This window comes from Anolis sagrei, chromosome 6 (assembly GCF_037176765.1).
Source record: "Anolis sagrei isolate rAnoSag1 chromosome 6, rAnoSag1.mat, whole genome shotgun sequence".
NCBI classification, from domain to species: domain Eukaryota; kingdom Metazoa; phylum Chordata; class Lepidosauria; order Squamata; family Dactyloidae; genus Anolis; species Anolis sagrei.
In genome coordinates, this window is record NC_090026.1 from 117834031 (window position 1) to 117966437 (window position 132407).

Below are 132407 nucleotides of genomic sequence, written 5' to 3' on the forward strand. Positions count from 1 at the left end.
TGCCCATGCCTGGTTTAACTTCTGGTTTGTTAGTAAAACTTAATTACTCTGCCACAAAATAATGCAAGAGACTTATCACACTAGAGAAAAAATCCACTTATTATTATTATTATTATTATTATTATTATTATTAAACTTTATTTGTACCCCGCTAGCATCTCCCGAAGGACTCGATGCGGCTTACAAAGGCCAAGGCCTCAAACAACAGCAACAGACAATAACAATATAATACAAGCAAATTAAAAACATAAGCAATAATAACAACAAAACATTACACTATTACGCAATAAAACCAGGGCCGGGCCAATGAAGGGTACAAGTTAAAAGTGCTGGGTGTGAGAGGTGATTGTTGGGATTCTGGGCAAGTGCAATGTGCAGAGAGTCTTAAGCTCTAATAAAGTGCTTCTGGGACGTAGTGCTGGAGGTTATCCTATTCTGGGAAGGCACATCGGAATAGCCAGGTCTTCAAGTTCTTCCTAAAGACTGCTAGCATGGGTGCTAGTCTAATGTCTTTGGGGAGGGTGTTCCAAAGTCGGGGAGCAACCACAGAGAAGGCCCTGTCCCTCGTCCCCACCAAACAAGCCTGCGACGCAGGTGGAATCGTGAGCAGGGCCTCTCCGGATGAACGGAGGGAGCGCGTGGGTTCATATATGGAGATGTGGTTACGCAGGTAGGCAGGTCCCAAACCGTTTAGGGCTTTGTAGGTAAGCACCTGCACCTTGAATTGGGCTCGGTAGGTAAACGGCAGCCAATGGAGCTCCTTAAACAGGAGGGTTGACCTCTCTCTGTAAGGGGCGCCAGTTAACATCCTGGCCGCCGCCCGTTGAACCAGTTGGAATTTCCGAGCCGTTTTCAAGGGCAGCCCCACGTAAAGCGCATTACAGTAATCCAACCTAGAGGTGACTAAGGCATGGACCACCCCAGCCAAATCAGCCTTCGCGAGGTACGGTTGCAGCTGGCGCACAAGTCTTAGTTGTGCAAAAGCCCTCCCGGACACCGCCGACGCCTGAGCCTCAAGTGTAAGTGATGAACCTACAAAAATTCTGATTTAATTTCTATAACCTAAGGATATGATTTGTGATTCACGGCCAGCCAAAGCTGAAAGTAGCTGGACTAGATGGAATTATTTTGCAATTGTTTATATTTATCATGGTCTAGGTTTCATCTATAAGTAGACATTGAATGCCAAATCCTATTCATATATAGTAGTAGTGCATAAAGATCTACTTAGGTTCTTTTCCCCCTAGGAAAATTATTAGCCATAAAATAAGTCAGTTGTGTATGCATGCCCATGTCCATGGTTTTGCGAGAAAGAAATCACAGCTCAAATAATATATTCACCTGGTAGGCCTTTGGCATTTTTCAGGGGTTGCTTCTGACTAGATATACATAGCACTATAATGCACATTCTATTGAACATGTATTATTGTTCCAAAATTCAAGACCATTTCCAGTTATAAAAATTCAATTGTAAACAAAACATGTTGGTTTTAAAATTATGCTGCAGAAGATATGGTGAACAATTCCTGGCATCTGGCTGACCCGACTGATATTGGAGAAAAGGCTGTCTTAATGCATTGCCAAGTAGCTTACAGTAACATAAATCACTATGTTGGATATATTCAGATTATGGTTGTCATAATATTTGTTTGGATGATTGTTGTAGTTGGGATCTCAGAGCAAAATAGACAAATTTTATTGTAGTAGTCTTTAGTAATGGAAAATGTGAATCCATCAGTGTAGCAAAAACGACTAAGGCATGTTGTTGATATAACAGCAAGAACTCCCACAATTTAATTTACCAAAGAGTTATTTCTAGGGCCTCTGAGGTTTTTCATTATTGTTATCCCATTAAAACCAATGCCTATTGAGTAAAACATTTCATTTCAATTTGAGCAAAAATGCAAGAACCTGATGAAAAATATGGGATTCCTCATTAATGAATTTAGCAGGCCATTAGTGTGAGTAACTGGCAAAAGGTACTTTTGGGACAGCAACTTCCAGAATTCCTTTGCAGCGTGGTGATGCTTGCTGGGAACTTTTTTGGAACTGTAATCCAAAATCCTACTCTCTTATTTATTTATTTATTTATTTATTTCTGGCATTTGTACCCCGTCTCTTCTCTACCCCCGAAGGGGGACTCAGGACGGCTTACATTAGTAACGGTGCAAGACCGCTACATCACAATTACAATAATATAACACAATCAAATACAAGACAGTCATTAAAACCAATACATATAGCATTAATTAAAACAATAAAACAAAGTCACAATGTCATCTGCCGCAACGCCATTCCAGTCAGTGTCCATTATGGTGCAAATTACTTCTGCTGCCCGAAGGCCTGGTCCCAAAACCACGATTTCATTTTTTTTCTGAAGGCCAGGAGGGATGGAGTTGATCTTATTTCATTTGGGACTGCATTCCATTGGTGGGGGGCCACAGCCCTGTCTCTCGTCCTCGCCAAACGCCTTTGCGATGTTGATGGAAACGAGAGCAGGGCCTCCCCAGATGATCTTAGGTTGCAAGATGGGATGTAGAGGCAGATACATTCGGACAGGTAAGCTAGGCCAGAACCATATAGAGCTTTATAGATCAAAGCCAGACTTTGAATTGGGCTCGGAGCTGGACCGGCTGGATGACTCTCTCATCTGGTCTCAGTCACGTAGGTTCTGGGTTTTAGCCTGTCACTTTTGGACTCTCACTTGCTGAGATGTTCCTGCAAATATCTCTGTAGACCTTAGGAAGCTATTTCTTGATTTAAGGTGTTGGCAGAGTGACTCTCAGGTATTTTGGTATGCTGCAATGCTCCAGTGGGATTCCTTCCCAGGTAATCCTCACAGCTTGAGATGCTTGTCTGTTCTTAAGATAAAACACACACACACACACACTTGTGTTTGAGATGGATTAGGAATCAGTTGTTTTTCCCTGTAAAAGGCAGTAAGAGCACCTAAAGCTTCGGAGAGCTTCTGTTCAACCATTTCAAAGCTTCCTGCTTGAGTGGTGATGGCAAATTGTCAGCATAGATGAAACTCTCTGTTCCTTCTGGCAGTGGCTGATCATTTGTGTAAATGTTAAACATTGACAGAGCAAGCATGCTTCCCTGAGGCAGGCCATTTTTCCGCTTTTGTCATCTGCTTCTCTGACCCTGGAATTCAACAAAAAAGCTCCTGTTTTGTAGCGGATTTGCTATGAAGGGTGAGGTGGTAATTCTTTGTGATATTATACATTTTTTTTCAGAAGGAGGTGATGATTTAGAGTGAAAGAAGAGTGAACAGAAGGATTCTTTTGAGTTTTTTATTAATCCTGAAAATGGTCGAGTCTTGAATTAATATTTTTCACCTACATATTGACTCACTACTAATTAATATCCCAATACTGTTCTTACAATATATATTTGACTTCCTAATTAATCAGATACCAAATTAACTCTAGTTAAATGTTGAATCTTTCAGATACTAATTAAACCAGAGCTTTCCAAACTGTGTGCCACAACACATTATTGTGTGTTTTGCGAATATAACGACAGACCTCTGAGTCTATGTGAAATAAGCAATAATTCATACATCTTTAAATATATAAATGAAAGGTTGTATCCCCATACATTTCATTGCTACCATTTATGTATGTGTCGGTAGCTCTTATAATGACTTTGATAATGACTTGTGTTCCAGTAAGTCTTTTTAGTGCAATAATATAATACAGATTTAAATACCAACTTTGCATTAATATAAGTTTAATATACACCTGCATTTCTATGTAAACTTAACTACCATGTTTTTACCAACTTGGTAATGCTTTTTCACAAACTATCCTATCTCTTAATTTTTTGTTAATGTGAAAATGCTTACTATTAAATCACATGGTAATACTCAGGATGTCCTTCTTCTGGGTTACATGGGTTAAATTTGCAAGTTACTGTAAATAGTGTTGATGGGAAAAATATTGTGCTGAGTTTTCAGTAAATTCTTGGTACTTAGTCTGATATTACTCCTGCCTAAAGCTGTTGTTGTTCTTGTGCGCCTTCAAGTTGTTTCCAGCTTCTTTGCTTTTGCCTCTCTCTGACGTTGAGAGAGAATGTGACTTGCCCAAGATCAACTATTGGTTTTCCGTCCCTGAATGGGGATTTGGACCCTGGTCTCCAGAGTCATAGCCCAATGCTCAAAGCACTTGCCTAGACCAGACTGAGTAGATTTAAATGAGTTATCATTAAGAGTCAAACTTAATTTATCTTAGTTCACATTCACCTCTCTGTTGGCCCTTTGTGAATAATCTTCCACCAATTGCATTTGCCAGTATTCTGTTTCTCTCTCTAGTTTTTCAATGACACATCTGCATTGTCAGATTGTACTATATTAATGCTTCGGTATCCAGGCACAATATATTTCCTGGTTTTGATTAAATGTGGTCTTATTATTCCTACAATCTGATTATTGTGGTTTCTTTTTGCCACGGTCAAATCCCCATTTTTAAAAAGTATGCAGGTCATATGTGCATTCTTTCCACATACGAGAAAATATATTCAGTTTAGGCAGTCATTTCTTTTTTTAAAAAGCTAGGGATCACAACTTGATTTCCCAGAAACATTTCTGGGAAGATTTATTCCTTGATATGCTTTGCAGTTACTTTTTAATTTTACATCTTTATGATTCTCTTGTTGTTCATTTTCATGAAAGGAAAGACGGGGGAAGGAAGAACGAGAAACGAGAGAAAAGGAAGTTTGCACACAGAAGAAATGTCTAAGGTTCAGTTATGGCAGTTAAAGCAGTGTCAAACTGCATTAGTTCTACAGTGTACACCCATCCTTGGTTTCTTTCCCCAAGCCATTGGCATGTTTGCTCTTTAAATCAAGATGTCTTACCACTGCATGCACAAGTGGAGCAAGCAAAGATGGAGTTTGCTTCTTCTGGTTAGGTGATGTGTGCATATGAGAGAGAGAGAGAAACAGAGAAAGAGAGAGGGAAAGGCATAGGAGGAAGTGAAATCAAATCTACCAATAGCAGCCAACTAGGATATTGAATCAAGCAATAATACCTGGAATTCCTAAGATCTACAGAGATACTCACAGGAACACCACAGCAAGTGAGAGTCTAAAAGTGGCAGGCTAAAACCTGTTCCGAGCACAATTCAAGGTGCTGGTTTTGACCTACAAAACCCTATATGGTTCCGGTCCAGCGTATCTGTCTGAATGCATCTCCCTCTACATCCCACCTCAGAGTTTGAGATCATCTGGGGAGGCCCTGCTCTCGACCCTACTGCTATCACAAGTGAGGTTGGTGGGGACGAGGAGCAGGGCCTTCTCAGTGGTGGCCCCTCACCTGTGGAACTCACTCCCGGGGGAAATTAGGTCATCAACATCCCTCCTCTCCTTCAGGAGGAAATTAAAAATGTGGTTGTGGGACCAGGCCTTCGGGCAATCTGACAACTAGATAAGGACAATTAGACGACTAGGACAGGACTGACAAAGTGGAATTGAAATTTGGACTATGAGATGGTGAACGCTGAGGGTTAATTAGGTGAAATCGGTTTTATTGGTTTTATTGTTGCAATGCAGAAACTGATTGTTAATTGTTTAATTGCTGCTATATTGTTTTTATTCTATTGTTTTGTTGATGCCGGCATCAAATTGTGCCTTTGTAAGCCGCCCTGAGTCCCCTCCGGGGTGAGAAGGGCAGGGTAGAAATAACCGAAATAAATAAATAAATACACCTCAATTTATTATTATTATTATTATTATTATTATTATTATTATTATTATTTCAGATATTTGTACCATGCCCTTCTCAACCCCCCGGGGGAGGGGGGGACTCGGGCGGCTTCTAGCCAGCAACAATTTGATGCCTCCAATGTATACATACTTAAATACATAATAAAAACAATAATTACATACCTTTAAAAACAAGTGAATCACATTCAATTTAAAACAATTTAAAGCCAAATTCTTTAGTTAGAAACTCCATCAAGCTTGTCCGTAGTCCATTTCCATGTCGATTTTCATCATTGTCATTGTCCGCATGATTACCCGAAGGCCTGGTCCCACATCCACATTTTTAACTTCTTTCTAAAGGAAAGGAGGGACGTAGATAATCTAATTTTGCTGGGCAGCGAGTTGCACAGGCGGGGGCGGGGGGCACCACCGAGAAGGCCCCATCCCTCATCCCTCATTTGCAACACAGGTGGGGCCGAGAGCAGGGCCTCCCCGGAAGATCTTAACCTCTGAGGTGGAATGTAGATGGAGATACGTTTGGACAGGTACACTGGGTTGGAACCGTATAGAGTGGCTGAGACCCCCTTCCATAGAAAACCATAGAAAAACTCTGTGGTTTTTCTATACATTATAACTGTATCTTCCATTCGCCTCTGACATGGTAAATATAGATCTTTTCAGTCAGGACTCTAGAGGAGAGTTTTAAGATTCTAGCATTATTATTATTATTATTATTATTTAAAGGAAAAGTAGATTCCATCAACCTGAAGCCTTCTCATCCCTGTCAAGTATTCAGAAAGGGTGGAGAAACTGTTTAATTCTGAAACAGAAATGTAACAGTTGGTATGTGTCAGAGTTGAAGCAACTTTGAATAAGAATGATGGAACAACCATCAGTGATGGAGAGGGAATATGAAATATCTCCTCTTTCGCTATTAAATATTTTACAGCATCTTTAAAGTCCAGTTCCTCAGAGGGATGTTTGGGAGAATTTGGCTGCTAAATCTTCCACTTAGAACACTCTTAACCTCTGAATTACTGACAGTTTTTGACAGGTTGCAATAAAAAAGCTGACTAGGAAGGGAAAAAACTCTGCTTTCCCCCTTCTGCTTGGGAAGTGAAGCCTCTCGGGACTTTGCTGTGCTTTACCACACTATACTTAGCTAAAAGCTGTCTTTTACTTGGAGGAAATTATTGTACTAGCACATCCAGTTGCAAAAAAACACAAATCCCCCCTTTGGCAGTTAAGCAACATTTGTAATTTCTGCAGTGTTTATTGGATTTTGTTCCTTTCCAACAGGTAGTTCAGAGATCCAGAGAACAATGAAAGTGGATGTTAGCTTTTGCTTCACAGACAAATTATCGCCTTAAAAATACTACTCAACTTAAATCAGCTGCTTTCCCCAAAGAGTTTACGTGTTAAGAACATAAGGAAAGTGGACTGAAAAGGTACTATTACCATAAAAGAACAGTGGAAACATTTTGCTATCATGAGGCAATTGTTGATGGTGCATTTTGAAGATGAGAAGTTAGTTTGATACTTTCTTCTTCCCAACCTTCTAACAGGAAAAGAGTTATGTTTGCTGAACAGACCTCACAACCTCTGAGGATGGCTGCCATAGATGCAGGCGAAACATCAGGAGAGAATGCTTCTAGAACATGGCCATAAAGCCTGAAAAACCTACAACAACCCAGTGATTCTGGCCATGAAAGCCTTTGACAATACAAAGATAATGTTTTTTAAATACTCTCCACTGATTTCAACATCTTTTGGTTTATGCCTTTTAGTCATTTCCAACTTCGGGCAACTCAAAGGCAAACCTATCACAAGGTTTCAGTTGCAAGTTTTCTTCAGAAAAAGGTTTGACTTTGCCTTCCTCTGCAGCGGAGAGAGAGTGACTTACCCAGGGTCACCTAGAGTGCATCTTCACTGCAGAATTAATGCAGTTTGAAACTACTTTATCTGTCATGACACAATGCTGTGGAATCCTGAAAGCTGTAGTTTTACAAGGTTTTTAGCTTGTTGGAAATAGCAACCCTCTTTAAGCCTCCACTAGTTATTTGTATATACAGTAGAGTCTCACTTATCCAACATAAACAGGCCGGCAGAACGTTGGATAAATGAAAATGTTGGATAATACAGAGTCAACTACTGTTACCCATCTGGCACAGCACTAGACACCTAGAATACCAAAAACAGAAACTCGAAGAGTTAAGACAAGGCAACGCCTCGGGGTTAGAGGGGCCCAGCAGGAAGTGTCCAGAAATGAGAGAGAAGCACGGAGGGAAGGAGGGAGGGTCCTTCTACTTCTGGTCCTGCCTCTTTCCCCCCTTTCCTCCCTCATCCTCCTCCTCTTGCCTTTTTCACTTATTGGGAATGGAGAGAGAATTGGGGAGCACTCCTTTAACTGAAGGGGAAATGCTGGAGGAAAAGGGGGGGGTGTCAGATAAGAGCATTGGATAAGAGGAATGTCGGATAAGCAAAGGTCAGATAAGCAAGACTCTACTGTAAATCAGATTGCTTACTGTATTGTATATGTGTGTATTGGTGTGCAGTTTTCCTTAACTCTATGTCGTGGGAGGGGCTGCAGACCATGTGATCATAACTGGGACAGTACAGTTTAGTAGTAAGTAGAAACAGTATGTTTTTAGAAGTCTGTTGAAACAGAATGCTTTAGGAAGACAGACTCCATTAGACTCTCAGAACAGAGAGATGCCTTAGACTTTGGACTGTTAACATTCTAAGAAAGATGCCCTGTGTTGCCTACATATAGGGGCTGGCAGCTGGCTGGCATTGTGTCAGGAGCAACATGAGAAACTGCAAGTCACTTCTGGTGTGAGAGAATTGGCCGTCTGCAAGGACGTTGCCCAGGGGACGCCGGATGATTTGATGTTTTTATCGTCCTTGTGGGAGGCTTTTCTCATGTCCCCGCATGAGGAGCTGGAGCTGATAGAGGGAGCTCATCCGCCTCCCCCTGGATTCGAACCTGCGACTTGTCGGTCTTCAGTCCTGCCGGCACAGGGGTTTAACCCACTGCGCCACCGGGGGCTCCTATACCTATATAGAAACTACTTCAAATCTGTCTGTAACTGGATTGATATGCAAAGTACATGTATGCTGAATACAAGAAGATGTGAATAAACCAACTATGTTATTTCAACAAAGAAGTCTATTTATTTTTGGTCTCTTGAGAGCATGATTTAAACCAAGATGTTTTAAGGGAGAGTAGATGTTTTTTGGGCAACTGAAAAAAAAGACACTTCTGAAACTGTGTTACATATATATATATATATATATATATATATATATATAATATATATAGTGCATTGGCATATCTTTGTCCGTAACAGTTCAAAGAGATATCTAGGTATATTAGTTTAACAGCTGAGAAATCAAATTGCTTTGCATGAATGCTAGTGGATCTATTTACCACGAAGGAGAAGGTTGATTCAAGTGAGTTTTTAGCTCTTCTCAGGGATATTCTATTTCTCAAAAAGTAATGGTGAATGCCATTTTCCAAAAGGTTATGGCATTATTTTTCCAAAATAGTCTTCTCTACTAAAAAAAAGTTCACCAAACTACAGCTCCTGTGATTCCATAGCATTGAGCCATGGCAGCTAATATGGTATTAACCTGCATTGATTCTGTAGTGTAAATGCACCTCAGTGGATTTCCATGGCTGAGCAGGAATCTGAACATCTTTCTTTGGCCTTTCTCCTTCAATATTTTAGTAAATAGAAGATTGTTCATTTTTAGTATACCTCTTGACCCCCTTCCGAAAATAAAAGTTCAATAACTTGCTGAAATGAAGCTAATTTATAAGAATCACAAAAGAAGGATGAGTGTGGAGTGTTTTTAGGAAGAATTTTACTGAGATGTTATTCAGTTAATGCCTGTAAATGGAAGCGTGGAAGATGTTACAGTGCTGAATGCTCCTTTCGTTGGAAAGTGCTTCAGGAAAAAAGATACTTGACAAATAATGCTGAAAGACTAGTATTTCCTAGTAGAATTAGGTCCTGAAACATTTTCGTTCTGTTACATGACTACCACTTACTAAGAAAAACAGGTATTTCCATTCCTGGTTTGAAATGAGGTCTAATTATGTTGAAGCACAGTGTACAGAAAGGATATAATGAATGACATAATTGGTCCATTTAGTGCTGTCTTCTTCTTCACCAAGGATTGGATTCTGGATGTTGGTTGTATAACAAACATTCACATATACCTATTTATAACACAAACCAAAAGGCTAAAAGGTCACTATTTTGTGAATACAGAAAATCAGTCAGGGATCAATTCTGTCTTTATGGTTTCAATAGTTATCTTACCTATTTGCTCAGCTACTTACAGTTGGATCTCTGTATCCACAGGAGATTGGTTCCAGGATCCAGTAGATATCAAAATCCAGGGATGATCAAATCTCTTATTATAACATAGGACACCCCCCCCCCCCCGGGTGCGCGCTTTGGATACAAAAATTATAGAATTATGAAATGGTGACGATGTGAATGCGGACACTTTTTGCTTTGATCCAGGGTTGGTTGAATCTGTGGATGGGGAACTCATAATTATAAATGGCCAGCTATACTTTTAAGATGGAAGGATGGAGGCAGCTTTTTCATATGCATTCTATTATGGCAAACAATGGTAAAAATGTATATCTTTGGATTTGATTGAGCTACATCTCCCATCGTCCTTCACCATTGGCTATGCTGTCTAAGATTGATGGGAACTTCAGTCCAGAAATACCTGGATGTCTCAGGATGTCTCAGGAAGAGGTCAGTGGATGTTCATTTGAGTGCCATCATATGAATTTTTTTCTTTGTCTGCTTCTCCGAGACCTTAATGAGAGGCAGCATGGTTTATTCAGTCACTTGGATGTTTGACTAGAACCCAGGAGACTGAGGTTTGAATCCTTGTTCACCCACTGAAACTCAGCCTCAGTGGAAGGCAACACCAAACCCACTAATGAATAAATCTTGACAAGTTATGAAGATATCACAATTCTCCAACTTCTCATCCAGTCCCCATAAGTTACTGTAATGCATTCTACGTGGGGCTGCCCTTGAAGATGGCCCGGAAATTCCAATTGGTACAACGGGCGGCAGCCAGGTTACTAACTGGTGCGACTTACAGGGAGCGATCAACACCCCTGTTTAAGGAGCTACATTGGCTGCCGTTCATTTTCTGGTCCCAATTCGAGGTGCAGGTTCTTACCTACAAAGCCCTGAACAGTTTGGGATCTGCCTACCTGCGTGACCGCCTTTCCGTGTACAAACCCACATGATCTCTTCGTTCATCTGGATAGGCCCTGCTCTCGCTCCCAACTCCCTCGCAGGAGCGATTGGTGGGGACGAGGGAGAGGGCCTTCTCGGTGGTGCTCCCCCGACTCTGGAACTCACTTCCCAGGGATATCAGGCATGCCCCAACACTGGCAGTCTTTAGGAGGAGTCTGAAAACGTGGCTGTTCCAGTGTGCCTTCCCAGAATAAGGAAATAATACCCAGCAAAATGTCCTCAGAATGCAGGACATCATTTAAAACCCTCCTACCAGATATATCCTACCTTGTTCATGCCCAGAGTTTATTTTTTAATTTTAAACTATTACATTTGGCCCAGCCATGGGTTTTTAAATCCTTGTGTGTTAAAGTTTATATGTGATTTATATTAATTGTATTGTTTTTATTTATTGATTTCTTGTTTTATTGATGTGTTGTTGGGCTTGGCCTCATGTAAGCCTCTCTGAGTCCCTTGGGAGATGGTGGCGGGGTATAAATAAAGTTTTTATTATTATTATTTTATTATAAGTGAGCAGTCAACAACATAAGGCACAATGTCTGGTATTTTTGCTCCCCCTTGGAAACTCAGCCTCAGTGGAAGGCAACAACAAACCCACCTCTGAACAAAACTTGACAAGAAAACCTCATTATAGGGTCACCATAAGTCAGAAATGGCTTGAAGGTACACAACAACAACAGATCTTATGAGAGGGAGATGATAGGTGGATGTCCCATAATGTGGATGATGTTTTGGTGGTAATGCTGCCTCCTCCCTCTGCCAAAAAAATAAACTTCTTGAGGACACCCATGGATGCATGATGGACCAATTTCCTAGGGAGTTATTAGGTTTTGGTTCATCCTTAGAACTAAAAATCCATTGTGGTTCAAGCTTTCCTTGAAAACTAGAATAGTTAAACTGCAACAATCTACATTATACCAATTGAACAATCAGACTTTATGAAGTTATAGGAAGGGTGAAAGTGCTATAAGCATGAAACCCTTCTTAGATAATCATACCACTGAAAGGTAAACAGCAGAGACGTCATAAATTTAATTAGTTGTCAATCTTTAGCAGGAAAGAACAAAATATTAAAAGTAAAAAGCACAAAGAGTACTTCCTCACTTTAATCCCCAACATATAAACAGATGTACGAACATAATTAGGATTTTTAGAAGAAAAGCTCATGTAATAGACATATTTTGGACTTCAGATAAGCAATGACTTTTTTTTTATTCGCAAAGCTATCCAATATGCCGTGAAGCCTGTTAGTAATATGGCTATTGAATGGTAGCCTTTGTCTGCCCATTTCTTGGATGAAGAGTGGGAATTGTTGAAAATTTCATTTTGCTGACAAAGGCACAGCAGGGTGTTTTTTCTGTCAATCTGCTGTTTTCTGAGTTTGGTTGCCAATCCTGATATTAAGCTGTCTCTCAATTGAAATTATGGAGGACTTGGCTGCAACATTATAGGAACTCAATAGCAATTGTACCACAAATGAAACAATCACTCTCCCCACTCAACACCGCCACGTGGTTCTTAATACCAGACATTGTGCCTTATGTTGTTGACTGCTCACTCACGGGGACTGGATGAGAAGTTGGAGAGTTGTTATATGTTCATAACAGTGGTGACAATGGAAATTAATCTTTTCATCTCTCTCACTCTGCTTTACACTTGCTTATTGTGGTACACGGTGTTTAGCATGCTCTTCTGGAGAGTGTGTCCTCAAGTCATCTGTCAAATTTCATAGGTTTTTCTTAGGCAATGAGTAATCAAAGGTGGTTTTGCCAGCCTTTTCCTTCTAAAATAGCATCCACTACCTGGTATCTATTGATGGCCTTCTAGCTTAGGACTAACTAGGGTTTGACCTGGTTTACCTTTCAAGATCAGAAGGGACCTCATACCTTTTAGGATATTGAAGCCAGTGCCCTGGTATCCTGCAATAAAATAGTCCGAAGCAAGCTTTTCTCAGCCCAATACAAGCCCAGCAATGGGTTCTAAATATTGGAAGTGAAAGAAGCTTATAGTCTTTCCACCCAAGACTGCAATCCTGTTTACCCAAAGTTATCCCCATCTCCATACTAAAATCTAAGCTGAATGGCATAGAGGTGAAAGTTAGCCCAGAGAGCAGCTCAGGGCAGATCTAGACAGCTCCTTTAATGCAGAAGCTTCCACAATAAAAAGGGGGCTATCTAGACAATGTTCTGGACAAACCGGAATTACTCCGCCACAAACCAGGAAAACCCTGGTTTGTAGCAAATTAATTCAATAGTGGATTTATTCTGCGCGTTCTTGGAAGGCATGAGATAAACCCACTACATCTGGTATTCCCAGTTTTCTGGGCTAAATTAGCCCGGAAAGCTGTGGGAATACCAATCCCCTTCCTCAGAAGCCTCCAAGCCACAGTAAAAAAAGAAAAGAACTCCCTCCCCTTTCTCCTGGCGCGTCATTTGTACGTGTCAGGAGATCTCTGGCAGCCGTCTGATGGAGCCTGGATGAGCTCTTTTCTTTTCTTTCTTTACTGTGTTTTGGGGGCTTCTGGGGAGGGGTTACAGAGTCCCGGTGTTTTACTGGGAAGTCCCAGTAGAACATCTGGACACCCACCCCAGAAAGCAGGTACTTTCTGGGGTGAGTGTAGATGGGGCCCCAGGAAGATCTGTGTTTTTTAAATGCGTATTCTCCTGGGATAAAGTCCTGTCTGGAACCGCCTTCAGGACTGAACACCTACATGCACTGTTGTCCAGATGGCTGGGACTGCATCCACATTGCTGGTTTGTCACTTCCTTTGCATGGTCACTACCAGAATTACTCCTAACTGACCATAGAGATCCGTCCAAGTTTATGGCTATTGCAGGTTCTTTTGCTCATAATAGAACAGGGAGCCAATGCAACTGTTGCAATCCAGAGCAGGGAACGAGGCCCTAAGATAACTATCCACCACACTTGGCTGTGAAAAACAATCCTTTTTTATTGAAGAAAAATGGTTACAAAATAAAGGAAAAATGCAAGTCAAAAGCCACAGCAAAATCAGCAAACATGAATTTAAATGGACAAAGCAAAACCAAAAGCCTCACTGTGAAATACTGGAATCTGTTAGCAATCCACTAACCGTACTTGATATCCTAGAAATCTTCCCAAACTATGGCCAGGGAACTGGGAGAACTGCCAAGGTCTTCATCAATTCTGAAACGATGCCTGAACTGAGGCAATCAGCCTGACGTATTGCAATTAAAACTCAAGAATCGGTTCCGTGAACCACCCTTCTGTTTTGAAGCCAATGTTTTTAATTCTTGAATTCGGGAGGATCGACGCAAACTAAGTGTTTTACTTCTGTCTTCCCAAATTTGGCCCCTTCTGTTGTCATTACAGTTAACAGGTGCAGAAGGGAGGGAAAGTTCAAGGTCTCCCTCTGAAACATTCTCAGGAACACTGGTGCTTTCATTTTCCAAATCTACAGAAGTTCCTTCCTCACTAATTTCAGGAACATTGGCATTTTCCAAACCTACAGCAGTTTCTTCCTCACTAATTTCAGGAGCATTGGCATCAAAAGGTACATTTCCACTAGCATCAGTAAATATACTTTCATTAGCATCAGGAGGAACAAACAGAGAATCAGGTTCAAGTTCAAACTCAGGCTGAACCCCAACAGCAACCAATAAATAGGATAGGGCAGATATCCCCTACTTCTTGCTACTTGCTTCATTCCGGCATCAACAGAGGTGCTCATGATGACCAGGAGCTTGGACGGAGGCCAGTGGCTAGCTGAGAGTGGAGCTAGAATATGGACAATATCCACCCCATTTCCTTGTGGAGTAGCGGTATAGGCAGCAGATCAGGTCCAGATCAGACCGGACTGTCATATTCCAGGATAATTCAGACCTAATCCAGCTGGCCAGATTAGCATATTCTGCAGTTTCCAGTAAACTCCAGAGTATCTTCGGACTTTACTTAAAGCAAGACAAAAATCAGAGTACAGGGGAAACACCTGGAATGCTCACCTAAAGCTGCAGTATATCATGAAGACCATCAGCGATTCATTTGCTGTGAATATGGGTTTTTGGTGTAGACAACTGCTGAAGTGCTGGTATTATTCAGGATCCAGCTAAAAACACACAAATCCACACATAATTTAATACAAAATCACAATTAGATAAAAATAATGGTTAGTTAAAAGAACAATTTAAAGACTCTCAAGTTTTTAAAATCTTCAGAAAGCAGCCAGTTGCCATAAATGCACCAGAACAAGAAAGGGCAACAAAGAAGAAGCTAAGATGGCTTTGTGACAGAGTTTTTCCCTTATCATTGAAAGAATATTGCTTAGATTATACTGTTGAAGGCATTATTCAAAATCTAGACTGTAGAATCACAGATCTGACAGCAGATGCCTAGTTTTGGCAAATATTCTGTATTTTTGAATGAGGTGTTGACAGTAATGTTTTCCCCCAAAGAATCTCAGCAGCCATCCAAGCAAATGGCACATTGAAGGCAGTAGTACAACCCAATAGTTTACTTCACATCCTCTGACATGTGCATCCATGTATGAAAGCAACTTTAAAAAAAAGATATTTGCTATTCTAGGGAAGGAAAAAACAATTGATTACAGCTGACACTGGATATTTTCCCCTAGACTGTAGATTATAAACAAATCTAGATTAGGGTTGAATTCAAGACAATGGATCAGTTTAGAACAGTGGTTCCCAAGGAACCACTCTCCAACATTAGTGCCAAAAGCATTGTGAATCAACTTTACATTCAGTTTGGTTATTTGGGGGTGCTGATTAAGAAAATTGCATTGGATAGACCACATCATGTCTAGTTTCTGATACAAAACATATGTTAACCAACAGAAAATCACAGATGCCTGTTAGAGATGATCCAAGATATTTTGGTACAGGGAACCCAAGATTATCATTAAGAAGCATAAATCATGGCACATAGAGTTAGCCCTGAAAGATAAAGACCTATCTTGATAGACTCAACCAATGGAGAGCATTGACTCATACCCAGCAAATTGCTGGAGATCTAGCCAGACAATGTCACGACTGAACATTTAACTGGGTGCCTCCTGAATACTCTCGGGCTAGTAAATTGCTGTTGCAATGCATACTGGAACCTGTAAGCAGCCTTCCAAGAGAGTATGGGATGTTGTGCAAGGAGGTATTGAATGCCTTCTCCCACAAAGTCCAAGAAAGAAATATGCTTGTGCAATCCCAGATTACATGGACGTACATCACAATAGGACTCCAGTCATCGTTCATAGGAGTTGTAAGTAAAATTGTAAGTGCATGTGAGCAATAAAAGTTAATTGAAAACTTACAATCATTGCTTCAACGAAGCACTGTACCATAATAAACCAGCTTAAGTAGGAAGTTGGCTTTTAGAACAGACCATTTAATTGACTTTCTTAGAATTTAACGACATGGCATTCTTAAACTATTATTCACATGTTTGTACTCCTTTTGAAATACTATTTTGCAATGTTGCCAGGGGGATTCAGAGGATTAGCCTGATACGGTATGGACATCATTCAACAAAAAGTATGTAATGGTGAGGATCAATAGCCCTCTTTCCAGAAAAATGTCACTCACAAGTTATTTCATTCATAGTATTTGCCCATAAGAGATTGCTATCAGGGCAGTCAACATGCTGAAGTGTACAATCTTTTCTGAGTAGCACCCACCCTGCTGCGAAAAGAAGAAAAGTGACTGCTCCAGGTAGAATATTTGGGCTAATGCGCAAAGGTGCAGAGCTGTTAATAATTTAATTTGTGATTGTTATATTTTTACTCCCAGGATAGGGAAGAAGTGTTTCTGGGATTTAGTCTCAAGAGTTCAATAACTTGATTGGCTTTAGGTTTTAAACAGCTTTACTTGAGTGAGTGGATGACATCACTTGATGTCCCACCTCAGATAGCAAACTTTGGGCTTGTCTACACAAGCCAAAAAGTGATTACTTAAGTGTACTGGCAGTTTTCATAACATGCAGCAGCTTCTGATGAGTATCCTAGAATGTTGTTTTTTTTGTTTTGTTTTGAAGGAACGTTGCAACACTTTAAGCAATGTTGGGGGATACTCTAGAATTTGCTTGAAAATCCAGAGTATTCCAGGGCTTCAGGTAGCCTGGACAGCTGGGTCAGGTCCAATTCAGCCTGATCCCCTGTCTAGATGACTCCCATCCCAATGACTTTTTCCCTGTATTGACTGACCCTCTCCTTTTTGTCAAGGGACATCCCATTCCGAAATCAGTACATGCAACTATGGCAGACAGGCACTTGGATGGAGCTCAATGGCAAACTCGGATTGGCAGTGATGGTGACATGGAGCCCAACCAGACTAATGCAGTCCTAGGCCATCTGGACAATAGCCTTGGTTCAGCATGTATGTACTGGAACTGGGACTGCTCTGGCTCAGATTTACATCAGGATACTTCCTTACCTAGGCAATCCCTCGTACCTCGAGGATGATGGTCCTCCAAGTGTAGTGTCTTGGTGGTGGGTCCATAGGTGGATGTGGATACCTGTGACGGCGCAACTGGCACCACCTGTCAGTAAAAACATTAAGTTGCAAAAGGTTTGAACTGTTATAACATGTCCAGTCTTGCCTGTTTACCTTGTAAATGTATGGTTGAATTGATTGGTTATCGATAGCTGTCAATCAATGTTGTTTTGCATCAATTGGTTTGCTCCCCCAGCTCAGTTGTTTGGCCCACCCCTTCCTAGGGAGGAGGGCAGTGCTTTCTTTTTCATTCTTCCACCAAAAGGCTCAACTCATGGACGTGAGAAAGGCTTGGCTCAATCTCCTTGGTCAAGTCATTTCTTACCACCAATTCTCAGGTTTATACCCTTAAGATCCATACTTCATGCCCAGCTCACCTGGACGACATTGAGGAATCTTAAGCGCCTTCAAACCAGTCCTTTGGCATTAAGAGGAAGACTTTGTGCCTTCAATATAGGCCATTGGACTGGGGTTGTAAATATTCCGACTTCATAGCCATTGAGAAAGAGGGAACTTGGAAGCTACTCAGCTGGAAAACCCCTTGGACCCAAGACAACTAGAAACTGTAATGTATATTTTCTTTAACTCCTTTGAAACATCAAGTTTAATGCCTAAGAAAGATAATTCTTTGTGAACAATAAAGCCTATTTCGAGATATCTATAGTGTTTGTTGGTCCTTGAGAGTTCCAGTTCTCTCAAGGAAGGCAAGAAGCAATCCCCTGGGGAAAAGTTGCCACGTCCTTGTTTTTTCACCATAGATCCCCAGACCGCAACGGCACAATACCACCAGGATAACTTGCCCAATGTAGATGAGCCCTATATTATATTGGCCTTGGCTCTAGCTCATCAGCCCCCACAACAGTAGTTTGATGTGGAGGAATTAAATTATTTCCCCCAATGCACCAGGGACTAGCACCATATAAATGCATTGGTTGCAGTTATTTCAGTCTTTAGTAGAAATTTTCCAGGGAGGAGCCACCAATGGCTTGAAGGCTGGCACCATTCTGGAGCTCACTATTTTGTCGACCACTGCTCTGTAAGGACTTGGTAGATCATAGAATCATAGAATCAAAGAGTTGGAAGAGACCTCATGGGCCATCCAGTCCAACCCCCTGTCAAGAAGCAGGAATATTGCATTCAAATCACCCCTGACAGATGGCCACCCAGCCTCTGTTTAAAAGCTTCCAAAGAAGGAGCCTCCACCACACTGCTGAACGGATCTGTGAGAAAGAGACAACAAATTCCATTCCATCATCATATCAGCCGACAGGTGCTTAAAACATTGTTCACTGGGGGAAGATGGTGTTCATAGGTATAGTGCTTCTGGGAATGTTCGTATGTAGAATGGGATAGCATGTTCCTCCATACCAAAAGATTCCCTCACCATACACTTCCACTTCCACAATTATTGGACCCATTGCTCTCCCTTGCTAACTCACAGTTTCTCTATCCTTTTTTTTTTCATTTCTTTTCTGGAGTTACTAGAACTTTTGATTTTTTTCCATATCCAGTACTTTCCACTGCACCAACTACACTCAGTGCGTCCAACTAAAATATCATATTACTAAAGCTTTTTGGCCCACTCTCCACCATGGCTTTTCCAACGTTGCTTTCCATTTTAAAAGATTAAAGCCCTGGTAGATCATTGTGGAAATGCACTAAATCCTGGGTCCATTAAGCCTTCTTCACTAAGGCTCAGGACTTTGGTAAGACATCACACTGTATAGTCTTTCTATGTGTCATTTGCACACGTCAGAGTGACTTTACTGTACCCATGAGGTAAAAATCCTCAGAGATCGTAAGGGTGTGTTCTGAGGATGAATGGCAAGAATGTACATCCTGAGTGCTCAGGAAGACAAGAAACCTCAAATTTTATATAAATCAAATTGATGAACGAGGATGACACATAGGGGCTAAATGGAAAAATGTAGCAGCAACCAACAGTGCCTAGATATTTGTACATATGGCTTACAAATTGAGTATCCCTTATCCAAAATGCTTTGTACCCAAAGTGTCTCAATTCTGGATTATGTTTAGATTTTAGTATATTTGTATTTGCATACACACACATAATGAAATGTCTTGGAGATATGATTCAAGTCTAAATACAGAATTAATTTATGTTTCATGAATACCTTATTCACATAGCCTAATCATTATTGTATACTGTACATATTATTTGTTCATGGGGCTGCGGTAGCACAGTAGGTTAAATTGCTCCTTGGAGAAAAACTTGCTGACTGGAAGGTTAGCAGTTCAAAGCCGTGGGTCAGGGTGAGCTCCCACTGTTAGCCCTAGCTCCTGCCAGCCTAGCAGTTCAAAATTATGTAATGTAAGTAGATTAGTAGGTACTGCTTTGGCAGGAAGGTAAAAGCTATCCATGCAGCCATGCCAGCAAAACATGACCAGGAGGGTCTACAGACAAGAGGTTCCTCAGAAAGATGGACCAAGAGTTGAGCATCGCCTCCAGATGCCAGAGATGGAAAGGGAAATCTTTGCCTTTGTTTGTGTATTGCATGTCATTGTTCACTGTTTAAAAGGCATTGAATGTGTGTGTGCTGTAATCCATTCTGAGTCCCCTCAGGGACATAGACTGGAATATAAATACAGTGTACTATTATTATTATTATTATTATTATTATTATTATTATTTTGTGACTTAAAGTTTTTGTACACTCAACTGTCAAAATACAAAGGTGTTACTATCTCTGCCACCTATGTGGACAATTTTGGAATATTTAGAATGTAGACATTCCACGTAAGGGATACTTGCTCAACCTGTACAAGCAGACATTTACGTCCAGAGATATGATCTATTTTTTTTATTTAAAAAAATGTGGAATCCCAAGGTTTGCAGAAGTTCAAAAAACTAAGAAAAATAAGAGACAACCTAATGGGCAATCGATCAATCAATCAAACAGACCAAAGAATTTGAGTGGATCATAGAAAACTAGGTAGAGAAGTGACAGAACAGAGTATTCTAGGAGAATCCATGGAATTGATAACTGGAATCTGGAACAAGAGCTCTTTATGCGGAAAGGTTTGTTGCATAATTCACACCACCAGTTTACCATTTGCATTTGTTTAAAGTTGCTTCTCTTTCTCACTTTTTCATACAAACCATACACACACAAAGTGTATCTGTCAGCTTTCAAAACTCAACAAGCCTCCTGCTTTATAGTTCTGCCAAAATCCTTTCCTTCATCTGACAGTATCTTATCGTCTTCAGTTTTCCCTTGATAGTTCATTGCAGGGTGTTGTTTACTTTCTGTTGAAGATCACTCCTTTTCTTTCTGTCTTTCAGGCTCTGAGATAATACTGCGTTGCATCCCTTATTTGGAATTCCTACATCCAAAATACTCCAAATGGGTGGCAGAGATTATTTTGCTTACTGATGATTCAATGTATTTATTTATTTATTTACCATATTTACATAATGCCCCTCTCAGCCCAGAGGCGACTTGGAGCAGTTACTAACTTTGTTTCACAAAATAGAAAATTATAAAGTACTGTACATAAAATTACATTTAATCCATGTGTGTAAGGTGCATCTATATATAACTTACATAATTTTTGTGCCTGGACTTGGGTCCCATCTCCAAGATCTCTCATTATGTAGTCAAAGTAAAAGTTTCCCCTTGATATTAATTCTAGTCAAGTCTGGGGGGTGGGGCTCATCTCCATTTCATCCCGTATAGACTACTGCAATGCTCTCTACGTGGGGTTGCCTTTGAAGACTGCTCGGAAGCTTCAAATGGTCCAGCGTTCGGCAGCCAGGTTGCTAACAGGAGCGGCGCTCAGGGAGCATACTACTCCTCTGTTGCGCCAGCTCCACTGGCTGCCAATTTGCTACCGGGCACAATTCAAAGTGCTGGCGTTAGCCTATAAAGCCCTAAACGCTTCTGGCCCTACTTACCTCTCCGAACACATCTCCTCCTATGAACCGACTAGGACACTAAGATCATCTGGGGAGGCCCTGCTCTCTGTCCCGCCTGCATCACAGGCACGCTTGGCGGGGACGAGAGACAGGGTCTTCTCAGTGGTGGCCCCTCAGCTGTAGAACGCCCTGCCTGCAGATATCAGATTGGCCCCCTCCCTGCTGGCATTTCGGAGGAAAGTGAAGACCTGGCTGTTTGAACAAGCATTTGATTAAACAGTGTAATTGAACATAGGAATATGGAATAATGGATGATGAGACTGGATTCTGATTTTACTGTTGAAGCGCTAATGATTGTTATACTGATGTTTAATTATTTATGTTACATTGTTTTTAATTGCCCTATACTTGTCTCGCGATGTTTTGTATTGATGTTGTTCACTGCTTTGAGTCGCCTGAGGGCTGAGAAAAGTGGTATATAAATAAAGTAAATAAATAAATAAGCTAGAGAGCCGGTGTTATCCATAGATGCCTCCTAGGTCATGCGGCTGACATGACTGCATGGAGCACTGTTACCTTCACACCGAAGTGGTACTTATTGATCTACTCACATTTATATGTTTTCAAATGGCTAGGTTGGCAGAAGCTGGGCCTAACAGCAGAAGCTCACCCCACTGTGGATTCAAGCCACCAACCTTCTGGTCAGCAAGTTATGTATCTTAGTGGTTTATTCCACTGCGCCACTGTGGACCCCCCTCTCATCCAAATACAGATATTCCATTTTTTTAAAAAATCACAAATCGAAAGTACTTCTGGTCCAAAGCATTACAGATAAGGGATACTCAATCTATGTATGTCTGATTGTTGTATTATTCTCAAGTTGTAGTTCATCTGGGTATTGTATCAATGTGAATGGGGATTATTCCGAGGGTACAAATGCTTTCAGAACACATTTGCAGGATGCCGTTCCTTCAGGCTTTGCTTTCCCTCTGATAGTAGACTCACTTTTTAGTTAAAAGCCTTCATTTGATAGACAGAAAGGGATTTCTCCAGGGCAAACCATGTACATTAGTTATAGGAAAGTGAAGAAGGTAAAAAAAATCCTTCTTCTAAATGTTAATGTATAATTTATTTGCTTGCTGCTAGGGCTTAGCTATGAAGGAAAAATGTGATAAAGGCCAAGACAGAATGAGTAATAGTCCACCAGCTCTTTTGTGAGCTACAATGCTAGATGAAGAGTTTCGAATCATTAGATGCATATTCAAGATGGATTTTTTTTTAAAAAAGAGAGATTCTGGCTGCTAATTGTAGGAAATACAGTAATATTCCCTCGGGTGCTGTGCCTTCTTTTTTTTAAAAAAAAAGGCTGAAGGCAATTATTGAAAAAAACATATCTAGATATCATTATTTTGAGATTCAAAACAAGGTGCTTGACCTCCTGGAAAATGAACCTATTTTAAGAAGCCATATAACTGACTTCGTTATGGCCATGTTCTAGAGGCATCTTCTCCTGACGTTTTGCCTGCATCTATGGCAAGCATCCTCAGAGGTAGTGAGGTCTGTTGGAACTAGGAAAAAGGGGTTTATTTATCTGTGGAATGGCCAGGGTGGGACAAAGGATTCTTGTCTGTTGGAGCCAGGTGTGAATGTTTCACAATCCACAAGCTTGTGGACAATTTCAACAGAAAGGAGGAAATCATGGAAATGAACAAAATCTGGCTACCAGTATTAAAAAAAAAAACTCTAAAATTAGAACAGCACGACAACAGAGAGGAAACAAACAAGGACATCTAATCACCTCTCAACAAAAGATTGCTCCAGGCACTGCCAGGCAATCAAATGCTAATCCAGGTAGTCAGTTGAAACATTCATACCTAGCTCCAACAGACAAGAGTCCTTTGTCCCACCCTGGTCATTCCACAGATATATAAACCCCTTTTTCCTAGTTCCAACAGACCTCACTACCTCTGAGGATGCTTGCCATAGATGCAGATGAAACGTCAGGAGAAAATGCCTCTAGAACATGGCCATATAGCCCGAAAAAACCTACAACAATCAAGGTGATAATAAATACTCAAGCCTAAAACATATTTACTCTGTTATGGGAGTGGGGTGAAATGTAGTAATCCATAAAGATGCAAATTATGTTCTTTATCCTCATTTTTCAAAGAGCTGAATAAGGTGATGCAGGTCTGTGAGATCTTTGCCATGATCCGCTAGTCTTGATGTGTGAGTCTGCTGACGAGGGGCAAGTCCATACTGGCCACTTAAGCTAGGGCCAGTCCAGCTGCTTGACCGTGATGGCAGGAAAAGAAGCCATTGCCATGTCATGTTGCCTTCCAGATAGTCCAGCTGTCTTGACACCACATTGGTCCTAACGAAGTCAAATTTAAACTATGGACCGCAGTTAAGGAGGGTCCTGTCTGGTGCTAAACACCAGTGTTCTCCTGATGGGGAGATATTGGAAAAAACAGATATTTATTTATGCATATATTGTATGTACTTTACAAGAACTGAAATGTATAGAAAAATCAGGTTCTCTCTGTGTAAGAAATCCAGCAGGACAGAGAAGGAATGTTGAAAGGGGGAGAAGAGGGGGACATATTATCTATACATTCCAGATACAGAGACTGGTACAACATAGCCCAGGCTACAGCTAAATAAGGAGCCTATTCCCCCTCCCTCCTGACAGGTCAAAGTAGGCCCCTTGATTGATGAATGTAAGCTGCAAGCTGTATGTGGCTCTTTAGAAAGAAATACAGAGACATGCCTTTTGTATATTGGAAGATAGAATTTGATATTTCTATGATGCTAAAGTGACACAGTGAATGATGTCAATGTATGCAGAAGCATGTTTCTTTGTTTGCCTGCATTTGGAGGGTATAAAAGGCATAATCAGCGCCTTTATTGGGCACTCTGGTTGCTTTTGGACACAGCTCCACTCCAGGGTCCCAGCTGGAAATAAAGCCATACCTTTCTCCAGAAAGAATTTCTCTTGATATTATCTCTCCTATATGCTGCAACACTCTGAATAGAGGTCCACCAGGGTGAGGAGAGATGATAGAAGTTTTATTGAGACCTGCAGAAAGGATGCACTGTACAGCACAGATTCTATAAATGTACAATCAAAACCATATTGTTGTGTGCAAGCATTTTACACAGTAAAACCAATTTGTTAACATTATCTTTGTTTAATTCTTTTGCCCCGGGCTGTGATTGCCCAGATGTGAGGGCTGGCCAGCTGTGCCTCTGCCCCTAATTGGTCAGGAGGTGGAACTAGACTGGATGACCTCCCTACTGGTAGAAGCTCTGATGACACAGCCAGGACTCCCCTCCTTGACGAATGAGGAAGCTCTGGGTTGTCCAAACAGCTGTCTTGATGTGTCTCCCTGGGCAGAGAGAGTTCCCCAGAAAGTCCAGCCCATATTTGGAGAGCTTAAGTCCTTGATTCTGGGACAATGGTCAGCTGGGTGTGACAATGACGAAATTATGGAGATGAAAAGTCTAGGATGCAGGGGACAAAAGTTGATGATCCCTGGGTCCAATTCCAGGCATGACAGAATAAAGGAAGAATCCCAAAAATGTCTATTGTAGTATTTGAGCAATCACTCTCTTTGTTTTGAATCCTGCCTGGTTGATAGCTAGTTCGCACCTGAGGCAGTCTCAGATGCAATCAGAAAGCCCAGTAATCAATGCTGTCCATGTACAATGACCAGATAGTTCCTGTCCAGGCAATGTCCTCCGTCTGAAGCACAGTTTCTGGGGACAACCACATCTGGTTTCTTGGAGATCGAACAGAAGTGGAAATGAAACTTGTCCTTTTCCTAATGTTTCTTATTATATAAAATATATTTCATATTATATAAAACATATTTCATAAAAAAGGTAAGGGACATAAGACAAATAAAGCAAACCATGTTAATTACATTATGTTGAAGAGGTTATTCTGACCCAACTTCTGTGCACTGATTTATGTGCACTGTATTGATTTATGATTAATGAATCTTTAATGGCTCCTTTTGTCCATGGATTAGCTCATCCTGAGGGTCTGGGAAATTCCTCCAGGAGGTCAACAAAGAGGTGATGACCCCTGTGGCTTGCTTAGGCTGAAATCATATTTGGTTAACATATTTTGTAGGCTTGGGCGGTTTTGTTCGTTAATTTTGTAATTCGTTATTAATTCGTATTTAAATTAGCTTACGGTCCAATATTGAGCCATGCAGGAATAGTGTGAGGAGTAAATTAGATTTGAAACAATTTTTTCAATTTATTTCGTAATTATTTCGTTATTATTTCATAATTATTTCAAAATTATTTTGTAATTATTTCGTAATTATTTTCGCATGTCTGGTGCAAGTTTTATAGTTGTTGTTTGTTTTATCACACCAACAGTCAACAACAGAGGGAGAGGGAAGCTTCAGAAGTTCCCCCTGTTCCATTTGGAGGTTTTTTTAGCATATTGCGCAATCACGTCTGCCATTAAGGAATTGATTCATAATTTTACGAAATTTTGTAAATTTCAAATTTTTTAAAAGCAACATTTCGGAATTCTTAAAAAAAACGAAACGCAATGGACCCCTAAAAACGAAGCGAGTTTAGAAACAATTTTTTCCGTTGTTACCCAGGCCTAATATTTTGATAATTCAGAATATGGGATATAAAGATTCCAAAGAAGATTATTTGTTAGGGATATAGGGAAGCATTATGAATGATACATTGTACTAAAAGAGCTGAAAGTTTGTTGGTTTTTGCAAAAGGTCCGCTGTTGTAGACCTCATTCGAATATGGGTTGATACGAAGCAGCACATATCTACGTACCTTTAATAAAAAATATAGAAATGAGAAAAAAGCCTTAGAAGGGGGATCGACGCCTATCGGCTGTTGCTGATTTATTGTGGGGGGTCACAGAGAATGCAAGGAAAAGGGAAAATAAATTATTTCATCTAATTTGACCTAGGTGTCCTTGGTGAAATATAAATCTCAGGGGTGAGGGTGCCATGTTCGACAACACTACTGGACCATCACCTCATCCTGTGCGCCACTTCTTACTGGCCACGGAGCTCTGTGTGGTGCACAGGGTTGTTTTCTGCTACTCCAGAAGGTAAGAATTGAACGAATCTCTTCAAATTACAAGAAAGGAGAATCCAATTAAATATTTGGAAGAATGCGTTAAGAGAAGTAGTCTCTTGAAAGGTGGTGGTAAATAGAGGTTTAGTTGTCATCTCTAGGCGGCAAATTCATGCACTGCCACTGGACTGCACCAGATAGTCTTGAGGTTCACTTCAAACTCTATGATCTTCTTTACTTTTGTAAGTCCCTTGGTGTTGGAAAGTCTTTTTTGTTGCAGATATATCGCAAAGCCATATTGTACAAAGCAAAAAGCTCAACAATTTGGATAACCTTTCAAGCAGCTATGATCAATGCTATCCCAAAGCTCTGCTCATTTCCAGTTCAGGTTCTGGAATAGTGCTATGATATACAGTTCATACACATTCTTCCACCTACTAGGCTTTCTGACTTTAATTAGCCTTGAAAACATGAAACATTCATTTGTTTTTAAGGCATAAATCTGTCACAAAGGGCTCTTATGTGCTTTACGCCATATGGTTTAAATACACACACATACAACAGAGAGACTTGATTTATTTTACCAATTTAAGAAAAACCTGGAAGAACATCCCCACCCCCAAAATTAGTGAACAAAATTCTATTCCTGCCATAAATAACATTGTTAACTTAAAAAGTCATGTTTGCCTTCAAACCCATCACTGGAAAAATTGTTTAATCTTTTATGAAGATGTTCTGTTATATTCTCCTGCTGATAGACTTGCTCCAAAGTCTGTTGCTTTAATTTGGGATGATTCAGTTCTAAAGCAGCTGAATAACCAGCCATCAAGTGCATTAAGTGGGAAGGAAACATGGAGTGGAGTTCAGCAGGCAAATTGGTCATGTCTCTCAATTAACAATTCCAAGTTGAATATGTTTTGCCTTTAATGAAAGCAAAGACATTGCCTTTGAATAGAGTTCTGAAACTTCAGTTTGTAAAATGAGCTGCAGCCATACTATGGACTGGGGCTGATTATAGGGACCATAACAACCCCCTTGTTATAAGTGGTCCACTAGTTGCAGCCTGCTTCCAATTAAAAATGTTGGACATAACCTCATACCCATCAACATTTGAAGATGAAGTATGAGTCATGTGTGGCTAAGTGAGAGCAGAGTAGGGTCAAGATGACAAAAGATATTAAAGAGGAAGAACAAACAGAGGCTACAGCAGTTTGCCTTTGACAAACTCTGCTGGAAATGATGAGATTCGGCCACCTCTCTTCTCCCTGCTGCTGAGTTAATTTTGTGTGTGTGTGTGTGTGTGTGTGTGTGTGTGTGTAGAGAGAGAGAGGTAGCATAGGGAAGTATTAACACCCCTGAGACGTTTGCTTTGCTGTCTGTGCCACTGTTCAGAAGATAATTCAATTAATAATAATCCAATTATCTGCAATAATTCAATTTTGGAAAAAAAATGGTGGTTTTGTTCCATTATTCAAATCGAAACCAAAGGGGGCACTAGACAGAGAAAGATAGTTTGGGTAGTTGTACGTTTTTCCGGCTGTACGGCTATGTTCCAGAAGCATTCTCTCCTGACGTTTCACTTGCATCTGTGGCAGGCATCCTCAGAGGTTGTGAGGATGCCAGACCTCACAGCCTCTGAAGATACCTGCAATAGATGCAGGCAAAATGTAAGGAGAGAATGCTTCTGGAACATGGCCATATAGCTCGAAAGATTTACAACAACCCAGTGATTCCAGCCATGAAAGTCCTCGACAATATGAAGGATAGTTTATTTTATGGGGAGGGATTTATGGGAAGGAGGAAAATCATTTCGCCCATTTTCCCTGGTTATTCCCTCTCCCCACTTCCCATTTCACAAATGAGGGTTGTTTCCACGACGGTGACATGGGTGGGGGAAATAACAGGAAAATCGAGGTACATGGTTTCACTCATTCAAACCCCTCTCCTCCATAAAATGAACTATCCTTCTCTGTCTAGCACCCTTTTTTGGCTTCCACCCAGATAATGGAACAGTACCAGATTGGCTTGTTGTGGAAACAAAGATTGGGGAGTAGAGCTTCATTGGAGACACCTTTTCTCCATGATAACTCTTCCAGGAATGAACTTCCCTTCCTAGGCATAGATTTCATTTACTTCCTATTGTCTCATCCCTGTTCTTAACAACAACAACAACAACAACAACAACAACAACAACACTTTATTTATATTCCGCCCTTCTTGCCCCAAAGGGGACTCAGGGCGGATCATAGCACATATGCATGGCAAACATTCAATGCCACTTTGTATAGACAGTAGACAGACAGAACAGAAGGAGGTGCCATGGAAGGTTAGGCTCGAGTCCAGGGGGTGCTGTTGCGCTTAGGTAAACAATGAGCTAGGCTGGCAGTTGGCAGCTCATGCCAACCCGGGGCTTCGAAAATTCAACCTTTTGATTGATAGATCTTATAATTGCTGATGATTTACCAGCTGTGCTAAACCTCCAGCCCAACTATTCTTAACTATGAGTAAAGTGTAAGTCAGATGTTTGTAACTTGGGGACTCCTTGTATCTTTGCATTTTGAATACAATTTGCAGCAATTGAAGAAAGATGAGGAAAGCAGGGGGAACTGAAAGGAGGAGAAGGGGACTGGGGCTAGATCTACACTGCCATTTAATCCAGTTTCTGAATACTGTTTTGAACTGGATTATATGATTCTACTTTACCTTTTATAAGGTATTTAGAATGGTCTTTCTTTGTCCATGTGGATAAACTCCTTCAGCAGCTCATGAAACGAGAGCACACTCCAAACTCTGTTTCTCTCTGCTTCTCTCAAGCATCTGCATAGCTCAAGCCTGATAAATGTAACAGTATCCAAAAGTCCCAGGCTCAGCCATCTCGCCGAGCGTGGCTCAACCAATCAGCTTAATGCATCTTATTTTACAGTTGACACACAGACATTAACTGATTCCTTGCATGCTCCAACAAATCATACTCTCACAGCCTCAGGCTCTCTCCATATTCAGATCTTGACAAGGAAACTCTAGGACAACAAACCTCTTTTCCTGATCATGGAAAAAAGTTAGTGGAAATATCTGTTTTCTACATAGTACAGTCATATATATGAGTTGTCTGGAACTCTTGCATGAACAAGACATGAATTATGGGAATGGTTGTTTTGCTGTACTTTCACACATATTTTTGGCTGTCCATTATCACTTCCATCAACCATGTTCCTCACTTCGTCAAAAACAATAAATCTGCGATTAGATACTTAGGTGTGCTGAACCGCAATGCATGAGATTGCCAAGCCTGGTCCAGCTCATTTAACCCTAGTCAAACACTCATAAGCCTGCATGATTTTTAATTTTCAGAAGTGGGCAAATCTTTGCCTTCAATTAGTTTACCTAGACATTTAATCTCTTGTGACAACTAGTCAGTCTGATTTATTCACATGTATTTACATGTAGACTTTGGAAAAGCAATACACGTTGCAGATTTTCTGTGCCCAGAAAATATGTATTAATTATATGCAGTGTTTTGGCATATATAAAATAACATTACTTTTACCCTAAATCTCTATTACCACTATAATTCACATTAAAGTGCAGCAAATATCGGCTCTCTCTTATTTGCAAAACAGAAAAAAATAGTACAACGGTATTCACAGCAATCTCAGCTACGGCTGGCACTAATAAAAACTTTCAGAATTAAGGTTTTAATAACAGCTCATTAATCACAATAATGATTTGTACAGATGGTAAGCAGTGTTTGATTAATTGCTTAGCTATGCTTCATTTCCCAATGCCAGTCAACATGCTGTAAATTTCCCCAGTTCACAACGGCATCCTTTCCAAATTTACTCATTTTTGCCCCCAAATTCAATGAGGCCTACTCCCAAATTAATAAGGCTGGGATTAGATTTCAAATCCTACATTCTGTGCTCAACTGTTCAAATGCTACTAGTTGAAAACACCGAGGTTCATATGGACTGCAATAACTCTAAGTGTTCCGACATCAAAGTCTTCAAAGAAAATAATACAGCTGTCAGTATTATTGGGAGTGCAATGGAGGGGTCAGTCTTCTCCAGATATGTAAGTGAGATTCACTCCACTTTACAGAGACCTACACCATATACCTCCATCTCTAACATCACTTCTCCTCCAGGCTTCAAACTGTATCCATTAAAAAGATATGTGATCATTAGAAGCATCTGTTTTAATCTATGTGCCGCGGTAGCACAGCGAGTTAAAGCGCTAGCTGCAGAAAATCTGCTGACCGGAGGGTTAGAAGTTCAAAGCCGTGAGTTGGGGTGAGTTCCCACTGTTAGCCCTAGCTTCTGCCAACCTAGTAGTTCGAAAGCATTCAATGTGAGTAGATTAATAGATACCGCTTCAGCACAGGCCCGTAGTCAGGATTTTGATTCGGGGGAGGGGGTGAGTTTGATTTGGGGGGGGGGGCTGAGTCTGAGTGAAAGAGGGTCTACCCTAGCAAACCTTTTGTATCGTTACCCCAATACCCCCATGCAAATGTGATATATTGAGCATGGTGATCACATCATGATATGAATAAACATAACAGTTTAAATAATGTACCAGTAAGGCCTTTTCGCAAACCACCATGAGAATTTTGGGTGGGGGGGCTAAAGCCCCCAAGCCCCCCCCCCCCCCCCGGCTACATGCCTGCTTCAGCAGGAAGCTAAAAGGGCACCTCATGCAGACATGCAGGCAACTGATTGGAGATGTCTACGGACAACAGGCTCCTTGGCATGGAAAAATGGAACAAGCGCACCTCCCCATGGCCAGAGTTGAGCTTCGCCTCCAGACACCAGAGATGAAAAAGGTGAAGGCCTTTACTTTTCTCTGTGTATTACATGTCATTGTATTCACTGTGTAAAAGTCACTGAATGTTTGCCTTATATGTGTACTGTAATCCACTCTGAATTCTTCCGGGGAGAAAAAACATAATATAAATAAAGTGTATTATTATTATTAATTTGACTGAAGATAGTACAGTAGAGTCTCGCTTATCCAACCTTCGCTCATCCAACATTCTGTATTATCCAATGCAGCCTGCCTCCCACCCAGAAGAATGCCCAGGCTGGGAGAAAAAAAGAACCCTTATCTGTTTTGGTGCTAAATTCGTAAATACAGTAATTACTACATAATGTTACTGTATAGTGAACTGCTTTTTCTGATGATTTGTTGTAAAACATGATGTTTTGGTGTTTAATTTGTAAAATCATAACGTAATTTGAAGTTTAACAGACTTTTCCTTAATCCCTCCTTATTATCCCACATTTTCACTTATCTAACATTCTGCCAGCCCGTTTATGTTGGATAAGAGAGACTCTACTATACTATGAATTATGTAAATTACTTAATTTTAAATATCATTAAAAATACACAATAGCAGGCTTACTGTAGTATACAGTCCAAGTTACAAGTGTCTAGGGTTCATGATCTTGGAACTATAGCTGTGTCTAGGAGATATTCTTTTTATTATTTTAGAAGTAACAGAAGCACTCCCCTTTGCTTAGTCCTCCTCTAACAAGGGGCTCTTTCTTTCCCCCATCTCTCCATCCCAGGAACCTTCTCCCTCACTTTATCCCAATGTTATTTTCTTTCCCATAAAGGCCCCATCCACACACCTGAATAAAATCTCACATTATCTGCTTTCACACTGGCTGTCTTGAGTTACACTCACATATATATCATAAACATTGTGACCCAATGTGGTGTAGCAAATTGGGCGTTGTACTAGATTTTGGAGACCAGGGTTTGATTCATTGCTTGGTCATGGAAACTCACTGGGGTCCCTTCCCACAGCTCAATAAAATGCCACATTTTCTGCTTTGAACTGGAATATATGGCAGTGTAGACTCAAATAACCCAGTTCAAAGCAGATATTGTGGGATTTTCTGCCTTGATATTTTGGGTTATATGGCTGTGTGGAAGGGCCCTGGGTGACCTCTGGTGAGTCAGAGTCTCAGCCCTCAGAGGACACCAAATCCCTTCTGAACAAATATCGCCAAAGAAATCCCATGATAGCTATGCCTCAGGCTCACCATAAGTTGAATGTGCACAACAGCAACAACAGTCTGGATTTCTTTTTTTTTATAAGTAAAAGAAGGGAGGGGAGTCAAAATAATGGCCAATTTCATTCACCACAAAGCTTCAATTTTACCCATCACCCTTTAAGCAACTCTGACCATTTATGGCAGTGAACAACATTGGAACCTATGAGAAATGGTCTGACCAGCTTGCTACAATAATTTGTCACTTACGAGCTGACATAATTGGTGACTTATTTGAGTTTCATTTCGCTTGATGTCCCCTGTTTCTTCATCCTCAGGGCAGGACATATGTAAGTTGATTTAAATTGCTTACAGCAATGGTTCTCAAACATTATGCTCAGAAAATCTGGAATTCCTTTGGTTCATGTCAATGTCTGTCAGATTCAACAAGATGTTGAAGATCTGTTCTGACTAGGTCTTCCATGTGACTTTTTAAAAATCAACTATAGAATAGTCCCAAATTACATTAAATCCATGGTGTGCACGTGGGTGAACTCATAATATGGAAAATATCAGGAAACTGACATGAGTTGAAACATTAACCCCTATCCCCAATCGGGGAAGGGCTTTCCTTAATGTTCTGCATTACTTTTCTTTGTCATTTATGGTGTCCTGTTGCCAATAAAATAGAGAGATTTCCATATTTGCTGGGTTACAGAATTGCCAAAAAACCTGGACCCCCCCCCCCCCCGCCGCCGCCGCCAAGCACACACACACTTATTATAACCCAAGAGTACATCTTTCTAGGAATGTCTAGCTCCTTCAACAGAAGTTGGCCATAAAACTATGCTGAAGGACCTACAAATGACTAAAGAGGTTTTCTTCCATCGGATGTTGACCATCAAGTCATACTTGAGCACCTAGAGATAATACATTAATTGTATCTAGGAATAATCAAATCCACAAAAATCAAACCCGCAAACAGACTGACTCTACATATTGGACTTTGTTTGGTCAAGTTATTTTGCCCAAGAGCCATTCCTGAGTCCATCAGATCTTCTAGATCAGTGGTTCTTAACCTGATCCTCATGTGCTTTGGCCTACAACTCCCATAAATCCCAGCTAGTTTACCAGCCTGGGAGTTGAAGGCCAAAACATCTGGGGACGCACTGGTTGAGAATCACTGTTCTAGATCAAAAGCCTGTTTTCTATGCATCAGCACACATCTATTATGAAAGCACAGCCTTCTTGACTTCTTTGGGCCCTTCCACTCAACCACATAATCCAAAATATCAAGGCAGATAATCCACAATATCTTCTTTGAATGGGGTTACTTGAGTCCACACTGCCATATAATCTAGTTCAATGTGGATTTTATACAGCAGTGTGGAAGGGGCCAAAGAGCTAGTCTGCACCTGGTGGAATATATCCTTTCTTTTCCTCTTGAAAGTGAGTTTGTAAGCTATTAATGTCCATTTGCCTTTTGAGATTAGGGACCCAGCTCTCAATCAGCAATTAAAGTTGATAGTTTTCTGCCCTTGTCTATGCTAACATTAAAAAAAGAATGAAAACTAATCAAAGAGAAAGCAGGAGAGAGATGTCTGTCATTGACAACCACTATCAACAATATGTAATATGGGACCCTTGATTTGGAAGACGCGCAGGTGAGAATAAAAGCAGAAAAAGCATTGGTTTCCTAGGAACGGATCTATTGTTTGTCAACAGAAGAAACGGGGAGCAGTAGTGACATTTACCCAGCGCACAGTACAGAGGTGTTTGTATAAGTATGTGTGTGTGCTCATAGGTAGGATCATCTACTAAGAAGCCTAAAGCACATTAAAAATATGGATTTAGTTGTGTTATTCTTTGGATACTGATCCTTGTGAGTTATGTAAGCTGTTTGTATAAACTGGTTTCTAGTCTCCAATATGCAGCAAAACACTGACAAGTAGGCTGAATTTGTACACTTCTGCAGCTCAGTCTTTTCCACTTCTTATGGAGCATAATATATATTTTAACTAAGGAGTCTCATGGACTTGAAAAGGCTTTGGGCAGTATTGGAGAGGTTATTTCAGAAAAGATATTTGAGGTGTTTATGTGGCCATTAGCCTTTGGAAGGATGGAGCTACATTGCTCCGTGTTGCATACTGCATATACATGAAAACATGGGAAGATGGAATTTGGAACTGAGTCCCATTGTCTAAATCCAAGCAAGTGATTCAGTTTTAAATCAGTATCTTATATCAAAAAAGAACTGAGTGGCAATAAGCAAACCTTAATATAATAATAATAATAATAATAATAATAATAATAATAATAATACCCTTATTTATATTCCGCCCTTCTCCCCTAAGAGACTCCGAGTGGATTACAGCATTTACATACATAGGCAAACATTCAATGGCTTTTACAGTCATATACAATGAGACATACAAACACAAACAAAGGCAAAGGTTTCTCCTTTCATTTTCAGCTTCTGGAGGTGGTGCTCGTCTCTGGCTCTTGGAAGGTGCGTTTCTCCATTTTCAAGCTGAGAAGCCTGCATTATTACCTCCTTGTTGCATGGCCAGCAAAACTTCTTGGAGCATCTCTTTGCCTTTTCCTGTCAAAGCAGTACCTATTTATCCACTCACATTTGCATGTTTTCAAACTACTAGGTTGGTAGGAGCTGGAGCCGACAGATGGAAGCTCACCCCGTCTTGCCAATTCAAACTGCCAACCTTCAGGTTAGCAGTTCAACAGCACAAGGGTTTAATCTATTGCACCACAGAAGCTCTTGGAGTAGAAAAAAAGTCAATTGAAAGACCAAAGAGGCCAGATAAATTCAGGGTTTGATTATTAGGGTTCCCCTCCCATTGAAGACTCAGGTTTACAGAGATGCTCCTTGAGATCATTTAATAATGCTGGGTGACTTTGTTGGCTTCAATTCTCATATTTATGTAGCAGGCATTTGAGTACACTTAATCCAATTCTTGACCCCAACTAGAGTAGAATAATTGAATCAATGGGAACATGATAGGTCAATGGTACTATTGATTCTGTGTTTACAGTTGGACAAACAATTGGAATTAAGACTTGTTGTGGTATTAAAATGTTCAGGTAAACTTACACTTAACCATGAAAGCAGCCAGGGTTTGAAGCTGCAAGGCTATTCAATGCTAATCAAGGTGGCCAATGGCAACATTCACACTTACCTCGAACAGACAAGAGTCCTTTCTCCCTTGATATTCCACAAATATATAAACCTCACTTGCCTAGTTTCCAACAGATCTCTGAGGATGCCTGGCATAGATGTGGGTGAAACATCAGGAGGGAATGCTTCTGAAACATGGCCATACAGCCTGAAAACTCACAGCAACCCAAAGTAACATCGCTCTTCTCTGGGAGCTCTCCAAGGTCCCACAAGAACAAACCTTCACCTGCTTCTTTTGCACCTCTGCATGGAAACATCAAACCATGCTAAATGTCATATAGCACAAACCCTTTTTTTTATTTCTGCTAACTGAAAGATTCAGATTGGAATATAAGCCTGTATCACTTCATAATTTGCATGATTTTTTAAAAACTGCCTAGATACAACTAATTATAAAGTCATGGCAAAACTAGAGGCCAGCCAGTATCTTTTTTCATGCTTCCGGTGAGCAAGTTATAATTTTGTTCTCTTTCACATGGAATCACGAATTCTCATTTATTTCCAGTCATTTTCCTATCAGTTGTATGTCTTTATTATGACAGCTTGAACTGCCCTACTGTTTACTCTTTATTATACAACTAAGTAGGATTTTATCAAAATCTGTATCATCTATTTATTCTATTAATTAGGTCTTCAGAACCAAGCTGACCTCAAACCTTAACAGATCAATAAAAACTGAAGTAGTCTAATTTTCTTGGAAGACTAATGAAGATATGTTATTTACAGCTTTTAATTCAAATGACTACTTTCTGCAGTATTATTCAGCGCTTGGAAAGGCATTTTTCCCAACTATTATTCCAGAATCCTTTAATCAATGAGGCTGGATGGAGGGATTTCTAGAACTGTAATCTTCCAAAAGCTCATTCTAGAAGGGACAATAAGGAACTATTTTTTACAGCAATATTTGAACTGAAATGAAAGGAGAAAAATTATCGTATCATTTATTGTATCAGAAACGAACTGAGGGTACAGTTGTACTATATTTAAAAAACACAAAGTTTAAAAGACTTGGCAGTATTCTAAATGCCATTTGACCAGTAGCTGGCCACTTAGAGTGCCTCTAGTGTTGCTATAAGAAGGTCCTCAGCTGTGCATGTAGTAGGGCTCAGATGACATTGTAGTAAGTGGTCTGTGGTTTGCTCTTCTCCACACTCACATGTTGTGGACTCCACTTTGTGGCCCCATTTTTTAATGTTGCCACTGCATCTCGTAGTACCAGAGCACAGTCTGTTCAGCACCTTCCAGTCTTCTGTGTGCCCAGGGGGGAGTCTCTGATCTGGTATCAGCTAGAGGTTAGGGGTTCTGGTTTTAGCCTGCCAATTTTGGACTCTTGCTTGCTGAGGTGTTCCTGCAAGTATCTCTGTAGATCTTAGGAAACTATTTATTGATTTAAGGCATTGGCATGCTGGCTGATTTCCGAACAAAGGATGGGCCAGAGATGTCACAGCCTTGGTCCTTTCATTATTGGCTGCTACTTCCATTGGATGTCAGCTATACCAGCTAAACAGTATAATTTCTCAAGTGGTGTCGAGTGTAGATATCCTGTGATAATGCTGCATGTCTCATTGAGAGCCACATCCACTGCTTTAGCGTGGTGAGATGTGTTCCACACTGGGCATGCGTACTCAGCAGCAGAGTAGCAAAGCACAAGCAGGGGCGGCTCAACCAAAGTAAGCATTCGCAGTATAGTTGATTTTGCCCAGGGGTGCTCTTGAAGCGCTCTTGGGGGAAAATAGACCTTGACATATGCGAGTTGCAGTTACTGGGATGTATACTTCACCTAGAGCATTCTGAACTTCACCAATGATGGAAATGAACCAAATATGGCACACAGAACTCCTATGACGAAAAGTAAATATACTGTATATCAATGATTGGTTGCGGGGGGGGGGGGGGCAAAATAATGTTTGCTTACCATTGAAAATTACCTAGGGCCGCCTCTGAGCGCAAGCACAGATGTCTTCACTATATCTCAGTGGTCCTCAACCTGTGGGTGTCCAGGTGTTTTGGCCTACAACTCCCAGAAATCCCAGCCAGTTAACCAGCTGTTAGGATTTCTGGGAGTTGAAGGCCAAAACATCTGGGGACACACAGGTTGAGAACCACTGCTGTATCTGGTTGTGATCTCTAGTCAGCTTTTGTATGAACAAACTTTGTTTAATGCACAAAATTATTAAAACTATGTATAAAAGTACCTTCAGGCTATGTATATAAGGTATATTGGAGACATAAATAAGTTCCCTGTTCAGACCTGGATCTCCAAGACATTTATGCAAATATTGGTATTTCAAAACCTGGGGGGGGAGGGAATTAAATCCAAGCCACTTCTGCTCCCAGGCATTTCAGATACACTACTCAACCTGTTTGATGCCATTGCTATATATAAGATGTTGGATTCAGCAACATTATAAACATATCCAGTAAATCTGTTTCATTGTATGGGACAAATTCTATAAATGCCCGAGATGTAATATTACAGAATAAGTTCAATTACTCTGTCTTTTCAGTAGCATCTTGTACACAGTGCAAAGGCCAAACAATGAGAGAAATAATGGCCTTTTGGGAGCCTGGGAAACAGTTGTAGGTTGGCGCTTGGATGTGTGCTTAAAGGAGGCAGAGGCAGCTATGATCAAGATAGGTGCAATTAGTTCTATTGAGAAGGATGGATCGTCATCTGGATTTCCTCTTCAGTGGAAATGAAGAAAGGAAAAAAAATAAGGGCCCAAAACTGAGCACAGAAATTGCTTTTCCTCTCCTCCCTCCCTTGTCATGTTGTCCAATTATAGTTTTTTTACAATTTAGCAAATTGGTCCCTGTGCTTTTCACTACTCCCTACTCTTCTTCCATATTTTATGGATGTTTATCTGGGATTGTTTATAGTAGAGGATGAAAGATTTGAAACTGGATGCGGTTTTCAGCAGTTATTATGGAAATATGTTGCGTGGAAACTGTAAACACGGCTGTGCATTCATCTTAGAAGAGTTCCAAGGGAAGTCAAGTATTTATTTGCGGGCTGAAATAAATGTTAAAAGTAAGACTTTTTCAAGAGGAAGGCACTTACCACAGCCTCCCAAGGGACTAAACCACACACTGACCTTACCAAAATTACAGGTAGTCAAACTCACTTTGTTTTATTTTGAATTAGTTTTCCTTTGGAATGCTAAGCACGTGCCCATCATTTCAACTTTTTCTTTCACAACTATACTCAGCTAAATCAAAGAAACAAGAAACCAAATGACCAAAGGACATATTTCATCTTTATCAGCCTTCCACTTCTTTCCCAGGGAAATGAAAAAATGCTTAACCTCAGAAATAATATTGCCAGGTGAACCAGCGACATATCTTGTGCCAGGCCCGTAGCCAGGATTTCGTTTTTTGGGGGGGGGGGGCTGAATTTTTTTCAGGGGGGGTTTCGGGGGGGCTGAGTTTCAGGGGGGGGGCTGAGTCTGAGTGAAAGAGGGTCTACCCTAGCAAACCTTTTGTATCATTACCCCAATACCCCCATGCATATGGGATATATTGAGTATGGTGATCAGATCATGATATGAATAAACATAACAGTTTAAGTAATGCACCAGTAAGGCCTTTTTGCAAACCGCCATGAGAATTTGGGGGGGGGGGCTGAAGCCCCCCGAGCCCCCCCTCCTGGCTACATGCCTGTCTTGTGCCTTTAATAATGGCATAAAAGAAGAGAATTCATAGGATCATCAAGTTGGAAGAGAACTCGTGGGCTATCCAGTCCAACTCCCTGCCAAGAAGCAGGAAAATCACATTCAAAGCACCCCTGACAGATGGCCATGCAGCTTCTGTTTAAAAGCTTCCAAAGAAGGAGCCTCCACCACACTCTGTGGCAGAGAGTTCCACTGCTTAACAGTCAGGAAGTTCTTCCTCATGTTCAGGTGGAATATCCTTTCCTGTCATTTGAAGCTATTGTTCCGTGTCCTAGTCTCCAAGGTAGCAGAAAACAAGCTTGCTCCCTCCTCCCTATGACTCCCTCTCACATATTTATACATGGCTATCATGTTTCCTCTCAGCCTTCTTTTCTGGAGGCTAAACATGCCCAGCTCTTTGAGCCGCTACTCATAGGGCTTGTTCTCCAGACCCTTGATCATTTTAGTCACCCTCCTCTGTACACATTCCAGCTTGTCAATATCTCTCTTCAATCGTGGTGCCCAGAATTTGACACAGTATTCCAGGTATGGTCTAACCAAGGCAGAATAGAGGGGTAGCATGACTTCCCTGGATCTAGACACTATACTCTAATTTATGCACACCAAATCCCATTGGTTTTTTTAGCTGCTGCATCACATTGTTGACTCATGTTTAACTTGTTGTCCATGAGGACTTCAAGATCTTTGTCAGACAAAGACTGTTCTGTTTATTTATTGAATCACAAACCTGGTGGCATGACAAGCAACACCTGCTATATTTCTTGTTCTATACAACCATTAAAGGCACAGAAGCACTCTCAGCCTTCAAGGTGGTAGAACGACACCTTAGCTCCCATCGTTGAGTATCTATGCTGAAGTTTTTCACCCTGGGGAGATTGTTTTTCATGTCATTCCAAGGACAAATTCATAGCCATCAGCAATGCAAACATGTTTTCAGGACACAGAGGTCACATTACTCTCAAGAAGTATTAAATTAATTGCAAGGAATTTTGGTTAAGGAGCGGAACCTTCATTAACTGTTGAGTAAAATTCTGAAGTGCCTTCCTGGGTGCGGAAGTATATACAGTGAAGGTGCTGATAGTAATCTACTGTCGTTTGCTGGCAAAACTGCACTCTGCAAGGCTAAAATGTACATTAACATGGAATGCTATAAGATATGTATAACTTTATCATATTCGTCATGGGGAAATGTCTATTAAAGGAAAAGGGAAATGGTGTAAGACCCAATTAGAAAGGTACATAATAATAATAATAATAATAATAATAATAATAATAATAATCTTTATTTATCTCGCCAGTGGGGACTCGGGGCAGCTAACATGAGGCCAAGCCCTTTTAAAAATACAATACAGCACAGTAAAACACAAAATACAAAAAACAAAATGCATCAGAAAATAAATTACAATAGCAAAATATTATAATAAAGCAAATCCACACAATATAAACTCAAACCGGATGGGCAGGCCAAATGGACAAGACAAAATTATAAAGGTTTCTCCAGTCCAGTCATGTCTGACTCTGGGGGTTGGTGCTCATCTCCATTTCTAAGCCGAAGAGCCGACATTGTCTGTAGACACCTCCAAGGTCATGTGGCTGGCATGACTGCATGGAGTGCCATTACCTTCCCACAGAAGGGGAACTTATTAATCTACTCATATTTGCATGTTTTTGACCTGTTAGGATGGCAGAAGCTGGGGCTAACAGCAGGAGCTCACCCTGCTCCCAGATTCAAACCTGTGGCCTTTTGGTCAGCAGCTCAGTGGTTTAACCCACTGCACCATTGGTGATCTGTAAGACCCAATTAAGCAATGCAAAGATGGCTTTACACAGTTTTGGCTGGCATTTTCCCAGGGGTCTTGACTACACAGAAATCTTGTAGGCAAAGACAACCTTACTGTCTTTGCCTGCTTGGTGGTCCCAACCCTTGGTCTCAGGTTATTTTATTGAGATCTCAGTCCCTTATCATAGCGTGAGCGGGGGCTTGCAACCCTGTCTCCCATTCAGGCTTCCTAATGTCAGTGGCCATCCCAAGTTTGCCATGGTTGCTTTGACAAGGCCTCAAACAATAGTCAACCTTACTGTCTTTGCCTGCTTAATACATGGGACAAGTGAAATTATTCAAAATGAAGCTTTTTAGACAGCAAGGCAGCATGATAACATCACCCAACCACTGCCTGGGCTCCAAAACAGAAAAGTAACACATCAAGACATTCTGCCAAAAAACAATCACAAACACCTATATCTCCAAAATGAAAAGGTTTGTCTTCCTTTTCAATCCTCTTCAATTGAGCAATAAATCATGGTGTTTAAATGAGGATTCCCATTAAATCAGTAGCCAAGTGTATTGTTATAATACGTACATTAGACTGACCTGGCTTGCTTACTCTGTAAAGAACTACATATTACTCCGTTTCTTAGCAGCCAAAGACATAACTAGATGCCACTATCTTATGACTCTATTAACCAATCACATATTTATATAGCTGGAGGACTTTTTATAGATCATGTCTTACTCTCGTGGTGAATATTTCACACTGAAGGCAGAGTGGAGGCTGATCAAAGGGTGATGCAAAAATTACATTCTCCATCTCTCAGCTGTCCCGAATATTCTGGTTGCCAAATATTCACAATAGTCACCTCTAAGGTCAGACAAAAATATTTTGATTCAGATAGATCTTTAGCATTTTCTTTGACTTTAACTAAAGGGGGCTGGCATTTCTTTTAATTTATCCATCCTTTTTTGGGGAGCCCCCGGTGGCGCAGTGGGTTAAACCCCTGTGCTGGCAGGACTGAAGACCAACAGGTCACAGGTTCGAATCCGGGGAGAGGCGGATGAGCTCCCTGTATCAGCTCCAGCTCCTCATGTGGAGACATGAGAGAAGCCTCCCACAAGGATGATAAAAACATCAAATCATCTGGTCGCCCCCTGGGCAATGTTCTTGCAGACAGCCAATTCTCTCACACCAGAAGCAACTTGGTTTCTCAAGTCGCTCCTGACACGACAAAAAAAAATCCTTTTTTGGATACTGTTCTATTATCTGGGTGGAGGCCACTAGAGGATGCCAACTTTTGCACTTTCTTCTTTCACCTTGGTTATAAGGCTCCTCAGCTCTTCCTCACTTTCAGCCATCAAAGTGGTATCATCTGCATATCTAAAGTTGTTAATGTTTTGTCCAGCAGTTTTAACTCCAGCCTTGGATTTCTCAAGCCTCACACATCGCATGATGTGTTCTGCATACAAGTTGGAAATCTTGGATTGGGATGGCCAGGACAGAATGTATGATTCTGTATAATAATGATAAACTTGAATAAACTTTATTTATATCTTGCCACCATCTCCCCGATGGGACTAGGGGTGTCTTACAAGGCACTCAGGGTGCAGCAAATACATAAAGCAGTACGTAAGTATAAAACAATAACACATAAGCTTATAACGACAACCACTACCAACACACATAACGTAAGATAAATTGCTCAATTTTAAAATGCAGAATGCCTGTGTGGAAAGGCCCTCTCTTCCCATCTAAAGCAACAACACAGGCAGAAGTTCCATAAGCCCAGTGGCATGCAACCGTTAAAAACCTGGGAGTCCTGAAAAAGATTAAACAACTCTGTTTGGATTCAAATAAGTAAACAAAATTTCTAAACACAGAACGATTTGTATTAAGTTCTTATTTATAGCATTTTTCCCACCCCCGGCCCCTTGTCCAAAGAAAAACAATTTATATCTCTGTCAAGTACAAGAGTTCAAACATCACATGGCATATCTGCATCTTGAAGAGACTCCAGCAACATTTACATCATGTGCCATATGCATGTTAGATAATTACTTGCCAAGAGTGTAACTTACAGTACTTCATAGTGCTCCAGGGCATGCAAGGTTTGCAGAACTTTCTTTCCACATGCATCTTCATCTCTAGTTTTGAACTTCATGTGTTCAGGCAAACTTCTGAACAAGATAGGGAATGATGCTTCATGTCCTCCTTTCCCCTTATATGAAGGAGTAGTCTTCAAGCAGAAGTCCATGAATGGACCATTTTTGTACTTTGAGAGTTATCAATGCCAAAGAGAGAAGAGTCAAAATTAGGGGTCGTGGTTAACACAGCAGGTTAAGCAGACAGGTATAGAAAATCTTGCTGACTGGAAGGTTGGCAGTTCAAGCTGCAAGTCAGACTGAACTCCCTCCATCAGCCCTAGCTTCAGCTTACCTAGCAGTTCAAAAACAGCAATGTGAGTAGATTAATAGGTACTTGGGTTGTTGTAGGTTTTTTCGGGCTATATGGCCATGTTGTAGAGGCATTCTCTCCTGACGTTTTGCCTGCATCTATGCCAAGCATCCTCAGAGGTAGTGAGGTGAGGATGCTTGCCATAGATGCAGGTGAAACATCAGGAAAGAATGCCTCTAGAATATGGCCATATAGCCCGAAAAAAACCTACAACAACCCATGTATAATGGCATTGAATGTTTGCCATATGTCTGTAATCTGCTCTGAATCCCCTCAGGAAGATAGAGTGGAATATAAATAAAATATATTAACAAACAAGCTTAATTAAGTATGACCATACAAACCATCTATAAGAAGATATGCCAGTACTGTATATTATTATGTTTATTTTATCTTTTTCCTACATTAAACTCGATAGTTATTATAATCTATATAAATAGAAATTTAATTGTGGGATTAACATAACTCAAAAACCACTGGACAAATTGACACCAAATTTGGACACAATACACCAGTCAGGCCAACAAGTGACCATCACTCATAAAACACTGAAAAACACAGCAGAAGGAACTTAAAAAGCAAAAAAAACAAAAAGTCATTACAGCGCACACACAAAAATGACTCCTCCAGCAAACAAAACACACAATAGCCTATCCACACTCTCTAATGCTCCCAGCATTCCCTAGACCAGGCCCTTTAGGAGAGGAGAATGATCCAAATGCACTGCTTCTAAGCTGCAAGCTTTCTTCTCCTTGAATTTCTTTGAGGGCATCCCAATCCCTGCATATTTCCAATTTCCCATTCCTGGACTCCAATCCTCCATATAGGTAAGATGGATGGATGGATGGATGGATGGATGGATAGATAGATAGATAGATAGATAGATAGATAGATAGATAGATAGATCAGGAGTATTGCAATCCAAGAATAGGTAGAGAAGGAAGAAAGGGGAGAGAGGGAAAGGGAAAGAAAAGGGAGGAGGAGGAAGGGAAGAGAAAGAGAAGGAAGGAAGGAAATTCCTCCTCGTGTCCTGAGAACCAGGGAAGAGGGTCTAGGGTTTTGGGGAACCTAGCTTCATTTTATGACTTTTGCTTCTTTGTCTCACAATGAAACCTGTGGTCTGCTCAGAAGAAGTGTAATAAGAACACAGCTGAAGATGAATTCACAGCATGTTTTCCTCCTTGCATCCCATAAACCTTTCAAGTGTTTACTTTACAAAAGGTACTTGCCTAGATTGAGCAGAACAGAAGATTTGCTATGTCAACTGGCCTTTGTAAATACAGCTATACTTCCCTGACTTGTTAAATGTATGACTGCTGGGAGCTCAGGGGGTTAATATGGGAAGGTGCCTGGCAATCACGTCATTCACTGTCTTAGGTTCCTCCACTGAGCACAACAGGAAAGTCATTATAAGAAAGCATGTACACAACTTCTACCTGTGCATTACAGAGCTTGGAAATATTATATTTCAGATGGGCACTTCCAAAATAGCCCTGCCGGTTGTCATCCAAAATGTAACTTCTCCCAGCTCTGCAATGCATAGAGAAAGACAGGGAGAGGAAGAAGCTTTGGACTTGGTTGCTTCAAAATTCATATTTCTAAGCTTGGAACCCATTTTAATGTTTTTAGCTGTGTTGTGTTTTCAAATTGCAAGCCAACTTGAACCCAATTTTGGGAGAAAGGCAGGATATAAGTCAATAGAAGAGGAAAAGGAAGAAAAGAGAAAGGAGGAGGGCAACAACAAGAAGGATGAGAATAAGAAAAGGAAGAAGCAGAGGAGGACGAGGAAGCAGGCAGAGAAGGAGAAGAACCCAGCAATATTCACCAAGGAAAATGAACATAAAGTTATTTGAAGTGACATGACAAATACACAAGGACTAGCGTTCAAAAGGTGGGCATGGTTTGGCATAAATATATGGATGGCATCCATGGAAATATGCCAAAGCTTAAGCACTGTGGTCAACAGCCAGTGTCTGGTCTGCCATCTCCTCATCTTTAATTTCTTTTTCTCTGGCTGGGGGAAATGGAAGGAAAAGGAAGAGGGGCCGAACAAGGGCAAGATAGATGGTATCATTGAAGTGACTAGCTTGACTTTGAAAGAGCTGGGGGTGGCCACAGCCGACAGGGAGCTCTGGCGTGGGCTGGTCCACGAGGTCACAAAGAGTCAGAAGCAACTGAACGAATAAACAAGCTGGCTCAGCACTTCCCACCACCCCAAAATCCTCAGCCTGGCTACCCATTAAATTTCTCATGATGTATTGTCGAAGGCTTTCATGGCTGGAATCACTCAGTTCTTGTGGGTTTTTTCGGGCTATATTGCCATGTTCTAGAGGCATTTCTCCTGACGTTTCGCCTGCATCTATGGCAAGCATCCTCAGATGTTTTGGCATTCTGGGGTATTGTGGGAAATGAAAAGGGAGATTTGATCCAGATGCCCAGCACTGTTCTAAGTGTAGTGACTACCCAATTGTTAAAGCGCATTAGGGTCCACCCAGAGAGGCAGGAAGCATTTTGGCCCAGTTTCAATCCTTCAAACGTGGAGTTTTGGCCCAGATTGTAAATTAGTTCTGTGATTAGCATTCAAGGTGCATGTTTCTCTTCTCTGGCGTAAGTCCTCAGAAGCATAGTCATTCCCTATGATTTAAGTAATTGCAGAGAGGAAATTGAGATCCATGCCAAAGCCCTCTTGGATCTCCTCTTCTTCCTCCTCAAACACTTAAGTACAATTTCTGATGCCTTGGAGTATAAACTTGAAAGTGAGGGGGAATACAGAGAGGAAATATAAGGTGCGCAGGAAAGTACTAGTCAGAGCCTTTGAATTCTTGCATCTGTATTTATGCGCAATTATCAATTCTGTAATTGATTGTCATTTCACAATTGTTCTGACCCAATACTGAGCAATCAGAGAGGGTACAAGGGTCAGTTGCCGCTCCTGTATCCCTTTGGTGACCCATATCCACATAAAAACCGTTTATGGCCAAAAGCAAAATGGAATTGATTGCTGTTCCTATGTTTTCAGGGGTTTACAGGTAGTTATTGCAGGTCTGCACACACTTCAGGTCTTGTTGTTTGCTATATTGTGATTTAATTAATACTTTGCAAGGTATTTCAGCTCAAGTTACAAGGATTCAGAGGTCTTTTGAGGATCCAGGAGGACAGCTTGTATCCAATATGCCAGAGTTTTTCCATCTCACTTCCTCCTTTAAGCCAATGGTTCTCAACCTGTGGGTCCCCAGATGTTTTGGTCTACAACTTCCAGAAATCCCAGCCAGTTTACCAGTTGTTAGGATTTCTGGGAGTTGAAGGTCAAAACATCTGGGGGTCCACAGGTTGAGAACCACTGCTTTAAGTAGAGGTGGTGAAATGGCCTAACATCTTCTGCTGCATCCTGAGCTTATACATCTTTACTTTAGAGTAAGCCCTACTATGTACATTGGAGCTCAGTCCCAAGTCAACATCCAATAGATCCCAGACTTGAGGGTGGAACTGTTTTCGCTGCCATACACAGGACACTCAAGAAATGTTGAGGAAAGAGGGCTTCCAAGCCAATGCAGATCTGGTTTCATTTGCTTCTAGCGGCTTGCTTGCTTTTCTAGGTTTAGAGCAACCACGTTTCCTCTTAGCTCTGCAATGGGAATCCTATGGTTCATCAGTTGGAATACAAGTCCTAGCAATCATAGCCAGGGCAACCATTGGTGGGGGGATGCTGGGAATTACAGCTCAAAAGCAAAAAAGCAACTGGAGGATGAGCTGAGGGTGTCCCCAAAGACATCAGACTAGCCCCCACGTTGGCAATCTTTAGGAAGAGCTTGAAGACCTGGCTATTCTGATGTGCCTTTCCGGAATAGGAATACTCCAGCATTATGTCCCAGAAGCACTTTATTAGAATTTTAAGATTCTCTGCACATTGCACTTGCCCTGAAATCCAACATATCACCTGTCACACCCAGCACTTTTTAATCTGTACCCATTACTTGGCCCGGCCCTAGTTTTTACTGTGTTATGGTGTAATGTTTTGTTGTTATTGCTTTATGTTTTTGATTTGCTTTGAGTTATATTTGTTATGCTGTTGTTGTGTTGAGGCCTTGGCCTGTGTAAGCCGCATTGAGTCCTTCGGGAGATGCTAGCGGGGTACAAATAAAGTTTAATAATAATAATAATAATAATAATAATAATAATAATTTTCAACCTGGGGGCATGTGGGGTACTCCAAATGAATGAACAGCTGGCTTGGAAAAAGATGGAAGTGTTGCCTCTTCGCCAAATAAGGTTGCATTGTGTGCCTGGTTTCAGGAAACATTGGGCTCTCAGACTAAAAGGGAGTGTATTCAAGTTTGCATAAAAAGAAGGCATGCATTGCACATTCATCTCAAGGGTGCATACATTTGCATTTTTTCAGGTGCTAGTTTTTGATGTATACAGTTGAAATAATAGTATATTACATTATATGATGTAATATACTGGGAGGCCCTGGTGGCACAGTAGGTTACCCACTGAGCTGCTGAACTTGCTGACTGAAAGGTTGGTGGTTCAAATCCGAGGAGCAAAGTGTTAGCCACAGGTTCTGCCAACCTAGCAGTTTGAAAACATGTCAATGTGAGTACATCAGTAGGTACCACTTCTGTAGGAAGGTAATGGTGCTCTGAGTGTGATGAAGTAGTAAGAAAACCGCATGGCATTCATGGGGTAACCAGAAGTTCACGGGCAACTTGAAGAATCTTACACACAAAGAGTGCAAAGTCGGGCACATGGTTGTCCTATTAACGGCAAGAGACAGCCAGGCAGGTGTAGTGGTGTGAGCGTCAGATTGTGCCTCTTCCTTCCCCCCAAAGCTCACTCATCACATCACCCCGCAGAAGCCTGCCTCTCACGGTGATTGGTGGGCGAGGCAGCGATTGTGGGCAGAGAAGGAGAAGAAGAGGAGAAAGAGGAGGAGGAGGAGCAGCACCAGCAAAGAAGTAGTAGTAAAGCCGGAGGAGGAGGAGGAGGAAGAGTGGGAGTGGAGTCCGGTTGTGCTGACACGCGCGCGCCTTAGCGAGCCAAGGGAAAGCTGTGCTCCGGGTCCCTGCAATCCGGACTGAACTTCCCCAGAGAGGAGCGGCGAGGAGCGCGTCCCGCGTGGGATCCGGGGAGCGTCCGCACGGCGCCCGTATGTCCCTGCCGCGGGATCGTCGCGGTTTAGGACGCCTTCGGGACCCTGCGCCCCCGTCGCGCGCGGGAGGGAGATGCCGAGCTTTTGGCTCCTCTTCTTCTCGACCTGCTGCTGCTGGATTTGGGGGCTGGTGAGTTTGAGAAACACCTCTTCCCATGCGTGTAGAGTTAAGACAGTTTGACACCGCTTTAATTATTTTCTCCTTGGTTCTCTCTCCCCCAGAGCTTATTGTATAGTATTACTAGCCGTCCCCTGCCATGCGTTGCTGTGGCCCACATGGGGTTTCTGTGTGGGAGGTTTGGCCCAATTCTATCCTTGGTTGGGTTCAGAATGCTCTGTGATTGTAGGTGAACTATAAATCCCAGCAACTACAACTCCCAAATGTCAAGATTCTATTTTCCCCTAACTCCACCAGTGTTCACTTTTGGACATATTGAGTATTCATGTAGAGTTTGGTCCAAATCCATCATTGTTTGAGTCCACAGTGATCTCTGGATGTAGGTGAACTACAACTCCAAAATCAAAGGACACTGCCTACCAAACCCTTCCAGTATTTTCTGTTGGTCATGGGAGAACTGTGTACCAAGTTTGGCTCAATTCCATCGTTGGTGGGGTTCAGAATACTCTTTGACTGTAGGTGAACTATATATCCCAGCAACTACAACTCGCAAAGGACAAAATAATTTTTTTTGAATGAAGGACATACATTGGCCTGATAGGTGTCTTGTGACCAAATTTGGTGTCAATTGGCCCAGTGGTTTTTGAGTTCTGTTAATCCCACAAACGAACAGATAGAGATAGATTATTATTATTTCCAGATCTTGGTGAACTGCATCTCCCATCATCCCTCATCAAAGGCTATACTTCCTAGAGAAAAATAAAATTTCAGTCTAGACCAGGCATGGGCAAACTTGGGCCCTCCAGGTGTTTTGGACTTCAACTCCTACAACTCCTAACAACCTCAGGCCCCTTCCTTTTGGCTGAGGGGGGAAAGGAAAGGGCTCGAGGCTGTTAGGAATTGTGGGAGTTGAAGTCCAAAACACCTGGAAGAAGGGCCCAAGTTGGCCCATGCCTGGTCCAGACACTGCTGGACTGTGCTTCCCATCAGCCCTGACCATTCCTTCGACTGCCTAGGGAAGTATCTTTAGGATCCTCATTCTTGTGATAGTAGATGAACATCAATCTAAAGTACATGGAGACCTACACCCCAGATGTTGTTGGAGTTCACTTCCCATCATTCCTGATTGGCTATACTGGCTAGAGTGGATCGCAGTTACAGTCAAACACCATCTGGAAAGCTAACTGTTTTGCAATCACAACTTTTCCAAGAAGGACAGCCTAATTTATTGTCGAAGGCTTTCATGGCCGGAATCACTGGGTTGTTGTAGGTTTTTTCGGGCTATATGGCCATGTGCTAGAGGCATTCTCTCCTGACGTTTCCCCTGCATCTATGGCAAGCATCCTCAGAGATAGTGAGGTCTGTTGGAACTAGGAAAATGGGTTTATATATCTGTGGAATGACCAGGGTAGGACAAAGAACTCTTGTCTGCTGGAGCTAGGTGTGAATGTTTCAACTGACCACCTTGATTAGCATTTGATGGCCTGGCAGTGCCTGGGGCAATCTTTTGTTGAGAGGTGATTAGATGTCTCTGATTGTTTTCCCTCAGACCTCACTACCTCTGAGGATGCTTGCCATAGATGCAGGCAAAACGTCAGGAGAGAATGCCTCTAGACCATGGCCATATAGCCCGAAAAAACCTACAACAACCCAGTGATTCCAGCCATGAAAGCCTTCGACAATACATTGTTTTCTCTCTGTTGTTTTGCTGTTGTAATTTTAGAGTTTTTTGATACTGGTAGCCAGATTTTGTTCATTTTCATGGTTTCTTCCTTTCTGTTGAAATTGTCCACATATAGCCCAAAAACACCTACGACAACACAGCCTAATATGATATAAATCTAAACTACAGTTTTAAAATTAGGCATCTTGCTTGATTAATTTGGGATTTGAGCGGATGGGAAGGGAAAGAGATTAATTAGAGTGGTAAATATATAATCTAACAGACACAAAGGTCAACTGTGTAGGGAGAGTGACTAAAAATGGACCCACGTTTGGTTGTTTGGAAAGGAATCTACAAGGGTTCGATAGACTGGAAGTAGAGGAAGAAGAGGAGTTCGTTGCACCTTTTTGCATGACAGTCTTGCATGATATCACCCAGAATTCATCTAAGCTATTTCCCCAGTGCTGTTAACTTCTGGAAAGTTTGAGGACGGTCTATACCAAACAGAGAACCAATTAATTATCTTTATGTCACCACCCAAGAAGTGGTCATCCATGCCTTCTACACCAGTCATACTCACACATTGGCTTTCCCCCAGACCACATATATTAAGGATTGCATACTCAAAATTATTTAAAACAACATCGCAGACATCCTCTCATCATACATACCTTTTCTATTTATCATCAAATATTTTTAAAGTGGCCAATGTCTGGTGTTTTCCCACCTCTTTCAATACAAATTTTTAGTTGGGAACAAAAATTCCATTTTGCAGATGTAATTATGAATATGAAAAGAAGATATTGTATATCCATTGGTCTGGATCAAGGATTCTGAACTATATACGGTAGTAAGAGAAAGGCAATGCTATGGTAAAGGTTATGTTTTCTTCATGATGCTTTTTTTTTGTCATGTCAGGAGTGACTTGGGAAACTGCAAGTTGCTTCTGGTGTGAGAGAATTGGCCGTCTGCAAGGACGTTGCCCAGGGGACGCCCGGATGATTTTTGATGTTTTTATCATCCTTGTGGGAGGCTTCTCTCATGTCCCCGCATGAGGAGCTGAAGCTGACAGAGGGAGCTCATCCGCCTCTCCCCGGATTCGAACCTGCGACCTGTCGGTCTTCAGTCCTGCCAGCACAGGGGTTTAACCCACTGTGCCACCGCAGTGAATATGTGATTGGTTCAAATGCCTCCCCATAGCAAGTGAACAAAAAAAAAGCATTAAGCCCTTTTAAGGGCCCTTTCAAATCCCATAATTATAGCACTATGATCCCACTTCAGCTGCCTTGGCTGCATACTGTGGAATCTTGGGATTTGTAGTTTGATGATGCACTAAGGCAGCATTTCTCAACCTAGGGATTGGGACCTGGGGGGGGGGGGGGGAGGGTTGTCAGAGGGGTCGCCAAAGACATCAGAAAACACAGTATTTTCTGTTGGTCATTGGGCTTCTGTGTGGGAAGTGTGGCCCAATTCTATTGTTGGTCAGGTTCAGAATGCGCTTTGATTGTAGGTGAACTATAAATAACAGCAACTACAACTCCCAAATGTCAATGTTTATTTCCCCCAAACTCCACCAGTGTTCACATTTGGGCATGTTGAGTATCTGCGCCAAGTTTGGTCCAGATCCATCATTGTTTGAGTCCACAGTGCTCATCCTGTAGGTGAACTACAACTCCAAAGACAATCAGAAAACACAGTATTTTCTGTTGGTCATTGGGGTCCTGTGTGGGAAGTGTGGCCCAATTCTATTGTTGGTGGGGTTCAGAATGCGCTTTGATTGTAGGTGAACTATAAATCCCAGCAACTACAACTCCCAAATGTCAATGTCTATTTCCCCCAAATTCCACCAGTGTTCACATTTGGGCATGTTGAGTATCTGCGCCAAGTTTGCTCCAGATCCATCATTGTTTGAGTCCACAGTGCTCTCTGGATGTAGGTAAACTACAACTCCAAAACTCAAGGTCAATGCCCAGCAGACCTTTCCAGTATTTTCTGTTGGTCATAGGAGTTCTGTGTACCAAGGTTGGTTCAATTCAATTGTTGGTGGAGTTCAAAATGCTCTTTGATTGTAGGTTAACTATCAATCCCAGCAACTACAACTCCCAAATGACAAAAACAATCCCTTCAACACCACCAGTATTCAAATTTGGACATCTTGGGTATTTGTGCTAGTGAATTAAAATACATCCTGCATATCAGATATTTACATTACGATTCATAACAATAGCAAAATTATAGTTATAAAGTAGCAATGAAAACAATATTATGGTTGGGGGTCACCACAACATGAGGGTATTAAGGGGTCACGGCATTAGGAAGGTTGAGGAACACTGATCTAGTGCCTCAGGTGCCATTGCAGACTGGGTTATTGTGTAATCTTTGAAGGAGCTATCTCAGGTCCTGGACCTATTTGAGGGATAGGGTTCGGTGCTTTAAATAAACACCTTTCAAATTTCAACAAGAACCTAGAATGCATTCCTCACATCTACTGACATTAAAGTCACCAGTTGCCACTGTGCACTAGCCTTAAAAATAGTGTTGGGACAGAAAGCTAGTAATTATTAGTCATTTGCTCCAGATGCAGAATTCTTTTTCAACGATGCAGAGAGGTGGAGGTTGGAGGCAGAGCAAGTGTGTTCCTTTTGAACTCCCTGCTTACCTCCATTGCCTCATTGTGTTTCATGCTGCGACCTTCCTTTTTCAAAAAGGTTTTTGTACAATTTCTTTCATAATTTACTATCCCCCTCCCCCAACCCCAAGTAGATGTTTGACAGAAGTCTGTGTGGCCGATACACATGTGGAAGCATCACAGAAAAAAATCAGTATGTTGCCACAAGTCCGTTGCAAGAATAAGGTCCTTGGAAAATGGGACATCATTTGCATAATAGAGTCTTAGCTATTTCCGCCTTTCCTTGGTACATTAATTGCAACCGTTAAACAATTTAACATTTAAAAATAATTTTATAGCATTAACAGTTAGTACTATATTGTCATAGTTTTAATGGCTATCTTGTAGTTAACTTCATTAGTTGGTGGTATTACTATTACAAGGATCCCCCGATGGCGCAGCAGGTTGAGCTGCTGAGCTGCTGAACTTGCTGACTGAAAGGTTGGCAGTTTGAATTTAGGGAGTGGGGTGAGCTCCTGCTGTTAGCCCCAGCTTCTGCCAACCTAGCAGTTCAAAAACATGCAAATGTGAGTAGATCAATAGGTATAGCTTTGACAGGAAAATAATGGCACTCCATGTAGTCATGCTGCCCATATGACCTTTGAGGCATCTAAGGACAATGCTGGCTCTTCAGCTTAGAAATGGAGATGAGCAACACCCCCCAGAGTCAAGCACAACTAGGGGGGAAACCTTTACCTTTTATTACTGTTACTGTTATCTGTGTTTTGTGTAAAATTCATAACGATTTGCAAGAATGGGTTTTCCCTATATGTCAATTGAACATTGCTTGATTTTGTTATGTTGTTTTGTCATTTCAAGTCAATTCTGATTTGTGGTGACCCTAAGACAAATCTGTCGTGAGGATTTTCTGAAGCTAAGAATGTGTGTCTTGTCCAAGATCACCTGGTAGGTTTTGACCAAATGGAGGTTTGAATCCTGTTCTCCACAGCTCAATAAAAATAAAATAGAATAGCTTTTAACTTTGGTTTCATATATATGTAGATCTGCACTTTCCCAAAAGAAAAAGCAATCTGAAATGTTCCACTATGGCATGTTGTCTTCGTATTACTCCGCTATTTCAGGCAAAAGAAGAGTTCTACACAGTCCCAAATCATAGAATCAAAGAGTTGGAAGAGATCTCATGGACTATCCAGTCCAACCCCCTGCCAAGGAGCAGGGAAATCACATTCAAAGCACTCCTGACAGATGGCCATCCAATCTCTGTTTATAAACCTCCAAAGAAGGAGCCTCCACCACACTCTGAGGCAGAGGGTTCCACTGCTGAACAGCTCTCACAGTTAGGAAGTGCTTCCTAATGTTCAGGTGGAATCTCCTTTCCTGTCATTTGAAGCCATTGTTCTGTGTCCTAGTCTCCAGGGCAGCAGAGAACAAGCTTGCTCCCTCCTCCCTATGACTTCCCCTCACATCTTGATACATGGGCATCATGTCTCCTTTCAGCCTTCTCTTCTGCAGGCTAAGCATGCCCAGCTATTTAAGCCACTCCTCATAGGGCTTGTTCTCCAGACCCTTGATCATATTTTTATTATTCCATTTTCATAGGGAACTCATCTTAGTGCAGAAAGGAAAAATCCTCCTGTGGAGCTCCATATCAGATATGAATCTAAAGGCTCATACTCAGAAAGATCAGCCTTAGGCAGAGCAATTCATCTACTTCAAGCAACTGATGTTGAAAGCTTCTTGACCCTTGTCTCATGCAGCAAAATATCTGACCTTCAACTTCATTGTGAAGACACTTTTGTTGACCACAGTTATGCTTGTTGTCAAAAGATAAGAGCCAAGCTCCAATCTCTTCAAATTCCGGCTGTTAGGAATTGTGGGAGTTGAAGTCCAAAACACCTGGAGGGCCAAAGTTTGCCCATACCTGCCCTAGACAGCAAACAATAATTGGATCAGTTACTATTCTTAAATAAATAAATACAATTTATCATTCTGTTTAATAATACAATGCTTCCCTTTCTTTGGTCTGTCTGTCAGTGCCTGGCACAGTCAGAATGTGTACCTCAAATAATTCCTGATGCTTTAAAACATATGAAGGTCGAATGAAAAGTAATGCCTCCACCTTCATAACTCCTCAACAGATGGTAGTACTAGTATGCGGCATGTACAGGCTTGTTCAGTAGATTTTCCTCTACAGTTCCATTTTGGCGGGAAGCCTTAGCATTGAATGGTTGTGTTGTTAAAGTGTGAAGTATGGAACCCTGCACAGACGGTTGGTCAATGTGACTTAAACAACGTGCAGTCATTGAATTCTTGACAACAGATGGTGCCACCCCAAAGGAGATTCATCAGAGAATGCAAGCTGTTTATGGTGATGTGTTGATGTGTGTACTGTACGTTGCTGGGTGAGTAAGTTTAAAGATGTTGTGGTGGGAACATCTGACTTGTGTGACAAACAAAGAATTGGATGTCCTGTGACAGCAACCACTGAGTTTCACAAGCAAAAGGTTGACAGATTGATTCAGGACAATCGTCGTATCCCTCAGAGAGAAATTTCAAGCATAATCGGCATTTCACAAGAACGTGTGGGTCACATTATTGCTTTGCTTGGCTATCGGAAGATCTGTGCATGATGGGTACCCAGGATAAGAGAACTGTGAGGCCCTGGTTGTGGAAACAGAGTGTCAACTTCTTCCATGATAGCTTCAGAAAACTTATTCATCGTTGGCAGAAATGTAGCCAATTGTCTGACGATTATGTGGAAAAGTGAAAAGTGGTCATTAAAGAGCACATTCTAAGGATGATTTCTTAAAATATTCCCATCCAAACCCAAGTAACGAAGGTGGAGGCATTACTTATCATTCAACCCTCATGTATATATAGTGTTCCCTCACCTATTGCGGAGCTTCCATTCCAAGAACCCTTGCGATATGTGAAAAACCGCGATATAGGGGCGCTATACTGTATATGTACAGTATAGCTCTGCCCACTTCTCTCTCCCTTCCTCCCTCTCTCTTCCTCTTTGAAAAACCACAAAACAGTGAGTCCGCGGTTAGCAAACCATGAAGCAGTGAGGGAACACTGTATATGGTCATCCTGTCACCACACAAGGCACTATGGTCAAACGCAAAATGATGTAGGAGAGCAGTCACTAGATCGCCAGACTATACCTATTTAAAATGAAATGTAGCCATGGATTGGAAGAGTCGACCAATCTGCTCAGGGCAGCAGGTTTTATTTTCATCTTTTTTCAATTACTTTTTGAGGTTTGAATGTCCAGAATCCCCTGGCTATGCTGGCTGGGGATCTTGGGATCTGAAACCTGAAAATAACTTTTCTGTCTCTCAGCATTTTTCGATATCCTTTTTTCAGCTCCTGAGAATGGCAACAAGGGAGGGATATTTCTGTCAGAAAAATGCTGATGAAGGAACGGTTAAACATCCCCAGCCCTATATAAACGTGTAGCTTAAGCCTTAATAAAACTTTGTTTCTACTGACGATTAGGGCTGAGGGAGAAGGAAATACTGGAAAAGAAAAATAATGTATTTTTTTAAACAAGGATTGAAAATTTTTTTCTGTGTCAGGAACAACTTGAAAAATTGCAAGTCGCTTCTGGTGTGAAAGAATTGGCCATCTGCAAGGATGTTGCTCAGGGGGCACTTGATGTTTTACCATCCTGTGGGAGGCTTCTGTCATGTCCCCACATGAGAAACTGGAGCTGACAGATGGGAACTCACCCTGCTCCCCAGATTTGAACCGAAACACCGACCTTCAGGTCAGCAGTTCAGTGGCACAATTGTTTAATGCATTTCACCTCCACTGTTCCTAAGACCAAGGTAGGATCATAGTATAAGACTTTATTGAGGGAGAATATTCCAAATGTGGAAGGAAAGGGCAATTTTTTCAGACAGAATGAGCTTTCTGGATGGCAAATAGAGAGTAAAGGAGAGAGTAAAAGTCACTGTTAAAAATGGGAAAGTATAGACAGACAGATAAGGTGTTACATCTTTCTAAATACTTACATGGTGGGTGGAGGAATAGATTAAAAAACAGGCAGGATCTGGAAAGGATAAAGTGAAAATAATCATTAATCCCATTTCCGATGTTCTAAGGATACTTCTTGCATGATAAAAAAAAAACCTGTTACGAGTCCTTTTTGTATTAGTGACATGTATAACAGTGGTAAAACATGTCATTCAAGCCCTTACCAGAAAAATGTCTAGAATGGATGTGTCAAATTCAAGGCCAGGGGCGAGATCCAGGCCATTTCATGTGGCCCTCCAGATGTTGAACTACAACTCCTGTATTCCTTATCATTAGACATCATGACTACAGCTGATGGGAGTTGGGATACAATAACATCCGGTAGGCTGCAGTTTGTTCTGTTTAGTCAGGATTGTGGAATTTGAATTTAGATACAAGGCTTGGGTGGGTGATATGATGATGTCTGGGATTAAAATGTCCTTAATCTTTCCCCAACATCAGAACCACAAGTGTTGTTGAGTTGCAATTCCCCTTACACCCAGTTTGCATGGCAAATAATCAAAAGTGATGGGAATTGTCATTCAGTAACCTCTGGTGATACAAATTGGGTAAAAACTAAATATCACCACAACTACTCTGTGTGTGTGTGTGTGTGTGTGTGTGTGTGTGTGTAGTTGGCCCTCTATACTATGGATTTTTCATCCATTGATTCAATGGCCCTTTGAAGGCAATCCTAAGGTTGATGTGGACCTCCATGAAAATTGACACCCCAGCTCTAAAAGAACACTCTCATAGTTTCCAAAAGTGGCTGTATTGATCTTAAACAAGGAGAGGAAGGGAAAGAATCTTGCCTTCCCTTTAGACATTGGTTCCCAATTTGTGGTCAGTGGACCACCAGCGGTCTGCAAGAACTAAAATATGGTCCATGGCCTCACAGTTACTACACTGTTGCAACTAGAGTAGCTGGTCTCGCAAAACCCTGTTGTAGTGTGAAGGCTTATTAAATATGGTTTGCTGTGGGCGAGCAGATGGTGGCATCTGAGGACAACAGGCTCCTCAGCTTGGAAATGTACCAGAGCACCTCTTTATGCCCAGAGTTGTGCACCACCTCCAGAAAGCCAGAGATGAAAGGGGAAGCCTTTACCTTTATTCTGTGTATTTGTATGATATTGATATTCCACTGTATTAAGGCATTGAATGTTTGCCTATCTGTGTATGTTGTAATCTGCTCTGAGTTCCCTCGGGGAGATAGAGCAGAATATAAATGAAATGTATTATTATTATTATTATTATTATTATTATTATTATTATTGGATGGCATATGTTCTGTATCAGAAACTAGAGCCAATGTGGTCTATCCAATGCAGTTTTCTGAATTGGCACCCCAAATAACCAAACCAAATCTAAAGTTGACCAAAACCTGATTCGTAATCCTTTTGGTACTAATGTTGGAGAGTGTTGCACTCCAGGAAAAAGCCCTCTGACTTTAAAACACACCACACGATGAGTGAAGAAACAAATCCTCTTTTATTGAAGCTTAGTAAATAGCCAGTAAAAATAAATGCTTCTAAGGAAATAAGAAGGTTCCAAAAAGTAATAAGTAATAAGTCAGTAAAATGCAGTAACACAAAGCAATGTCCACACAAGATATAAAAGCAGTTCTAAGGCTGTGTTTATCCAGGCAGAAATCAACAGGAAGCAAAGATAATCCAAAAGGCTAAAATTCTCCACATGGACAAGACCCCATGAACAGGATTTCCATGGCACATGAACTTGATTTCCAAACGATGCCTGATCTAACAGGTTTTCCCTTGAAGCAAACCTTATATCCCCAAGCCCAGAAACTGGTTTCGCTTCCCCCCTCACTTGCCCCTTATCTGACGAAGTCTTTCGGAGCAATGTAAACACTGAGTTTGCTGTCGATCCTGGCTGATCTCCAGCCACCTATCCTTCAACTCCCTATCTGGCTGCTCATTAAAATTTCCAGGTGTCAGATTGTTTTTTTTTTTGTAAACCCAAATCTTGAGAGCTCACAGAAAGTGGGAGTAAACCATCATCCCTAGGCTCAGCAGGAATATGTTCATGAGAAACTGCCCTTTTTACTGGGGCCTCACTGTCATTGTCTGTATGAAAATCATTGACCAAACCATCTCCATCTTTCACTTCAGCCTCAGCCTTGGCACCATCATTACTCACATCATAAGCCTTCCTTTTTGGAAGACGCCTGTGCGTGAGTTTTTTTTAATATGTGGAGGTCAGTGCACAACTGATCAACACACAGTCTTCACAGAGTGAGGTTCCACTGGTGGTGTAGTTTAACACAATGACCGTGGCTTCTCAGTCTGTTGCAGCCTTCTTCCGCCTTCGCAGCCGTTGTAACATGTACCATGTTATCCTCTGCTTGCTCCGCCATTAAGGTCTTTGGGTCTTCGGACTGTGCTTGGTCTGGAACCTCCCCCGCGGCCACTCCTGGGAAGTCGCCCTAGGGCTGAGAACGGCGGTCAACAAATGCAGTAAATAAATAAAATAAATAAGTGCATGACTCCAGTTGTTGTGCCCGCAGGTTCATCGGAACATGCAAGTCCCCTCACCACGACAAGGTGACAGTCCATCGAGGGGGCATCATAAGCATCATGATCCTGAAACACAAACACAGGCTGATTCCCAACAGAGGGTGGTCCCTGGTCAAAGTGGTGCCAGGCCAAGTGGTTCCTGGTCAAAAAACAGTGGTTGGGAACCACTGTTCTAAAAACTAGGATAAAAGACTAAGTTTTTAAAAATAGATTTAAAGCCCAAAGAAATACACTGAGAGCAGATCACCATGTTCACTGTGTCAGGATCAGAGTGTCCATGAGTTAAATATGACTTTTTCAAGCCGTAAAAAACTGTTCGCATCCTGAATTCATACTGGTTTTGTTTGTATTCCTTGCGTAAGTTTGCTTGCCACTTTTCTTTGGATACTTACACTGTATTTTAAACGTTCAGCTGGAGCTTGATGTTCTTGCAATTCTAAAAAATTGGAGACTGGAAAAAAAGCTCATGAGTAAAGGGGTAAATGTCTAATTCGTAATCCTTTTGGTACTAATGTTGGAGAGTGGTCTTTGGTCAAGTGGTCCTTGATCAAAAAAAAAAGTTGGGAACCACTGCTTTAGGCTCAGGCAAACGTAGAGTGCTGCAGCCTCTCCTAGCCTGTTTGTTCTTACCCATCAATAACCTTTATAATCTTGATCATCTTGCATGCCCCAGTTTATAATCTGTGAAATGTTGGAGAGTATAATGGATTTTTCTTCCTCCTTCTCCCCATCCACCGAGAGGGACATCTGTAAAATCCAATGGCCCCCAGGACACCTTTCCTTATGGATCAAAGAACTATGCCTTAAAGTAGATATTGTGAATCACTGCATTTCTGCTTAATTCATGCATCCAGTTGGGAACACATTGATGGATTTGACAGTCATTCTCTGTTCTGTCAGGAACCACCTGTTATTAACTCAACTTGATAAATGTGCCTCCTAAAATGTTAGTTTGCTGTCAGATTGTTTTGTCTCTGGGAGTGATTTTAGTCCTGTTGAATCTTAATAATGACAATTTAACTAATGATGCCCCATGGCTTGTAGCACCAATCTTTACCCCCTACTTACTGAAATGACTGTTTGGTAAATATGTGAAAGGAAAGGTCTCCAAATCCCTAAACTCAGTACGATGAACTCAGCCTCAGGGTAATGTTAGATCACACAGTGCCCCAAGGCATCCTGTTTCCTCATATGTGCACAAAAATTAAACTGGTTCATTTGCTAGGAAACAAAGTCTCTTACACAATATGACATGCAAGGAATATTCAGAAAGGGAACATAATCCAAATCATGCAGTAGTCATTGGCCACAGCTGATACCTCGCTGGAGAGAATCTTTGCAGAATCACTGTTTAGAGAAGACTGAAATATTTGAAACAGAAAGGATTCTGAAGAAAGAAGTGATGTTTAGTCTCCTTCTCAGCAAACAGTTCCATTGGGATTTGCAATTCACTGGTAGTGTACAAAATGTAGTGTTTATTCTGGAACTTCTATTATAATCAATCATAAGAGGAACTGAGCCATCCATTTCAAATTAGTAAATAAAGACACATACCTGGAGAAAGAAGATAGTGTTAGGAATTGTCTGCATCCTTTTTCCCAGCCAAGCACTTAGGAAGGAATTCAGCAGTGCTTAGGACAGCAAGGATGGAGAGTTTGCAGAGTCTATACCCAAATGTGATAGGTGTTGTAGTCCAACAATATCTGGAGTTTGCACACAGAGTCTGTGGCAGGTAGAGACGGGAAATCTGTGGCCCTTTAGATGTTGCTCTTCAGCATTGGATGTAGTCTGGCCTCTGGAAGTTCTCCATGCAAGGTAAAGTTTCTAATGCTATTTCTGATTATGATAAACATGCTATTTGGAGCCTGGAAAAGTTTTTAATTGAGATTAATGTAAAGGTTTTCCCCTGACATTAAGTCCAGTCATGTCTGACTCTGGGGGGCTGATGCTCATCTCCATTCCTAAGCCAGAGCCCACGTTGTCTGTAGACACCTCCCAAGGTCATGTAGCCAGGATTACTGCATGGAGCACCATTACCTTCCCACTGGAGCGGTACCTATTGATCTACTCACGTTTGCATGTTTTCGAACTGCTAGGTTGGCAGAAGCTGGGGTTGGCAGCGGGAGCTCACACTGCTTCCTGTATTAGAACTTGCAACCTTTCAGTCAACAAGTTCGGCAGTTCAGCGGTTTAGCCCACTGCACCACTGGGGGCTCCTTAATTGAGATTAGTTCTAGTCTTTTGCTCATTGAATGTTTTGCATAGAATACTAGCTCTGACTTGCAGACTGGAAAAAACATATCTAAACTGGAACTCTGGTTGCAGACTAGGAAGGTGTATGTTCAGGAACTTCAGGGATATGGGTGAAGCTTTAGAGCCACTTCTCTGAGGTTTGATTTACGCTGCCCTGTATCCCAAGATCTGATCCCAGATTAAAGCACATAATCTGGGATCAGATCCTGGGATATAGGGCAGTGTAGATAGAGCCTCAGAGAGTAAAAGTTCTTTTGAAACCAATGATGTTTACTTCTAAGTTGATAGGTATAAAATTGCAATGTTGTTGAGATACTTTTTGAGTATTATTTCCAGCTAAATAGAGGAGAAGGAGAAAAATTCAGACTGGGTAGACTAAAGACTGTGAAAAGGAGTTTCTTTTTCAGAGGATATGTTAACTGAGATAGTTTGGTAATTAACAAAAGGAGGAATAGAATAGCCTTCATGTGACACTATATTTTTTCCATTAAAGCCAGCCTTCCATATTCACTGTGGTTAGTAATAAAGGACTCCCATGAAAGTGTAAAACCCACAAATTGAAAGCCTGCCATTTTTTAAAAAAAACTGTAGAGAACATTTCTTTAGGAATCTCTAGGGCCCTTCCACACAGCTTTATATCCTAGAATATCAAGGCAAAAGATCCCACAATATGTGCTTTGAACTGGCATGTCTTAATCCACACTTGGATAATGTGGGATTTCCTGCCTTGATATTCTGGGATATAGGGCTGTGTGGAAGGGCCCTAGGTCTGCCAACACAACTCTATGGTCAACTTTTGGTGGACATTGAAGGATCTAGGGATTCCTCGAGCTGTTCTCTTTAGGAATCTCTAGTTCAGGCACGGGCAAACTTTGGCCCTCCAGGTGTTTTGGACTTCAACTCCCACAATTGTGGGAGCTGAATTTCAAAATACCTGGAGGGCTGAAGTTTGCCTATGCTTGCTCTAGATCAGTGGTTCTCAACCTGTGGGTCCCCAGGTGTTTTGGCCTACAACTCCCAGAAATCCCAGCCAATTTATCACCTGTTAGGATTTCTGGGAGTTGAAGGCCAAAACACCTGGGGACCCACAAGTTGAGAACCACTGCTCTAGATTCTCCAGTGTGACCTGATGGTCAACTTCCAGCACCAGAAGACCTATAGATTCCTAGAGATAACATGGCAATCAAATCCGCATGTAATCAAATCCACAAAACCTGCAAATGTAAAGGCCTGTTATCATATGTTATCATATTAAAATTCAAGCATTCAGATTCTTCAGGCAGAGCAGTTGATTTTCCTTTCCTACCACAAAGGTGAGCAATGTAACCCCTGATTACAAAAATGTATGTTTCCTTGGTTTGCGGCTATTCTATTTACTGGAAAGGCTGCAGGTCACTCCAATCAATGTGGAGTTGGAGTGTGTCTGTGGTGTCTTGTGATTGTCACCTGGAGTTGCATTGTTCCCTTTGAAATATTCATGGCGTGAATCAATTCTAGGACTATTGCTCAGGAGAACCCAGTGTTTCAGCTAGCAGACATGCTGAACAACAATGTTGGATTTGAAGGCCAGCTTTTCAGACTGCTGTGTGCTGAAAATGTGATAAATGTAGCATGGTACCTGAGAGGATGGAGCTGTGAACCAGAAAGCCTTTGATTTGCCTCTTAACTTTACTACGAATTCCCACTGTGATTTTAGGCAAGCCATTCTCTCTATTTTAAATGGAATTTTTCAAATCAAACACTGAAGGGGGGAAAAGAAATAGAAGGCAAAGAATATGCATGTGGGTTAGACATGGAGGAGCCCCCGGTGGCACAGTGGGTTAAACTGCTGAGCTGCTAAACTTGTTGACTGAAGGGTGACAGGTTCGAATCTGGGGAACGGTGTGAGCTTCCACTGTCAGCCCCAGCTTCTGCCAACCTAGCAATTTGAAAACATGCAAATGTGAGAAGATTAATAGGTACTGCTCTAGCAGGAAGGTAATGGCACTCCATGCAGTCATGCTGGCCATGTGACCATGGAGGTGTCTACGGACAACACAGGCTCTTCAGCTTAGAAATGGAGATGAGCACCAACCCCCAGAGTTGGACACGACTGGACTTAATGTCAGGGGAAAATTTTACCTTTACCTTAGACATATATAATAATATAAATTGATTGTGTGACCCTATATCTTTTTGTTGATACCTGTACAATATACATTGATAAGTATTATTCCATTATCTGGGGTGAGGCCACCAGGAGGCAGTAGAGAGAGAAGGATAGTCCATTGTATGGGGGTGGAGGATGGGTTGAAGGAATAGAACCATTTCCCAGTGTTTTCATGTTATTTCCCCCACTCATGTCCCTGTCATGGAAACAACCCTAGTTTATGACATGGGAAGTGGGGAGGGGGAATAATCAGCAAAAACGGGGAAATTGTGTTCCTCCTCCAACTCCTCCCCTGTAAAATGGACTATCCTTCTCTCTCTAGCACCCCCTTGTGGCCTCCGCCTAGATAATGGAACAGATTAATGAATCTTCTGACTCTGAAAGATAGGTCATGAACCTTTCCAACCTAGGAGCTTAACTCTTCTTTAAAAACTGCAGCGAAGGTACCAGGATCCAACCACAGTTAACTATCAGAGAACATGAAAGCATGTGAATATAATTTTAAAGCAGATATGCATCTACAAATGACAAATATTTTCCACTAGAAAATCAGTACACTCATAACATCTCTAACTACCAAGGTCAGAATAACAGCTGACGTCATATATATCAGAGAAGCATTATGTGTATTTCATTGGGCGACCTGTTATCTCATGACTGGAGACCAACTTCCTCAACTTGTTCTATCAGAATAATCTCCATTCAAATGGAAATCAGCTCTTTAATAACCATCTGCTGTCACTCGCCACCAGTTTAAGCAAGTTTTTCCTCTAGACTTCAAAGTATTTTGAGGATGTCTCAATATCTCATCTAAAATCAAAATGATCTGTTCTAAGACTAATAGTTGTTTTCAAAGCCAAAGCAGTCAAAACAACATCTGCCACTTATGTGATAGACCTCTTGTAACTTTTGGGAGGAGAAAAACAACAACCAGATCTAGCTGTGCTAAGAGTGGGGGAAGAAATCCAAAGTCAAACAATATTTTTATTCAGACCAACCAAAATGCTCTGTGCAAGACTTTGCATTCTGTAGCAATCTTCAGTCTCTAGATGATGCACCCAAAACAGCGGGGGAATAAAAGAGAAGTCCCAGAATTAGGCTAGATAAGTGTTTCTCAACCTTCCTAATGCTGCAACCCCTTAATACAGTTCCTCATGTTGTGATGATCCCCATCCATTCAATTATTTTAGTTGCTACTTCATAACTGCCATTTTGGCTACTGTTATGAATTACAATGTAAATATCTGATATGCAGGATGTATTTTCATTCACTGGGCCAATTTGGCACAAATACACGATACACCCAAATTTGAATACTGGTGGGGTTGGGGAGGGGGATTGATTGTCATTTGGGAGTTGTAGTTGCTGGGATGTGTAGTTCACTTACAATCAAAGAGCATTCTGAACTCCACCAACAGTGGAATTGAACCAAACTTGGCACACAGAACTCCCATGACCAACAGAAAATACTGGAAGGGTTTGGTGGGCATTGACCTTGAGTTTTGGAATTGTAGTTCACCTACTTCCAGAGAGCACTGGACAAGGACAGATCTGGACCAAACTTGGCACATATACTCAGTGGAGTTTGGGGAAATTAGACCTTGACATTTGGGAGTTGTAGTCGCTGGGATTTTGATTTCATCTACAATTGAAGAGCATTCCGAACCCCACCAACAATAGAATTGGGCCAAACTTCCCACACAGTGTTGGGGTTTGTGAATGTAAAATAAGCAGAAGCTTTACCACTGTTTTTGAACCAAGATATACTCTGCAGTATAATAATGTGTCACTCAGATACCAAATGAGAGACTCCCTCCTGGGCACACAGAAGACTGGGCGACTTGGAAGGCACTGAACAGACTGCGCTCTGGCACCACGAGATGCAGAGCCAACCTTGAGAAATGGGGCCACAAAGTGGAATCCACGACATGCGGAAAAGAGCAAACCACTGACCACCTGCTGCAATGCACCCTGAGCCCAGCCACATGCACAATGGAGGACCTTCTTGCAGCAACACCGGAAGCACTCCAAGTGGCCAGATACTGGTCAAAGGACATTTAACCAACTACCAAACTCACAAGTTTTGTATTTGTCTGTTTCTTTGCTTTGTTCTGTTAGAAATTTAATATAATTTGACTGGTTGCTCTAACACGACAAATAAATACTCAGATTTGTGTAACAAGTAACAGTAACTTTACTTCAGTTCAAAAAGCCCAACAGAGCAACAATATATACATCAGTCTCTTTGAATTCTTACAGAGAACGGAGGGAATAAACAGTCCTTTTTAATATGCTCCATGCCTTAGAAATGATCAGGCTCCAGAGAGTTAGCAGCCATTTCCTCCCTAGCTGTTTCCAGTCAGCACTCTCTTCACTGACCAAGGTGAAAGTGGCAGTTAAAGCTGTTTCTTTTATTAGCAAGCCAGAGACAGCAGCCAATCAGAATCCTGGTTCCTGGCATGCTCAGCCAATCAGCTGCCGGCACATGTCTTTCCAGTCAACTCATTCCATCATGGTATTTCTTACAAATCTTACAAATTCTTACAGTTTTGTATTTCTTACAAATTCTTAGTTTTAAAATGCTAGGGGTCACCTGTATGTGAAATCAATATCATTTAAGACAGGTTCTTCTATTACTTTCACAGGTGAATAGCATTCACCCAGAATGCAGATTTTATTTGGAACTTGAAAAAGAAGAAATAAGGTGTATGGAGCTCTTAAGGAATGCCAAAACAGTGGGATTTAAAGGTAAGACCATGTAATGTGAAAATGATAATGCAGTATGGGTCTGTGTTGATGTTTCTGTGTTCAGTTGATTGCTCAGAAATGTGACACATAACTTCCAATTGCCTTAAATCAGTCAGAACCACTAGAACTAGTCCTCTACAATCCCAGACTCACTGGGTGCATCTGCAGTGTAGAATTAATGTATTCTAAGACTTTATTGTTGAAGGCTTTCATTGCCAGAATTACTGGGTTACTGTGAATTTTCCAAGCTGTATGGCCATGTTCCAGAAGCATTCTCTCCTGACATTCACCCACCTATGGCAGGCATCCTCAGAGGTTGTGAGGTCTGTTGGAAACTAAGTGGGGTTTATATATCTGTGTCATGTTCAGGGTGGGAGAAAGAACTCTTGTCTACTTGACACAACTGTGAATGTTGCAGTTGGCCATCTTGATTGGGGGAATCCTTTGTTGGGAGGTGTTTGGTGGCTAATTTTCCATGACTCAGCACTATGGAATCCTGGGATGTGTAGTTTGGTGAGGCACTAATACTCTTTGTCTGTGAAGGTGAAAGACTTTGTAAAATTACAACTCTCAGGACTGCATAGCATTGAGCCATGGCAGTAAAAGTGGTGTCAAACTGCATTAACTTTACAGTGTGGATGTACCCCCAGTTTCTTTTTTTTCTCTGATCTATCAGACACATTTGGCTTGCAATAGCTTCCAGATGGGCTTCCAAGTACTTAGCACTCATGCAATTCAGCAGGAAGGAGCTAAGAAGATTACATAAATCAGTAAGGAATGGGAATTTATGGGAATGGTCTTTGGTAGGGTCAGTATGAAATAGTCTTTCAAATATTTATGTATCCATTGCCTTCTCTCCAACGCTCTAAACAGAAAAGACTGTGAAGAAATCTCAGATGGTGCTTTCAGCTTTGTTTATACAAAGATTTTAGTGTAGTGCTCCATCTTAATTCTTAATTATGTATTTTGAATCAATGTAATGGTTAATTCCCTTCTTATCCTTTCCTACTGGGGACCCATCTATACTGACATGTAATGCAGTTTCAGAATGCCATTAACGGCATTAAACTGGATTATATGTCAGTGTAGACCAGGCATGGGCAAACTTGGGCCCTCCGGCCACTTAAGCAGTTGAGGGGGAAAAGGAAAGGGCTTGAGGCTGTTAGGAGTTGTGGGAATTGAAGTCCAACACACCTGGAGGGTCCATGTTTGCCCATGCCCAGCCTGGACTGACATCTAATCCAGTTTAATACAGTTAACTGCATTCTGAAACTGCATTACATGGCAGTGTACATGGGTCATTAATTTCCTAAAATGGTCCCCCAAATTAAAAAGCATTTTGGGGTAATTATTGTATTGTGAAGATATAAAGCCTTGGAAGAGGGCTGCTATAATCACTTCATCTCTGTTCTTTTTTTCTGTTTTGCTATAAGTTTAAATGCAAGTTGAACAGAGTTTATCAGAAAGCAAATACAGAAGTGTGACATTTTCCACAAGTGAGTACTTCAACCAAGGCCATCTGCTCACAATATAAATAAAAGAGCTTTTCACAAAGCATTAATTCTCTCCTATTCTTTAGTAGTTTAAATTTTGTTTCAAAAAGATAGGGTTTTGGGGGTTTTTTTTTTGCATTTGTATTACAATTCAAGGAGTTCAGAGGGGGTTTGAACTTTTGTTCCCTTGTTTCTAATCTTGTGTAAATAAGGCATTTCTGTTCACCTTAGGGTTGTCATTACTCAGAAATGACTTAAAGGCATGCAACAGTAACCCTTGGGTTGATGAGTTTTCCATGCTGTATGACCATGTCCCAGAAGCATTCTCTCCTGATGTTTCCACCCAGAGAAAAGTGTTCTTGCTATACATCAAGGGAACTACTGACCGCATAGGGGAAGTTGATGAAAAAACACAACCTACAAACTATCTACAGACCCACTAAGAAAATCCAACAAATGCTGCGTTCAGCAAAGGACAAGAGGGATCCTCTGACCTCTGCAGGAGTCTACCATATACCATGCAGCTGTGGACAAGTCTACATAGGGACCACCAAACACAGCGCCCAAACAAGAATCAAGGAATATGAAAGGCACTGCAGACTAACTCAACTAGAGAAGCCAGCCACTAACTGAGATAGCAGAGCACTTGATGAACCATCCTGGACACAGCATATTATTTGAGAACACAGAAATGCTGGGCCACTCTAACAACCACAAGGTCAGACTACACAGAGAAGACATTGAAATCCACAAGCAAGTGGACAATTTCAAAAGAAAGGAAGAAACCATGAACACGATCAAAATCACCTCCCAACAAAGGATTCCCCCAGGCAGGAAGCAGCCAAACCTTGAAGCTGCAAGGCTATTCAATGCTAATCAGTTCCAACATTCACACTTAAGCAGACAACAGTTCTTTCTCCCACCCTGGATATTCCACAGTTATATAAACCCTGCTTGCCTAGTTTCGAACAGACCTCACAACCTCTGAAGATGCCAGCCATAAATGTGGGTGAAACGTCAGGAAAGAATGCTTCTGGAACATAGCCATACAGCCTGGAAAATTCAGTAAGAAGCTTTTCCAGGGACAAAAAAAAATGTTAGGAAAGTATAGAGAAGAATTGCAAGCTTCTGTCCCTAATGTGTTCCATTTATAAAACATGCCAATAAATGGCTTTAACTCAGCCGCCATCACACCTTTAATGAGGCTCATTGATTAAAATATAGATGCTATCATAGGGCTGCTATGATTTGCCACAGGTTGAAACATTATATAGATTAGATGCCATGTCTAATAGATCTCAGCATCAAAATGTAGTTGCAGCCATTAGTCCTAGAGCAATGCAAGCACCTTTCTGTCCTTGGATGTTTACGTTACGTCTGTGTTGCTTTGTTTGGGATTACAGCCATATGAAGAACATCTTGCAGAGGATTCACTTTGCAGTTTGGACTATAGCTCCCAGCATCCCCATAGCCAATCAGCTTAAGGATTCTGGGAGTGGTAATCTTAAAATATACCTTTTCCCAAGCTTTCTATTGGGACTTTAGCTTAATATTAATTTCCCCATGGTATCGTTCCTTTGTTTCATGAATGGGTGAGATTCTGGAAACTGTGATTTCAAAAAGATAACTTTCCTAATTTTGGACCTTAGCTGAAAATTGGTTTCTCTTTGCTTCAGGGATAGGTAATTTGCAACCATGGTATATATGTGATCCTTAGGCTCCTGCAAAATCTGTCTGATCCTCCCCATTCCAGATTATTTTGAGTCCCCCAAAATTGCACTCGCAGAAACCTATAGGCTTCAGTTTGTCCTGTAGGTTAAGTGTCTACATCTCCAGAGCTTTGGGGCCAAAAATACTTTTCTTTTAGAAACCATACGTGGTTGTCTGGTTTGAAAATGGTTTGGGAAAGATAATTTTACAATAGAAGAAAAATAAACTTTATGGAAGAAAACCGTGCTGAATGGTGAATTCTAGAAGCCGTAGCCCAAAAAAGTAATTTTTCCAAGCTTTGGTGAACACTGTCCAAAAAGTATTTTTATAGACTTTGTGCTTTCCCCCTTCACACTGAGCGCAATATTTCTGTCCAATAATTTCTAGCGGCAAAACAGATCTTTCCATGATGATAAATTGCTTTTGGGTTTTTTTCTCTTGTTTCTAACTTTTTGTATAAAAATACGTTACTGGCCAAAATATACACAAATCAAGTTTGAAACCATTTTCTCATTCTTCTGACAGCTGCCAACTACATTGTAATAATTCTGGTTGTCCTCACGAAATTATATGGAGTGTATCTTTTCAAAATGACCTTTTTATTTTCATTTACATTGGCACTAATGTTTGATTGTTCAGTATTGTTAGCTAAAGACAAAGGTGCTCATCTCCATTTCTAAGCCGAAGAGCCAGCGTTGTCCATAGACACCTCCAAGGTCATGTGGCCGGCATGACTGCATGGAGTGCTGCTACCTGCCCGCCAGAGTGGTCAATTCCATCATTAGTAGAGTTCAGAATGCTCTTTGATTATAGGTTAACTATAAATCCCAGCAGTTGCAACTCCCAAATGACAAAATCAATTCTCCCCAACCCCACCAGTATTCAGATATGGACGTATCATGTATTTGTGCCAAATTTGGTCCAGTGAATGAAAATACATCCTTCATATCAGATATTTACATTACAATTCATAACAGTAGCAAAATTACAGTTATGAAGTAGCAATGAAAATAATGTTATGGATGGGAGTCACCACAACATGAAGAACTGTATTAAGGGGTCACGCCATTAGGAAGTTTGAGAACCATTGTCTTAGAAGCTGGTAGGCTTTTCTTCTTAGGAGGCTTAAAACGCAGGCTGAATTCCCACATCTCAAGGCATTGTTTAGCAATAAATTCATCCTCTAAGAGGAGGCTGAACAAGATGGTCTTTGGGGTCCTTTCCAGTTATATCTTTCTGTTTCCTGATTCCTAGCTTGTTCTCAGTTTCTCCTTGTTCTCCTTGGTTATGGATCATTCCAGCAAGCTGCTCCCAGCCCAATGCTAAGAGTATATGTATGTGGAGAAAGGTAATCCTATTAGTCACATCTTTCAGGGCAATGTTTTCCATGAGTGAGAAGAAGGGAGGAGCTTTGCCTTTCATCTCTGGGACAGAGCCAGAGATTTAGCACTGGAGCAAAAGAAGGAAATAATTTATTCTTCTGTCCTTTGCCACTGGCATGAATTAGACATTCATCAGAGCCAAAGATTTACTCATTTTTCAGTATATGCATAATAATCAGATTTGCCAAACTTGATTTTTTTAAAAATAGATTTATTGTCTTTTTAAGATTTTTTTTTAAATGTCAGGATGCTAATGCTGCTTTTGGCTTAAAATTGAATTGAGGGCGAAAGAAATCTTGAAATTCCTTTATGGTGACTGAATCCTCTTTTCGTTGCTTGCCATTGGTATCATAAAGCAGATCAGTAGGGATTTTTACCATGTAGTTTTGTTAATGAGTTCATAGTTGCAGTGAAACCACCACCAACTCCACCAAAAACCTTCATTACAAAACCTTGAAGAGTTCATGTCAGCCTGTTTGAACCCTAACATTTCTGTAGTGATGTAGCTGGAACAAATCAGGGGCTGATCTGCTCTGCAACTCTTCCTAGGAAGTTTCCAAGTTTCTTTTCCCATTATGTACTTACCATACATCTATTTATGGCCCTATAAACCCATCTCCCTCCCACCTGCCACGGTCGCAATGGCTGCTGCTTTAGCCTTTGTGGCCATAGAGGGAAGTGTCCTTGCCTCCCTCTCAAGCATCTGGCTGTGCATGACAACAAGTGCAAGGTGGCTCGGAGATTTAATTTTCCCAATTATTGCTGTAAATGCCAAGATCCAGGGAGATCATAGGATCATAGAATAATAGAGTTGGAAGAGACCTTGTAGGCCATCCCTGTCACCGTCTCCCAAGGCAGTTGCTCTACTCTGAACTCAAGAACGGAAAATGGAACATTGGAAGACAGGAAAAGAGATTTACAGATGAGCTCAAAGCCAACCTTAAAAACTCTGGCATAGACACTGAGAAATGGGAAGCCCTGACCATTGAGCACTCTAGCTGGAGGTCAGCTGTGACCAGCAGTGCTGTAGAATTTGAAGAGTCACGAATGGAGGGTGAAAGCTGGTACCCTTTCTATGTGTAGGACAAGTCTCACCATCCTCAACAAATTCATGCACTTGGACATGATTGCTATGAGTTCAGTTTACCTAAAGGATTCTATACTGGGATAGCCTGGCCTAAGTATTGGAGGATTGGATACTGTCTCCTTGCAGAACAATGGCCAGCCTTGCGGTGATGTGGAGTATGGAGCTCCTTGCATCCCAGAAAGAATAGAGTTGCCAAGCTATAGTCCTCATGGGAATTTTGGGCCCTATAATCCCTAACAATGTATGTGTGGGTCTGAGCTCATACTAAATAGGGAGTCTGGCATTCATATATTTACCAAGATATCCTTTGTCAGCATTGCATTCCATGGCAAATCATATTTGACCTCATGAATAGAAACTAGTTAATGTTCAACAGAGAGCAAATATTACAAAGCAATCTAAGCCCCAAAAAACCCCTAAATTAAAAGTGAGATAGTAAAGGATGAAAATAATAGAACTGCTGTCTAATGTGATGCAGAATTGGATGGGGGGTTTTGCACCTGCAGCGGGCCTTTCCTTTCCGAAAACAGCTTGTTCATGCTGCGTGGCAGGCTATTTTGAAGCTTGGAGGCCTTTCAGAGGGATCTCATTAGATCAGTGCCAAGATCTCCATATTAAAATAGATAATACGAATTAACATTGGTTTCAAGCCCACTTTTTACCATCTCATGGTAATTGCTGTTTCACTGACGTACAATCAGCTTAATCAAAAAAATTACTTCTTCTGAATTATTCACCAATTCCTTTTTGTTGGCCTTCAAGGGATTTTTCTGTTTCCTTTCATAAATCATTTTTATTGGGGCTGAATATAAATAAGGTGTGTATAATTTGACAAGTGCCAAAGTCTTGATGAGCTTGCTTTATGTTAATTTTCTTCTGAAAGAACATTAATAGTGGTCAGATCTTCCAGTATCGTGATCCTCTACAGCAGGAGGATCAACTACAGTTGCCATTCTCTCTGCTAGAGACCCTAAATTGGGTCTTCTTAGGTCCACATCACGGAAGACCCAATTTAGGTCAAAAAACAAGGTTTATTTTAGTTTCTTCATGAAGAAGACGGACAGCCTGGCAGCATACGCAGATGCTACCCTTCAAGTGACTGCCGCACCCCCCCCCCCCTTAGCTTTTGTACACCATTATATACCCTCAAGTAAACAAGAACTTTTTTGTCATTGAAAGTACTCTCTTTCCAGCCCCTCTCCCTTGACCTTTGGATGGAAAGTACCTTCTTGTACCTGCAGACTCTGCGCTTAACCACAACCTTTGGCTTAACCACAACACTACTACTTCCTATGTAGGCTTGAATTTTGTATGACCTCTACAGCTCCATTCCCTAAAGGCTTACAATCCAAGTAAGATAGGATGCAGGATGGTGATCTGATGTGATGGGACTTGTTTCCAGGTTGGCCCCACTGTTGGAAATAGTAACCTTTTCCAAGCCTCCACTAGTAATTTGTTTTGAATATGATTCTGTCTGCTTGCTGTATTGTATATGTATGTTTGGGTATGTAGCTTTCCCCCTTTTCCTTTAATCTGTGTCTTGAGGTTGTGGGAGGGGCTGCAGATCACATGATCAGATCTGGGACTACTCAGAGCTCAGACTCCATTTTAAAACTGAAATGCCGTTAGACTTTGGACTATTAAGAGCAAAATCATGTTGCTGTTGATTATAAGAAAGTTTTAAATAGTGTATTTTAATATTTAGATAAATGTTTTTAATGTTTATGTATGTGTATATGAATTTGTGTCCCGGCATTGAGTGTTTGCCGTATATATGCTGTGCTCCTCCCTGACTCCTCTTCGGGGTGAGAAGGGCAGAATATAAATATTTTAAATAAATAAATAATAAATAAGAAAGATGTCCTGTGTTATCTGCACAGAGAAACCACTTCAAATGTATCTGTAATTAGATTGACAAGTTATGTACCTGTATGCTGAATACATGAAGCTTGTGAGTCAACTAGATATGTTCCTTTTAATGAAGTCTACTTTATTTTTGTCTCTTGAGAGCATGATATAGAAACAATGTATTTTATGGGAGAGTAGAAGTTTTGGGGCACTAAAAAAACACTGCTATAGAAGAATGGCTATATTTTGTGCATTGGCATAATCTCTGTTCCTAACAGATCAGAGACAATTAGGATATCAGTCTAACAACTGAAAACCAGTTTGCCTTATATAAGTAAATGTAAACATATACCACTAAAGAGAAGATTTTACTCAATTATGTTTTTTGGCTCTTCTCAAAGATCATACTTTTACAAAAGGTTACGATTTTCAAATGGTTGTGACTGCCATTTTTCTCCAAAAGGTTATGGAGATTCTGGTTTTCCAAAAGGTTATAATTTCTAAAAGGTCATGCCTTTTCAAAATCGACAGTTCTAACCCTTGCATTCCTTTCAAGGGCCCTCCCTAGATCAGGTACTCATGGTCACATTTTCCAAGGCAAACGATTCGGTTCTTAAATGGAAAGCCAGACTCAGTTGTAGAACATAAACAAGTACAGGGGATTTCTATAACAAAATAAAGTAGCCAAGGAATCCCTGGACTCTTTCCTCCCAAAACCCCATTTAGATCTTCTCCCTGTATGACTGTCCCCACTATTTTCCCCCTTAGAAGACATAGCAGTGGAAATTGGACCATGAAGGATCTCTCACCAACCACTGAGTCCTATGCATGTTAGAACTGTGCAGTTCTGCTCTTGTGTCTCTCAGAGGCCACAGCAACCTGGCCACTTATACCTCCTCAGTTTGCCCAAGGCCATCTCTTTCTTTGATCCCACCTGAATTTGTTCCAGCCCAATTTGAGTGTGAAAAGTTAGAATCATGGAGTTGGAAGAGACCACAAAGACCACCCAATCCAACCCCCACCATGCAAAAATTACTGTTTGCACAATAATCTTGGGAAGGTAACTTTTCCAAGCTCTGGCTCCAGCCTTGACCATGCTTACTTACTAACAAGTGGTTTTATCTCTCCTAGTGGAGACCATCCAAGAACCTTAATAATTTAGTGTCCTTGTTGGATATGAGCAAATTCTGTGCAAATTCTACATTACCATTTTAGGGGAAAAAATATCCACTTCACCAAGAACATTTTCATTTCTAATCATTTTATGATGTATGTGGATAGATTCTTGGAAATGCAGAAAGTATTTTAAAAAGGCTTTTAGGCAATACATTTTCCAGTATTAAATCTTTTTTGGACTTAAGTGAGCACAGACATGTCATCCCTAAAGAGATATCATACTTTTTTCAGCTTCTAGAGACATATAGATGAAAGGAAGGTCCTTTTCTGTCGTTAGACTTCCAAATGTGAACTCCCTGTCAGTCATTCTGTGTGAAACTACATGAAATTCAGAACACTGTGTTGATGTTTATACGGGGGCAACCCAGTCCGAATTACTTCATTTTAATTATCTGTTTTACCGCTGTCTTAACCCTGCTGCACATCAGCAAACATAGATGCCCACAGTTGTTATATATATATTGCAAACTTATAGTTATCTGTACACTCTATCAAATTTTATGCCTTCTACTGACAAGGAAAAATGTGCCTGTTTTTCTTGTCAATCACAGCAGTCTGTGAAATGTCTAAGTTGGCTGATCTTTATAATTCCCAGAAGCGCATCATTTTAAATGTAAGTGCAAAACACACTTTTAAAAAATACAGTTGGCCAGCCACACTTGTGGGTTTGACTTTTGCAGGTGATAAAGGTCCTCAAACTCGTACAGACATGGGCAAACTTGGCCCTTCCAAGTGTTTTGGATTTCAACTCCCACAATTCCTAACAGCCTACCAGTACTTGGAGGGCCAACGTTTGCCCATGTCTGATCTAGAGGTTCCTAGAAAGAACACTCCTCTGGGCATTTGTAAGTCTTCCGGTGCAAACCTGTGGTTGACATCCAAGAGAGAATGCTCCTCTAGGAATGTATAAGTCCTCCTGTGAAATTCTGTGATCAATATCCAGTGGACATTGGCCACAAGGTCACACTAGAGGACCTAGAGATTCCTAGAGAGGTTTTCTCTCAGATTTTTTTCCCATGTCAGGAGCAACTTGAGAAACTGCAAGTTGCTTCTGGTGTGAAAGAATTGGCTGTCTGCAAGGATGTTTCTCAGGGGACGCCAGAATGTTTCACCATCTTGTGAGAGGCTTCTCTCATGTCCCCATCTCAGATAAATAACACTGTTATTTTGACAGTTTTTTCCACTTTTGCAGGGGTCCTATGCCTTAAACCCCAAGAAAGTGGAAAGCCTTGGGGCAGAGAAAAGCGGAATATAAATAAGGTAAATAAATAAATACTCCTGTCTAAATTGCAAATCCGAGGATTCTACTGCCTGAAATGATGGCAGCATAAAGCGGAATCATAGTACTTCAATCATACGGTGTGAAGTGCCCTAAGACAAAATTGTTTTTTATATCAGTGGCCTATCTTGCACCCCCAAAGCCAATGGTTGTCAGTCTTTGGTTCTTCATTCCCAGAAGACCTAGCCAACATGGCTAATGGGCAGGAAATATAGAACACCAAGTCTAAAACATCTGGTGAATTAAATATTGAGACACACTTCCCCAAATGGCTTTTTTCTGGACTAGTGGAAGGCACAGTGCTATTGACATTATTGGAATAAGAATAATTCATCTGTATATAAAGGCATGAGCAAACTTCGGCTCTCCTGGTGTTTTGGACTTCAACTCCCACAATTCCGAGGCATTGTGGGAGTTGAAGTCCAAAACACCTGGAGGGCCAAAGTTTACCCATGCTGGCATATAAGATGATGGGTGGCATAATCTTGGATCTTTTGATTCAGGCAGCAAAATGATTTGGTTTAGCCCTGTTAGACTATGCGGATTGTTGCAGATACATTTTGTAAAGACTTATGGGTTTCCTCAACAAGTACACAACAAACATTTCTATGAATGCAGTTCTATAAATAAAAAAGGAGTGGAATCGGGCATGACAGCGCTCACATTTTCTGTTGTATCTTGGGATTAAGATCCAAATCCACCTCTACTCATGCGTTATTACTCACACATGACAAGGAGAAGATTATATTGGGAATGTACACACTTTTTGCTCTTTTAGCTATGAAAATGGAAAAGTCGTGTTAGAGCACTTCATCCCATTGGGCTGTCCAACAAAGGATCATTCTAGCAACATGTGAGTATGGCATTTTACTTTACGCAGTTTGCCTGTCACCTCTCAGCCAACAAATGCATCCAAAGAGAGGTCTAGTGGATACAAACTTTTATAGTAGTAAACACACAGATAATGCAAACATTTTAAAACATACTAAAATAAATGCTTCCTCTCCTTCTGTTTCTGAGATAGATGGATAGATAGAGAGATAGAGAGATAGAGAGATAGAGAGATAGAGAGATAGATAGATAGATAGATAGATAGATAGATAGATAGATAGATAGATATTGTACAGTGGACCCCAATATCCATTTTCCCTTATTTGTCATGTCTTATTTGTCATGTCTTATTCAGCCTGGATAGATAGATAGATAGATAGATAGATAGATAGATAGATAGATAGATTGATAGATTGATAGATTGATAGATTGATAGATAGATAGATAGATAGATAGATAGATAGATAGAGATAGATAGATAGATAGATATTGTACAGTGGCCCCCAATACCCATTTTCCCTTATTTGTCATGTCTTATTTGTCATGTCTTATTCGGCCTGGACAGACAGACAGACAGACAGACAGACAGATAGACAGACAGATAGATAGATAGATAGATAGATAGATAGATAGATAGATAGATAGACTGATAGATCGATTGATAGATATTGTGTAGTGGCCCCAATACCCATTTTCTCTTATTTGTCATGTCTTATTCAGATTGTAAGCTTTAAAGGCAGGGAATACAGAGTGATACAATGGGTGAAACCAGGGGTCCTCAAACCTTTTAAACAGAGGGCCAGGTCATAGTCCCTCAAACTGTTGGAGGGCCAGATTATAATTTGAAAAAAACATGAATGAATTCCTATGCACACTGCATATATCTTATTTGTAGTGCAAAAAACACTTTAGAAGAACAATCTTAACAAATATAAATTTATTAGTATCTCAGTGGAAAGTGTGGGCCTGCTTTTAGCTGATGAGATAGGATTGTTGTTGTTGTTGTTGTTGTTGTTGTGTGCTCTTGAGTCATTATAGGCTTAGATTGACCCTGAATGAGGGCCGGGTAAATGACCTTGGAGGGCTGCATCCGGCCCCCGGGCCGTAGTTTGAGGACCCCTGGGTTAAACCATTGAACTGTTGAATCTGCTGACCTAAAGGTTGGTAGTTCAAACCACGAGTTGGGGTGAGCTCCCGCTGTTAGCCCTAGGTCCTGCCAACCTAGCACCTCAAAAACATGCAAATGTGAGTAGATCAATAGGTACCGCTTCAGTGGAAGGTACATGCCGGTAGCACAACCAGGAGGTGTCTACAGACAACAGGCTTCTCCAGCCATGGAGCACCTCTCCATGGCCAGAGCTGAGCACCGCCTCCAACAGCCGAAGATGAAAGAGGAAGCCTTTACCTTTCTTCTGTGTATTTGTGTGTCATTGTTATTTCACTGTATTAAAAGCACTGAATGTTTACCTGTCTATGTATATTGTAATCTGCTCAGAGTCCCCTCGGGGAAATAGAGCGGAATACAAAGTGTAGTATTATTATTAATACTTTGTAAGTTGCTCTGAGATCTTTTGTGTCTGAAGAGTCACATAAATCATTCTAAATAAATAAATAAATTGTAGGAATATCAAAAGTATTTAGAAACCATTCTAAAGATATGCCTTGTATAGGTTCATTCCTGAGCAAATCTCCATATAGAAAGCTGCTCTATTGTTTCGTACTTCCTGGGTTCTTAATATGCCATTTTAATAAGATTTCAAAAGATTTGTTATTCATAGCCCTATGCTAAAATGGTTTGTTAAATTTGCAGAATTAAAGCGATTTTAATTGCATTTAGAAAGCAGTATACAGATAAAGGAAATGGCATGAATTATAGCGCAATAATATGACTTGTGTGATCATTTCTGTAAACAAACACGATCTGTGAAAAGAAAGGATGATTAGCAAAATATCTTGTTAATTAGTGTGCTCATGATAAAAACCTGCTTGAGTTCCTGCTGCAGAAATCCTGGAGGAGATAAGTCAACTATTGTTTTCTTATTACTCAGTCTGGAAATCTGCTTCGCGGTGTCAGGATCACCCAAGAGAGAGGCTGTAATGGGTTTTTTCCACCCTTTGCTTTAATTGTAATTCTCACTTGTAGGCAGGGCTGTGTATATTATACTGTAGATTTTTCAAATGTTGCAAAGAATTCTGCTTCTTGATCATTTAGGATTCAGATTGTAGACATTTATACTTTGTTATCATTGCAACAATTCATCATTACAAATAGAGATTCTTTGGGGAACCCTCCAAAATAATGTCTAGCCTATGCCTGGTCTAGCCTGAGGCATTTTGTTGCTTGAAGCAAAGATTAAGGTGTTACCATAGCCAGCAACACATCTATATATACAACTCAATGAGGTTGGCACTTTTACCACCATACTGTCAGTCAGGGTGCATCTACACTGTGGAATTGATGCAGCTTGGCATCACTTTAACTGCCATGACTCATGGGAGTTGTAGTTTTGCAAGGTCTTTAGCCTTCTCTGCTGAAGGGTGCTGGTGGTTCTCCAAACTGCAAGTTCCAGTGTCTCTCCTCCAACTTCCGTCATTAAGTTCAATGTGCAGAAGTAGTTTGTATTCAGTTAATTCAACAACAAGAAGAGGAAATCTTGACCTTCCCAGTTGGCTCAGGCAAAATCAAGCTGCAGCAGCCATTTTCAGCGTGTGTATTTGTCCTTGTTAATAATGTTTGCCATCTTGACCATATTTAAATGTTTCTGGGCCACCTGTATTTCCATTTCTAATGGTGAAATATTGGAAAGTATGTTACTGTCATTTCTATTTTCTGTAGCTTCTTTTCTCTTCATTAGAATAGCAAATCCATTGACAACTTGGCAATTTAAAAGCTATTACGCACAGCTAAGAAAATGGTTTGTTTATTTTGGTAGGTTGGGTGATTGAGCTGTGGCTCAGTGTTGTCATTTTAATATTGTCAGAGGTTCGACTGTAATGAACCTGCAGGGAGGATATTCTCTTAGGAACTGAGCACTGAATTGCTGGTTTTTCGGTGATTGATTAGATTCATTTGCATGCTTTTCATATCCGCTGTGAGCTGACTTTAATTTAGAGAACCTCTTTAAGATTATGCTTCATATATGTCAACAATATCTGGATCTGTCCTATGGTTTAAAATGCTACCAATATTCCATGCTATTTTCGAGGCTTTCATGACTGGAATACTGGGTTGTTGTAGGTTTTTTGGGTTATATGGCCATGTTCTAGAAGCATTCTCTCCTGACCTTTCGCCTGCATCTGTGGCAAGCATCCTCAGAGGTTGTGAGGCCTCACAACCTCTGAGGATGCCTGCCATAGATGTAGGCGAAACGCCAGGAGAGAATGCTTTTAGAACATGGCCATATAACCCAAAAACCTACAACAACCCAGTATTCCATGTGGTTTTTGTAGATATTAAATGATACTTTCACATTATATCCAAACAGGCATATTTATGGTTTGTGACTCTGCAATCAAGACCAGAAATAAAATATAGCTGTTTAAATTGTTCTAATAATATTTACATTTGATACAAAACAAATTGCTTATTTTCATATGTATTTAAAGTGTTCCCTAATAGTCTGCTGACTGCAATGGAAGGTTTATTTTTCAAATTTGGTTTGAGAGAAACTTTAGAGGGTGCTTGGTCTGATTTAGAAAAAAATTAATTATGCTAAAACAGCTCAACTTCTCCTACTTTAGAGATTCACAACAAAAATTGAGTGGGCTTGAGCAAACTTGGGCACTCCCGGTGTTTTGGACTTCGATTCCCACAATTCCTAACAGCCAGCAGGAGTTGAAGTCCAAAACACCTGGAGGGCCCAAGTTTGCCCAAGCCTGCTCTAAAACCACATAGAGTGCACCTGCACTGTTGAATTAATGCAGTTTGATACCACTTTTACTGCCATGGCTTAATCCTGGGATTAAGTTCAGTGAGACACCAGTATTCTTTGGCAGGGAAGGCTAAAGACTTTCCAAAACTTAAAAAAACCCTGTGCAACTCCTATAATTCTGTATTATTGAGCCGTAACAGTTAAAGTAGTGTCAAACTGCATTAATTTGGCACTATAGATGCACCCTTTGAGGTATTTGGAGTATTACTGCCTATCATGACACTTTCCTTTCTTCTATCACTAGGAAAAGTTCCTTTTTTAGTTGACAACTCCTAGCCTCTCCCAAGCAGCATGTCCAGGGGGTTCTCCAAAATATTACATTTTCCAAAGACTTTGGCTACAATGTATTGTCTAAGGCTTTCATGGTCAGAATCATTGGGTTGCTGTGAGTTTTCTAGACTGTATGGCCATATTCCGGAAGCATTTTCTCCTGACATTTCACCCACATCTAGTGTGATGTTGCAGTTGGCCACCTTGATTAGTATTGAATGACCTTGCATCTTCAAAACTTGTCTGCTTCCTACCTGGGAGGATCCTTTGTTGGGAGCTGTTAGCTGGCCTTGATTTTTTCCTGTCTGGAATTCCCATTTTCTGAATGTTGTTCTTTGAAGCTGCAAGTCAAGGTGGCCAATGGCAACATTCACACCTGCCTCAAACAGACAAGAGTTCTTTCTCCCATTCTGGACATTCCACATATATATACATCCCACTTGCTTAGTTTCCAACAGACCTCACAACCTCTGAGGATACCTGGCATAGATGTGGGTGAAACGTCAGGAGATAATGCTTCTGGAACATGGCTGTACAGCCCAGAAAACTTACAGCAATCAACTTTGGCTACATTCTTGATCATCCAAATAAGAAATGCTGCAAGATTCACAAAAAAATCAAGATGCTTTCCATGTTGAAAATAAAAGCAAGCCACCATGCATTTTTACAGTGCTTGAATTAAGATTTCTTTAACAACTTGTACTTACTGAAAATATAGATCTTACTTGAGTACGTCTTGTGTGGTCTGGAAAAACTATGATGTGGGAGGAGAACGCCTTTGTTTCATGACCGATCTCCTTTAAAAAGACTTCAGATCTCTAGACAGCTTGGAAAGATTGATTTCGCTCACAAAATTTCACATTGGATGCTTTCTACTTATTTTCCCAGGATGTCATGGCATCTGGGATAACCTTACTTGCTGGCACCCTGCAGAAATCGGAGAAACGGTGACAGTCCCTTGTCCAAAAATCTTTAGCAACGATGATGGCAAAACAGGTATTTCAAATTCTTTTCTATGATTGAAGCTATGTTGTTTTTAAAGGCTCCCCATGTGCTGAAATTAATAGAATGAAATTCAAAAACCTATTCTGTGTTTGATGCGGTGCTTTTGTATTTGGTGATGAATACCTATAGAAAGGGATCTGCATGGATCACAAGATAATTATAGCTTATTTCTGTGACTGTTCTTCTTTAAAGGAGTTTCTATCTTGAAACATGTGCCTTTATATATATGATCCATCAAACTAATTAGGATAATATTTGTGTTGCACTCTAGCCTTGAGACACCTTTTCACTCAGCACCACATCAGAGTCCAGTAGTACTAACTACAGCAGTTTATTAAGAAAGTCATGTACAAAGGGGAAAAAGAGCATTTTCCAAAAGAGCAGTAGGAAATACAAAATAGCAGCAGTCCATATACAAAAGAGCAGTAATCAAAAATGGCAAGGTACATGAAGTCAAGAGAGTCCAAATCACAGGCATAAATCCATGAGCATGAAAACAGGAACTTTTTCCAAGGCAAACCCTTCCAGGAATATAGGCAAACACAAGAAATTTGAATCATGAACTTGAGAGCTGAGTCAGGAACCCAAACCTTATGGAAGCATTGTCTCCTCTGAAAGACACCAAGTAAACACGACTTAATTTAAGCCCAAGCCTGGCCAAGATACCATGAGATCATGCCGAACACACCTGGGCTTCAAGGACTTCTCACGGAGTCTCTCAGAATGCCTAGTTAATCTATCTTTCGCTTCCTTTGTCCTTCGCAGGAAAACACCCCATCGGCTGAAGGCCATTTCCCAGGAGAAATGGACCTTTCACCAGCTTCCCTTTCCCCTGTTGATAAGGAATGAACATCGACATCCAAACATTCTCAGCCTTGTCTTCATCTGCCTGCAATTTCTCTTATCTAAGGCCTGCAATTCTTCCCGATCACACACAGACTCCTCATCCTTTGAGAAATCCCCATCCGCTTACTGAGTCACCATAATTTGTTTACTATATGTTTTTAAAGTTTATTCATGATTTATCCACATGTGAAAGCCAAATCCATAATTTTGGCCCCAAAACATGCCCCGATATATACATTAAGTTGACACATATAGGCAGTAGTGCCTCATCTAGAGAGGTCTAATGTTTTAATCAAACCACAAACACCTGTGGCAATTAAACTGGAATATAGTTTTTGTAATTGTGCAATGTGATTGGGCCCTATATTATTTCAGAATTAGGGCCATTAAAGTATTCTGGGATTTGCAGTTTAGGATGGTATGTCCCCCCTAGGGGGTTGAGAAGAGCGAGGTAGAAATGCTCGAAATAAATAAATATGCTCAGAATTTTTCAGCAATTGAGCTCTAGTCCCCTAGCATACTACAAACTCCAGACTATGGTAGTTAAAGTGGAACATACCTAGTTGTGTAATTGTGTGTTGTGTTTGGGCCTTATATAAGAACAAAATTAGGATATGGGCAACTGGTGAATCCACTTGATTTTAGTACTATACTTGTTAGATGTGTTCAGGGTTGTTTTGGCCATCTCCTAGATCCGTGGTTCTCACCCTATAGGTCCCCAGATGTTTTGGCCTTCAACTCCCAGAAATCCTAACAGCTGGCAAACTGGCTGGGATTTCTGGGAGTTGTAGGCCAAAACACCTTGGGACCCACATGTTGAGAACCACTGTCCTAGAGCTATAACCTATCACAGCAACAGGAGAATACCTCTTCAACTTATTTATTTATTTATTTATTTATTTATTTATGTATTTATTTGGAGTGCTTCTACCCTGCCCTTCTCAACCCCCTAGGGGGGGACTCAGGGCGGCTTACAAAAGGCACAATTCGATGCCCAACAATTCACAAAATACAATATACAATTTACAATTTAACATCAACTTAGAACGAGTCTGCACCGTAGTTTGACACCACTTTGATTGCCATGGCGCAATGCTGTGGAATCCTAGGATTTGTAGTTTGGTGAAGCACCAGCACTCTTTGTCAGCAAAGGCTAAAAGTCTTGTAAAACTGCAACTCCCATGACCAGGACTAGCAACAGATCTACCCCGATAAGACTCCAGGCTTAATATGAATACATATATTTTATGTTTGGCAGGTGCCTATTTAGGTGTTAGAGCTCTAAACAATTTTCTTGTATGTTCTGGAAGGGTAACAGGGACGCCATGTAATTTGTTTCATATTGTAGAATTTCTCCTCCTATAATTAGATGAGGCTTTTAATATGTATTATAAACAAAATTGAAATTTGCTGTGTGTCAGAGGTCCATTCATTCCTCTGGCTACTTATTTGTCATGACAAGACTTGAGGGATTTAATAACTCTGCCACAGACCATTCAGGATCACCTCTAATAATACCGTAGAGTAATGAGAGAATTTTATGGAGACAATTCTATTCAAATTACTTTCACATCAAACATACTTATAACCCAAATTATTCTTCTCAAAGGCTAGGATCTAATAACATATCTGCCAAGTGAGTTCTTCAATGCCATACAGGTCAGCTGCTGCTTAACAACACACAGTTGTGAAGTTTCTAAAGTATCTAAGCTCAGAATAATATCTGGGACAATACAGTGGATAGATGCTGAACTTAAAACCTTCAAAATATTTTGAACTACACATCCCATCAGCCATAGTCATTGGTGTTTGGGGAATGATGGAAGTTATTCAGTACATCTGAAGAGCACACAATGTGGGAGGCCTGTCCTGTTATATTGCTTCTAACCCTAACAAATAGGTATAAGTTCATAGATTCTGTTGGTTTCAGTAAAAAGACCTTTGTTGAGTAAAATTTCTAGATGTTTATGGATTGTTTTGGTGTGCTTTTTTAAAGGAAATATCAGCAAAAATTGTACCAGAAATGGTTGGTCAGAGATATTTCCAAATTTCTACATCGCTTGTGAATTCAAAGATATAGATGACACCACGGTAAGCACAAACAACGCTGTCGTTCAGAATAAAAAATATTGAAGGGATGACTTAATTGTAGAATATATGTCTATGATTGTGCTCAATTAATTCATCAAAGGGAAGAGGAAAAGAAGACATGAAATCTTACTCTTCCCAATATGTTTAGGCAAAAGTAAATTGCTGTATCCTCTTTTAGTTTGCATGTGCTTCCTCATTAATAGCTTTTGGCTACACTGTTATTTGCCCATATACGTTTCAGTTTTCATATGTGAAATTATGAAAAGTGTTACTCTGATTATTGAGTAGGATAGAATTGCACGGAAGAGATATCTTGGCACAATTTATTGTCAAGGGCTTTCATGGCTGGAATCACTGGGTTGCTGCAAGTTTTTTTGGCTATATGGCCATGTTCCAGAAGCATTCTCTCCTGATGTTTCACCTGCATTTATGGCAGGCATCCTCAGAGGTTGTGAGGTCCTCTGACCCATCCCGCAGATTTGAACCACCGATCTTCCAGTCAGCAAGTTCTGCACCTTAGTGGTTTAACCAGCTGCACCACCGCAGCCCCTTTGAAATGTGTAGTCACCCTAAAATAACTCTAGGATCCCAGTCTGAATGCTTATGATCTACAAATACACCACATTATGCATGTGTTTATACCTGTAGGTCTTTGCTTTATACATCTTTAGAAAGTGATCTTTTGGCAGAGACTCCACCTATGTCTTCTCAAGTGAGTTCTGACAGCTGTGATTAACTCACTTCTGGTCTTTTTCATTTTGATCTGTGGAGGTATAGATACACAAATACTATATGAGAGATAGAGATAGAGAGAGAGATAGATAGATAGATAGATAGATAGATAGATAGATAGATGATAGATAAATAGAGATATATAGATGTATAGCTACAGTATTTGTGTGCCTATACCTCCACAAATCAAAATGAAAAAGACCAGAAGTGAGTTAATCACAGCTGTGAGATCTGTGGAGGTTTAGACACACACACACACGGTATTGTGAACATGTGGATAGCAGCTGTATACCTTTCAAAAGCATTTGTGGAATTTTTTAAACAAAAAATAACCAAAAAATAAGGTTAATTTCTTATTACACACACAATATGACTTTCTTTTTTTTTTTTAAGAATCTCATATGTGGATCTCATTAATTAAGGGATTTTAGAAAGCTAAACACTACAGAGTTCTCAAGGAAGTAGAATGGAAACATGCTGGCTTTTCCAGCTGGAAAGCAGTTTTTCTACTTTTCTCGGATATCAATGTTTTTCAAATATTGTATGCTCCATCGGAGGTAATGTGAGTGATGTATGTTCGACCGCCTTAATAAGGGCAGACTTAGTGATACTGATTCCACTCGGAAATTTGAACTTCACTTTATTCAGTTAAGAACTCATAAAAACTTATGAGAGAATCTCTGGATGGATTGAGTCTTTGTTGCTTGAAATAATAATAATAATAATAATAATAATAATAATAATAATAATAATACACTCTATTTATATTCCACTCTTCTCCCAGAGTGGATTACAGCATTTTACATACACAGGCAAGTATTCAATGCCTTTACAATAATATATAATGACACACAAACACAAACAAAGGTAGAGGCTTTTCCTTTCTTTTCCGGCTTCTCTGGTTCTGCGGAGGTGCTTTCTCCATTTTCAAGCCAAGGAATCTTCGTTCTCGCCTCCTGGTTGTGTGCCTGGCAAGATTGCTTGGAGCATCTCTTTGCCTTTTCCTGCCAAAGTGGTACCTATTTATCTACTCACATTTACATGTTTTTGAACTGCTACGTTGGCAGGAACTGGAGCTGATAGATGGAAGTCCACCCCATCTCGCAGATTCAAACTGCCAACTTTCCGGTCAGCAGTTCAACCAACCTTCCAGTCAGCAGTTCAGCAGCACAAGGGTTTCACCCATTGCATCAAGATTCTCAAGAGCTTTTCTAGATACATTGATTACACATACCTACCCAATTAAAAATATATTGGTGTCTTGGTTTTTTGGCCTCTTCCTGGGATTATTTGGAATACACATTCAGGAAATTGCATTGGATAGACCACATCGGCTCCAGTTTCTTCGATATGATTATCCTGATTCTGTATGGGTGAGCAGATGGCAGATAGTATATGGCATATGTTCTGCATCTCAAAAACTTGAGCTGATAGGGGGAAACTGGAGCCATTTTTTTGAATCAGCGAGTCAAAAATATTCAGAAACAGGTCTAACATTTGAGGCACCAAAATGTGTGTTGGCCACTGTTATTGATGCATTTATGAAATTCGTACCGTTGACTTGATACAGTCTATATAGTCCACATTAGAAATTCTTAATGTTGACTCCACGTAGTCTTTCTACATTTGCAGATTTGATAAAAATGTTCTTCCTAGCAGTATTACTTTATGGTCAACTTCCTCCAGTCATGGTGGAGGACCTAGAGATTTAGAAAACTTTATCGTAACATTTGGGATATGCTCCATTTATATCAGGTATGCATCCAATATTTTTTTAGACTAGTGCATACTGTATTCAGATGGGATGCATACTGTTCCCATCGCATCCAATTCTTCTGTTCTGAAAATACTGTGCTTTGACTCATCACATCACTGAAGGTTAACTCCTCGCAATCCATTTGAATGTCTCCCTGTGTCACTTTAAAAAAATGGGTTTTTTTCTAATATTGCACAGTGATGTAGCCTGGAAGTCTCAAACTACCATTCTTGTAAATTTTTAGCTGATGGAATGCACACTGATTACGTGATCACACATAAGTATAGTGCCTCAAAACCATATTAAACTTTAAAAAATTATAACTTCAAGTGCAATTACTCTGTTTATGTGATGGTTTGCAGATGGATTCCAATGGATTACTGATGGAATAGGGCAACGTCGTGTCATAGGACCCATTCAATATGGCTTTCAAAGAGTTTCAGAAATATAATCCCAATCTGATAAGGTTCCTAAGGAGGTATTTTCTCAAGTAAAAAACAGCAATTTCTGTATTTGTTGTTTTTCACTTCCTCCGGGGTCCTGTGCCCCTGACCATGGCAGTGAATGTGGAATCATAATACCAAAAGTCAACATTGACACTGAAATACAACACTGCCTGAGCTTTGTGAGTGCAGCATTTTTCTGAATGAAGCAGAGAGTGTTTGAGGACCAGAACATCTGTAAGGATACCAAGCTGTCCTCCCAACCTTGTTATATGTCTGCGAAACGTGGACTGTATACAGACATCACACTCAACTCCTGGAACAATTCCATCAGCGTTGCCTCCAAAAAATCCTGAAAATCTCTTGCGAAGACAGATGGACAAATGCTGGAAGAAGCAAAGACCACCAGCAATGAAGCGATGCTCCTATGTCATCAACTCCACTCCGACTGGCCATGTTGTCCGAATGCCCGATCGCCATCTCCCAAAGCAGCAGTTACTATACCCCCAACTCAAGAATAGGAAACATAATGTTGGTGGACAGGAAAAGAGATTTAAAGATGGGCTTAAAGCCAACCTTTAAAACTGTGGCATAGACACTGAGAACTGGGAAGCCCTGGCCCTTGAGCGCTCTAACTGGAGGTCAGCTGTGACCAGCAGTTCTGCAGAATTCGAAGAGGCATGAATGGAGAGTGAAAGGGAGAAACATGCCAAGGGAAAGGCGCATCAAGCCAAGCCTTTCACCTGGAGACTGATGTCCTCACTGCGGGAGAACATGTGGATCATGAATAGGGATCCACAGCCACCTAAGGACCCACTACCAAGACACTACACTTGAAGGACCATCATCCTCAGGCTATGAGTGATCGCCTAAGTAAGCATAGTGCCAGAACTGTGTACCCTGAGAGGGATTGTGTGTATTCCAGTTGTGTTAGGCTACAACTTGCTTCATGCTGGCTATGGTGAGTGAAGTTTTTCTCCATTAATCCATCTGGAAGGATGGATCCAGGTATCAAAGTTTCAAGCTAGCTTTTAAAGAAGTAGTAGCATACACCAGAATAGAACCTCCCAACATATCTAAAGGGGAGAAGGAATAATAAAATCCTGCAATAAAACAAAAAAAGCAGCTGCAGTTAAAAAGCACCATAAAACAAAATGAAAGAGACAGCAAAAACAAATAAAAGATTGCATATAATTACGATGGGCAAACAAAAATTAAAAGGGAGTTAAGATAAAGCTGGTGCCTATGGCAGCTCTCCTTCCGTACAAGGGGACATCCCCAAAAATTAGTTTTCTCAAACATACTGTTTAAAATGTCCTGCCAGACATGGGCACATAAGCCTCTTCCTCTCTCCGTTCTCTGGATCTAGCCTTCTTTTGTTCTGTCTCATTTTTTAAAAATTGTAGTTAGCATTCTAATTTGCAAGGAAAAGACGAAATAGAATACTTGATCACACATTCTTGCCTTCGAAAATAAAGTGCAGGAGAATGAATATGTTAATAAAGTATCTGGTCCTGGAATGAATTTTAACAAGCTCCTTATCTCTGAAACAAACTAATAAAATCATTTATATTAGCAGCACATATTGCACCTAAGCCCTTTAAAATAGCATGTTGCACAGCAGAGAGAAGATAAGACAACAGATTATGGGTCTTTCATATGTCTGTAGTAGCCATGCTGTCACCTTGTATTAGCTGATATTGTTAGACACAATGGGATTTTGGCCAGCATAAATAGGAGTATAGTGTCTAGATCCAAGGAAGTCATGCTACCCCTATGTTCTGCCTTGGTCACACCACACTTGGAATACTGTGTCCAATTCTGGGCACCACAAGTGAAGCGAGATGTTGACAAGCTGGAATGTGTCCAGCGAAGGGTGACTCAAATGATCAAGGATCATTTGAGTCACCCTACGAGGAACAGTTTAAAGAGCTGGGCATGTTTAGCCCGCAGAGGAAAAGACTGAGAGGAGACATGATAAGGGCTATATATAAGTGTGCGAGGGGAAGTCATAGGGAGGAGGGAGCAAGCTTGTTTTCTGCTGCCCTGGAGACGCGGAACAATGGCTTCAAACTACAGGAAAGGAGATTCCACCTGAACATGAGGAAGAACGTCCTGACTGTGAGAGCTGTTCAGCAGTGGAACTCTCTGCCCTGGAGTGTGGTGGAGGCTCCTCCTTTGGAGGCTTTGAAGCAGAGGCTGGAGGACCATCTGTTGGGGGTGCTTTGAATGCGATTTTCCTGCTTCTAGTCAGAAGGTTGGACTGGATGGCCCATGAGGTCTCTTCTTTGATTCTATGATCCTATAATTATCTCTATCCCTAAATCTCCCCAAACAAGACAGGCTCCCATGATTTATTCCCCATTTTTGCTATCTCTTTTCACCCCTGTGTTGTCAGCAGTCAACTATGCTCCATGGTGAACATCCCACTATGTTTTTGAATACTGCACATCTCAAAAGGTGGTCTAGCACAAAAGCAATAGAGATTGGAGACACCAGCTTCTGCAAACCTGGAGGTGGAGAGGCATATGTGCATTTTCTACTTCATGATCTGCATCCACGACACTAGTTGCCAAGTGTTTGGGTGTATTTGGTTCCTGTAAATCACCAGTTTGCCTGCCATAGCACTCAGCTTTCGGGTGGCAAAATGAATAGATTATAAGAACTGTCCATCATGCTGTTGGTTCAGCCTATTAAGAACTTGGGAGCCATCCAATGAAACTGACAGTAGATTCCAGGCAGACAAAAGAAAGAACTTCTTTAGAGAAGACATGATTAACTCATGGAGCTTATGGCCCACATTATGTTGTGATGCCTTGTAACTTGGGTGGCTTTGGAAGGGAATTCAACAAATGAATAGAAGGCAGATCTGGGAATAATTATTAGCAATAGCTGCTCTAGAGACCTTTAGAAGAACTAGCATAGTCTTGAATTGGTGTATCACCAAATATCAGCTATAGTAGTAGCAATCCTTTTAAAATAGGGTTCACCCTTCAGTTTTTTTAATTCCATCTCTCCACAGCATTATCCACCTCTGACCAATGGCACCAATATCTGAAATGGCAAAGGTTTCCCACCCTGTTTGAAGTCTGGGTTGTGGGCTTCTTGAAGGGCTTCTTGAAGGGCTTCTTGGTCACCAAATGTGCCAAGCAAGAGGCAAAGTTAGATGGATCTTTGCTCTTATTCAAATGCCTTCTCCTTGTGTTCTTTAGTCTGAATATCGGTTGATTCCAAGTGTGCAAAGTCAACACAAATGCCAGACTCAACACCTCACTCCAAAGAGATGCATGTTAAATAACAATGGGATTACAAAGGCACCATAGACCCTCCTGCAGCAGCGCATTAACCTTTTGGCTCACACTTTTTTTTGCCCTGTTAAACTGAAGTGAGAAATATGCTCTGAAGTGGAAAGAATGCCCTGTCAAACAAAATGCAAGCAAGCTAACTTTAGCCTGTTATATCCAGCAAGCATATTAATAGAAAGCAGCACAGATTCTTTTTCTACATGACTGGCTTCATTTTTTGAAAGAGGAGAGGCAGTCGTAGAAATGCATGTACATCAGGCCACGTACATGACAAAGTCTTACACACTTAAGATTGCCTTGCAGATCAATATGCCATAAAAGGAAGAATCCATATAAGGTGTACGCCCACAGTTTTAGCAAGTGTGTTTATGAAGACTGCCGACTCATCTGTGACTGGGGAAAGATCCCTTTGCCCTTGTTTAAGAAAGGTCTAATTCGAGACCTAGCTAGTTTCTGCAAATATGGAACAGCAAGAAGCACCATCATGTCCTTCACATAAAGCATAGAAATATTTTGGGATGGCACAGCTCGAAGAACATGCATGATCCATTCCTTCATGAACATGGGGAGAGATTACAGCAGCTGGATGTGATCAGGACCTTTTCTCTTCCTTCTCCATCATCTATGCATCTTCTCTAGATCACAAGATCTGAAGAAGATGCATGGACCTTCCAGACACTGTGTCTACATCAGGAAGGTTCAAACACCATCCTATGCATGATTTTGGAGCATTATGTGTTAAAAATAGCAAACTTCTACAAGCCCTCCTATGCCAGTTATTTGTTATGTATATAATTCAGATTGCTTACTATATTGTATGTATATTTTGATATGCAGTTTCCCCCTTAATTCTATGTTGTTTGAGGTTGTTGGACTACAGGCCAAGTGACCAGATCTGGGACTATTCAGACAGAGACTTCATTTTAGAAGTTGTGTTTGCATCAGAAGCAGTACAGTTTAGAAGTCAGTAGAGTATTGTATAGTCAGTGGGTTGTTGTAGATTTTTCTGGTTGAATGGCCATGTTCTAGAAGCATTCTCACCTTCTCTCAAGGTGGTCAGTTGAAACATTCACACCTAGCTCCAACAGACAAGAATTCTTTGTCCCACCCTGGTCATTCCACAGATATATAAACCCACTTTCCTAGTTCCAACACACCTCACTACCTCTGAGGATGCTTGCCATAGATGCAGGCGAAACGTCAGGAGAGAATGCCTCTAGAACATGGCCATACAGCCCGAAGAAACCTACAACAACCCATTCTCTCCTGACATTTTGCCTGCATCTGTGGCAAGCATCCTCAGAGGTTGTGAGGTTTAGGCAGTGTTCATTATGCATTAGACATAAGACAGAGAAGAGACTGCAACAGAATGCCTTGGAGAATTTACTGTGTAAACTCTCAACCAATAAGAAAGGTCACGCTTCCAAAAGGCTACGGAGATTCCTGGTTTTCCAAAAGGTTATAATCTCTAAAAGGTCGTGCCTTTCCAACATTATGTAAAATAATGTCTCATTTGTAAGTTATTTATTTGTGACCTCTTATAGTAACAGTTGGGTGTTGATGTTTTTTTTCATAGATTTTCTATGTTCTGGTAAAAGCAATATACACCTTTGGATATAGTGTGTCTTTAGTTGCTCTGACTACGGGAAGCATCATTCTTTGCACTTTTAGGTAAGTTTTGTTTAAAATGGAAGGGGTTGTTTTTTAAATGTCTATCAAAGGAAAAACACGACTGGTAATAATAATAATAATAATAATAATAATAATAATAACAACAATGCTTTATTTGTACCCCGCTACCATCTCCCAAGGGACTCGGTGTGGCTTACATGAGGCCGAGCCCACAATACAACAATAAACAATAACAGCAATAATACAAAAACAATACATAAAACTCATAAGTAAAATAAGCAAAAAAAATTAACAATAACACGACGCATTTAAAAACCTATGGCTGGGCCAAATGTAATAATTAAAATTTTAAAAATAATGCTGGGCATGAACAGGTGACATGTAATTGAGATAGAGGTTTTGGAGAGGGAAGAAATGTGCAGACAATCTTAAATCATTATTAAAGTGTGTTTAAGGACATATTGCTGGGAGTTTCCTTATTCTGGGAAGGCACACTGAAACAGCCACGTTTTCAGGCTCCTCCTAAAGACTGCCAAAGTTGGGGCTTGCCTAATGTCCCTGGGGAGTGAGTTCCAGAGTCGAGGGGCCAACATCGAGAAGGCTCTCTCACTCGTCCCCACCAATCGCGCTTGCGATGGTGGTGGGAGCGTGAGCAGGGCCTCTCCAGATGATCGAAGAGATCATGTGTGTTCGTACACAGAGATGCGATCATGCAGATAGGCGTGATTACAATTGGAATTTATTAATCCAAGATAATTTGTACCATGTAGTCAAATTTCAGAATAATATCACACTAATCCAAGTAGTCATACTAGAAGTTTTAAAACTAGTAATAGTGGCAGCTTTTCTCAACACATGTTTCATGAAGCTGAACTGCATCTACCCTTGTATGATTTTATCATCAACTGTGCTTGTATCTGCAAAAAATCCATATATTTCTTTACAATGTAGTCAAAATCTTTAATCATGCTTTCATAGTATAAATCTGCACTCGTGTAATTACATGGTGACTTGATAGATTACCTTTCTGTTGAATATCAAAACTGATTGTGTGGCTTCCGCTGTCCCAGCTTATTGTTCCATTGTGGAATGGGAAATGCACACTGATTGCTTCTGTAATTTGAGTGACAAAAGTAGTACATTGAAGGTACTGATGAATAGATATACCCCATCCAGTACTGTGTAACTACTACACAGTTAGTTTCCATTGGAGTAGATCCTTTCAATAAATAGTTGGATGGTGAGTCAATATGTAGGTAAATCTCAATATCTCAATTTAATCTAGCCCCATGTGAAAGGGTTACACTTGTTGGACTCTGCTTATGCAACCAGAAACTGGATACATCCCTCATGCTTTGGCCGTCGTGTTTTCTAGAAATGTCTAAGCTTTCAAATACCTCACTCAAAAAGAAATGAGGTACTATATGTACTTGAGCATAAGCTGACCTGAACATAAGCTGAAACACCTAATTTTGCCACAAAAAAACTGGGAAAACGTATTGACTTGAGTATAAGCCAAGGGTGGGAAATGCAGCAGCTACTGGTAAATTTCAAAATAAAAATAGATACTAATAAAATTACATTAATTGAGGCATCAATTAATGTTTGTGTAGGTTAAATGTTTGTGAATATTTAGATAAAACTGTAATTTAAGATAAGACCGTCCAACTCTGATTAAACCATTATTCTAACCTCCTTCAATGTAAATGTGCTTATGTATACCTCCAATAATAATAGAATAAAATAATAAATGTAATAATAATAATAATAATAATAATAATAATAGAGTAAAATAATGGAAATGTAACAATAACCATAATAATAGAGTAAAATAATAAATGTAATAAAAATAATAAAGTTAAATTATAAATGTTATAATAATAAATAAAGTAAAATAATAAATAACCTTGTGTATGAACCGAGGGGGGCTTTTTCAGCCTAAAAAATAGGCTGAAAAAAATAGGCTATACAGTAAAAAAAATAGGTTGAAAAACTAGGCTATAAAACTAGTATATACAGTATTTGGATCCAGAATGAGCACTGTATGCCTGAAACTTTTCAGCATTGATAAACTGTACATTCATAGCTTTAGGTGTCATTGATTTCTTCCAAGTGTTCTGACCATTAGCATGGTAGCACTGTTATCTTGATTCACATCTCAAGATTTATGCAAGATTTTGCAAACAGATTTCACCAGGGCCCATCTTGCACCTTCAAAGAGAGGAGCTCAGCATTGTTCTCCTTTGTTTATTCCAGAGAAGACTTTGACTTGCCCTTTGTTTTCAGGTACTACAATGTCTTTTCTTTCTATACATAGGAAACTTCACTGCACACGGAACTACATACATTTGAATTTGTTCCTGTCTTTCATCCTTAAATCAGTGTCTATCTTCATTAAGGATGATATTCTCTATTCCAATTCTGATACAATTAAGTGCTCAGAGGATCAGCCATCTTGGGTAAGTAAATACAGTTGCATTAATGGCAATGTTCTTAATGTGTCTCCTACATTTCCTCCCGTGTATTTATAATGATTGGAGGTGGGTCATGCTCTATCCAATGGTGCAGAAGCAGATTTCCAGTGACGGGATGCTTCCCTCCTGCTGTGCCCCAAAATATTGATTCAGAGAGATCCCAAAACTCCAGGGCATGATTGAGCAGTGCTGCTTATGCTCCACTGGCGGACAGTTTTTATCGGATGCAACCCATACTCTGGGGCTGCATAGAAGCAAGGTGACGATGGAGGAAAAACAGTTGAGCTGGTAGAATGAGGCAAGCTGTGAAAAGGATGGAATAGAACACATAAAAAGGTGAAATGGGAATATAGATGTGCAGAGTGGGATAGCAAACTCAGTTCAAATTTCTCCACATAATTCAGTGGTTCCCAACCTTGTTTTGATCAGGGATCACTTGAACATGGACCACTTTGACCAGGGACCACTTTGACCAGGGTAACTCTCCAACATTAGTACCCAAAGGGTTACAAATCAGTTTTTGGTCAACTTTAGATTTGGTTTGGTTGTTTGGGGTGCTGATTCAGAAAATTGCATTAGATAGACCACCTCAACTCTAGTTTCTGATACAGAACATATGCCATCCAGTAGTTGCAATCTGGTTGCCCACAGAAAAATATACTTAATAAACCTCAGCACTATAAAATGTTTTGTGAGATCAGTTGCTCTCGTTGCAATGGTGTAGTAAGGGTGAGGCCGCAGACCATATTTTAGGTTTTTTCAGACCACTGGTGGCCCACGGACCACAGGTTGGAAACCACTGACATAATTGGACAGCACTTTCTGCTTCAATATTTGTAACAAATGTGCAGTGATGAGTGCTACTAGCATTGAGGAGGATAATTCAGTGTGTGGAAGATGAAATGTGACATTTGCTTTAGTACTATTTGTAAAAAAGATACAAGTATGAATACTTGTTGACATATTACTTCATCACACTAGAGAATGAATCCACTTTAAACCTGGTTTCTGCCTCCTGCAGAATTCGAGGGTTTGTAGTTTAGGGAGGAGCCTTTGACACCCTCACTAAACTACAAATCCCAGAATTCTTCAGGAGGCAGAAACTGGATTTAAAGTGGATTCATTGTCTAGTGTGATGAGGTCAATAAGAGTGAATGTAGTCTGTTGTTAGATTTTTTTTCTGATTTAGTGATTAAAGCACTATGATTTTACTTGCTGAACTCCAAAGGACTTTCTTTAGAGAATGTAATCTTAAATAAAATATTGTAAAATAATATTACAATATAATGGTAAAAAATATTACTATATTGTACTATAGTACAATATAGTAATATTTTTTACTGATTTTGTACTATGCTAATAATATAATCTCCAGCAAAGGATCACCGCCTTGTCGGGGCGCTGGAGCTTGAGCACCTCAATGATGTCATGAGCGAAACCGTGAAGGGCCACCCAAGACAGGACGGTTGTGGCAGAGAGGTCAGACCAAGCGTGATCCCTGGGGAAGGCAATGGCAAACCACTCCAGTATCCTTGCCAAGAAAACTAAATGGACCAGTACAACCAGAGATATGTCGGTATGCCATTGGAAGATGGGACTCCCAGGTCGGAAGATGGCCAAAATGCTACTGGGGAGGAGCAGAGGATAAGTTCAACTAGCCCCAGATGTGATGACGCAGCTAGCTCAAAGCCGAAAGGAAGGCTAGCGGCCGACGGTACTGGAGGCGAACGACGAATCCGATGCTCTAAAGATCAACACACCATAGGAACCTGGAATGTAAGATCTATGAGCCAGGGCAAATTGGATGTTGTTATTGGTGAGATGTCAAGACTAAAGATAGACATTCTGGGGGTCAGCGAACTGAAATGGACTGGAATGGGCCACTTCACATCAGATGACCACCAGATCTACTACTGCGGACAAGAGGAACATCGAAGAAATGGAGTAGCCTTCATAATTAATAAGAAATTCGCTAAAGCGGTGCTTGGATACAACCCAAAAAATGACAGAATGATCTCAATTCGAGTGCAAGGAAAGCCTTTCAACATCACAGTGATCCAAATATACGCCCCAACCACAGCTGCTGAAGAAGCAGAAGTAGATCAGTTCTATGAGGATCTGCAGGACCTACTGGATAACACACCAAAAAGAGACATTATTTTCATTACAGGAGACTGGAATGCCAAGGTGGGAAGTCAAATGACAACTGGGATCACAGGCAAGCATGGTCTGGGAGAACAAAATGAAGCGGGACGCAGGCTGATAGAATTCTGCCAGGAAAACTCGCTGTGTATAACGAATACTCTCTTCCAACAACCTAAAAGACGGCTTTATACATGGACCTCACCAGATGGTCAACACCGAAATCAAATTGACTACATCCTTTGCAGCCAAAGGTGGCGGACAACCATCCAGTCGGTGAAAACAAGACCTGGGGCTGACTGTAGCTCAGATCACGAACTTCTTATTGCCCAATTTAGAATAAAACTAAAGAGATCAGGGAAAATACACAGACCAGTTAGATATGATCTCACTAACATTCCTAGCGAATATACAGTGGAAGTGAAGAACAGATTTGAAGGACTAGATTTAGTAAACAGAGTCCCAGAAGAACTATGGACAGAAGTCCGAGACATTGTTCAGGAGGCGGCAACAAAGTACGTTCCAAAGAAAAAGAAAATGAAGAAGGCAAAATGGTTGTCTGCTGAGACACTGGAAGTAGCCCAAGAAAGGAGGAAAGCAAAAGGAAACAGGGATAATAAGGGGAGATATGCCCAGTTAAATGCGCAATTCCAGAGGTTAGCCAGAAGAGATAAGGAAGTATTTTTAAATAAGCAATGCATGGAAGTGGAAGAAGACAACAGAATAGGAAGGACAAGAGACCTCTTCCAGAAAATTAGAAACATTGGAGGTAAATTTCAGGCAAAAATTGGTATGATAAGAAACAAAGATGGCAGGGACCTAACAGAAGCTGAAGAGATCAAGAGAAGGTGGCGAGACTATACAGAAGATCTGTATAGGAAGGATAACAATATCGAGGATAGCTTTGACGGTGTGGTGAATGAATTAGAACCAGACATCCTGAGGAGTGAGGTTGAATGGGCCTTAAGAAGCATTGCTAACAACAAGGCAGCAGGAGACGACGGGATCCCAGCTGAACTGTTTAAAATCTTAAAAGATGATGCTGTCAAGGTGATGCATGCCATATGCCAGCAAATATGGAAAACACAAGAATGGCCATCAGACTGGAAAAAATCAACTTATATCCCCATACCAAAAAAGGGAAATGCGAAAGACTGCTCAAACTTCCGTACAGTGGCCCTTATTTCTCATGCCAGTAAGGTAATGCTCAAGATCCTGCAAGGAAGACTCCAGCAATACATGGAGCGAGAGTTGCCAGATGTTCAAGCTGGGTTTAGAAAAGGCAGAGGAACGAGAGACCAGATTGCCAATATCCGCTGGATAATGGAGAAAGGCAGGGAGTTTCAGAAAAACATCTACTTCTGCTTCATTGACTATTCTAAAGCCTTTGACTGTGTGGATCATAATAAATTGTGGCAAGTTCTTGGTGGGATGGGCATACCAAGCCACCTTGTCTCTCTCCTGAGGAATCTGTACAAGGACCAAGTAGCAACAGTCAGAACTGACCACGGAACAACAGACTGGTTCAAGATTGGGAAAGGCGTACGGCAAGGCTGCATCCTCTCACCCAACCTTTTTAACTTGTATGCAGAACACATCATGCGATGTGTGGGCCTGGATGAATGCAAAGCTGGGGTGAAAATTGCTGGAAGAAACATTAACAACCTCAGATATGCAGATGACACCACTCTGATGGCCGAAAGCGAGGAGGAGCTGAGGAGCCTTCTAATCAAGGTGAAAGAAGAAAGCGCAAAAGCCGGGTTGCAGCTAAACGTCAAAAAAACCAAGATTATGGCAACAAGAATGATTGACAACTGGAAAATAGAGGGAGAAACCGTGGAGGCCGTGACAGACTTTGTATTTCTAGGTGCAAAGATTACTGCAGATGCAGACTGTAGCCAGGAAATCAGAAGACGCTTACTTCTTGGGAGGAGAGCAATGTCCAGTCTCGATAAAATAGTGAAGAGTAGAGACATCACACTGGCAACAAAGATCCGCATAGTCAAAGCCATGGTATTCCCCATAGTCACCTACGGATGTGAGAGCTGGACCTTAGGGAAGGCTGAGCGAAGGAAGATCGATGCTTTTGAGCTGTGGTGCTGGAGGAAAGTGCTGAGAGTGCCTTGGACTGCGAGAAGATCCAACCAGTCCATCCTCCAGGAAATAAACCCCGACTGCTCACTGGAGGGAAAGATACTAGAGACAAAGCTGAAGTACTTTGGCCACATCATGAGGAGACAGGAAAGCCTAGAGAAGACAATTATGCTGGGGAAAGTGGAAGGCAAAAGGAAGAGGGGCCGACCAAGGGCAAGATGGATGGATGGCATCCTTGAAGTGACTGGACTGACCTTGAGGGAGCTGGGGGTGGTAACGGCCAACAGGGAGCTCTGGCGTAGGCTGGTCCATGAGGTCACGAAGAGTCGGAGACGACTGAACGAATGAACAACAACAAATAATATAATATATTGTTTGTATGTATGCATATATATGTATATATGTGTGTGTGTGTGTATAAATGTAATGTTTGTTTGTGGGATTAACAGAACTCAAAAACCACTGGACCAATTGACACGAAATTTGGACTCAAGACACCTATCAACCCAATGTATGTCCTACACTCAAAAAAATGATTTTGTCATTTGGGAGTTGTAGTTGCTGGGATTTATAGTTCACCTACAATCAAAGAGCATTCTGAACCCCACCAGCAATGGAACTGAACCAAACTTGGCACACAGTTCTCCCATGACCAACAGAAAATACTGGAATGGTTTGGTGGGCAGAGTCCGTTGGTTTTGGAGTTGTAGTTCACCTACATCCAGAGATCACTGTGGAGTCAAACAATGATGGATCTGGACCAAACTCTACACAAATACTCCATATGCCCAAATGTGAACACTGGTGGAATTTGGGAGAAATAGAATCTTGACATTTGGAAGTTGTAGTTGCCGGGATTTATAGTTCACTTACAATCAAAGAGCATTCTGAACCACACCAGCGATAGAATTGGGCCAAACCTCCCACACAAAACCCCCATGTGGGCCACAGCAATGTGTGGAAGGGGACAGCTAGTGTGTAAATAAATAAATGAATAAATAAATAAATAAATGGGGTTGGGCTGCAGACATATAATGAGCCGTAGCATAGTAAATGCAAAGTTGAGAATTTCTTAGTTCTTGCAACAACAAAAGAAAGAAAGCAAGATCTCATGTCACACTTTAGGTAGTGATTAGATGTAGCATTCGAAGAAGAGAGTGGTATCTCTGAGTTAAATGATCTAGCTGTGTAATACAGCTTCATGTGTAATTGGATACCCTCTGTACAAACCTGATACCAACATCTTTTTTCTATTCCTTGGATAAAACGCTGTATCTTTTGTCGAGGTGAGAATGTTCACTGCTTGGAACGTCCAGTGGGTTTTTTCCTCCTTAATTAAATTTGACTGGTTTTGTCATCTTCCCACAAAGATATTTTGTGACAGAAATGTCCAGTAACTGACATCCAATTTCATTTCACAAATTCAGTCTGATAAACTTGCAGGAGATGGGAAAGATTTTTCTTATTTTTTTTTCTATTTTTGGCTGATTTTTAAAGAGCTGCTGAACTTTTTCCTGAGGATGTGCCCAAACTGCTGTTGCCACTGTAGTCTGAGGGGTATAAATCAATAGGCTGCAGCGTGGTCCAGGTGATGTAATATCTGCAGCAAAGAGTCACTTCGCTGACCCCAGTCTGGTTACATAACAGTCAGGATGTGCTTTCAGCCTATTCTTGTAGCTGTGCATTCCACGGATCTATTTTTTGCTGCTGGCACAGCTCTCTAGAATAAACTAGCTTTAAAAAGTGATGGCAGCATGTTTCCTAAACCAAATTACTTCTGGTTAAGTGGTGGTCTTGAATATTGTCTCCTTGTTCCAACTCAATCACAGCGACGGGGGTATTTTTATTCTTGGAACGCATTGCCTTGAAAACCAACAAATATATTTGCTAAGAAGGAAAAGCACAAGATAAAAGCATTATATATGTGTATACACACACAACTACCTAATAAATCACCCTCGGTATGTGTTTATGGAGCATTTGTGATTTGTTTTCATTCAAGCTTTTTGCATTTTGAACAATAAAAAAGGCCCTTTGAGGTTACCAATAGAAAAGTTCAGAGAAAAGAGAGTCCCTGGTGTCAGAGCTTGTATTTATCAAAAAGGTTTTCAACAAAGGATGCCATTTACTGTGTTACAACTATTTCTTTGAGCAAATGTTTCATCTTTGGTTATAACTTTCCAGGTCGGCTGCAAGGCTAGCTTGGTATTTTTCCAGTACTGCGTAATGGCCAACTTTTATTGGCTCTTAGTTGAAGGACTTTTTCTCCACATCCTCCTCTTGGTAATAGTTTCTCATAACAGACACTTCACCATATATCTCCTTATTGGATGGGGTAAGAAGATCAATATAATCTTTTCTTTCTTGTTGTCGCTATTAAATGTGGTCCTTGACAGATATTGTTTTGGGATTAGAGGTCTCAAAACCTTGCCAGCCATGCTGTATGGCGAGTTTTGAGAATCATAATCCAAAATAAGGTAATTATTTTAAAGTGTGTGCTAGCTGCTGGGTTAGACTTCTTCAACTTGGATCTAAACAGTCTTAGCGTGTTTATATTGTTTCTCAACCTTCCTAATGCCATAATACAGTTCCTCATGTTGTGGTGACCCCCAACCATAAAATTATTTTCGTTGCTATTTCATAACTGTAATTTTGCTACTGTTATGAATCGTAATGTAAAAATCTGATATGCAGGATGTATTTTCCTTCACTAGACCAAATTTGGCACAAATACCCAATACGCCCAAATACTGGTGGGGTTGGGTGGAGGATTGATTTTTTCATTAGAGAGTTGAAGTTGCTGGGATTTATAGTTAACCAACAATCAAAGAGCATTCTGAACTCCACGAATGATGGAATTGAACCGAACTTGGCACACAGAACTGCCATGGCCAACAGAAAATACTGGAAGGGTTTATTGGGAGTTTGGGAATTGTTGTCCACCTACATCCAGAGTGCACTGTGGATTCAAACAATGATAGATCTGGACCAAACTTGGCACGAATACTCAATATGCCTAAATGTGAACACTGGGGGAGTTTGGGGAAAATATACCCTGACGTTTAGGAGTTGTAATTGTTGGGATTTATAGTTCACCTACAATCAAAGAGCATTCTGAATCCTACCAACAGAGGCGGCCCTAGCAAAATACTGTTTGCTTTCGTCATGGGAGTTCTGTGAGCCATATTTGGTTCAATTCCATCATTGGTGGAGTTCAGAATGCTCTTTGATTGTAGGTGAACTATACATCCCAGTAACTACAACTCGCATATGTCAAGGTCTATTTTCCCCCAGGAGTGACTCAAGATTGCCCCTCGGCAAAATCAGCTATACTGCAAATGCTTACTTCGCGTAATGTGTTGAGCCGCCCCTGCCCACCAATGATAGAATTGGGCCAAACTTCCCACACAGAACCCCCTTGCCTTGAAGGGACTCGCTGGCGCAAGCCTTACATGCTCTCCATCACTCGCACTATGCTGTCATGCACCAAGCACACCTGCTCTACCCTCCCCACTTGGAGTCTTAGAAAGAGTCCTCCCCTTGGCTGAGAGGCTGGCCAACCACAGCGGAGGAGAGCTTTTTTTGGGAGGATTGTCTGTCTGTTTCCAAAATATGACAATTGCATACTGTACTGACTTCTCTCAGTCTTAATAGTCCCAGATCTGGTCACATGGTTTGCAGTCCCTCCCACAACCTTAAGCAACATAGAGTTAAGGGGAAACTGCATATCAAAATATACATACAATATAGTAAGCAAGCTGAATTATATACATAACAAATAACTAGTATAGGAGGCTTGTAGAAGGTTGCTATTTCCAACATAAACAATAGAGTGCATTATTTCATCCTAGTATTTTTAGTGTTTTCCTTACATTTAATTCTCATACTGTATAACTGATTTTGCATTGCAACATTATGTATAGTACAAGTGAGGTATATATTTCATGTGTATTCTGGGTTTTTTTCTCTGCTCCTATGTCTTCTTTCTTCTAGGAATCCCTACAGTTTTCATCATCATGTGGATAGTTTCTAGGATCTATATGGAAGATACTGGGTATGTGCCAAAAGAAAAGTGAAGTTTGTGCTTCCACGTTTTCCTACAAAAGGTTCTTTTGTGATTGGCCCATGTCCAGATCCTAGACTGCTACCTTTCTTCAACATACAGGATTGTATATGAATACATCCCCACCCCAGAGGTGCAATGATATTGGATGGAGGGGAAGAGACAGAAAACAAATGCATAAATTTGGTAGGGTCCTGTACTCAGCAAAAAAAAGGCGTTTATTTTCATTCAAGAGGTTCCAGGTTCAATCCTGGACAATTCAATTCAATGGATCCTTGCAGAACACTCATTTAATAGAAAACATACTAAATTAATTGACATGTATACTTAAATTAATGATGATATTCCCCCATCCTCTTCATTTTTTTCCTGTGCTCTTGCCTGGCGGAATGCATAGTAACATTCTCTGTATTTCCTCCTTCCTAATAGTTGCTGGGATACAAATGAATCCAGTGGTCCTTGGTGGATCATAAGGCTACCAATTCTAATTTCCATTTTGGTAAGTAAACTCAATGGTAAAGTAAATACTGTTTTAATGCTGCAGTTTTGCACAGCAGTTTCAATCCTTCTAAATATGGGTGAAGTGTATCAACATCATCATCATCATCATCATCATCATCATCATCATCATCCATTAGTAGTGTCTGGTGGCTTCCATGCCATTGTGGTGGTGAATCCATTTAGGTTTGTAGCTTTCCAAGATTCAAATCTAGACCTACTTGGTTGACAGCATTCAACACCTTGGAGGGCTTCTTTCAAGTCTGGACTAAACATGGACCAGATGCATTGCCACACCAATGTGGCATCAATGTGCTAGCTGATGATGTACATTTCTAAATTCTTGATTAGTCCTCAAAACAGCAACAAGAAGAGCAGTAGCAGCAGACTCTCTATGCTTGTGGTTCTCAACCTGTGGGTCCCCAGGTGTTTTGGCCTACAATTCCCAGAAATCCCAGCCAGTTTACCAGCTGTTAGGATTTCTGGGAGTTGAAGGCCAAAACATCTGGGGATCCACAGGTTGAGAACCACTGCTCTATGCCTCACATTCCCAAATGGCTGACTGAATAATTCCTAAAAGACAATGCAGATATACACTACACCTACATCTGAGGTGGACAGACTTCACATTGGTAGGTTCTTATTCGTTTCTTTGTTTGTTGATTAGTTAGTGGGAATCTACACTGTAAAATTAATGCAGATTTGCATCACTTTCTACTTCATCACACTAGAGAAAAAATCAACTTAAAATCTAGTTTCTGTCTCCTTCAGAATTCTGGGGTTTGTAGTTTAGTGAGGCTGTTAAAGGTTCCTCCCTAAACTACAAACCCCAGAATTCTGCAAGAGGCAGAAACCAGATTTTAAGTGGATTTTTTTCTCTGGTGTGACGAGGCCCTTTAACTGCCATGGCTCGATGCTATGGAATCCTGGCATTTGGCAAAGCACCAGTACTCTGGCAGAGAAGCCTAAAAACTTGTAAAACTACAACTCCCCTAGAATGATAGAATCATAGAGTTGGAAGAGACTGCATTGGCGATCTAGTCCAACCCCCTGCCATGCAAGGAAAGCACAATTAAAGCCTGACAGATGGTTGAACAGCTCTTCCTACAATCAGGAAGTTCTTCCTAATATTCAGGTGGAATCTACTCTTCTGGAATTTGAACTCATCGCCCCTAGTGTCCAGGACAGCAGAAAACAAGCCTGTTTCCAGACCTTTGATCGTTTTAGGCACCCTCCTCTGGTTATACTTTCCTTTGGAAAGTGAGTTACAGTACACTATCTTTGGCAATACTCTCAAACAGACCATATTATTTTGGATGCTTTTATCATCAGTTCAGGATGTTCTAATCCTCTCCCATTTTGGTCTTCTTGGCTGCCTACTAGGTTAATAACCTCCCCACGACCACAAGCCAGTCCTCAGCACTCATCACAATGAAATACAACATCTTGACATAGACCTTGGCATTTTGGAGTTGTTGTTGCTAGGATTTATAGTTCACCTACAATCAAAGAGCATTCTGAACCCCACCAATGATAGAATTGGGACAAACTTCCCACATAAAACCCCCATGACCAAAGAAAATACTGTGTTTTCAGATGGTCTTTGGTGACCCCTCTGACAGTCCCTCACGACCCCCACTGGGAATTGAAGTCCAAAACTCCCAGAGGGTTGAAGTTCGCTCATGCCTGATCTAGAGTATGGCTTGAGTGAATAGTTGATCCTTTGAATGATAGAAAAAGAGTTTTCTTGAATTATTGATCTACATATTGCTTCATTTCAGGTGAATTTTATGCTGTTCATTAGCATTATAAGAATATTATTACAAAAACTGAGATCACCGGATATTGGAGGCAATGATCAATGCCAATACAAGTGAGTGCCCTGGGCCTATGCTGGCAACGTAGTCATTTTGGGGAAATCCATTAAATTCCACTTCATCCTAACACATTTGTGCATGTCTTTGTTTTTAAAGGAGACTTACAAAGTCAACACTATTGCTTATTCCACTCTTTGGAGTTCACTACACGGTGTGTGCAGTCTTTCCTATTGGAAGTAGATACCAGATCATTTTTGAATTATGTGTTGGATCATTTCAGGTAACATTTTTGCATATTGTCCCCCTCTCCCCCCAATAATTACAGTTGGTGAATATCCATTAATTAATTAATATTTTCCTCCTAACAGGGCCTGGTTGTTGCAGTCCTGTATTGCTTTCTGAACAGTGAAGTGAGTTCATTTTTATGTTCTTGTGATGTTATGGGGAAGGGCTCTGTAGCGCAGTGCCAAAGGAGATTATTTATACTGATTTAGAGCCCTTTATCCAGAACTGCAGGTTCTTAAATGCTTCAAAGGTCCATGTGTGTGACTGAGAAATTGAAAGCTTTGGTTTATAGAAACTTAGAATCATAGTGTTGGAAGAAACCTTGTGGGCCATCCAGTCCATAGAGCAGGGAAATCACATTTAAAGCACCCCCTACAGATTGCCACCCAGCCTTTGTTTAAAAGCTTCCAAAGAAGGAGCCTCCACCACACTCCAGAGCAGAGAGTTCCACTCCTGAACAGCACTCATAGTTAGGAAGTTCTTCCTCATGTTCAGGTGGAATCTACTTTTCTGTTGTTTGAAGCCATTGTTCTGTGTCCTAGTCTCCAGGGCAGCAGAAAACAAGCTTGCTCCCTCCTCCCTATGACTTCCCCTCACATATTCATACATGGCCCCCATCATGTCTCCTCTCAGCCTTCTCTTCTGAAGGCTAAACATGCCCAGCTCTTTAAGGTGCTCCTCATAGGGCTTGTTCTCCACACCCTTGATCATTTTAGTTGCTCTACTCTGGACACATTCCAGCTTGTCATGGTAGTTCGGCATACACAAATTTTGTTTCATGCCCAATATTATTTAAAACACAGTGAATAAAATGACCCTCAGGCCGTGTGTTAGGAGGTATATATGAAACATAAATGAATTTCATGTTTAGACTTGGGTCCCATCTTCAAGATATCTCATTAAGTGCATGCAAGAATTCCAAAATACAGAATATCCCTGTCCTAAGCATTTTGGATAAGAGAAATACTCAAACCGTATGTGGAAGATCCAAGGTTCAGCCCAGGGCTTCTTGAAGTAGAGGTGAAGAGTCATTTCAATTGGGGACTATGAGGAGCTCTTCGTCAGTGAGCTGAATAGGCAATTTTGATTCCTCCTTTGAGTTGTTGGCTGGTAATAAGAGACAGATTACATAAGTGACTTGAGAAAGCTTTAGGCAAGATAGTAGGTTTGTACAATTAGGCTGGAGGGAGATCCATTTTTGGTATCTGAATTTCGTTGGGTACCCAGATCAGTTTTTGGGAGCCTCCTGAAAATTGGCTAATGGAAAAATCTGTTTTCGGCTAGGCAGCCAAAAGATCCAGGAATATCTGGCCTATTGGCAGGAATGGAGAACTTACGAGGCTCCCTTTTATGTTCCTGTGGCCCTTTCCTTTCTTCCTTTCAAGGGAGTTGGGGTTTGAGCAAGAGGGTTAAGGAAGCAAACTTCCTGGATTCCTTTCCTTTCTTCCTTTCAAGCGAGCCTGGGTTTGAACAGCGGGGTTAAGGAAGCATGCACTACGTGCTCCTGAATAGAAAGGAAGAATCCACACCCGGCAGCCACAGGGGCCATTTTGGGCAGGAAAAACTTGGCGACTGAGCCCTTACCATTACGGCTAGCCAAACAAGCCAGATTGGCCGAAGGGAACTGACCAAACCGAATCCGTGCACAAGCCTACAAGATAGGTCATCCCTCATTGCTTCAAATCCAGATGATTCAGTCCTTGCAGCACCTATACTCAATATAATCCTGTTCTCCGATGTTACAGGAAAAGTAATAGGCAATCGTAACCAACAAGTCAAGGGTGTTTTTGTGTGTGTGTGTGTGTTAGGAGCAACTTGAGAAACTGCAAGTCGCCTCTGGTGTGAGAGAATTGGCCGTCTGCAAGGATGTTGCCCAGGGGGCACCCAGATGTTTTTGATGTTTTACCATGCTTGTGGGAGGCTTCTCTCATGTCCCTGCATTGGAAGCTGGAGCTGACAGAAGGAGCTCATCCGTGCTCTTGCCCAATTCGAACCTCCAACCTGTCGGTCTTCAGTCCTGCCGGCACAAGGGTTTAACCCATTGCACCACCTATGGCTCTTTAAGTCAAGGCGTGATAAGCATTTTTATTCCACTATCTAGATTTTGAGAATGGATTATACACAATTACACACACATATCCCCATTGATACATTCATCCACCAGGTATTGTTAACATCTTTGAGTTTCTTGTTTCTCTCTCCACAGTATACACAAAATGCTACTCCTGCATACTTAATTGCTTTTTTTTAATGTTTAGGTACAAGGCGAAGTGAAGAGAAAATGGCGGAGCTGGTGCTTGAACCAAAGAATGGGCCGAGATTACAGACTTCATAGCTCTTCGATTTCCCGAAACGAATCAGAAAGCATCTCTCACTTGCATCGCAGTTCAGCAACACAGTTTTCTCTCCAGACAGAAACCTCAGTGATATAAGCCATTTGGTGGCCGAGGGGGAAAAAAGACAATGGGGCATATCACTGGACCCCAGTCAACGTGATATTTTCTAACTTGGCAGAATTTTGTACCTTGTTCTGTTGACATGTCAGGATTGAACAGTGACCTAGTACAGCGCAAGATATCCTTTGAGGTTAACCCTAGAACTTGTTTACAATGCAAAGATTCATCCCTGGAACATAAGAAATATCACCTATTAATGCATTTTTACAGATTATTTTTATGGGAGCCCCCAGTGGCGCAGTGGGTTAAACCACTGAATTGCTGAATTTGCTGACCAAAAGCTTGACAGTTTGAATCTGGGGAGCGGGGTGAGCTTCCGCTGTTAACCCCAGCTTCTGCCAACCTAGCAAGTCGAAAACATACAAATGTGAGTAGATACCGCCTTGGCAGGAAGATAACAGTACTCCATGTAGTCATGCTGTCCACATGACCTTGGAGGTGTCTATAGACAACACCAGCTCTTCGGCTTAGGAATGGAGATGAACACTACCCCCCCCCCCGAGTTGGACACAACTAGATTTAATGTCAGGGGAAAACCTTTACCTTTACTATAGGAGATCTGGCATTTAGACAAGTTGATGTCTGTGAAATTCAGTTGGGATTTACTGGATTAAGAATGTGAGAAGAGCCCCGGAAGAGTAGACCATATCTAGTCCTGTTTCCTTCCTACAGAAGCAAACTAGATGACGATGGGAATCTAACAGCAGGATTGAATGCTTTTCCATTCTTGGTCCCCTTATAATCTCGAGAGGCATCCTACATCTGAACCTGGAGTTACACTTAGCGATTATGAGTAATATTTGTTGCTAGATCTTCCCATGAATTTGTGTAGTTCTCTCTGATTTGTCGAAATCCATGTAAAGCTACTTCTTCTGTTGACCGTGACCACAACACATGACATGAGAAGTACAAGGTATTACATTATGAGTGAAGAAGAAATTCTTCATCCAGAAATTCTTGACGTTTTCATTGGATAACCTCTCGGGCCATAAGGTCTGAATGCTCATTAATAGACAGTCACTCTGAATGTAAAGAGATTGTGATTGCATAAAAGCAGCATAATGTGTAATCAGTAGTGCACAATGTTGTGCAGTAAAAGAACAATAGACTTTTTGTGACCTCATCTCTCCATAGGTGGTAACAACTCTTGACCTCCTGCTGCAGTTTTCAAAAGAGGGACACATGCCATTGGCACCCACTGAAGATTTCCTTCACCTTTGCTAACCCCTGGGATAGGCTTAATAAATCCAGAGGACTGAAAATAAATCAACCTCTCGCATACGAGTGAATAGTCCAGGTCTGGATCTGAACGGAATGCTCTTTCTTTAGAGCAATGGTGGCCAACCTTTTTTTGATCAGGGACCACTTGACCAAGGACCACCATTCTCCAACATTAGTACCAAAAGGGTTACAAATCAGTTTTTGGTCAACTTTAGATTCAGTTTGGTTATTTGGGGTGCTGATTCAGAAAATTGCATTGGATAGACCAAGTTTCTGATACAGAACATATGCCACCCAGTAGTCGCCGTCTGATCGCACACAGAAGACTATATTTAACAAGCCTCGGCACTATAAGAGGGTTTTGCAAGACCAGTTGCTCTTGTTGCAATGGTGTAGTAACGGTGAGGCCATGGACCATATTTTAGTTCTTGTGGACCACAGATTGGGAACCACTACTTTAGAGTAAAAACACAATATACACTGTGTATTTGGTTTGACTTTGAGCTATGACAGATCACAGAATCATAGAGTTGGAAGAGACCCAAGCATGTAGCCGCGGGGGGGGGGGGGGGCTTGAGGGGCTTCAGCCCCCCCCCCCCGAAATTTTCATGGTGGTTCGCGAAAAGGCCTTACTGGTGCATTATTTAAACTGTTATGTTTATTCATATCATGATCTGATCACCATACTCAATATATCCCATATGCATGGGGGTATTGGGGTAATGATACAAAAGGTTTGCTAGGGTAGACCCTCTTTCACTCAGACTCAGCCCCCCCCCCCGAAACTCAGCCCCCCCGAACCCCCCCCCTTGAAAAAAATCAGCCCGCCCCCCCCGAATTGTAATCCTGGCTACGGGCCTGAAGAGACCTCATGGGCCATCCAGTCCAACCCCCTGCCAAGAAGCAGGAAGGAAAATTGCATTCAAAGCACCCCCAACAGATGGCCCTCCAGCCTCTATTTAAAAGCCTCCAAAGAAGGAGCCTCCATCACACTCTGGGGAGGAGAGTTCCACTGCTGAACAGCTCTCACTGTTAGAATCTAGTCTATTTCTTGACAAACCACTTCAACTGCTTGCAGAATCAAAACGGTTATGTCAGTAGGAAGCTCCTGGCTTTGGTATATCTGAGATTTTGGGTCCAGCTTCTTCTTTTGCTACATTGGAAAGCTATGGTGAGATACCATAACATTTCATGTTAAAAGCAAATCAGTGTCAACCTGCAGTATAGCCTTTCGGAACACCCTTTCTTTTTAATTATTTCATTTCCCTTTTCCAAACTTCATCAGTTTGCAAGATTTAGAGTAAATGGATAGAAGAGAGATGAATGGATGTGTTACCAACACACCAAACACAAATAGCTCTTCCCAGAGCATTAATTCGGAGAAGTGTTGTGTGGCGTGCGTAATCAAAATCAATCATTCTCAAGCTTGTGGCAAAAAATTACTTTCATGTAGTTTTCTTCTCAAAAAATGTCCTTAATTTTTCATAACTATCTGTTTGCCACCGAATGTTTAGTACAAGTAATTATAAACATTGCCCAAACTCAGTGGGCTGTGTAAATACTTTCACCATAATACCACTTTATATCTGTATGCTACAGTCTAAACGTTCAGACCTAAGAAGGCCAAAAGAGAAGAGGAAAAAGGCTGACATGATCTCTTTTTAATTGCCATAAAAGGCATAAACTGAAAGGGACTTTTTAATTTTAACCTCCTGTCCTCACAAAGCCATTGCGAAGGGAAAGACACGAAACTGACGGGTTCTTATAAATATAAGCATGCCATGCCTCCAATCTTAAAAGAAGGGAGCATGCCTGTGTTTACTTCTGTTGTCGCCAATGGCCAGCTTTCTCTAAATAATAAATGAGGGTGTTGCTCTTTTCCACAAGAGCCTTTTTTGAATTTCATAAACCGAAGTGTTAGAACGCTATCGGCAGCAAACAGCATGGGGCTTTACAAAAAAAAGTATTCACATTTCAGTCCAGCTAGGCAGCAGATTCAAGATCTCCTCTTTCGAACTGAGGAGATTCCCATAATACTCTATTTATAAATTTGCCCAGGTATGTTAGCAAAGTCTTCACCATGCAAAATATTCAGGCAAAACATTAGCTCCCAAGTGTCACCTATCTTTTAAGGGAGGACGTTTGATTTAAGAAATGCATCAAACTCATTGAATGGGATTGTGTGTGTGTGTGTGTCAGGAACGACTTGAGAAACTGCAAGACACTTCTGCTGTGAGAGAATTGGCAGCCTGCAACGACATTGCCCAGGGATGCCCAGATGTTTTGATGTTTTACCACCCTTCTCTCATGTCCCCTCATTTATTTATTTATTTCATATCAAAAGAATTGCATCAATTAGTATAAAACTGATAAAAATAGAAGGAGCAAAAGTGGCTAAATATCTTTTAACCCATTGTGCCACTGGGGCTCCATGTGAAGGTTGTTGTTTTGGAGAGTTTGGAGCCAAAGTTATTTCCATTTCTCACTGAAAATTGTGCGAAAGGATAGAGCTAAATGTAATCCACTTTATCTCATTGAGACCTAAATAGCATTGATTTAGCCTGGATCCATCCCTTTAGCACCGATTCCAGTGAAATCAATGAATAACTTGACACACTTGTCACTTGGCTATATTATTACACTACACTAATTGTTGGGTTTGACAAGGAAAGCTCTGGTTAGCAAGGCCATTCAATGCTAATCAAGGTGCCCAATTGCAACATTCAACTTGCCTCCAATAGATAAGAGTTCTTTCTCCCACTATGGACATTCCAAAGATATATAAACCTCACTTGCCTAGTGTCCAACAGACCTCTCAACCTCTGAGGATGCCTGACATAGATGTGGGCGAAACGTCAGGAGAGAATGCTTCTGGAACCTGGCCATACAGCCCGGAAAACTCAAAGCAACCCAAAACTCCAATTAATCCTGTTTTCCCAGTTTTCACCTGCTTTTAAAATAGCCCAGTTCCCCTCTCTTCCTCCCATTCTCTTCCTTTTTCTTCATTTTTCTTTAGTTGCTTCAATCTAAGTTCAAATTTCAAAATAGTTTGCAAACAATTAATAGGAGGGAGAAAGGAGTGAAGTAGAGAAAGGGCAGCAGGGTTTATGATCTTCCCAGAAGGCCTAGACAAAAGCAAACTGCTGCAGCCTCTCCTACCTTGTTTGTCATCCCTCATTAATAACTTTTACCTTCTTGGGTTAAACAGCTGAACTGCTGAACATGCTGACCGAAAGGTCCGCAGTTTGAATCCAGGGAGTGGGGTGAACTCCTGCTGTTCGCCCCAGCTTCTGCCAACCTAGCAGTTTGAAAAAAAGGCAAATGTGAGTAGATTAATAGGTACTGCCCCTGCAGGAAGGTAACAGCACTCCATGCAGTCATGTTGACCTTGTAGGTATCTATGGACAACGCTGGCTCTTCAGCTTAGAAGTGGAGATGATCGATAACCCCCAGAGTCGAACATGACTAGACTTAATGTCAGGGGAAAACCTTTACCTTTCTTGACCACATTTTGATGTTGTTCAACCAGTTTCCCCAATTTTCACCAGTGAAATGTCAGAGGGAATGTCAATTCAGTCTTATTAGCTCAGTCAATTTAATCTGAGTTATTGGAGCTGCGGTGGCGCAATGGGTTAAACCCTTGTGCCAGCTGAACTGCTGACCTGAAGGTCAGCAATTCAAATCCGTGAGATAGAGTGTCAGCTCCAGCTTCCCATGCAGGGACATGAGAGAAGCCTCCCACAGGTTGGTAATACATCCGGGCGTCCCCGGACAACATTTCTACAGACACCCAATTCTCTCACACCAGAAGCGACTTGCAGATTCTTAAGTTCTCAAAGCGATGCAATAGAAAAAAAAACTGAGTTATTAGCAAGGACATTTTTTACCAACGGGGGAAAAACACACATAAAACCAGTGTTTGCATTCAGATGTTGAATTACAATTCTAAGCCTGCAATATGCAATAAATAAAATAATAAGTTCCTTTTGTATAAATGTGACCATTTCACTGCCACTTAATTACATGACATTTTCCAGCTGGGGATTTAACTGGATTTTGAATTGGTTGTTTCTTTGTGTGATTGTTTTGGGCTGCTTTATTCCTCAATACATTCTCGTTTATTTACCAGAGTGAGTTAGTCCCAATCATGTCTAATGTCCGATACTTTTAAACGATAGGAGAGAATTCAGTTTAGAGGAGGGAATTTCAGCAGGTGTTGCTTATCACACAACCAAGGAGTACACAGCACCTGCTGAAATCCCGCTTTCTGCACAACCAAGAAAAGTACTGGCGCTGTCTTCATTTTTCCCCCTTTGACAGCCCTAGATGGAAAAGGTTGATAGAACTGAAAGAAAGGAATTACATTAAAGAAGAGACTCACTCTCATAAAACAGAGATTGGCGCATATGCTAGTAGAATATTAACCAGCAGCTACAAAATTAGGTTTTTCCCCTTCCATTGTGACGGAATATGTATTTCCGGAGATCAAATGTGCCAGTGAAGCAACAGCCCAGGCAGAAGGTTAATGATTTCTTAATTGAGGATACTCTTGCGTGACTTTAAAATTTATGAATGTAAGGATTAGTAAAAGGGACAGAGAACAAACATCCCTCCAGACATGGGTTCACTTCTCATCTAGAATCATAGAATCAAAGAGTTGGAAGAGACCTCATGGGCCATCCAGTCCAACCCCCTGCCAAGAAGCAGGAATGTTGCATTCAAATCACCCCTTACAGATGGCCATCCAGGCTCTGTTTAAAAGCTTCCAAAGAAGGAGCCTCCACCACACTCCAGGGCAGAGAGTTCCACTGCTGAACGGCTCTCACAGTCAGGAAGTTCTTCCTCGTGTTCAGATGGAATCTCCTCTCTTGTAGTTTGAAGCCATTGTTCCGCGTCCTAGTCTCCAAGGAAGCAGAAAACAAGCTTGCTCCCTCCTCCCTGTGACTTCCTCTCACATATTTATACATGGCTATCATATCTCCTCTCAGTCTTCTCTTCTTCAGGCTAAACATGCCCAGCTCCTTAAGCCGCTCCTCATAGGGCTTGTTCTCCAGACCCTTGATCATTTTAGTCACTCTCTAAGGCTGGTGGGAGTTGCAGCCAAACCACACATGAGCGCCATAAGTTCTCGACTCCTGGTTTTGGGTCCAAGCAGCACATACAGGGTCAGATTTATCCAAGTTTGGCTTGCAAATGCTCCTTTGCATGGACGATAACTTTTTTTCAACCATTACATATATTCACACTGGGGCGGCGGTGGCACAGCAGGTTAAACCGCTAAGCAGCATCACTTGCTGACCGGAAGGTTGACAGTTCAAATCCGCGGGATGGGATGAGCTCACATTGTTAGCCCCAGCTTCTGCCAACCTAGAGGTTCGAAAATAATAGAAATGCCATTCAAACGATCTTAAAAATAAAAATTTGAAGAGAACTGAAATATTTTTTATTAGGCATGTTAGACAAAGAAAAGAATAAAAATAAAGAGGTTTTATTTAATTTTTTGGTAACTGCAGCCAAAATAGTGTATGCAAGGAACTGGAGACTAAAAGATATACCAGAAAAAAGAGGACTGGCTGAGCAAAGTACATGAGATTATGAATATGGACAGACTTACCTATTGGCTTTCTCCCAACCAAGGATTTTTTAGAAAGAAACTAATTGGGACCTGGTTAAAGACTATTTTAAACAGAGGAAAATGGTTCTTATTTGTTGAAGAGAATTAATCTGAAGGTAGAAAAGAAGGCGGAGGAGAAGCAGAAAAATAATAATATAAGGGTTGTTGTAGGTTTTTTTCTTTCTTTTGGGCTATATGGCCATGGTCTAGAGGCATTCTCTCCTGACATTTTGCCTGCATCTATGGCAAGCATCCTCAGAGGTAATGAGGTCTGAGGATGCTTGCCATAGATGCAGGCAAAACGTCGGGAGAGAATGCCTCTAAACCATGGCCATATAGCCCTAAAAAACCTACAACAACCCAGTGATTCCGGCCACGAAAGCCTTTGACAATAATAATATAACTTTATTTTTAAATGAATCAGACAATCATCAAAAGCAAGAAAGAAGTCAACAAACATTTATGTTATTTTTTTTAGCTTTTTTCTTTTTTCTCTCTTTCTATTTTCTACTTTCTGCACAATAAAATGTTCTCCCACTTTAATTGTAAACACAATATCTTTTCTTTTGATAAAACATCAATAATTTTTTTTAAAAGAAAATATGGAAATGTGAGTAGATCAATAGGTACCGCTTTGACGGGAAGGTAACTGCTCCATGCAGTCATGCCGGCCACACGACCTAGGAAGCGTCTACGGACAACGCCATCTCTTCAGCTTGGAAATGGAGATAAGCACCACCAGCCAGAGTCAGACTCGACTAGACTTAATGTTAGGCAGGCATGTAGCCTAGTGGGGGGGGGGGGGGGTTCAGATTAGTAAATTCTCATGGTGGTCCGCAAGAAGGCCTTACTGGTACATTATTTAAACTGTTTTGTTTATTCATATCATGATCTGATCACCATGCTCAATATATCCCATATGCATGGGGGTTTTGGGGTAACAATACAAAAGGTTTGCTAGGGTAGACCCTCTTTCACTCAGACTCAGCCCCCACCCCCACCCCCCCCCCCAAATCAAACTCAGCTCCCCCGAAACAAAATCCTGGCTACGGGCCTGATGTTAGGTAAAGATAAAGGTTTCCCCTGACATTAAATCTAGTCATGTCTGACTCAGGGGGGTGCTCACCTCCATTTCTAAGCTAAAGAGCCGGTGTTGTCCATAGACATCTCCAAGGTCATATGGCCGGCATGACTGCATGGAACACCATTACCTTCCCACATAAGAGGTATCTATTGATCTACTCACATTTGCATATTTTCAAACTCCTAGGTTGGCAGAAGCTGGGCCTAACAACAGAAGTTTGTCCAACTTCCCGGATTAAACCTGACGACCTTTCGGTCAGCAAGTTCAGCGGTTTAACCCATTGCATCACCAAGCGACTCAGACTTAATGTCAAGGAGAAACCTTTACCTTTTTTCACACTGGCCATGTTGGCTTAGGGATTATGAAGGCTGTACATTTAAAAAGCAACTTTTTCAGGTTCAAGTTTTTAACAAGATGATCTCTTTGCAACCTAGGAGATCTTTGACACAGAGCGGAGCAGCCAGACCATTATAATGACGTCCGACCAAATCTATATGCCACTGACTTAAGAGGATACCACTGATGTTGTATGCCACTTTGCCAATATGTACAAAAGCTTATTCTTTAGAATTAGCATTATTGTAAATGCCTCGGTGCTTTTAAGAAGTAGTAAGGACAATAATGATTAATTCAGAAAAGCTTTATCTTTGTATGTTATGTACTCAATTTAATATTGCCTGCCAGGTTTTCAACCACACTGTCTCAAAAGAAAATGTCATTCTGATTATTTGTTTGATTTTCTGTCATGTCTTTTCTCCCCCATTAACTTGTCAAATTCAGTAAATTATGATGGAAGCGAAAGAGACTTCTTTTCTTTTGGGCTGTTGTGAGTTTTCCGAGCTGTATGGCCATGTTTTAGCAGTATTCTCTCCTGACGTTTCATCTGTATCTACAGCAGGCATCCTCAGAGGTTGTGAGGTCGGTTGGAGACTAGGAAAATGGGGTTCATTTATCTTTGGAACCTCCATTTTCCTCGTTTAAAACAGACCTTACAACCTCTGAGGATGCCTGCCATAGATGCAGGCGAAACGTCAGGAGAGAATGCTTCTGGACATGGCCATACAGCCCGGAAAACTCACAACAGCTCAGTGATTCCAGCAATGAAAGCCTTCGACAATACATTCTTTTCTTTTCTTTTTACAGAATGTATATTTTAAGGCTGTTCATATTTGTACCTCTGATTTCTGTTCCTTAAGCTATAAAATGTTTTACAAAATATGTGATTGTATCAATTGTGGGTTATTTCTTGCAAAGTCATGAAAAAAAAAGAACAGATCAGATCAGTCTAGATTAGAAAGTATATTGCTAGCCCTGGTTGTGAATCCCAAATTAGCAAAGGGTTCATTTTAAATTCTAAGCAATGAAAGGACAAAGACAAACCTTCCACAAACATATTCCAAGGTGGGTGAAGTACCTTGTGCAAAAGCCCAATTATCTCTCAGTCCATTTGCAGGAGTTGGATGTGCATAACCTTCAAAAGAAAATGAAGGACATTAAAAATCAATGGTTTGGGTCAGGCATGGGCAAACCAGCCCACCAGGTGTTTTGGACTACAACTCCCACAATTCCTAATAGCCTACCCTGTACTTTTAATGGTTGTGTAGAAAAGTGAATTTCACTTATAAACAACAAACTAAAATTCCCTTTTCTACATAATCATTGTGGAGGCCGTGACAGGCTTTGTATTTCTAGGTGCAAAGATTACTGCAGACGCAGACTGCAGCCAGGAAATCAGGAAACGGTTACTTCTTGGGAGGAGAGCAATGTCCAATCTCGATAAAATAGTGAAGAGTAGAGACATCACACTGGCAACAAAGATCCACATAGTTAAAGCAATGGTGTTCCCCGTAGTCACCTACGGATGTGAGAGCTGGACCATAGGGCAGGCTGAGTGAAGGAAGATAGATGCTTTTGAACTGCGGTGCTGGAGGAAAGTTCTGAGAGTGCCTTGGACCACGAGAAGGTCCAACCAGTCCATACTTCAGGAAATAAAGCCCGACTGCTCATTGGAGAGAAGGATAGTAGAAGGTAAGATGAAGTACTTTGGCCACATCATGAGGAAATAGGAAAGCTTAGAGAAGACAATGATGCTGGGGAAAATGGAAGGAAAAAGGAAGAGGGGCCGACCAAGGGCAAGATGGATGGATGGCATCCTTGAAGTGACTGGATTGACTTTGAAGGAGCTAGGGTGGTGACGGCCGACAGGGAGCTCTGGCATGGGCTGTTCCATGAGTTCACAAAGTGTCGGAAACGACTGAACGAATGAACAACAACAAACATAATCATTAAATCTACAGTGCACTGTACTGTTTTCCTCCTAGCAACTCTATCTCCATTCCTGGCTGGAGATTAAATCTGGAATCACCTGCATGGAAAGCAAGCTTGGAAAAGTTACTTTTATCGAATGCCAGGCCCCTTCCACACTGCCCTATATACTAGGATTTGATCCCAGATTATCTACTTTGAACTAGATTATATTGAGCCCCCTTCTACATTGTCAAATGTAGACAACAAGTCCTATGAGGAGCAGCTTAAAGAGCTGGGCATGCTTAGCCTGAAGAAGAGCAGGCTGAGAGGAGATATGATAGCCATGTATAAATATGTGAGAGGAAGCCACAGGGAGGAGGGAGCAAGCTTGTTTTCTGCTTCCCTGGAGACTAGGACGCGAAACAATGGCTTCAAACTACACGAAAGGAGATTCCATCTGAACATGAGGAAGAACTTCCTGATTGTGAGAGCCGTTCAGTAGTGGAACTCTCTGCCCCGGAGTGTGATGAAGGCTCCTTCTTTGGAAGCTTTTAAGCAGAGGCTGGATGGCCATCTGTCAGGGGTGATTTGAATGCAATATTCCTGCTTCTTGGCAGGGGGTTGGACTGGATGGCCCATGAGGTCTCTTCCAACTCTTTGATTCTATGATTCTATGATTCATATAATCCAAATTATCAGATCTGATTATCCATATTATTTTCTTTGAATTTGATTATATGAGTCTAAACTGCCATATAATCCAGTTCAAAGCAGATAATCCGGATTTTATATGGCAGTGTAGATAGTGTCTGAGTCTAAACTGCCAAATAATATGAGATAAGTACATAATCTGGGATCAGATCCTGGGATATAGGGCAACGTAGAAGGAGCGTCAGTTCTCTGGGGGACATATGGTTCAAAAAAAGTAACTTTTCCAAGCTCTGGTAGAAACCAAACCTGCTCGGCATCTGAAATGTCGGAGCTTTTCTCTAGATCAGTTGAGTTTATAGAGGCTTTTCTCAATGTGTTCATCTTGATTGATTGATAGCCTGACTGAAGTATTGATTATACTTGCTGTGTTGGGGATAACAACTATAGCTGATTTGTTGCCAATTAGCAACGAATGATGACCTGTGTACGTTACCACTTAATGGCATCACATTGACTTAATCCATGAAAGGACTAATTAACATGTCATGCCTGAGAAAATGAGGGAGATGTGATGAGATTTATTGATAAACTTTCCTGCAAGAACAGTAAGAATTTCTTTTAAAAGTATGTTCTTCTAGCAGCTGACTGCATACAGTACCTTCCCTATAATAAACGTACTTACTCTAGGACAGCAAAGTGACCCCATGCATGAAAATTGATGCATCTGATAACATGGTCTATATAGTCCACAAAAGTTTATGCTATGAGTAATCTGTTAGTTTTAAAGAGGCCAAAGGAGTTCCTTGTTCTTTGTCCTGTAATACAAGTAAACATTTGGAAAAATGGTATTGTCACTGGCAGTACTTTGTGCATTTAATTTCTCTTATCTTAAGGTCCTCCTCTCAACTGGGTTTTTACATAGGCATGATCTGGAAAAGTTACTTTGGGGGGGGGGGGGAATGCCCAGAATACCCAATCAGCACAATAATTGCTCTTCTCCCTTCTTTCTCTCTCCCCTCTTCTCTACCTCTCCATTTGTTGGACTGTAACTTCCATCATACTTAGCTCATATAATTAATGGGAGGAATGCTAGAAGAACAACATATAATGGACTATCTTTGCCTATCCCTGGCTTGCAGCATATGAATCAAGCCATTCGAGCCACCCTTATTGTTTGCTTCAACTAACTGTTGCGAAATAGTGTATCAGACCTCTGCACACAACTGTTCTTAACAATGTATTGTCGAAGGCTTTCATGGCCGGAATCACTCAGTTCTTGTGGGGTTTTTTCGGGCTATATGGCCATGTTCTAGAGGCATTTCTCCTGACGTTTCGCCTGCATCTATGGCAAGCTTCCTCAGAGGTGAGGTCTCACTTCTGAGGAAGCTTGCCATAGATGCAGGTGAAACGTCAGGAGAAATGCCTCTAACATGGCCATATAGCCCGAAAAACCCCACAAGAACTGAGTGTTTTTAACAATATTTCCAAAAACCTGTGGCTTTAATCCAGTGGTTCTGAACCTGTGGATTCCCAAGTGTTTTGGCCTACAACTCCCAGAAATCCCTGCCAGTTTACCAGCTGTTAGGATTTCTGGGAGTTGAAGGCCAAAACATCTGGGGACCCACAGGTTGAGAACCACCGCTTCTAATTCAAGATTGTGGACCTGTGGTTCCCCTGAGAGCATTGAATTTCAGATCCCAACATTCTCAATTATTTATTTATTTATTTATCGTGTCCCAAGGAAGTTGAGGGTACAATTAACATATATTTTAAAACACAAACAAAAATGTTAAAAACTTGGCATTATGCTAAATGTCCTTTGTCCAGAAGCTGGACACTTGGAATGCCTCTGGTGTCATTGTGAGAAGGCCCTCCATTGTGCATGTGGCAGGGCTCAGGTTGCATTGTAGTAAGTGGTCTGTGATTTGCTCTTTTCTACCCTTGCATGTTGGGGGCTCCACTTTATAACCCCATTTCTTAAGGTTAGCTCTGTATCTCATTCATGGTGCCAGAATGCAGCCTCTTCAGTGCCTTCCAGGTCACCCAATCATCCAGGAGGGAGTTTCCCATCCAGCCTCAGCTACTGATTGAGATTTTAGCCTGCCTCTTTTGGATTCTTGCTTGCACAGGTGTTCCTACGAGTATTTCTATCAATCTTAGGAAGCTGTTTCTTGATTTAAGGTGTCAATATGCTGGCTGAACTGAAGCACTGGAGCATACCAAAATATCTGGGAGTCACTCTGGGCCATGTTCTGACTTATAGGAAGCACTGCTTGAATATCAAGCAAAAAGTGGGTGCTAGAAATAATATCATACAAAAGTTGACTGGCACAACCTGGGCATACAACCAGACACAGTGAAGACATCTGCCCTTGTGCTTTGCTACTCTGCTGCTGAATGCGCATATCTGGTGTGGAATACATCTCACCACGTTAAAACAGTAGATGTGGCTCTTAATGAGACATGCCGCATAATCACAGGATGTCTACGCCCCACACCACTGGATAAATTTTCAATTATGATGTCCCATTATGAGTGATGAGTAATCCAAGAACAATATCAAAATATGTTTGCAGATATTTTCCTCTAATACATTCTGGTACAAATATTTCATTGTCTATTATACACAAATCAATTCTTAATAGCTTTTAAAATGTACTTTCTCAATGCCTTTTTCTCCATTTAAAAAATAATACAAATTGGAAGGCAATTAATGTGAGCGCATGAAAATCCACATTTAAATATGAATGCCAACCAACAGCTTGGGATCCGAACAGTTATTGAATTATTGAGATGAAAACCTTCAGCTGAACAAAATGTGATCTATTCTCCCAACTGATGTCCACAATTGAAAATGGACAGCAAGAAAACATGTGGTCATTTCAGGAGAGAATTTACAATATTTCTCAGGGACGTGAAAGACAATAGCATTAAAGCACTATTCAACACTGGATTCGGAATCAATTACTTTACATATAAATAAAGCATAGAAGAAAGTTGCTCGTGAATGAAAATTTGAAAGAATACCGATCCCAACTTGTGCTGTCGCACACTGGGCCTGAAATAATATGTTTACAGGACGTGCCTTCTGTATGCCCAACGGGACGCCGGGGCGCCTCAGCTGAAGGGCCCCTTAGATTTCCCAACACAAAGTTCTATTGAGGCTCAAAATAAGTTGAACAAAGTTCTTTATTTGGGCTTAAATCTTCAAACAAATGAATTAAATGCTTTATAACCTTGGAAAACCGGTAGCTTCCTCAATCTGCTATCAAGGGCAGGCAACTGGTGGTAAACTGTTCCTTTCTTCCTTAGGGAAATTTTCTTTACCTGGGCAATCTTTCTTTACCTTGCTGGCATGAGGCCCCTACTCCTGGCTCCAAGCTACTTTATGGATAGCCCAAGTGGATTTGTGGTTTGATGAGATATGGATTTGTGGTTTGACGAGATCTGCAATTTGTGGTTTGATTTGTGGTTTGATGAGATATTTAGCCATCTCTGTCAGAGGGCTCTGGTACTGCAAACTACAAACCCCAGTATTCTATTGCATTGAGCCATGGCAGTTAAAGTGGTGTCAAACTGCTATAATTCTGCAGTGTGGCTACTTCCGTGGATAGAAGATATCTGTTGATCAAGTAGGACTGAGGATCATTGAATGTACTTGATGCTTATCTAAACAAAAGTAGCACTTATACCTTTTCAGAATTAATAATATCAAAAGACAAGTATAATCACTTGCCCCCAAACAAAACTCTTATACGTAATAACAGAATAGTCAAGAGGGAAAATGCAACACGATGCAAATCAGGAGTAAGTATCAATAACAATGAACCATCATTCTTCCTGGTGCACTTTTGATTCGTTACTTTGCCGATCAGGCAATCAGCCCAAAATTTGTTCTGCCAAATTGAGAAAGGAGAACAAAAACTACTCCTTGAAATAGAACTAAGAGGAAATACATTCTGTGGTATAATTAATGTAAAATATAGCCTATCTGGCTCTCTTTGACTCCACCTGATCCAAATAATTCTTATGCCAAAACTATGCCTGGTAAAACAGTTCTGCAGCATTTCACACGTACATAAATACTTCCCACTCAAATTGAATTATGTATCCAGTGGAGTGAGCCATTGGGGCTGGAAGCATCACACGGCACTAGGAATATATATATATACATTTGGTAACCTTGTCCACATTCTCAGGAATTTTGAAAAGAAATATATAGTACCACTGAATGAAACATCGAGTTCTCTCTAGCACTGGAGCTTTTTGCCATTTGTTGCTATCGTTGCTGTTAGTTGCCATGAAGTTGTCCGACTTTTGGTGACCCTATGAATGAAAGTAACTATTTGATCAATGGCAAATGCAGGGCCATGGCTTCCTTGATTGAGTCTATCCACCATTATGTCATTTGTTAGGGACAATGAATTACTCATTCACAAAAATGTATGAAATGGAGATGAGCACCACTCCGCAGAATCAGACACGACTAAATGTCAAGGGGAAACCTTTACCTTTTACAAGGAATTCCATTGTTGTGGCTGATAGGAGAGATAATACCAAGAGTGATCCTTTGTTGAGGAAGAAAAGTACAGTTTCATTAGCAGTTGAGACCCTGGCATGGAATCTCCTCCAAAAACAAACCGGAGTGAGGATAAAGGTGTTGACTTTCCCTTTTATACATCTTCAAATGCAGACAAACAAAGAAACATGCTCCTACGTTAGGGATTTTTCATCTTCGGAGGAGGAAGGGGAATAGGGAAGTGCTCAGGATTTGGAGGGAGAAGAATCAGACGATGAGAGTTTGAAAGTGCCCACATTTCTAGATAGACGAAAAGAGACAGAGCACAAAAGGCATTCAGCTAGGTTACCTGCTAAAAACGTTGAGCTAATTGGGAGATGCCCTAGCACCTCCTGCGTAGAGAAATCAGGGCTATAAAGTAGTAGGAGCAGTCAGCTTTTGCCGGTAACAACGACCCTGATATTGATGTTTTCACTCCTATGGAATCTGTGTCTGCTGCTAAGAACTTAGTTCATTGTCCGTTGTCTGATGGAAGACTGGTGTTTCTTTTGGGACTTTGTAAGAGACTTTAATTTGTGTCTGGATTAAAACTTCCTTGCTTTCTTTTGCACTTTTCAATTGCATTTGCTTGTCCTTTGTGTTTGCTGAAGTAAAGCATTTTTGTTTTACTTTCAACATTGTCTAAAGGCTGTTTTTGAAGGGCAACTCGGCATATCCTACATACATTAACATCATCTCTACATCACTAAAAATATCAAATTATATCTTTTTACATGCATGTGGCATCTCTCAACATTCGGCTTTCAGCAAGTTAGAGATACTAGGATTCAGCTTACACAGATTCATCACGGGGCCTTTTTTGACCTGTCAGGAGGGAGGGAGGGAGCACCACTTTTTACTTTTTTACTTCTATCTGTCTGTGTCAGGCTGTTCTTATCTCCCCCCTGGAACTTTCATCCCCCCCTTGCCTGTGCCTTGGACACAGATCCTTCAGCATCCTTTTTGTCCCATCAGCTTGGCTTCCTAATACAGAGAGAACCTGATTTTTCTTATATTTCAGCGCTTCTCATGTACAGAAGTTTCTATATTTCCAATATCTCCACATCACCATCTGATTTTGCATATATTTCCATTGCTCTCTATGGGTTTTAATCAAGGCCAATATCATGGGACTGAAACCATGGTCTCTATATTCTTTATAAGAACTTATTCAAAGCAAGGATATATCTTGGTCCAATCAAAAAAGGAACAGGGTCGAAATATACCAGTAAAGTCCTTTGCTGATCCTGAATCGACATCCCTACAAGAAAAACATATGTTTACATTTCTTTGAAAACTCTATAAATAACATCCCAAAGCAAAAACATCAGTTTATCTTGTCCTTCTGCTTTTACAAGTGTGTTTGTATATATTCCTCCTACCCCTGGTAATCTTTTGTCCATAAAAACCTGCTTTATTGCTCAGCAATGACATTACATCATGTACAGTTTATACTGTTGCTGTGTGTAATGATGCCAATGTCTTAACTTTAATTCTTATTGGCATCCATGCACTGGTTACACTTTATTTTATTAGGATTCTTATTTCCTGTGATCCAAACCCAACAACGTGCACCTGTTGAGGTACATGCAAAAGTCTACGGAGTGGCTTTCACCTTGCAAACAAATACATGGAGAAAGAGCTACTTGTGCTTCTGGAATCCTGACCCTACTAAGCAAATGTATGTTATCAGGGGCAGGACCACAGATCATAGAATCATTTATTTATTTATTTAGTACACTTGTATACCGCTAATATCTCAGCCTAAAACGGCGACTCATTGCGGTTTACAGCATTTAAAAACAACAATAATTCCGGTTAAAAATATAAAAACACATACATATACAATACACAGTATTGGGCCACCAATACAGACCAGTGCATCTCTTAATTAAAATCATAATCCAATTTCGTTGTCTGTGATTGCCAGTCCTTGATCAAAAACTTCGTCGCATCGGATTAGCCGAATGCTTGCTCAAACATCCATGTTTTCAGTAGAATCAAAGAGTTAAAAGAGACCTCATGGGCCATCCAGTCCAACCCCCTGCCATGATGGAGAAACACTACAAGAAAACTGCGTTGGGAGAACAGGGAAATGTTTCATCTTCAGGTCTGGATTTGAAGCCAGAAGGGTAGTACTATAATAGCAAGGAAGAGAGAGAAAGCTGAAAGTCCAGTTCCAATGCATGACAAAAAACTAACCGCTTGTTTATTTATTTACCCTATTTGTATCCCGCCTTTCTCACCCTAGAGGGGACTCTAGGCAACCTTACAACAGGCAACAATTTGATGCCATGCACAAATAACAAATAAACGATTACAGTTAAAACCAACTGTTAAAACGCCAATTATAAAAACATCCGTTAAATTCATGACATCCAAAACATAGTCCAGGGCTGTTCCATTTGTCAGTCAGATTGATTCTTGGTCACTTATTGCACTGCTCCAATTACTTGTCAAAAACTTGGTCCAAGAGCCACGTCTTAAGTTTTTTTCCTGAAAGTCAGGAGAGAAGGGGCTAATCTGATTTTGTTGAGGAGGGAGTTCCATAGATGAGGGACCACCACTGAGAAGGTCCTGTCTCTCGTCCCCACCATTCACGCCTGCGAAGGAGGTGGGACCGAGAGCAGTGCCTCCCCCGGACGATCTTAACCTCCAAGATGGTTCATAAAGGGAGATACTGTTCCAATTGAAACACTGATTAATCCATTGAAAATATTTTGATTTACTAGAAATGTGCCCCAGTTGATTTCAAAAATGTGTTTTATGAGTTTATATATGTACTGTAACAACAACTAACAGTACAAAGAGCCACTTTGCAGAAAATAAATCAAGTATAATTGTGAGCAGAGGGACCAATCGGGAGTCTCTTCAAATGCTGCTGGAACTCTAACTGCAACTAGCCTTAGCCATCATATGCAGCAATTAAAAAGTCTGGAAGTTGAAGCTGAAGAGCAGTTGTAGTTGAACGGCATCCCGTTTCTGATGTAGAGTCAGAGTAGACAGAACTGCAGTATTATAAGCTAGATGATTTACAAAGACATCACAATGGATTTCTGAGGGCTACCATTCCTGGAACTCACATTGTAAAAACACCTTCATCACTTTTGAGGATGTCATAAATGGAGAAACACTTTACATATGTCAGGATTATTGAGGTATGCATGTGTGTTTTTCAATGTGATTCTATGTAATTCAAGATGGATTAAGATATGTAATTCAAGATGGATTCTATTATGTTGTTCAATTGTGTATTAGAAATACTGTGAGAAGCAGAGAAAATGTAACCTTGACAGAAGTGAGATAACATGTTCTCTGGCTGTGGGAAGTAGAAGGAGGATCTGGTTGCAGCCAGAGGTCTGATAAGCAGATGTTCTGAAACTGTTTATGCTGTGCTTTGTAGTTCCTGATTATAGCCCGCTAAGAATGGACGTGTGTAGATGTGCTTAGTAAATTTTGTGTTATTTGTAACTGTTAAACTGCAGAGTCCTGATTTTTGGAGTCCTGTGTCTGTTGCTCTAGCAACCTTTTCCGCTGCGCATATACCCCCAAATTCTCTGGCAACATATAGGTCCCTTGAAGGAGCTGGGGGTGGTGACGGCCGACAGGGAGCTCTGGCGTGGGCTAGTCCATGAAGTCATGAAGAGTCGGAAATGACTGAACAAATGAACAACAATAACAACAACAACGCCTAATTTATATTTGGAACTATTGTTTTAAAACAAATGCAAATTCATGAATTGTAAGCACCACAAAACATTTGATCTTTTCCTCAGAAAGGGCTACAGCATATCTTGGATGAAGTTATGTCTCATTTTGTTAATTCATATAACGAATGTGCAAGCAGAAGGACATAATGTCACACATATAACCAACACATGCACATACACACAGGGGACCCTTGAAATGGGTTTCACAATTGTCTGAGGAGAAGTCATATCAAAGTCCCCATCAGAGCCCATGCCTCTGGGCAGAAAACACACTTCACAGTATTAAATTCCCAAGAGTGAGCACCATAGAGGTTTCAGATAAAAAATCCATCTGCTGTGTGTCAGAAGGAACCGAGTTTTAGAAACCTTGCAGAAAGTTTTTCTCAGAGAAGGTTGGTACATATAATCCATAACTGAAATTAGATTGCATAGAAAATACAAATATTCAAAACAAAAAGAACTTGCAACTCAAGACCTGTATGACTTTTTAAGGTCATTATCCATGGAACGGAAAATTAATGAACACACTCAACATCTGTTAATCCAGCCAAGGAGGTTTGTATATTTATGTATTTAGTTCAACATCAATATTAAACAATGGAATGACTTGACATTTGCCTGTATTGAATGAAGTATATAAAGTATTTTTGCAGGGATGATGGATAAAGTGTTTTAGGGCTGCAGGTCCCCTAAATATTCACCATTGTCTATGATACTTAGTGCTGATGGGAGTTACAAATATTATTTTTATTTTTAAAAGGCCCTACTTGAACTAGTGTAGCAGGAATGATTGGTACTACAGCAAATACAAAAGCGGGATCCAACCCTTTCATCCCCTGCACAAGTCTAGAGATGTCTCCCCTGAAACCAGAATTGTTGCCAACACTGAGAACCACCCTGAGTCCCCTTCGGAGTTGATAAGGGCAGTATACAAATACCACAAATAAATAAATAAACAAATAGCTTTGATCTCAATGAGATATTTTCTCTCAGTGAAAACACAATCTTCAGATTTTTTTTTCCTGGGGCCATAGCTAGTCCATAGCAAAATTAAATGCCCTTTCCCTATTTAACGTTATTATTTTAATTTGTAAAAGCCTGCATATTAAGTATAAAGGGATACATTTAATCCCATTAGTTGGTTTTTGAAGTCCTCTATGCCAGTGTTTCTCAACCTGTGGGTTGGGACCTCCAGTATTTTCTCTTGGTCATGGGGGTTCTGTGTGGAAAGTTTGGCCCAATTCTATCATTGGTGGGGTTCAGAATGAGTTTTGATTATTGGTGAACTATCAATCCCAGCAACGACAACTCCCAAATGTCAAGGTCTATTTCCCCTAAACTCCACAAGCATTCACATTTGGGCATATTGAGTAGTCGTGCCAAGTTCCATCATTGTTTGCGTCCATCAGGTGAACTACAACTCCAAAACTCAAGGTCAGTGCCCTCCAAAATTTCCAGTACTTTCTGCTGGTCATGGGAGTTCTGTTTGCTAAGTTTGGTTCAGTTCCATTGTTGGTGGGGTTCAGAATGCTATTTGATTGTAGGTTAACTATAAATCCCAGCAACTAATACTTCCAAATGACAAAATCAATCCCCCCCCCCCCCCAACACCACCAATATTCAACTTTGGGCGTATTGGGTATTTGTGCCATATTTGGTCCAGTGCATGAAAATACATCCTGCATATCAGATATTTACATAACAATTCATAACAGTAGCAAAATTACAGTTATGAAGTAGCAACAAAAACAATTTTATAGTTGGGGGTCACCACAACATGAAGAACTGTATTAAGGGGTTGTGGCATTAGGAAAGTTGAGAACCACTGCTCTATGCCATAATATGTCCTGTTTCGGTGCCTGGTTGTGAGCGTTAGAAACGTGGCTTTGGAGTAGAGTTCTACTGATAGATATCATCAGTCTTTAAATAGTCAAATAAATCGGTTTGCCAATGTGCTGCACATTGCCTCATTGTACATCAGGGAATGTGCAGTGTCTGTTCATGAAATATGTAAAAATTGTGCTTCCAACCCAGGAGAAAAACAGTGTATAAATTCTGGTTGTATAAATTCAACAACCACATAAAAATACAAATTGATATGCAAATGCATGGGAAACAATCATATTTTTGAAAATCTACTTAAATAACCATGAACTAAATGTGCCTCTTTGACTGTCCAACAGTCAAAGAGGCACAACCAAACGTATAAGGGGGACTTACATGTGCAACAGCAGTACGTTTCCAGACACAATGTAAAAGAAAAAAATAATGCCATGTCAAAATTTCATCTTGTCTAATTACCATTAAGCTTTTCACATTGTGCCATCTTGTTTGTGGAATGAAATTTGGCAGGAGAGCATTCATACATCAGGAAAAAAACAGGATAGTTTGAGTATTAATTAGACCTTTCTGCTCACTGAAAGAGAGATACAGAACAATGATAATTAAAATGCTATCCTGAGAAGACTGCAGTCAGCTGAGATCTGGTCAGCATTTTGCAATTAGTTTTTCATTCATTCTGGAAGGGAAAGGATGGGAATATAAAATGTGACAGCCCTCTTTTTTGCGTACAAACTAATTGCTAAAATTAGACTGGACTAAACAAGATGATGAAACTGAGGCTGCAATACTTTGGCCATATCATGAGAAGAGGGGTTTTTTTTCTGTGCCAGGAGCAACTTGAGAAATTGAAAGTTGCTTCTGGTGTGAGAAAATTGGCCATCTGCAGAGACATTGCCCAGGGAACACCTGGATGTTTTTTGATGTTTTACCATCCTTGTGGGAGGCTTCTTTCATGTCCTCACATAGGGAGCTGGAGCTGACAGAAGGAGCTCATCCTCACTCTCCCCGGATTTGGTCTTCAGTCCTGCCAGCACAAGGGTTTAGGAGAAAAGATGATTCATGGGTATTTTTTATGAAGAGGCAGTCCATAGCTTTCATCTCATTCTCTATTGGAGGTTAAGAATCACTGGAATTTGGTACCACTACAGTTGTACCTTCACATTTGCAGTTTTGAATTTTATGGATTTATTTGTGGACTTGATTAAAATGTTCTCCCTAGGAAACTCTAGGTCCTCCAGTGTGACTCTATAATCTACTTCCTATAGTCATGCTGGAGGACCTAGAAATTCCCAAGAAGGGGTTATGTCAGATAAAAAAATACAATTTCTTTATTCACAATCTTTCACTTTCAGGGGGGTCCTGTATCCCTAACCCCAGCAAATGTGGATGGCTAACTGTAACATGAGAGATTTCCAGCTCTTAGAAGGAAGTTGTTGTAGCTTAGCCAGGGCTGATGGGTTCACTGCTGATTTAGAAGGGATTGTGGGGTTTTCGTGGTTCAACGTGATGAAGTTTCAGGCCAGGAAAATGAAACTGGCCTTTATAGTGCAAGATCAGTCAGAGGAGCCAGAAAATATATCATTAGATAAGGAGTCGATTTCATGAGTGCTTATTAACAGTCAGTTGTTTACTTTAAAATTAGTTCAGGTAACGTTGACTTTTGAGTAAGAAGCTAAGCCCAAGTTCTCTAGTCATTGTGTCAAGTCAAGTCTTGGTTTGGATTCAAGTATCTTCGAAGTTTTCTTGTTTTATGATTCCTGCTCCAGTTTTATTAAGTATATCTTTTGCTTATGGATTTATTTTGTACTTGTAATTTTTGGCTATTCCTGGACTATGTTACCTTTGGATTTATTGAGACATTTGGATTCCTGTGTGGTTATCACCTATTGCTAAACCTTTTTTGGATTATTACTCTTCTTTCCTTATTCCTGCTTTTTTCATATATTTTTATGTGTTTCCTTACAATAAACTGTTTACTTACACTCTGAACTCTTGTGTGTGCTGTGGTCATAGATGTCTCCAGGGCTGGGGTGCAACAGAATTTGGGGATTTTAAAATGAC

At 40.8% G+C, this 132407-nt stretch overlaps 1 protein-coding gene across 1 annotated transcript; it reads left to right on the forward strand.

Annotated features, from left to right (window-relative positions):
* The first annotated feature begins 48389 nt into the window (after positions 1 to 48389).
* VIPR2 (vasoactive intestinal peptide receptor 2) lies at positions 48390 to 109412 on the forward strand. Its single transcript, XM_060782566.2, has 13 exons — positions 48390 to 48788; positions 66670 to 66772; positions 82669 to 82776; positions 85628 to 85722; positions 93535 to 93629; positions 95908 to 96049; positions 102485 to 102635; positions 104294 to 104354; positions 104793 to 104862; positions 106643 to 106734; positions 106835 to 106958; positions 107047 to 107088; positions 109222 to 109412. The coding sequence occupies exons 1-13, from the start codon at positions 48732 to 48734 to the stop codon at positions 109393 to 109395; spliced, it is 1314 nt and encodes a 437-aa protein (XP_060638549.2). The 5' UTR covers positions 48390 to 48731; the 3' UTR covers positions 109396 to 109412.
* The last annotated feature ends 22995 nt before the right edge of the window (positions 109413 to 132407 follow it).

What these genes read in the sequence shown, in the direction of transcription:
- VIPR2 (XM_060782566.2), top strand. Translation starts at nt 48,732, where the DNA reads ATGCCGAGCTTTTGGCTCCTCTTCTTCTCGACCTGCTGCTGCTGGATT. An exon ending in CAACGATGATGGCAAAACAG is followed by an intron (nt 82,777 to 85,627) that starts GTATTTCAAATT and finishes GCTTTTTTAAAG; the next exon opens with GAAATATCAGCAAAAATTGT. An exon ending in CAGAGGATCAGCCATCTTGG is followed by an intron (nt 96,050 to 102,484) that starts GTAAGTAAATAC and finishes ATAACTTTCCAG; the next exon opens with GTCGGCTGCAAGGCTAGCTT.